The 144,179-nt window shown below is 43.1% G+C and overlaps 1 protein-coding gene and 2 long non-coding RNA genes across 6 annotated transcripts; 1 reads left to right on the top strand and 2 right to left on the bottom strand.

Annotated features, from left to right (window-relative positions):
• Positions 1–27,593: 27,593 nt before the first annotated feature.
• On the bottom strand, positions 27,594–111,874 carry CACUL1 (CDK2 associated cullin domain 1). 2 transcript variants are annotated; one of them, XM_006276183.4, is made up of 9 exons: positions 111,515–111,874; positions 101,333–101,459; positions 95,258–95,360; positions 77,622–77,717; positions 67,027–67,129; positions 51,948–52,037; positions 41,342–41,480; positions 33,058–33,101; positions 27,941–30,673 (listed from the first exon to the last, which is right to left on the bottom strand). In XM_006276183.4, the coding sequence occupies exons 1-9, from the start codon at positions 111,777–111,779 to the stop codon at positions 30,633–30,635; spliced, it is 1,008 nt and encodes a 335-aa protein (XP_006276245.1). In that variant the 5' UTR covers positions 111,780–111,874; the 3' UTR covers positions 27,941–30,632. The 2 variants fall into 2 exon arrangements, with proteins under 2 accessions (XP_059586067.1, XP_006276245.1); XM_059730084.1 differs by lacking the exon at positions 77,622–77,717 and having other exon boundaries at positions 27,594–30,673.
• A 156-nt stretch (positions 111,875–112,030) lies between these two features.
• LOC109282810 (uncharacterized) lies at positions 112,031–137,954 on the top strand. 3 transcript variants are annotated; one of them, XR_002089822.2, is made up of 5 exons: positions 112,031–112,169; positions 112,596–112,692; positions 128,516–128,761; positions 132,924–133,038; positions 137,680–137,954. It is a non-coding gene; the product is annotated as an uncharacterized LOC109282810 (long non-coding RNA). The 3 variants fall into 3 exon arrangements; XR_002089823.2 differs by lacking the exon at positions 128,516–128,761; XR_009463125.1 differs by lacking the exons at positions 112,031–112,169; positions 128,516–128,761 and adding an exon at positions 112,176–112,438.
• Positions 113,994–123,537, bottom strand: LOC109282809 (uncharacterized). The gene is made up of 2 exons (XR_002089821.2): positions 119,091–123,537; positions 113,994–118,169 (listed from the first exon to the last, which is right to left on the bottom strand). It is a non-coding gene; the product is annotated as an uncharacterized LOC109282809 (long non-coding RNA).
• Positions 137,955–144,179: the final 6,225 nt, after the last annotated feature.

The raw sequence follows: 144,179 nt of genomic DNA, 5'->3' as shown, positions 1-144,179 counted from the left end.
TGGCTACCCCGCACCACAGCTCTGGAGGAACTATGGGCTCCGATTGTCCCATGACTCAGCCGGTCATGAATGGGGCCCTAGCTGGGCTGGGTTGTGGAGCAATCAGAGCCCAGTGCCTACTCCAGGAATGTGGCATGGGGGTGCAGAGGAAGGCAATGAATGTGCCCCGCTTTCCTGGCTCCCCTGCAGTGCGCACAGTAGAGGAGCCACCCACCCACACCCCTGGATGAGCTGATGGGTTCCCATTGCTCCACAACCTGGCCGGCCAGGGCCAGGCCACGAATGGGGCCCCAGCCGGGCCAGGTCATGGGACATTCCCCACAGTGCAGCAGGGAACAGGGCAGGGGCAGAAGTGAATGATTCACCCCTGCCCCTACTCTGCTCCCTCCTATACTGCGGGGGTCTCGATCTGCCTCCCCCAAGCCCAGGCAGTTGAAAGAAAAACTTACCCGCGTGCTGCACTGGGCTGGCTGCAATCCCAACACACCTTTCCCCCTGCTGCAGCAATGTATGGCTGGGCTCCCCTGGAGTTTGGGAGGGCTGAGCCCAGTTAGCCTCCCCCTTCCACCACCTATGCCCCAGCCCCAATCCTTCTCTCGCTGTCTACCCCCCCATGCCCCTTCTCTCCCCCCATCCGCCCACCACAACAGACTTACCAGCTGGAGGCAGCTGTGTCCAGCATGGTAAAGACTACTGCCTCTTTAATCTATGGCCAAATCTCCAAATAGATGCCAAATCTTCAGATTCAAATCAGCCGAATCGAATCAGGACACGAACCGGCTGAATCCGAATCCAAAGCAAATGCTTGCCACGTCACGCAGGCCTACATACTTATTCCAGAGAGACCCCTATCATTCTGTGTCACACGCGCACACACACACACCAAACATTCAAAACAAAACCCATAGATACCAGCCTTCGCTGTGCTCGATTTATATATTGCTATCGGCCTCCCAGTGTATACATCGTCTATAGAGGCAGATTCCATCTAAGTTAAAGTTCTTATCAATTGAAGAAAACCTGTGGCTATTGTGCGCAGCAGACACTGAGCACTGAAAAAAAAAAAAATCACATAGAAAAGCCTACTCCTGTACTGGGGGATGACAGATATTTTCCAATTGATTAGCCGTGTGCAGTTCCCCACCTCTAAGGTTCACATGAAGCAATATTTCTTCTTTTCTCAATTTTTTTTTTTTTTTTTTATTAAACTGTCTTTAGAAAAAACTATTCCAAACTCTGTGGCATTTAGTATAGGCTAGAGGTGTTTGACAGCACTTCAGGTGTCTCACAGGCTTTATTTAAAATTTTTCCTAAGAATATATTACCTTCAGTCAACTGCATTTAGATTTCCAACAGGATTCAATGGATTTGATTAAAAGCATGTTAAAACAGCCTTTCTGCTGACTTAATTTGCTTCTGATCACATCCTTAGTAAATCTCCTGAAGACCCAGGCAATGGAGGATGTCCGTCAGAAGAGATACCGCGGCTGGAACCCGGAGAGATGAGGTCAGGCCGGGCAGGACCCTTCACCCGCAAGCAGGTGGCAAAGGGGGAAAGGAAGAACCAGCGAAGTCAGCCTCCTAGCTGGGCAGGACTGCTCCTTGGGAGCTTAAAGAAAAAGTATATGATTATTTTTTTCCCTGTTATTTCCCATTTTCTCTGGAGGAATCCTTTTTTTCTTTTTTCCATTTGTACTTACCTCCACTGAAAGCTTATGTTTGTGTTTGGAGTCTGCACCTAAATGGGCCAGCCTGACCCCAGAGGGGCTAGCAGGAGGACTGGGATCCAGGACTATGGCTCTATTAGAACCAGGCTTAACTAGCCCGGTCAGGAGAAGAGCGTTACACCAGCCAGTGCTTGCCATGTCAGACTCAACAACTAAAGGTGTGATCAGGTTGGGGTGAAGGGAAGGAAGGTGCCCCACTAATTGGTCCAGCCAAGGGCCCAAGGCGATTCTTCCACTGAGAAATATCGTCCCAATAATAATCTTAAGAAACACCAAAAATGTGGCAGGAAAAAATAAGACATTGGGGAAGGGCTGAAGGAGGTAGTTGGTATACCTCCTGGCTCGCTAAGAACGGGGAAGATGTCAACACACTGAGGACCAAAGCCCTACAGCACCTATCCTCAACATTACCCAACATCAGTTCTTCTGTCTTATGCGAGTTGGAAGAAAGGCAGTTGAAATACATTCAGGTCTCATCCAGGCTACCATAGAAAGCCAAGACTATGCTAGCAGAATTACAAAATGTGTTCAATTGGGTGTATAAACAGTCTCACACAGATGCAGGTGGATACAGTGCTCTTCTTATTGCATGGGACATTACCGTAGGCTATTTCTCCTTTATGATGACAGAAGGGAATGGGGAATTGATGAGATATTTTTAAAAATTCACAGCTTCCTTAAAAATAGCATTGGAAAAGCTGTAGCAGAGATATCCCAGGGCCATTTTCAAAAGCAAATAGCCAGTTTGAGAGGGGGAGGAAGAAAAAGAGGAATTAATTTTTAGGTGGTCAATCTGACAGTTTAAAAAGCCCCGAGAGTGCCTGCTAAAAGGAATTACTAGGCTGCTAAGGATTAATCAAAATTATTTCTATTAAATACAAAGTTGCTACTTGAAATGTTACTTTGTGGAAAGATTTAATCAAGCATACAAGTGACCTGACTGACAAAATAGAGAGAACACCCCATGTCAACATCTTTCTGTGCTATGGCACACCAAAGTAATTATTATTGCAGGTCACATTTCCAGAAAAGCCTTGGAGAAACAGCTAACAAACACATACTGTACAGCTCATAAGAGGGACTACTTAACACTGTTACACAACTCCTTAAAGAGAAAAGTCAAATATATTCATGACACTCAAAAGCTGATGACCAATGGAGAAGTTTGCTAATGTTAAGCATTTAAAAACTATATATTTCAAGAGAATTAATTAGGATTATTTAGTGGGAGGAAGAGAAAAACTGCACATAAATTAAATAGTCAGAAATCTCATCTTTATAGGGTTTAAACTCCTAGAAAAATATTGCTTGCTCAAATGAACATGTAGAGGATTAACCTACAAAAGAAACCAAAGATTAAAATTTCTATGGGGCATTCTCAACCTAAAAATATTTGTCATTTTAATACACGGCTGAACTCTGTTGCACAGTTGTAGTTATTAGGTGCTGTTGTTGTTTCCCAAGTCCCAGGTAAATAAGGTTCCCCTGCTGTAGCTACAAGGTCTGCTATAAAGTTGGAAAACTGAGGCTTGTGCAGATAACTTATCCCAGGGCAGGCCATGGTCTGTTCCTCGGGACAAGCTGTGCAGAAAAACTCAGGGCTCAGGGAATACTCAACAGACAGGTTTGTGACAGAGGCATTTGTTGAAACCAGGCATCTGAAGATCCAGACAAGTTACAGAAATGGTACTATATTTAAGGAGCGCAATAGTTATATTCTTTGCCCAACAGGGAGAGCCTTAGTAGAAAGTAGGGGTGTGCGAAGAGGGCCCTATTCAATTTGGACTCAGCCCAAATCAGGGACAGTGATTCGATTTGTCGTCTCAGATCACTGTCCCTGACTCAATTTGACTGAGTCTGAAGATTTGATACTGATTCAGAGAATCAGTAATTTGGACATAGACACAGCTTTAAATGTTTTTTCTACGTGCCTCGAGGTACCAGTGCAGCTCGTGAATGCTGCAATGCTGGGGCGGACGGAGCATCCCACAGGAATGCAGGGGGACCCTCCACGTACTCAGCAGCAAACCTGGAAGTACTTCCAGTCCACTTTAAGGTCTGCTGGGGAGCATGCAGGGGGGGTCCCCTGCACCCCCATGGCTCAGCGATTGGCCGCAGGGGGCCCCTGGGTGCCCCCCCAGACCTAGGAGGCACTAGTCACCATGCCAGGAGGGGAACAGGTGGGGGGGGGGAAGAGGGGGCTCCCATGCGCCCCAGCATCACTCCATGTGCCCCAGCATCGCAGCATTCACGAGCTGCCTGCTACCTAGAGATATGTAGAAAAAACATTTAAAGCTGTGTTCACGTCCAAATCGCCAAATCTTTCCGAATTTCCCCAAATCCATTTGGAAGGTTCCAATTCCATTCAGAGAGATTAAAGTGTCCTCTGATTCAGTTCGAATTCAGAGATGTGGCCACTGAATTGGGACGAAGCAAATCAGGGACCGAAGCTTCGCACAGCCCTAGTAGAAAGCTCCTTTGACAAAACTTGTTGCAACAACAAGATGGTTCAAAGGATGCTAATTGGGTAAGGAGTCTTCTACTCCTAGTCTATCACTAAGACTTGACCTAGAACATTTACAGGCACCTCAACCACCTCTGCAAAATTAGCTCCGTTAAATAACATGGTCCTTCGGCCTGGAAGTCAGGACCCTGAATTCTCTCTCTAGATTGGTCTTGAATACATAATTAAACCCCAGATAATTTCCCCAGTCTGGGATTGTAGAATTGGGATCATTATACTTGCCCCTCTCTTTTTCAACATTAAATGGAAAAAACAATGGGCTAATTAGTTTGATTATTACCTGTGCCTTCTTCAAACATGCCATCCTAAGTGGCAATCTTCTCTTCGTCAGCAGTCCAGGCAGGAAAGCATGCTGTAGTGAGAGTGGAAGCTGAGGATGAAGGAGCAAGCCCCTGCTTCAATTATTTTATTGTCCGTGACAACATTAGTAAATAGCTATCTGTTCATAGCCTAGGAAAAGCAATACTACCAAAGAATTAAAATGGAAAGGTCCCCTTCCTTAAGGAAACCTCTACAGAAGTACCATAATTTCCAGATTTGATTTTATTTTTTTGTTTTTCGGTATCATCCTAATGTCACAGCTGTGACACCTTTTTTGTCTCTTTTCCTCAAACAGTTCGAAACCACCATGCACAGCCAAAGCTAGATGATCAGCTGAGGTACATGAATGCTTTTCCATGGAAAAATCAGAGCTACAGTGTTTTACATCTAGCAAGATTATATCCCCCCCACCTCCCATTCAGGAACCAAATTATTTTACAGTGAGGCTTGCCATGTGACAGGACTGCAAAACCTGATATCAGATGCTGAGATTTCTCCAACACCGGCCTTCTTGTTGGAGGTTTGAAATTGGAGTAAGGAGGATGGCAAGTTCTCACAGCAGCTATTGGTCTAGAAGAGGAAAGCTAGCTGTGAGGTACCTCTTATCCTCCAACAGGAAAGTGCAAACTCCCCCACAAACTGACTGCTACATGGGGCCTCCCCCTAGATGTGCTAAGTCAAATGCTATCAGCCCACCCCAAGCTGCTGTCAACAGCCTGGATACTTGCTGTAGAGATTTAGATGTTCATTAAATCATCTCATTAACCTACTATGTCATGCAGAGTGTTGAGAAAGCATCACATGTTGCTTTAAATATCCTCTTTTGTTGCTGAGTGACTAGTTTTGATTGCACTGAAATGAAACCTGCTGGCAATTGCCAGCAAACACCCAGCAATACAGAAGCATCGGCATCAAGAGGACACCACAGTCGGACAACTCTCTGTGAACCTGCCACAAGTTATAATCTTCACGTTGGACAGTTGCTTTGCAAGTGAAAGTGCAAGGTAAATGAGACCCATGAATCATTAAGGAATGTGCTTTATTAGCATTCAGACATGCTGAATAACTGTTCCTTTAAGCAAAATGTCTGTGCAAAGCTTAAACATAGCCCCCCCCCCCCCATGAGAACTATTAGCTGGAATAATTATTTGCACTATAACAGTGCCTAGATGCATCCAATTAAATCTGGACACTATGTAAACACTTAGGAAGAGAGTTTTCTCAATTTAAAGAATATCCGAGACAGACAACACGGTGAGTAGGGAATAGGAATTAGCAAAAGCAGAGTTAAACTACAAACTTCAAAAGAAGTTTGTGTAATGAAGCAGCAGATGTTTTAGCTTCAAAGCAAATCATTTACCATGTCTGCCACATGTTCTAGAGGGTAGTATGAAGGCCTGAGTCACTAGAGATCAGGGATCTCAAACTTTTTAGACTCAAGGTACCCTTCAGAAAATGCCAGCTCTTGGCTTTCATTAGCTTTCACTCATGTCTTGACTACAGAAAAACAATAAATAGTTTCTTCTGTTGCAAAGAACTCAGAAGTAGTCAGAAAGGTTTTGATACTATGGATTCCTATTTGAAGTCTCTAGGTTTATCTTGCGAATCGTGTGCCGGTGTTTGCAAACCCAACAGTTGTTTTAAGGGCATCCTACATCACCCTTAAAAGGATCTCACCAAACCCACTTGAGAACTACTGAACTAGACTGAGGTTCTATTCTTCTGCTATAGACCAAATGTACTGCTTAAGTAAGTTACTCCACTGCTTTGTGCCTCAGTTTCCCCAGCTGTCAAATGGAGATAGAGGCCTTTGAAATGTACTCAGAGGGAAAAAAAAATGCTACAAGGTTTTATTGTCATTATTTTATACCTCATGCATACAAATCTGGAAGCCACATCAATAGGGTTTAGAAACAGGATGTTCTGCTCCAAAGAGCGGTGGTCCCTTTATTTGGTACTATTATATTTTTATCTTTTGCAATAAGAGCACACAACTGTAGAGTGGAAGCCTCATGCCAAATAGATAATCCATCATTGCTCCAAGCAGCACCACAAAAGAGACACACAACATATATAGATAAGGGACTTATGTAAGGCACCCATCAAGAACTTGAAATACCCTCTTCACCACAAACGCAGCCCTGCACTCATCCCCATCATAGTTGAGGAACAAGGACAAGCTCAGGAACACAAGGAACAGGCAGGTTGGCAGAAAGGATAAGAAAACTTGGCGGGGGTGGAGGGGTGGGAATCTATAGGAAGAGCATGTACATAGATCACCATCATATTTGAACACCACAATCTAATGCATGTATCCTCAGAATACCCTTCAGTTCAAAACATGCATAGCATCTCTCCTGGAAACAGCAGAATAAAGAAACTAAGGAAAAGACTATTAAAGGGAGTTTGGCATCTGACAGTATCAAAAAACACCTACTGAGATTTTGAAAATTAGGCCTGGATCCTTGGAACTATATAGGCATTTAATTTCCATTGGTATCAATGGCAATTCAATGCCTAATGCTTTTCAAAAAATCACACCGGGTGCATAAAAGTCTCTTTAAACAAAAAGATGCAGAAGAAACGTGGGACAGGAAGCCCAAGATTCTAAATAATTCCAGATTAGTGTCTTCATCATTAATTGTCCTTCCTTTGAAGGAAGCTACAAGTGAATGGCTGTAATTATAGGTAGGTAGGGGAAGCAGAGAAGTGAAAAAGATTAACTTGGATTGTTGGAGATCTCACAAAAGGACAGCAGAGAGGGAGAGAAAATGAGATAAGAAATCACAAGAGCAGGGAAAAGCGTCTTGAAAGAAAGGATAGAGAGAGATGAATTTGGCAGTGCTGTAGCACAGTGGGCAGTTGTGGCGAGGCTTATATTCCTTGTGGAGAGCGAATCTCATGTACCAAACAGCTGCTATGTTACAATTCATAAGCCTTCAAGCAAAGATTAGACATGTGCTTAGCTTCATATACTTTGTGTAGTCCTGCTGGCTGCACAGGATAGGAAGTAAATCTTTGCAAAATCAGAGCCAGAAGTACGCATTGTATTCTGGAAGTTGCAAATATTACAAGGGATTGTCATTCACTTCTAATGTGTGTGTGAAGAAAAACAGATCTAGTTTTTTTCCAAAGTGACATATTTATTATAGAGAAATAGCAAGAGAAGAGTATTTTTAAATGATCACAAAATTACATTACTTGATTGCTAATTTTATTTGGAAGCTAGTGAGTTATTGCGGTTTATGTACGTTTAATGAATTATACTGAATAAGATTCGATTTTCAAAGGAGGAACAGATAATTTGAGCGGAATATAAATGTCTACCTCTCATGTTCAGACAATAAAGTTTAAAACTTACATTTATCATCAAAAAGGATGGGTTTGTTGTCATAAAGATTTCAAACTTGGAGCTTTGCATGCCCCAAGTGTTCTAGTATTAATATGTTCACTAATAATGGTAGTAACATAATTTGTTTGCAATCTGGAGATGGCAATTTGAACAGCCGACATTTTCATTACTTACCTGCATGTCAAGCCACCCACAAAACATTCTGATTTTAAACCAAATACAGGGCCCTGAAAAGGGTGAGCAGAGATTGGAGAGAAACTACTGCAATAGCATGAGAAAAAAATCATTTGAAAAGGGAGTCAACGTCCCTTGAGGAGGTAAAAACAAAAAAAAAGTAGCCCTCTTCCCATTTGTGTTACATTCACTGTAACCTGTCACTCTTAAGCCACCCCCCACCCCCCCCCCCCAAAAAATCTTGAAGTTATTTTCAGTGAAGACAGACGATGTCCAAAAGCTGGAAAGGGGTGGGGACAGAAACACAGGCTAATTTGGAGACCAAGGTGAAGTTCCCCAGGGAAACAGAAGTTTGACAGCAGAGGGCAAACAAAAGGTATAACGAACATTATGGCATGATAAACTGTGAATGCAGTGTCAGAAATAAGACTTAAGTAGGTATCATAATGCTTGTGATTTCTGCTAACTGGAGCAAAAGGAATAAAAAGTTGTTCCCATTACGTAAAGCTACATCTCTCTCCAGTAATAATGGTCAAAAGTATTTGCTGGGTTAAAGAATGAGAAAATATGTGTGCATTACATAGAGAGAGGTTGTTAGCTATATGTAACACATACATACATACACATGCATACATATACACACACAATTATGACAGTGCTCGCCAGCAGTCACTCGCACAGGCTCAAATCATACACCATGCTCCTATGTTAGATAAGAATGCTCTTAGCAGACTTCTGAGCTATACTATGTTGCCAAGTAATCAGCATTGCAAGTCACCGGCTTCCGCTACACTTTTCCTGAGAACAGATAGCTGCTACCTGATAAGGAAATCAATAAACCAGCAGATTGAGATGCCCAACAAGATTTGACAACCTTTGCTATTTCATCCCAAACCAATTATGCATTTACTCCATTCTTTCCTTTACCAGGCTGCACTCGGCAGAAAATTGCAACGAACAGACCCCCTCCTCCCCACACTCTTCAATCACAAGAACTGTGTATTCTGCAGATATGGCACTATATGCAGTCAGGCTGCTACATGATTGATTTTCCTTTAATCTTATTGGCATTTTCATTTTTCACAAACTAAGGTGCAAGAACAATTCCAAGTCATGTTCCTTTTAGGCAAGGTGAGCTCATTTGCCACATCATAAAGCAAGCTATTGTCAAGGGGGGGAACAAAGCAAATCAAGATGAACTGGCATAGAAGTGGGACATGGAGAGAAAGTATAAAAGCCTCCCACAGCTCAGCTATTGCATCTCAGGTCTTACTTACTACCCACTCACTCTTATCACTTGATACTTCTCAAGCCACCACCACTCATCTCACTCGTCTTTCATTAGCTAACCCTCCCCAAGTTCTGATAGAAATACCGTCCCTGACATCAAAACATGTTTTTCTAGAACTCTTATAGCCTATAGCCAAATCCTAATCCAGCGCAGATCGGAGGAACTATACAGATGTAAAACGAACAGAAGATATGGCTATGTTATCTTTTGATTTTCACTAATATTTTCTATTGATGCATGCTAGTCTACCAATCCTCGAGAATTTTGCTTTCAAACAGTCAAAGGGCCAGCCATTCCAGTAACAGCTCTCTCCCTGAAAATGCCCTGCAAGCCACACACACCCACCCACCCACACACACCCATCTATCATCACATACTAAACTTGAATTATGCTTGATGAAAAAGTGGAAGGGCCTTAAGTACAGAACACTGAAGTGGTGCAAGGGTCAAAAGCAGTCTGTCCTCAATGTTACAAACTGCATGGGGAAACATGGCATTGCAGTCTCGGACTTTAGCGTAAGGAGCAATTAATTTGGACTGAAATGCAGGCACCTGTCCACAGCACAAGTAAATTACTTAGGAGTGGGAAGTATCCAAGGGATGAAATGCGCCTGCAGGGCAGTGTGTGGAGGATGGGCTAGATAAGCGGAAGCAATCCCTGCACAATTCATTTTCATCGCCGCTGGTTTTGTAACATAACTGCGTTGCCAGGCCTAAGCCCCATCCTGCCCTTAAGCCCTGTCTAGGGAGGGCTGTGTTATTTGACCTATAGACCAGTGAATCTCAAGACTACCCCTTCCCCCCCACCAAAATGTGCTGATTTTTCAACTGGGCACTGGTTGCACAGAGCTCCGTATTTATGACCGAGAAGAATTTTAATGGCTCCAAATTCCCTCAGCTGAGGGAAATTTTCTGGCCTGTGATAAGGCACCTGTGACCATTCACACAGCAGCTCTGATTAGCTCTCTCATGCTGTCCCCACAGCCTGCTGTTTCACTTGACTGACAATAGCAGGTAGGAAGGATTCAGAGCTCCGCAATTGCATCAGCTGGTAAAATAGCAACATTCCTCAGATCCCCGTGAACTGCCTCGTGTCCGGAGCCAGTCCATCTTTTCTTCCTCTTGGCCGTGGTCTAGTTTTCAAACAGCTGCTGTATAAACCTTGGAGTGATTCATGACAGCACTTACTGGAATGCCACTTACGTTTCCTTTTTTAAAAACCACCATCCTGTGACTGTAGCACTCCTGGGGCAATAAGGCACCACCAAGGCAAGGGTTTCTACTTGGCTCCACACTGAAGACAGGGAGCCATGGCCACCTTCCCAACCAGCAACAGCATGGAAGTCACCCGTGGCAAGCTCAAACCAGTAGTCTCACATCAAGCCTACCTTCCTTCAGGGAGGTTCGGCAAGCAGGCAGAAGTCTCTCTAGCCAGTTCCTGGCCTCAGTGAAGCTTCTTGCACCAAGTAGTAGCTGCAGGTTGCTCTGCGTCTCCCAGCAGCACCCAGCTCCCTGGACTCTCCCCTTTCACCTGATCCTTCCAAGCTTGAGGTCTCGCTCAGGTGCAGCAGGACTGATAACCTGGAGAGGGTCCAGAGAAGGGCCACTCGTATGGTTAAAGCCCTACGAGGAAAGACTAGGGCACCTGGACCTTTTCAGCATCCGCAAGAGAAGGTTGAGAGGCGACTTTGTGGCTGCCTATAAAAGTTCATCATGGGGGCACAGGAGGGAATTGGTGAGGTTTTATTCACCAAGGCGCCCCTGGGGGTTACAAGAAATAATGGCCATAAGCTAGCAGAGAGCAGATTTAAGCTGGACATTAGGAGGAACATCTTCACAGTTAGAGTGGCCAAAATCTGGAATGGGCTCCCAAGGGAGGTGGTGCTCTCCCCTACCCCGGGGGTCTTCAAGAGGAGGTTAGATGGGCATCTGGCTGGGGTCATCTGAACACAGCACTCTTTCCTGCTTATGCAGGGGTCGGACTCGATGATCTATCGAGGTCCCTTCCGACCCTAACATCTATGAATCTATGATTGAACCCACAGTGGGTCCTTAATCATTTCAGGGCCAGTGTGGGACTTAAAGACCTTTAAAGACATCTAGCAGGTCCCCAGCATCCTGATAACTTATTTGACTAATTATTTTCTGAACTCCCTACCCAGGCCACACTTCAACAATTCCTATTCAGCAAAGTGCTTGGGCCTAGGATTAACGTCAATCCTGAGTTAAGGGGCTAATTTTACCAGCTTTCCATATACAGTAATGCCCTTCCCCATGACTTTAATAATTGAAAATTATTCTTCTGAATGAATGAGCAACATGGTCTTATGGAAAGACTTTGGACACCTAAGGTGCGACTCTTGCATCACGTTCAGTTTCCTGCCTGAATACTATTTTTGTAGTACAGGCAGTCCTCAGACTTAAGACACAATTGGTTCCTGAAAACCACATCTTAAGTCAAAACATTGCAACTTGGAACCAAATTTTCCCATAGGAAACAATGTTATAAATGAGGAATTGGTTCCTGAACCAAGGGCTGATGCCCTATTTTCACCAAAAATACCCTAGAATTTTGTATTCAATCAATTATAGACAAGTAATATAGCTACATTAATGTATTTATATCATAAATAGCAATCATATTGATTTGGAAGGACTTCTTTGAGGTAACTTTGCTGCACTTTTTGAAGGGTTCTTGGCTGGAGTCTTCTCAGGAGTCTTGGCTGCAGGTTTTTCTAGTCTTGTCTGCTTTCTTAAAGAAAGTATCCAAGGAAGTTTGGACAGATGTTCTCCAGGGAGATGAGTGATACAGCGAACTTGTTCGCTGACATGGCGTCACATCGGATCAAGCGTTGTAAAGTCGAACTGACGTCATAAAGTTGAAACAGGGTGTCAATTTATAAACGCTGAAAGTGTGAACTGTTTTAACTTGAAACGCAAGTCGAAGACCGCCTGTATTTGTGTCCCTCAGTTTGGGTTTGCTACCTGTTTGAGCCCCGAATCTGATTTAAAGGCAATTAAATGGTAAAAACTCCAAAGGCATGGTCAGCTTCTTAGAAGGAAAAGTCTAAAAGTCTAGATTTGGGAATGGTGCACACAGGAGAACTATGTAAGATCTACTTGATCCAAAGCCTTTTGAATTCAATCAGTCTTTCCACTGACTTCAGAGAAGGCATGATCTGGCAGGCTGGGGCATGAGGGTACTTCACTGCCCCCACACTGTAGCATCCTCAAGCCCCAGCCAGCCCCTCCACAGCATGTTGAGCTGGTTTGGAGCAGTCCCACGCCAGCAGGCTGACCTCCTGGCCCCCTAACCAGCCAGGCCTGCTCTAACCTGACAACATGCTGTGATCCCAGATGTACATGTAAACGTGGCATCCAAGAGCGATAAATTCTAGCACAATATGCACTGAAGTTTATTGCACGTGTAGATGAACCCAGCGACTCCAACCTTAAAAGGTGTGACATGCTGATGACTAATACCAAGAGCCAGTGAGATGGCCATCTGGGGCTAATGGCTTTGCTTCTCAGCTACTGTTCCGTCTTAGGAAACCACGAGTTTTCTTTGCAGGGGCCCTTGCAAAGGTAGGGACAACTGGATTTATGTGTCTGCTGGTTTTCAAACACCTAGCTCAGGGACAGAGACCTTCTAAAAGCATGGTCCCTGCACAGGCCTGGGACAGCGAGGGAGAGGGAGGATGTAAAAATAGCTGTTTCCATGGAAACTGGCCACACCACTGCTGCCAGCAGCTGGTACTGATCCATGTGCTGCCCTGTACCCTGCACTGGCGCTGCCCAGGGTACAGGGCCACTCTGTTACACCCCCCGTCCAACTGTCACATGCTTTAAGTAAAATTGCTGTGGTTAAGAAATTCCTTTACTAAGTCTACTTTGCTTGCTTGTTATGGTGTCCACGAATAGACTGACCTACAGGCTGGGGGTACACTCCAGCTTAATTGAAGGTCAAAGAAAGCATGTGTAAATGACTATTGGGCACAGGAGGGGAAAGAAACTGGTTTTGAGGTCCCAGTCAGCTGGACAGTTATGTCCTCTCCTCAGAAAGGGTGTCAGACAGAGTTTATAAGCCCAGAAGGGTACCCTAGTGTCGCAGGGGTCAATCCTGAGTGGAGTCCCAGCCCCAACAGACTTGGAAGCAAGTGAGATCTAGTGATATATAACAGGGCATTGGGCCAGGTTGTTACACCATTCATTTGCAAGGATCACCCATGACAAATTCCTTTTCCCCCCATCCTGCGCTTAATAATCTACTTTCTCTCTCCAGTCATCCCATTTCTCAGGGAGCACAAACCAACAGGTGTGTCTCATTGTCCAAAGAAATTCAACAGCTTCATTGATATTAATATATACATAGTTCTGCAAGAAGTACAGGCAGAGAGAAATCTAATATTCAGAAATTTTGGGGCACTTTGTTCTTTACTACACTCTGGCTTGTTTTGGTTAGACCTAATGAAAAAAGTTTAGCATCTGCAAATTGGTCCAACACTATCCCAATCATAGTTAGTCCAATACAGGATACCACCGTTGCCTTTCACAGACTTCAGCCAGTTTTGAATAACTACCCTGCAATGAGCTAAGATGTATCATAGTACCAGCAACCCAGGAGATGAGTATGCAGTTCTACAGGTTCTGGGACTATGGGTCTGTTAATAACAATAAAAAACAAAGCACTTCCTCTCAGAGGTACTGGAGGACCCTTTTCCCATTTGAATCACCAAGACTCAGCTATGGCTTAATACCAATTTGGAAAGTATGAGGTTGGCTTTTTTTGCAAATTATTTTTGTTCCTTCAGTTGGATTTATAAGTACTAGCATAAAGTTCCCAAGGTACCCATATAAACACGAAGATCCATTTATTTGTTTCAAGCATATTTATGAAATGACAGGGGAAAGATTTAAGAAAATAGGATGCTGTTGGGCAACAACACATTTTCAAATGAAGCCAGTTAAGAGCATAACCTAGGTAACCTTTTTAAAAAATCTGATGGCCTATAAGCTTGGGTCCAGGATTTCAGCTGATGGATGCAGTACCGGACATTAAGGAAGCAGAGCAGTACAATGATTCTGAATGCACGTCTCCAATATGCAGCAGTTCCTTAAAAGCTAGATGCTAACTCAAGGTTATGGATTCTGTTCTGTATGTCAGATGCCTAAACACTAGAGAGTGCAGTGCTAAGTATCACCTTAACAAAGTCCCTATGTGGATCAAATCCTCTCATGGAATGGAGATGTCTGACCCAACTATTTTACGACTCAGGGGTTCAGTTTTGCCACAGCTATTTCAGAGATAAGTAGAGCTAATGCACTTGGACTCCAGCATAATGGCCAACATTTTCCCTTTTCTCCATAGTAAATTGTTCCACCAGCTTGTCTGACTTTATTAATGGAGACAGAAGGGAACAAAAGTATGCTCCTGTCTTACAGTTCTACTTTCCAACCTAGGAGTTTTATGCTCAATTTCGTGGGCTACCACAGACTTCCTGGATGAGCTGGGACAAGGCTTGTGTGCGTCTGGCCTCAATTCTCACTGTGAAAAGGAGACGCTTCCCTGACTCACAGGAGTTTTGTAAAGATGAATTCTGTATTTACCCAAATCCAAGATGAGGAAAATCCAATCAGCGTAGGAAAAACACCCGTCATCTTGGATTTGAGTTCCAGTCTGGGCCAGGCAGCGACTCAGCTCTAGCTTTGGTCCCAGACTTGGGGCTGGACTGCTGCCTGCCCCAGGCCAGAATGGCTTGTTTGGCAGGGGAGGGGGACACGTGGCTGGGGGGACCACAGGATTGTAGTAGGGAGGGAACCTGCAACCTTCCCCCCCCCCAAGTCTGGGCCTGCATCCCCTACCTGCTGCTTCTTTTCCCCCAGTTTTCCCCTCTGGTCCCTTCACCCCAACCTGACTATAAGCTGCCACTTCTCCATGGCTGGGCTGGCCTGGGGCAGGGCCACTACTGCTGCTGACTGCCCCAGAGGAGCAGAGCTACAGCAGAAGGTAGGGGAGTTGGGGAGGGAGGAGGAGGAGGCAGGCTACAAAGTGGAGCAGCAGATGAGGGAGGCAGACTACAGGGGGCCAAGGGGGAGACAGAGAGTGAGGGGGCAGGCACAGAGGAGCAGATGGCAAGGGGAGGAAATGTGGGGGACAGGCTGCACGGGGCAAAGCGTGGGAGGCAGACAGGCATACAGGGGCAGGCAGAAGAGGGGACAGGCACAGGGATGCAAGGGGCAGGGGTCTGGCACCTCCTCCCTCCCTTCTCCATCATAGCTTCACATAGCTTTATCTAGCTATGTGAAGCACTCAGTATGTTGTCGGGTATATCAGTCTATTTATACGGTCCTCTTTTCCACAAGGCCCGAGTGTCTTCTGGACATCTGTAAATTGGTCCTCACAGGAGCCCAACAGAGTATTTTCCTAAAGCAACTGACTTTCCTGACATTTTGTAGAACAGTCCTTGTGTCACCAAAGAGTGCCCAAAATGAGACGCTTGTCCCAAATTTGAAAACTTGGTCCTGAATTGCATGACCTTCCAAAAGTTCATACAGGGCTGGAAACTTTCCCAATCATTATTATGTTACTTCACTGTCACCTTTCCTACGCACAAAAGTTGTATTGGTTTAACTATATTAGTATGGCCTAAGTAGTACAACCTACAACACAGATATAGTAATACCAGTGTAACTGTGCCTAGATCAGCGTAGCTTCAAATAAACTTCAGCAAGCTGTACTGGTGTAAGGTAACTTTATGCCAGCATAACTGCAGTTAATACTACACAGGTGGTATAACTATTTCAGCAAAAATATTTCAGGAGCAGGGAGATGTAGTTAGTTAATCTGAAATCAAGTAAAAGGCAGGATACATTTACACCTTACAGACTAAGCAAAAAGTAGAGGGAGAGAGAGCACAAGCTTCAACGAGCTCCTGAAAGTTCATGCACACATGGGCGCATGTACATGCACCTTGGTTAGTCTATCGAGGAACAAATTTAATCTAAACAACTCTAAAAACTTGCATACTGAAATCAACATTGTTAAACCAGTACAAGATGTATAACCAGGTCTAAGAAGCCTTGATGCACTAGCATCAAGTTTGTACGTCTGCCCTTGCTGTTAAGAGCCTGTAGAAGGGGGAACAAGGGGTTATCGATCCACTTTATTGAAATCGGTTTTTTCATATCTTTTCATCTTCTGCTACAATACTACAGTTGTGTCCCAAGGTTGCTGCACCCAACAATTTCCATTTCAAATCTCATTTTTCAGTGATTTAGCACCCAAGAAAAGAGGCCCTTTGAAAGTTTTAGCTGCTTTTCACAGCCAGAAGCAGCAGTGAGTTTGGATGGCTTTTGAGGAAATACAATTTAAAACAAAAAGATAGAGCCATTTCGTTTTGAATAAAAAACCCTGCCACTGGCCCGGTTTAGTTTCATCAAACATGTATTATACTGAACAATAAAAGACTGCTAGTGGAAGAATCTCACGTACTGTACGAATCCATGCATCACCAGCATGATTGACAGAACAGCAACTCCTAGTGAATAATAGACTAGCAGTGTCAGAAGATTAATATATTCAAATTAATTCCCCACCCAACCTCAGAAAGTCATTAAGTCTACACTTGAAGCACAATCCCTTTATTCTATCCTTGACACTTCAAGGTGTCAATATTTTAGTCTTTCCTGTTATAACATAACTAGTAATAATTAAATAAAGCATCTAGAAGGCGTGTCAGCAAGTTTTTGATGTCAACCAAGGCAAGATAAAGAGATTAGGATTGTAGCTATCCCATCCTTGTCTCACTCAACAGTGGGCATGGATACAGGAACTTTTCAGCTACTTCCAAGGCAGGCAACTCAGAACAGCGATGCACAGGTAGCTCTCATCCATCTTAAACCCCCCTTCCTCCCCCTCCCACAGGAGTTAAGGCAACCAAATGGCGGACTAAGATAGTCAGACTAGTATTAGGGGATCTCGGGTCATGCTGCCTTCCTTGAATAAATTCCCTTACTTCTGCACACACCTCCTTTGCCATGTGCACTTGGCCAACGCAAGGGCATGATGGGGATTTGACACACAATTCATTATGCCTGGGGATGTAGTCTAAGGGATAATTGTGATCCATGTGTTGAGGCCAGTAGTTTTACATTTGAATGGCTAATGATGGTGGCAGCAGCATTTGCAGATGCTAAGTACCTCTCAGAGCAGGTTTTCAAAGGACTAGAGAGATGCCTAAAATTTGGCCCCGTGATGGAAACCTTTGGCTTCAGTGTCCTGGCACGGGGAGGGGTTGTGCTTTAATTCAACCAGCTCTTTGCAGAGGAGGCCATAGAAATCACTACAGATCGGCTCATACATTTACAAAAGAGCATTAGTACTCCGAGCATGTGATCAATGACAAGTCCTCCCCAAGGAGGGAGTGTTCCTTGTACATTAAATACCGGAAGGCAGAATTAATCCACTTATGCAATGAGCCTGGGGTTTTAAATTATTCATAAGTTCTTCATAATGCTAAAAAATTAAAAGGCTTCAAGCCTATTATTGAGACCCAGTTCTTGCAATTCAGTTAGCTATCAGTCAGCCTGGAGAAAAAACGTTTTTCCTTAAAAATATAATTGTTTTGTCCATACTGCCATGAGGACAAAGATGGGTAAACAGCTATAGCTTAACAGCAAAATCATTAATCTAGACAGACAGAAAAACTTCCCCAAGAAAAAGGAATAATGTTACTAACAATCAGGACATTTTGTATTCCACCCACGAGGCATTCCCCAAGTGATTTCACTGTACTGGGGTGGAAGGGTTGTTGCTCCAACCAAGTCACTTTGATACAGAATTATATTTTCCATAGTGGAGTTGGCTCTAACAAGCAGAGCCAGCCTTAGGGATGGGTGACTGCCCAGGGCATCGTCCCCCCACACACCCACCCCTTTCCCAGGGAGCCCTTGTGCCTCCTCCAGCTGCTGCCAAGCTGGTCAAGTGCCCCTGAGGCAGGAAAAGCACTGGGTGGTGGAGTGGAGGGAGGCCACCCCACTCCCTTCCTCCCTCCCACCAGTCTCTGCAGGCTGTGGGCCTCCCTGTGCCAGGTGGCTTCTTCTCACTCTCTGCCTCCAGCAGGACCCAGGCAGCTGCCATCAGTAATTAATAGCCTCCCAGCAGCAGAAGGGTGCAGAAGCAATAAGCTTTGGGAGGGGGGGGGGGAGACAACAGGAGGTGGTGGTGAGCATGTGCACAGTACCACCCAACCTGGCTAGGCTTGGCTCACTGCAGCTGCCTGCAGAGCCGTGGTGTTTCCTGAAAGCTTCTGGCACCCTGGCCACCATGTGGGAAAGGCTGCTGCCGAGGAGGACACGGGAGGATGAGGGGCGGCTGGTAGGAAAGTGGCAGAGAATGAAGTGGAGCATCCAGGGAGCCTGTGCCATGCTCTCCAGCTGCCTCCTGCTGGCCTGCGCATTCAGCGCTGCCACCACAGGCCTCAAGTGCTTCTCGCTGGGCTCTGAGCTGAAGGGGAGCCATTCTGCCTGGGCATCTGTGTCAGCCTCTTCTACTCAGGGCTGCTGCTCTCCGCCTGGCCAGGGACACGCCAAAATGCAAGTTTGCCCAGGGTACCATTTTCCCTAAGGCCAGTTCTGCTAACAAGGAGCTACATTTATAAACAAGACAACAGTAATATAAGCTAAAAATCTATAAAACTCTTGAACTGGAGAACAAAATATGCTCTGAGCCAGATCCAGATGTATATAAGGACTTGCCTACACTATGTGGCTGCTATCACCAAAGCTTTGCCAGCATCACCATGGTGGCAAAACCTACGAGTGGAAATGAAGCATCTGATAACAGAAAGGATTCCATTGCCAACTTCGCAATACCACCTCACCGGATGACAAGCTAAGTTGGCGGAAGCCCTTTTCTGTCACTACAGCTGTATCCAAGAGCTTTGTCACCTGGTAGGTGTGATCTTTCCACATCTGCCGCAATTTTGCTGGCATTGCTATACTCTGTCACGTTGACCAGTCCTATCTTACCTATGCAAGAGATTGAGAGGCAAGGAGGCTTGCTTCCTTGGTCATTGTAGTAAGTAGAGGTGCGCGAATATACCGTCCATATTGGATCAGCACCGATAAAAGGGAAATTGACATTAACAGCAATCAGCTTTTTTTGGTTAATGTAGCCAATAATGACACCAATAAATGCCACAGGCATGGACGCAGCAGCAGCATGCATGCAGTCAGGAATGCAGCCCGACAGCTTGGAGACAAGTGTCCAGCCTGTAAGTCTGGGGGGGATGGGGGGGGGGTTGAAAAAGTGGGGTAGGTGATTGAGCCTCCACGATGAGGGAGGAAGTGGGGCTGGGGCAGGGACAGGCACTGCCCAGCAGGGGCAGGGAAGGGTGTGGGGAAGGGGGGCAGTGCCCTACCACTGAGTACACCCCTGCAGGAGGCATGGGGGGCATGTGCCCCCCAGATTTGTGCACAGGGCGAGGGCAGGCTGCCTGCTGTGGGCTCAGGGCCAGGGGATACACTAGCCTCTTCCTGGCATGGTGGGGCTAGGCTGGGGCTGCACTCAGGACAGGCAGGTGGGTGGGCGGGCATGGGGCAGGCAGCAGTAGCACTGGGAGGAGGGACTACAGCAACGACCCCATAGCCCCCCCCTCCCCCTCCCAGTGCTGCCACTGCCCCCCTGCCCCGAGCACAGCCTCAGCCCAGCACCCACTGGGAAAAGGCTGGCGCAGCCCACCTTAGCTCTGTGCACATATCCGGGGGAGTGGGGGCACATGTTCCCCATGCTTCCCTTGGGGGTGCATACAGCAGCAGAGTCGCCTCCCCCCAAACCCCCAGTACACCCCCCTGCCCCTGAACGAGCCACCTACAACTCTGTCTCGTGTCCCACCCTGGCTGGGCAGCACCTGCCCCAGCCCCACTCCCTCCCTCATTGTGGGGGCCTCGATCTGCCCCCCACCCTCCGAACTTACTGGGCCAGAAGCTGCTCTCTAAGCTGCTGGGCTGCATATTGACTATCGGACTGGTATCGGCCGATATGGCTGGTTAATAAATCAGCCATTGGTATCAGCCAAAAAAAAAAAAAAAAAAATCTTTATCGGTGCAACACGTAGTAGTAAGAAAAAGATATTGCAGCTTACAAAGAATTATTAAAATGAGAATCCCACAGTGACTGCTTCAGTGCTATACAAGCTTCAGTAGTAGAGAGCCATAATTTAGATATCCTTTGGAACAGCCCTCAGGTGGCATATACGGAGCCAACACAAAGTTCATTTTAGGATAGAGAATGAGACAATTTCTAGAATTCAGAAGGAGAGAGGTAGTTAGCCATTTTAGTCTCAAGCTATGAGGTTGCTACAACCACAATAGAGTACTAAAGAGTTAGTTTTTTTAAGGTGCCACCCTGCCCTGCCTTCTGCCTAGAATTCAGTCACTGGCTAGAACAGGCGGACAAAATACTGCACGCAAGCTGGATCCGGCCCACCATGCCATTCTACCCGACTTGCGGAGCCCCTAAAAAATTTAGAAAATTATTATTTGCTCCTGGCTGTCTGTCAAAGATGACAGGAGCTAGGGGAAGCCAGCAGTACCCAGGAACAAGGCCAGTTTGGCCCTACCCCATCACCAGAAGCCCCCTCCCATGCAGAAACCTCTGCTTGCTACAACTTCCACTGTTTTCCTGCCTGCCCACCCTTCCAGCACCATGTCCCCCCTGAATGCATCGCCAGACTGTGGGACCGCACCAGTACCCTGGGCCAGGAGCAAGGGGGGGTCTGTCTGTCTGTGCAATATATGAGAGACAAAGAGAGAGAGACAGAGAGATCATAGGGTGAGAGACTTTGGGTGGCAAAGGTTGGGGGCTAGGGGGCAGGAATTCCAGTCCCAAGATTGCAACTAGTGGGTGAGAAACCTGTCAGGGGGTGGGGCTACCCATGCAGCCCTTGACAGCTTGCCCTCTGCCCAAAGTAATTGCCCGCCCCTGGACTAGGATTACATGTTAAGAAAAGGAGTCAACCTTAACCAACCATAGAGAGAAATGTTAATGCATCATAATCATTATTTCAGCTGAAAGAAGGGAATTCTACAGTAATGGCTGCAGATGTAAGAGCTCAATTACAGCCACTCCAATTCTACTTTTGTGCTTCACTAGTCTGTTCCATTTTGTTTGGGTTTTTCATTATGATTTTAAAAAGATGAGTGGTCAAATTGACAACATCACAAGCAGAACTAAAAAAAGCACGCTCATAACCTACTATTCTCACACTGAGACCAGCAAGTGACTGTTCAGCTGACAAGTATTTATTTTCCGCTTAAAGGAGAATAAAGGAAAACAATTAAGCATCATTTTAATTGCACTTCATCAAACAGGCATTTATCACAGAAGTAACAACATTGTCCTCTCCCTTCTTGCCAAGGAGATCTTATTCATATCCCCTTGTTCACCAATACCATCCCAGAGCACGCCACCATAAACAACAATTTGCATTACAATTCACAGTATTCACAATGTGACAGAACTCTGAGTTTGAGAGACTCTAGTGACATGCAAATGCCACAGCAAATACATTAACAATAGAGTACCCAGGACCTGTGTTTCCAACAGTGACTGCTGGTTTTGAACCTCTGACAGTAGGGTTTATTCCTGCACATTATAACACTTACATTGCCTGGGTTGCCATTGAGTGAGAGGCGCAGTATGACATGTATGCTTTATACATTTGCCTTTGCTCTTCCCTTTGCTTTATATATTTTATTCTGCAGCATTTATTTTTCTTTTGGGAAATCAGTTAGGTCCTTGGGAAATCAAAGATGGGCTTACCCAACTTGCTCTGAAAGGCCAAGTGAACCCTCCTTAAGCAAAGAAGTCTGGCCCAGATGTAAAAAAACAAAACAAAAACCCAGCTCTCCTGTTGGAAGTTCACTTACACAGCAAGACTCAAGGCTAAGTGCACTGAGAACGGTCATGGACATCAACCTCATGGTGGGGGATCCCGAGCAAACTAGTTCACATCTCTGTGCTCTTTTACACATCTGTCTTTGTCTATTTTACATTGGAAGCTCTTCAGGAGATAGCCCCTGTCCTTATGCACTTGTGTGTTGCTAAACACTGCCATATCTTCTGCTAGACCAGGGGCAGGCAATTATTTCAGGTGGAGGGCCACTTACTGAGTTTTGCCAAGTGGTCAAGGGCCACATAGGTAGCTCCACCCCTTGACAGGTGCCCCACCCTGCTGGTCGCCATCTTGTGAACTGGAAGTCCTGCCCCCTAACCCCAACCTTTGCCACCAGAAGTCCCTCCCTCCCTTTGCCCCCAGAAATACTCCTTTCAGCAAGGGGTTTTGCCATCTCAGGAACAGAAAAATATCAAATTATATTCTAAAAATCAAACACCTACAACATTCATTAATTTGATTACAAAAAACACTTTTGTCCTGATCTACATGTGTTTACATTGTGTACATAGAGGTGAATGCACAATAGCTTACATGAAGTCTTACTCTTGTATATTGTGGGGGATGGGGGGCATGGTGGAGGGTGTATGTGTGGATATGTGGGGTATGAATGGGTATGGGGTTTGTGGGGGAACTGTGTGGGGGGGAGGGTGGCTGGGGTGTGTGAGGGGATGTGGCTGCCTTCAGATATGGCAGTGTGGGGGGGTGCACGTGTATGGTGAGGTGTATGTGTGGGACTTGCCCTATGAACACACACACACACACACACACACACACACACACACACACACACCCACCCCTCCGGCTCCCGGCCCTGGGATACTGGCATGGGTCCCGTGCTCCCGTTTTCCGGGGATGTAGCCAGGGGCCATGTAGTGCTAGAGTATCCCAAAAGTTGTGGCAAGCAGAGACTTCCGGTTGGGGGGCAGGGAGGAGAAGCTGGAGGTGGAGCAGAGCTGGGCTGGCTTTGCCAGCAAGTCTTGCTGGCTTCCCCTGGGTCCTACTACCACTGGTTTCTGTCATCTCTGACAGGCAGCCAGGAGCAGATAAATATACATTTTCTAAATTTTTTAGGGACCCCGCAGGCCAGATGGAATAGCCTGGCAGGATAGATTTGGCCTGCAGGCCATATTTTGCCCACCCCTATGCTAGACAATGCTACATCAATGAAAGCAAATTATTAGTAGGAAGATAATGAATTCATCCAAGTACTTAGAAATGGAAAGGTAAAGTACCTCATTTGGATGAGGCTTTTGCTTCATTTAACTTTTTCTATTGTTACTTTTGACCTGAGGGGTGAAGAGGTACTTGAGGTCTTGCAGGTTCCTTCCTTCATGATTAAGACATGCTTGGTTATTTACCAAAACTGTGTTTCCCTGAACACAGCAGGCAATAAACAGCAGGAGAGAGTTTTTCTGCTCACACCTCCAAGATTTTCAGTCAGCCCACAATCTCTAGGCTCTCTCTCGGGTCCATATTCTCTCACAAAGCAGTAATGAAACGTATCCCTCAACCCTGCATTTAATATGAAACCCCTTGAGAAACTTCCCAGAACACATGGCCCAGCCAAACCTCAAGCATGCATGTAGTACACTTTGGATGGTGGTTTTTCATTGTTCTGGCTATAATTAAAGGAAGAAGCATGCAACTGTTCCATCATTCTGCCTGAATAAAAACCAGCTATCCAGCCCATCAGATTTAACGAAATTATGTGATTACCACTCACCAGCATAACAGTGTTACAGCTCATAACATACAAATCAAGGCTGAAACAAAGCAGAACCTTATCAATGAAAGCAAAGCACTTTAACCCGCTGTAGCTCTTTCCAAAACCCTTTATATCATTTTCCAAAAAATAGTTTGAGTTTTCATTCCAATTTGGGAGGAACAATGATTTTCAAAATGCTAGAATTTCTCCCAGAAAGCAGATTCCACATTTCAACCAGCTATAATTAAACAAAAATTTAGATAAATAATATTACTAAAAGTTGAAATTTAGCATGAAGAGGTACTGAGCACAGAAGTCTGATGCTCACAGTGACAAATTACCTTCAGTACCATACCCGGGATTCCCTGCAAGTCACAGCAGCTATCAATTAGCATACTATGTGCTTTCTGGTTGCTGTTCCACTGGCTAAAAGGCTCTCACAACAGTTGTAGTTGTAGGAACAAATACCATAATACATTTATTTGCATTATAAGGAGATGAAGCACTAGACCATTAATATATCCCTTGAATGGAAATGGATCACCAATGTGGGTGAAATCTTACCCGACTCAGATTCCAATACATTGAAGAGTGGCCATCATTAAAGGCAATTTTTCCCCTTAGTATCAGCCCCGCACAGTAAAAGGCACATAACTGGAAATGTGGACAGTCATGAACCCTAAATACAAAGTATATATTTTGAAGAATTGAAGGGTACAATATCTCCAGGTGCACAAAGGCAGAGATAATTGGATAATTGACTGGATTCTAAAGGATTTGGATTGCACAAGCAGCTGGGAAGCAGCAGTTCAGTGGATTAAACATGAAGTTAGTGTTGGAGAAGGAACTAGAAAGCATCGTCTCCTCCTGCTGCATAGACAGACAAGTCCTACCTCCAGCTCCCTCTTGTGAGCGGGGTGCAGGAAGGCCTACAACTGTTACCCTTGGCCAGCAATCCACAGGAACTCATGCCTCAGGCCACAGGAGACTAACCCAGGAACCCAATTCCACACTACTCAAGTGAATCAACTGTTGCTATTGACTTTATAGGAGCAGTATGTTGCTATCCCATTGATAGATGGCATAGACAAAGCATAATGCTAGCAGTTAGATTATCATCTGTTTTAATAGAGCGGAGATAGTTCTGGGAAATTCCCCACATACAGGTCCTCTCACATCAATTACCTATTTTCTGCTTACCAATGGCAAGTAGAAGGCAGCATTACAGATAACGTAATTGCCACCCTTAAATCTATCTTATCCATTGTTACAGGAATTAGCTTTTCTCATTCTATGCTCCTGCTAGAGTTCAGAACCAGGGAGAAGGGGAATGTGCCAGTAGAACTGGAGTGTGGCGAGTTGGATGGAAAAAGGGCCAGAAGGGAGGCTGTAAGGGTCTGTACATCAGTTCTGAAATTCCTGAAGTCCCTTAAATCACACATTCAAATAAGGACAAGGTAGTACTTTGAATTCTCCTCTTTCCTGGTAGGCAGGCAACCTCACACCACCACGACCAGACTTCGTAGGGAGTTTTCAGAGGAGACCAGGATCACATAAGCTTGCCTGGGCTGCCTCGAGGTTGGATCCCACAGGTTCTTCCTGCAATAGTAGCTAAGACTTCCCCTACAGAATTGACACAAAGCATCTGGCTAGCCTTCTTCACGTGAAGGCTGCTGCATTTTAGCACAGTTTAAATATGGACTATAGATCCTAAACATTTTGGGGCACAGGCAATGTCTAATTCATCAGGTAAGCAAGATTATTGATGACACTGTACGAACTATGGAAGTAATAAACAATTATTTGGAACAGAAGTGGAAATAATCCAGAATGTCTGGGACAGGGCATTAAAGCTAGCTATGTCTGAATGGGTTACAAGAGCAGTATTTGCCATGATATGCAAATATGCTTAATCACTAGTCTTTTTAGGATAATTGCAGAAATATTTATAAGAATTAAAGATGTATGCATCACCAACTTGGGTGACTTGTGGTAGGAGATAGAGGCAAAGTTTGCCAAGGAATTGTGAAGCTATCACCCTCAGCCAAAATCAAGTGAAGGCAGCATCCTCCATAAACAGGAATGTTATTAGCACATATCCTGGAAGTTCTTCGTTATGCTCAACTTTTCACCTATGGTAACAGAGCTGGCAAGACAGACAGAACTTACCATGCTTGAGATCTGCTACATGATTGTGCACCACTTCCTGGCCGGGCCCATCCACAAACAAGTCCTCAGAAAAGTCACCTAGGAGCATCTTTTATTTAGCCACCTGTGTGGCATGATTCTTGGCTTCCTGCTGTATGGTCTGCTTCTGGGAATCCATACCACTGCACCCTAGGGTCCTCTGGTGATGTCCCAGAGCTTGCTCACCTACTTCCTCCAAATCTACAGAAGGGCACATGAAATGGAAGAATTGAATCTTGCAGGCTCTTCTCCAAAAAGGGAGAAGGAAATTAATGCAATGTGCTCAAGGGTTTTGAGGTGTGATAAGGAGTTTCACATGGCAAGCCTGAAGTAGATAGATCTACTGTGATACAACAGCACAGCCATGACTACAAAATAAAGAACAATATGGGCTGGACCTCCATAAGGTTGTTTCTGCACTATTCTTGAAATAAAAAACAACCTTAAAACTGGTGTAAGAGACCAACAGAGACTTACCTCTATAAATGGAAACTTAAGTAGGTGCTGCCGCTCTTACGGCTGCTGCTAGAAGGAAAGTGCCAGGAGAATATTGGTGTGGAAAGTGCTGTGCTCCAAGACATCCCCAAGCAGCCTTCGGTGGCAGGTGCTGCTGCTACTATTAGAGTCCACAAGTGAGAATATCCCTAAAGCCATTATAAAAACTTATACTGAAAGCTGAATAGCTGCCACCAGGGCTTAGGTATTTGTGTCATGAAAAGGTGGTGGAAAGGCATATGACTGAAGCCTATGCCAAGCACAAACAAAAAAAGTCCAGCAAGAGGCTGTGGTCACCTATCTTTAAAAATTATTTTACACAGTTCTCTAAATAAATATCCATTCCCTTCATGGAAAATTCCACATCATATAAGACAAAACATTTTTTGGTTATTCAGAATTTAATTTTTGCAGACTCAATGATCCCTGTACAAGGCGAAACGTGATGAAGAACTGTGCCTCAGATTTTAAGAGAGACACGCAGCATCCCGCAAAACCAGGTGTTTTATTTGATGTTTTATCTGATGTTTGCAAAAACGAAGTATTGGGCCAAATTCAGCCCTGGGTAACTCCAATGAACCTGGCCAACTGGATCTGCTTGGAAAAAAAGTCAACTGAGCACTCATGTGCATTATGTTTCCCAACCAGCCACAAAATATTGGCCCAAACCCAAAGTCTACAAAGCTAAGTACATTCAACATTATTCCACAAAATGTGATCCACATATGACCCCATATACTGTATGGTGCCAAGAACTGCCTTAACAATGTGTGAAGAACTTTCTACCAATTTAACTCTTAGCTAAATTTAACTCTTAAGCTAAAAATTTTAACTTCCAAAAGAAAAAATAAATGCAACTCATCTAAAAATATTTTAATATAGCAAGTTTTCCTAAAGAACCAATGCAACATAGAAGAGAAGAGAACACCCAAAGTATAACCAACTTTACTGCTTAGTCTGAACAGAGTAAGCAACAGATGCAACAAATGTAAATTTATCACAATGGATTATTTGGTTAGAGTAACTACCGTAGCTAGGACCATGCTGCCTTGTAGTTGTGGCTTTACCGTACCAATACTCAAATTGACCAAGTTCGTTTTACTGTAAGTAAAATATAAATTTACAAAGAGACAAAATAATTTAGTATATAATGTCATATCCTATTCCATGCTTGGTTCACAATGATAAAACTTCAAGACAAGATGAACATTATTTCAGCATTAAGTTCATAATGCCAAAACATACAGAAATTTTAATGCCAATTTACAACATAATACAAAGCTTTACAAAGAGATTTCTCATGTTTTGTTGGCCAAATGAGAATGCTACATAGGGGCAAAAAGCTTTCAAGTACTGTTAGTGTGCATACATTATCCACATTAGGAGGATTTGTTTTCACCTTAAGGAATTGCTGTTCTAAAAGGGATTATTGTTTGTAAGCATAACACAACAGAAAATGAGTAAGTTAAAACCACTGTCTCAAAACATGAGGCATAATATGTCCTACAAGTTATTTACAAACCCTAGATGAGTAAAAATCTTTTCAAAATACAGAAACAAATCATGACGGCTTGATAGAGCTGAGAGCTTGTGTACTGTATTATATAAAGTAGAATGGTAATGTTGTAGTAAACTTTAACCAGTTAAATGTATATATTTTTAGCTCAAGAATATTTGCCATAACAACATACACTATAACTGTAAACATGAGGACACTGTCAAAGGTTTTATTTTGAAATCTGATTTTTAAAAACTCCGTTCTTGATCAAACTTAGACCCCAGCAAAGTCGGAATCAATTGTATGTTCCTTATTACTGCTCGTTACTTCCTCCATTGTGTGTACTCGGGTAGGATTTTCTAAAAGCTCTTAACGTTGGCTTACTTCTGCTTTTAAAATCACAGCTGACAATAGTACTCTTAACTTCTGAGGGAGCAGGGGTTATGGCAAACTTCTGAATCTCACCCTGAGGGGTTTGCCTTTGCCAAATTGCTCATGAAGGCTAGGTTGCTGGCATTATTCCAAAAAAGGCATGTGGGGAAGGAGACGGGACAGGACGGGACTCAAAACCCCATAACACTAAAAACATTTATTTTTAATTTAAAAAAACTCCCAAGAATTAAACAGGCTTTGCAAACATGCAAAGAAATATATAGATAGGTCAGACTCTGGTCTGCCAATCTTGAGACTGCCAATCTTGACAGTGTCCTTTCAATTTTCCCTTCTTTGTCACTAAAGGTATTCCCTATATGGTAGATCTGGACTCATTTAGATATAAATCTGTCTACAGAGCAAAGTAGAAAGCAAAAGAACTTGTTGTCCCTGCCGCATGTCTATTTTTTTTCTACTGCAATCTGTAGAGAACTCATGCAAGCTTGGAGAAGTCTCTGAAGGTGAGAGTGGTATGTGACAGAACTGCAAATCTTTTGCTTCAGCAGAGAAAGATTTGATATAACCAAGATGATAACAAGAAATCTGTAGCTAAATTGGACTTTCAAGCACCTTTCTTTCAAATTAAAAAAAAAAAAATGAGTAAGATAGCCTATACTGCAAACTGAAACTCACCTCAATTATTAGGATCCATACTACAGGTCCAGTAGATCTGGACCAGTCCAGCTGAGCTCAACAAATCTGGAAGGGGTCTGTGTGCGTGTGCGTGCATGAGAGAGTTATCCCTGATCTTGAAAGCTGATATGCATCTTACTCTGCCTGATTAGGAGCAAGAGCTAATGTCACTCCTGCCCCCATCATGCATATGCTGCTGCCACTAACAGTCTGATTTAAGTGCAGTCACCCACTGACTGATTAAGACCAATTTAAATCTGCTCAGTGCTGAAATAAAAGCACATAGCAGGAATAACAGACTGGAGAATCTTGCCCATAATCCATTCTAAAAAAAATATAAATAGAAGATTTAGCAGTGGCAGCTAAATAACACTTAACATAAAACATCTCAACATTGCATTCATTTTGGAGTACACGCAGGAATCTATTGCAAATATTGTGGAAGCCAGTGGAGTCAAGGAAAGGTTAAGGGGAGAAAGGTGGGTTTTCAAGAGTTGGTCCCAACATTAACACCAATGTACAAGACAAAAAGGGACAGAAGATGCCATTATTTGTAGCAACACTTAGAATAACCTCCTTCTTTCCTTCTTAAATTTATATCCTAGCTATACAAAAGAAACTAGTGACTTTGCAGCATGTTGTGAACAGATGTCACAAGTTTTTTCTTCGAGAACACATTTTGCAGTCACAAAATATGGTCTATTAAGTTGCAAAGTGCACAAGCTGAAGGCACAGAGTACAACACACACAGGGAAACAGGTCTCCTAAAATGTTGGAGCAGGAGACATTTTTTTAAAAAAAGGATACAAATCTGGAATTCAAAACGCCCTGTCAGAAGTTACATTTGAATAGGACCAACTCTTAAAAGTGACGCCATTTTGTATTCAAAAACAAATACTGCAAAGTAATGAATCTTTATTCTTACCTTGAAGTTTTAAAACTAATACACTGACATGTCAGACTAGTTTAAAGAATGTCCATAATAAGAAAAGAGTGCAAAAGATCCTTCCGTTCTAACATTTTTGGAGGAAGCTGCGGATTTTGGCTGCCAATTTCCACTTAGAAAGGATCATTTCTCAAGGCGCATTCCTCAAAGAATCGCAGAGTAAGAACTTTGAGAGACTAGACCAAAGAGTAACATCTTTTGAAGTCATCCCAAGTGTAGCAGCAACTGACATTTTATTACATAAAGAAGAAAGTCCCAACTCCTCTTCTAGGCATAGTTTATGACAGAGCTCCTGAGTATCCGCAGTTGCAAGCAGAGGCTCTGGATACCACGTGTGCTCCTCCAGTGTCTGTTCTGGCTAGGAATAAAGGCTCATCCAGTACATTCACTATCTGTATCCTCTGGAGCTTGCACATGCTGATGAGCCATCTGAAACACACAAAGAAGAAAAATTGGTCAAAGAAAACTCGTTTTAATTTTCCTTCCACTCTTACAGCACTGCCTTTTCCTAAAAGACCCTAAAGCAATGTGTTACCTATAAAAACAATGTACACAGAAGTGGAAATGGCAACTTATAAAAAGAGTCATTTCAGGCAGCATGCCCTTCTGTGGCTGAGCCTGGCACGGTGGGGCTGGCGGCTCCTCTTCCCCCCAGCACCCTCCCTCCACTCCCCGCCCTTCGCTCTCCTACACACAGGCACGTGCCCCCAGCAGCCTGCGGGAGGATGCGTAAGGGCAGGCTGGGCAGAGAGGACGAGCGGGGGGGGAACCTGCCAGGCTTGCAGTGGTACAGCAAAGGCTGCAGAAGGGGCTTTTCTCCCATCCCTAATACCTCCTGCCAAGGGCTCTTCAGGCAGCATCTGTTCCTGAGTCTCTTGGAAGAGCCTGGAGCAGCAACTTAAAAAAAATATAGATTTTTTTTTAAAACACTGCCCCCATGTGCCACTAATTGGCAGGCATGCCAGGGGTTGCCTATCCCTATACTATAACATATTTTAATTTTATTCCAAAAATATTGTTGTCCTGATTTATTTGTCTTTGTGTAGTGTATATAGAGATGATTGCATAACAGCTCAAAAATAAAATCTTACTCTTGTATAAAGTGTGTGCGTGCGTATGTGTGCGTATGCAAGATGGGAGGGCGTAGTTGTGTGCGCGCGGGGTGTAGGGTATGATGCAAAGTGTGTATATATGTGTGGGGTTGCGGGGGCAGGATGGGGGTGTAAGGGAGGGTGGGGGGGGTGTGTGGGGACCTTCCCCCCACCCTCACTGCAGGCAGAGAAGGCTATGTGTCATGAAGGGAAAAGGGGAGTGTGGGGGAGGAGAAGTGTGCATGAGGGGAGGTCCTCCCCTTTCCACCCCCACACAAACACCCTGTCCACCCGAGCTCTGTACTTCCACCGCCACCCTGGGTGCAAGCCCCAGGCCCTGGGCTCTGCACTCCCACCAGTCCCAGCCCCATGCTCCTGGCCAGCAGCAGCTCTCAGCCCTCCCCCACTACTTCCCTACCTGCTGCCCAGAGCGAGAGCTGCTGCAGGGACAGGAGGCAGCGGCGCTGGAGGCCAGGGAAGCCAAGCAGGTCCCCCAGCAGCTTCAACAGTGGCAGCAGCGGCCTCGCCCAGAAGCTGTGTGCTGGCCAGGCTGGGGGTCTCCCACACACAAAGGTGGGAGTGAAGCACATGGATTGGGAGGGGTACAATTAATTGGTGGGCTCCAGTGGGCTGGATGAAATTGCCTGGTGGACCAGATCCGGGCTGCAGGATGTATTTTGCCTGATCCTGTGCTAACAGTAAGCAAAAGCTTCAAGGGATTTACTAACAGGAGATACAAACTTAAAAAAAAAAAAAAAGCTTGATTTTCTCCTGTACTAGAGCTCTATTCACCACAAAGAAGATGGGTAACAAGGCGCCTCCAGAGTTATGTTTATTCCCATTTGAATAGCCTGGAGACCTTTTATGTTAGACGCAACTTTGGAGCCTTTAGTCAAGTTGGTCATGCTCTACTGGTCCTGGGCATGACCGTAAACTGCATCCAACAGAAGGATCTGGTAGCAACATGGTGGGGCAACTCGTGGCAGGGTAGCTCCTATGAAATCCCAATGTTGCAACCGCCACAGCGAGGTGAGTATAGGGCCCCTCAAAACCCTAGTCCACACTTCCTTGTGGGTACTCCTTGGTTGGAGAAAGGCTAAGGGATATGACCCTGACAAACGCACCCTTGCTGTTGCATTAGGCAGTCAGCAGCAGTTCTCATCTGTTGCTCTCTGGCAGAAGCTACAACCATCGAGGCACTGAGTGTCCGAACTCAGTCTGGCCTTTGGATTCTGTCTCAGCAGTCTAAAGGAGCGATGGTAGGTCTTGAGCAGTCACCACTCATCCATACTCCTGCCTAGGTGTACATGTCCAAGGTCTTGGTGTGATGGTCACAAAACTGTACAAGCGGATTCACCGGGCCCTTGATTAAACCTCTTATGCATACACCATGACCCACAGGACTGACAGTGGCCCACTACACACTCTACACTAAATAGCAGTTTTCTGCAGGCAAAACCAAGGGTTACATTACCATTCATGATGTGGAAGATAGCCATACACTGTGTATCATCTTTGATACTGTGACAAGCTATCCTGTCTCGTATTTAAGAAATCGATCCCCTGCCCATAAGAGAGCTGCATGATTAGAAAGTGATATGCTCTCTCAGTTCACTGATTTGAAGCACCCAAGATCCAAGCTGGACCAGCACTAAAGCAGTGCAAAGGCCTTTACATTCTGACAAAATGTTATAAACAGTGATCAGTCACAGAATTACTTACTATAAGTTAACTCCTCTCCAGCTCTCTTTCGGGACTGGTCACCCCTGAGGAAAAAGGGAGGTAAAAAAGAATTGTCACCAAATCAGAAAGAAAAAGATATATCTCCTTGAAGCACAACGTTAGCATGGGGGCCATCAAATTCTATGGAAACTTTTAAAACCATATGCAAATATTTTAATGATAACAAATCGGAAATGTGAACGAGGAAATAATCCATACCAGAATCTATGGGCACCTACATATGCCTGATGCCTTCTCCGACACGCGCTAATTAGTCAAACGAGCTTTAGTTAGCGTCCCCGCCACCATTTTGAAACAAGGGACAGTGAGTACACGAGACACTGTAAGCACTTTAATTAGAACAGCTCCCAAGAACCGCTCTCATTAAAGCACCACCCCCACCCCACAGCACGTGTAAAGATGCCTGTTATTATAAAGAATGAGTCAATATGCCTGTTATTATAAAGAATGGTTCAACTATTATGCAGTTTATTTACTTTATCCTTATTCTTAAGCTTGACTGTAAAGTGGTTGAGTTGTCAAAATAATAAAACATCTGCTGTTAGAAGAAGTTTCTCATCTATATTTTCATCATGTTTGAAACAGTTTTATTTAAATCTGAACCCTTCACACATCAGTTTTACAAAACTACCTGAAAAGTTACCAGGCCTAGAATTGCAGAAGTCTGGCACTGGCTTTATTAGGTACAACTTGAGAATATCATCTCTTTAAATAGAAGTTTTACCAAAACTCCCACGGATTTCAAAAGGTTCAGGATTTCATTCCATTTCATGTGTGTCATGGTAGTTCATATAGACAAAAATCTATCTATCTATTTTCTCATTTTATTAGTGCTGAAGATCTTGAAGCAGTCTCCTAATGATAAACAATGGTGTGGGATGTACATTAGTGGAGATGCTGACAGTTTGGCACAATTAGAAAATTGATCAAGATGTGGTCCTAAACCACACACTTCCTTCCATAGAAGCATAGAGAGGTTAATACATTTTGTAGGACCTTCACCTATAAGTTTTTGCTTTAACTTCTATGGAACCATGAGTCCCTCCCACTAGTTATTTAGGACCTTCCGGGCTTGCTTCCTTAGTATTAACAAACAAAAAAGAGCTACATTTTGAACTACCTTTCAGAAACAATTGCAAAAGTTTACGTAGCAAACCCAGAGCTTATTTCAATATCTTTTGCCCATGTCATGTTAATAATTATAGCACAACATTTAAATTCTATCAGTAAAACATTACATATATGCAACAAAACATAACAGTATGTAAATTATGAAAATAAATATATTCATCCAAGACTAAATGGTACCAATTATCCAACCAATCACTCATATTATCCAAGCATTTTTATTTAATAACTAAAAAGAAAGAAATCAAGTTACTCAAAAAAACTAAATTGCATCAAAGCACATTCTAAATACAGATGCTTAGTCTCATTCATGAAATAGGCATGGCACTTTGACTTCAGAGGCAGTTAGCAAAGTTTATAGCATTATAATCTACATTTTATAAAGGAACTAATCTTCAATTTAAAATATTAAGCAGCATTTAGTAAGCTTAGCCTTTAAACGTAGGAAATTATCTACAGTCTAATGCACATATTCTTCTGAATTGCACACACGCCGAAGGAAACTTAGAATTTATTTGACAGAATAACTGTCTCATCTGCCTGAATGTACATTACACAAGTCATGAGTCCAATTAAATTATAAAGTAGCTAATATGGATTTTGGCAACTTCAATACCTAATCAAATTCAAGCCTGTAAGCCTTGAAGCCTAAGACTTTAATAATGCTAGTGCACTAGAACAGAAGATGGCAGATATTCCCATGTGCAAAAAAACCCCCCCAAAACAAAAAAACCCTATCAAGAATAGTGAGACTGTCTGAACTGTACCTCTGGCCATTAAAATTAAGACAGTTTTCTGTTTGTTTTTTTCCTAAAAGAACAGGAATTGCCAAACTATAGTTCAAAGGATCTCCAGTAACCTGGAGTGCTTGCTGGCAAATCTGTGATGACGAGACAGTGGTAGGATGTTGTCCATAAAGGCCTCTTCTCTGGAAGATACCTCCCCTCCACTGATCTGCCACAACATGGCTTGAGGAAACTTTCCACTCATATTGGCAAGGATGTCTTCTCTCAAACATTTAGGAAGGGCTGATTACGTGCAGATTGTGAAATTGAGGAAAATTATTATTATTACTATTAACAACCTAAACCTAATGTTAGTTGCATATTATAGTCAATTTTTTTATTGCTCATTAATTAAAGTTATTGATGGAGCAATCAGAAGCCATTGTTTGGCCCTTTTTAAAATATAAAAAATGCAAGTAAGTTATAGTTCATTTATAGATCAATTCCAGTGTCAACTAGAGGCATAAGTCTTAATACTTTCCTGTCAGACAGGAAATAAGCCATCAGGAAATAAACCATAGATATAAGCCATCTTTATTCCAAGCATATACATCAGACCTTAGTTTCAATTATTTCTTCCCTACTGCATGTTAATGTTTGCAAAATAAAAATTATTTATATTAAAAGTTATGACATAACCCAAAGGCTAAGCCTAATTGGAGTGTTCCCTGTTCAAAAAAACAAAAAACAAAACAAAAAAAAATCACTTGTCCCCCACAAGTACTATTCGTTAAATCAATTAAAATGTCAGTCAAAAGAAAATTACTAGATTGAATGTGCTCAAGTCCCATTATGCAACACCACATTTTCAAGTGGAAAACACACATAATCAACTTGTCCATGGCCACAAGTCTGGTGCAAACCCAAGAATAGTAAAGGAAAGTTATGCCAGTAATTCTGAAGTCCTTTACAAACAGGTCCCCTTCTTCCTGCAAACAAAATGCATGTCCTAGAAACTATGTCCTAGCAACCACATGCATCTCATTATAGATCAGAGCCAGGAGGGTATGATCTACTCTAAACACTACAGATCTTTTCAGGTAAAGAAAAATAGGCCAGCAGCATTCTCAGGAAGAGCTATGAAAAGAAATGGGATGGGAAAAGGTGGAATAGGGTACAGACTTGAAAGTGATGCCAAGAAGTTAGAATCTAATGAGGAAGGCAAGGGAAAGCCAGCAAAGGAATATAGAGGAAGGAAGCAAGAAAGGCATCCACAACAGCAGTCTTTGAGAGAAATGTGCAGGAGACTGTGATAATATGGAGGTCTAAGAGAAAGAGTGGTGTGAGCAAGATAAAGAGAGAGATTTCATAACCCTGGCTAGTAATTAGGATGTTCCAGGCTCATATTCCATGCTCAACCAGAGATGCTCAATCTCCAGTCCAGATCTGGTCCCTGACACTGGGTCATTTGGCTTGCAGAGCTGTCCATGGATCTGTGGGGGAGCCCCATGACTATGGCCCTGTCTCGGGGACCAGATCACACAGGGCCATACAGGACAGAGCAGGGCCCAATCCACACCATTCGTCTGGCCCATGGATTCAAAACCATGAGCACCACTGTACTAGACTACTAAAATTCTTATCAAATCACTCTGACAAAACCAACATCTTTCATTTTCTTGGAACATGCACTTATACAAATGAGCAGCTTGGTTAGATTTGGCGCACCTTTGCTGCGTTTACTAATCCTCTGGAGGTCCAGGATGAGGCCAGAAACAATGCTCACAGCTGCATATGCAAGCCTTTAAACTTTTTCCTTCCCTCAAACCACTGTCAGCATTACCTGAAGGGGAAGAGTTAAAATCTTTCCAATAAAACTATGAATCATTAATTATTGACCTATGCCATCATAGAAAAAAATAACTCTTTCAAATCTAGTTTATTAGCCCCTGGCATATTGCCAGCATCTGGAAAGCTCAGCAAAAGCTTGCTTATGAATTGTCTCTGGAGAAAAAGAGTTTAACTTCCCAATTAAAAATATATATTTATTTTTAATCTGATTTCCAGGTTTAAGTGATTAGATGTAATTGTATCATTTCAAATATTTTTACTGGCAAAAAAAAGAGAAAGAAAACTTAAATATCTAAAGTCATTTTGTGGATAAATGCCCTTAAAGCCCTTTTCAATCTTACTTTCTAAAATCTAGGGCTAACTTAATGAGGGTCTTATGAAAAGGCCCAATTCCACTTCTCTTTGCAAAAGCTAACTCCATAAGCACAACTGGTAACAATTCACTTTACATGCTCATTTTACATGGGCAATTATCAAGTCAGCTATAAGCCCTTCCCTTCCAAAATAAGAGACCTCCCCATAATCCAGAACAGACCATAATTTGAGAGACTGTTCAGGGCAGGAGGCATTTTAAATGACTTTTCTCTCAAAAACTGAACTTGGGTAATTCTGCTCCACATGTGAACTTTGAAAATGTGTCAGCCTGAGAAATAAAAGTTGGCTTGAATTAGCTTCCAAGTTGATATCAACATCATCTTCCTTTTCTTTGAACTGAATAATCTACAAGCAATTTATTTAACAAAGCTCAACAGAAAATGTGGGCACGTCCACACATGCAAGCATGTGTGCTTGCAGCAGCTCAAACAGAAGCAGTGCAAATTTGAGCCAGGGCTTTTTGCTTCAACGCACGTGCTCAGACATGCACTTTGTTGTGGAGCAAATTGTGCCACTTGGGGCAAAATAACCCTGCCTGGCTCCTCCCAGATCTGCAGCCAGGGGGAGCTGGATCCTGGGCCCAGCACCTGTGCTGTCCCCAGCAGTATAAAAAGCTGCCCTGGCAAGTAGCTCAGGGCTACTAGCTCTCAGGAGCTTCTAGGCCCCAAACAACTGATACCTGGGGACACTACACCTTGTGCCAGCTGGACTGCTGAAGCAGCCCTAAGAGTTCCCTGCACCCTCTACCAACTGCAATAGTCTGACAGTGCGGACTGCTGCCTGGCAGTGACCTGGCTGTGGGGACTGCACAGCCGGTAGAGGCATCTGCCCCTCTGGGCTAGCTGCCAGTGGATTGTGGTTGCAGGGTTGGCCTCTGTGCGGCACTACTGCCATGTGTGCCCCCTGCCCAGCCATGTGGGCAGCTGTTGCCTGGAAGATGTTCCAGGTGCAGTGGCCTGCTTTGAACTGTCAAAATATGTCCTCCTGGCCCCATTTGGCCAGGAGGTCAGCCACAGCCACCTGGGTCCAAGGTACCAGCTCTGAGCAAGCAGTATCCTGCCACTGGTCTCCCTAGCAGGAATTCTGGTGTTCCCTATTGGAAAACTGAAAAATCCCAGATAAAAAAAATCCCAAAGTCACTCTGTAAAATACCCCCAAATCCATGTTCCTCCACAAGTAAAACAAAAGACCACTATAAAGAGAGAGACAGAGACAGAGAGAGACAGAGATCAGTTGGACAACGTTTTATTGATATATTTTACAATGTTAAAGCAAGTCTCTTATCATAATAAAGTGAACTCAAAATACACGTTTCATGAATTCATGAATACATATTTTGCTGCCCTCCCACAGGGGCAAATGGCCCCCACACAGAGGTTATGGCCCTCCCAACAGGGGGTGCAGCCCCTCACAAGACATGCAACCCCCCCCCCACAAGAGTTGCAAATGGCCCCACAGGGGCTACCACCACCCCCTGCAAGGCCCACATGCCCAAACCCCAGCCCCCTGATTGCTGTCCCACCTGCCCCCATCCCCCACCAGCTGCTGCAGCCCTCCCTAATGGCTGACCCACACAGCCCCACTTGCACCCCTGGGCCCCCATGGCTACCCCCACAACCCCAGGCACCATCACTTAAAAAAAAAAAAAAAAAAAAAAATCAGAAGAAACCCAGAAAAAAAAGCCTCTGCTTACCTTAGAAGCAGAGGTGGGGGGGCTCCAGGGCCTCCTGGCAGAGCCCCCCGACAGGCAGCACAAGACAGTGGGGGTGCTCAGCAGGGCCCGGGCTGGGGCCGGTGGGGCTGTCACCCTGCCCGCATTGTGCAGATGGGGCCCCAGTCAGCCAGATGGCAGCCAGACTGCAGGTAAGTGCCGGAGGTTTTTTTGTTTGTTTTTTAAAACTATGGGGTGGGAGGCAGGGATCGAGAGCCACGGGGAGGTTTGGGGAGATGGGGCCAGCCAGACCAGGGGCCTCATGGAGGCAGGGGGAGCTATCGGGGTACCCCTCCCATGGTCCCCTTCCCCCTCCTCCAGCCCTCCCGACCCCTTACTCACCAGCACTGGAGCCCTGGTGCTGAAACACGCAGCCTGGCCAGCTGCGTGTTTCAGCACCAGGGTGAGGGGCCAACCACAGAGACACTCTGGCAGCCAGAGTGTCTCTGTGGAGGACCCAGCCTCTGTCCCAGACCATGCCCTGCTCCACTTTTTTAAACTCTGATTTTTTTAGACCCCTGGATATCCAGGGGTCTAATTTTCTCCTCGCACTGCACATTTTTTCGTTCCTGCACGTGCCTCTTGCCCCACCTCAAAGGGGTTTGAGGCAAGGCAAGATGCACTTGCATGCTCATCTGGATGGGCCCCATGAGTCTTTGACGTGTCACTTGAATACAAAGGCAATAAGCACCAAAAATACTTAGTGTATCATTAGTATTTACTCTTATTCCTCTTAACATTAAGATCAGGTATAGCCCTTATACATAATTCAATATTAAATACTAAGTGCTGACTGCCCTAACAAGATAGGTAAATGAACACTCTTTGGCATTACCAGTTTGAATTTTAAAATTACCTGGATTTCTATTTCACCAGCCAGCACCCACATCAAGGATATTTAAAAATAGCCCAGAAAGCTGTACATTGACATTTAGACAAAACTGGAGCACTTCTGACTACAAACCACTTGAAGAACACCCCCATCTTAAGACAGAACCTTTGTTTTATGGTTATTTTGTATAACTGGAGAAAACAACTTCACCCAATATACTACCCTAACAACCAACGCACAAGACAGCCTGTTCTTTTAGTTGAGGAGAAATAATGAGTTTCTCAGAAATTGTGATAAACTGACATATTGCAGTATTATTTTGACTAATAAATCAGCTGACTTGCAGGACCCTGGAACTATATAAAATAATTACATTTCTACAAGATGTTCTATGTGCCACTGTTATATGCAACCTCTAGAATTATTATAATTGAGGATTAGAGAAAAATAAAATTCATTATTGAGTGCATTTTCTTTCTGTATTTATACTAGTCTGCCTCTCTATTCAGATTTGTTTTGTTGACAGTCCCTTTCATTTCATGACTTTATGCAATATCACCCACTTTCCTGATGCTCCACTGATTTGCCTTCACTGTGTTCTGCATAAATTCAGTGCAAGAGCTATGTAGCAGTTAAGACACAGGGAACACCAGACACATCAGTTTCCCTGGCACAGATTCAGAAGTAATCCTGATAAGTTTCTAATATAATAAAAGACTTTGTCTGTCTGTCTGCAATGCTTTACTCGCACCGGGTAGTGGGTGGCGACACTCCACCCCCATCCCCATCCCCGCCTGCTTCTCCGGCCCCCCCCCCCCCCCCCCCGGTCATTCTTGACAGGCAACTGCCTTGTACCCCAAAGTAAACCTGAAATGCTCATCTCCTTGGTGCTTTTACTTTCATACAGTTCACATACTGTTTACCACCTAGTAACACATTCTCTTTCACGTGTGGACTACAAAACCTCCTTTTCAAAGGAGCAAGATCGACTAGCTGTTACTTCTGACTCCTACAGATAAGCCTAGGGGCAGTGGAGCGGGGAAATGCAGGGGTAGAAGTTATGTGCTTCAACCTTCCGAGTTCACCAAAAAAAACTGATCAAGAGGCAGCCATGAGCACAGACAGAAAAAACGAGAAGGTGAAAGGTCAGGCATTCCTGACATCAGCTTTCTGACTTGCTCAATTTTCCCTGCTTATAGCCCCTTATAGAAAACAATTCAAAATAGCTACTTAAAATATTAAAATAGTATTGCCAATTGGCTGAGCAGTGGAAAAGGTTAAAAGCAATTTATTAAGCATCATGTATAGACAACCACACAGCTACAGGTATTTTTCCCTGAATTGTCAAAACACCAACATTCCAAGGACAATGAAGATCTGTTTTATGTCAAGTATTAAAGCAACGTTGATCTCTGGCTAATTCCTATTACTTTCTGTGGGATACGCAAGTACTCACATTTTCAGACAGGGGGAGAGAAAGGAAGGAACTCACACTCATTCACTTTATTTAAGCACTTAAACTGAATTAAGCAGCCTAATTTCAGACACCCAGACTTAAAGATTTTGGCTCAAGTCTAAAATATTAAGATACACGCAGTATAGTAGTGTCTACTGCAATAGCTGTTGAAGGCAGATTATTACCTGGTAAATCCATTCTGCATAAGCTCTCTTTGAAGTTTCTGGTCTTGAGCAGCATATTCCTGAAGCTCAGATTCCACGGCAGGGGGAAGAATGTTTGGGATGAATTTAGAAAATAAAGCTGGTGCCATCTGAACCCACTCTGTGAGGAAAGGGAAAGTAATAGTAAAACAAAGAATAAAGCTCTTGAGAGTTTATTTTCTGATTTCATCTTTAAGAAACAACTACCAAAAGGTGAAGCAGGGTTCTTAAAAAACATTATATAAATGGTCAAAGATTTTGAATACAATTCACACACATTTCTGGCTAAGACCCTGAGCCTTGGCCAATGCTATGTGGTCATCTAAACCTGTGCAAATAGCATGGGACCTATTTGCTTTTGTCCTTCTTCTTCTTAAGTTATTTACAGGAGTGCAACAAGGCTGTAAAATGCCATTAATTCAGACTGGAAGTGATCCATACTCCTTTTGTGCGGAGAATCTCTCCTGTAATATTTACACACCTTTAGGGGTCTATGATGCTAGTTAAATCTTACTAAAGAAGAACAATCCTGGAAATCAGACGTAGCAATGAAGTAAGGGACAGTCACACTAAAGACTCAATTTTCTGTAGAGGTAACCCAAGTAGATGGGCCATGTGTGGCCAGCTATGTGCATTACAAGAAGTAGTAGTGGCCAAAGTGAGACTGCCCAGCTGCCACAATCTTTGTTTGCACTAGTAGGTCCTCTCTACCATCATCTAAACTGGATTCTGTTTCTTACACAGAAGGTTGATTTAAATTAATCTTTATAATCCAAGATTTAGGGCCCTGCTCCTAACTGTAAGCTCGATGTCTCTGGATGATAGCAGGATATGCCACTGCACAGGTCTGCCAGTCTGACTCCTCCCCACAACAGAAATGCTATCATTCTCAATATTGCAATTTTCCAAGGCTCCAGGGTGAAATAGTGTGTTCATTATATAATTCTCAAGCGTATCAGTTCAACTTCACAGTTAGCAGTTTTAGAAAAAGAGACAGAAGCTAGAACATTACTTTACAATGCAGCAACATCCGATGGCTATGATAACCTGGTCCATGCAGCAAAACAGGCCAGATTCTCTTTTGCCCAATGTTATATTCCATACATGAGTCAAAGGCTAGGACCAAAGAACTAATGACAACTTTCTAATTCTCAAGCCACCTTGATCAAGCATTTGATGCAAATTATTTCACTTGTAACTTGAGACGCATTACTGAAAACTAGTACCAATCAACGCCGCACGGATGCACACACGCAAGCGCATCAGTGTGGTGCAAAATCTTCTTGCATACAACATGCCACAGAATAACACACACACACACACACACACCTTGTTTTGAAAGGCAGAAGAAAGGAGAAAAAAAATTATTTGTAATAAAGTACCTGAGTAGCAATGTAACAGCAGGTAGGGAACCAGGCCTGCTCACTGTTCTGTTCCTTGCAAGTCTCTTGCAAATTTTACTTTTTCTTTTGCTGTTAACCAGCAAAAACTGCTCTTACTGTAATTTTAACTATAGGATCATAAAAAAGTAGGACTGGAAGGGATCTCACAAGATCATCTAGTCCACTGCTCAAGGCAGAATCATCCCTGACTAAATCATCCCAGCCAAGTGCCTGTCTAATCTGCTTTTGAAAGTTTCCAATCACGGAGAATCCACAACTTTAAAGTGGCCTTGTCCCAGTGCCTGATCACCAGGGATCCTATCCTGGTTTTCTCTGATAAAAAGGTGAATTCTCTGATAAAAACCCCCAAATCCATGATTAAAATGAAATGCCACTATATATATATATATATATATATATATATATATATATATATATATATATATATATATATATATATATATATATAAATAATATAGGTATCAATTGAACACAACGTTTTATTGATATATTTACAATTCTAAAGCAATTTGGAAACCAACCAGTGCCTCAATCACTATAATAAAATTAATTCTAAAAACCTATAAGTTTTGGTATTTGATTTTGGGTTTTTCATCATGGAAAAAAAAAAAAAAAAAAAAAAAAAAATCAGAGCTCCCCCTGCCCACTCCGCTCACCAGGATGCAGGTCTGGATCCCTCACTCCCAAGCCACCGCCCCCCAGCCCTGCTGCTGGTGCCCCTCACTGCCCACCCACAGCCTCCTGCCCCCGCAGTCCTGCCAGAGGGGGCCCCCAGCTGCCAGGGCCACAGGGGCCAGGACGGCAGCAGGGCAGGTAGCCCAAGCCTACAGCAGGCAGCCTGTCCCTGCCCCATGCACAGAACTGGGGGGCACATGCCCGCCTCGGGGGTGTGCAAAGCAGCAGGGAGCCAGCCACCCACCAATCGAGCTGCCCACAGCCCCGTCCCACACCCCGCTGGAGCCCTGCAGCCACACATTCGAGCCCAGGCCCAAGCCCCACATGCCACCCCAGCTGGGCAGCAGCAGCCGCCTCAGCCCTGCCCAACTCCTTTCCTCCATCCCTATGGGGACCTCAAACCCCAACCCCCACCAGAATCACCTGCGGAAGCTGCTCTCCATGCTGCCTGGTGGCCATTTATAAGTACATGCCTACATGCAAATTATTACAGGCACATTTATTTCAAATGTCAGTGTTTTAGGACCCTTGTGTTTAAAATTTGCCCCTCATTTCCACATGGCCAGGGAGGGAAACAGATTCTGAGCAGGGTCTGACAGTAAGGGGGGAGAAGGGACTACAGGCAACCCCCGCTTAATGCTGTTTTGCTTAGCACTATTTGGCTATAACCCTCATTTTAAATTAATACCCGATTTCACTTAGCAAGTTTTGCTAGAACACTTGCAGTCACCATATTGGGTCATCAAATTCTTTCAGTTTTGCTTAACACTCAGTTTTTCAGGAACCAATTAAGAGCGCTAAGCAGGGGTTGCCTGTACAAGGGAAGAAGCTGGGAGGCCAGAAGGCAAGGGGGCCACCTGATCCCCCCAGACACTACTTTCCCTGCTGTAGCAGTGGGAAGGGGAAGAATTCAAGACAAACCTCCAATAATTAGGTTGTATATCTGAAAAATGATAACAAACTTATACCTTTTCCATATATAGAATCAAATTATTGGGGGGTCATCTTGAATTCAGGATAGTCTTAGAATCAAGTAAATACAGTAATTCCTAACCTGGTCTGCCATTAAACTGTTTGTCTCCTTCCCTATCTCTGCTGTCAACTGCACATCAGCTGGTAGCTGCCCCTATTTGTGAAAACCAAAGTAAAAAAAAGGCATTAAATACTTTAACCTTCTTTGTATCATCTATGATTAGATATCTTTCCACAAGACAGCAGTTCTCAACCAGGGGTCTATGGCTTCCTGGGGGGCCATGAGCAGGTTTCAGGGAATCCGTGGGGACTGCAGATCTGGTGCAATCGTGATCTCTAAGGTCCACTGGGGCAGCTCACACCCAGGCTAAGCCTGCAGCCACCATCAGATTCATGGAAAAGATACAGATTTTTCTCCTTTATAAAAGGATTCTTCTTTAAAGGAGAAATTCACAGGAAACTGCAAGCTTCCCCTTGCTGGCTGCCAGTGTTCCAGCCTGCAAGTGTCTGCTTGGGCCTGGGGGGAGTGAGAGGAGGCCGATAAGGCAGGAGGTGCCATGTGCATGAATGCACGTGCACACATACACATGGCACCAGGCAGCAGTAGAGAGCAGCTCCCCCAGCACTCCTCAGATAAGTTGCTGGGGAGGGCATAGGCAACACATCTGGGTAGTCTGGGATTCTCCAGGGGGGCATTTGCCTGCCTCCCCTCCCTCAATTTCTGTGCCCACAGTGGGCATGGGGCTGCAGCCTGGCTGGACCCAGCACAGGAGGGTAGAATGGGGTGGCAAGACTTGTTGCCGCAGCCACCACCAGGGCCACCACACCAGCCACACTGCTAGCAATGGGAGGAATAACAGACTCTGGGAGGGGAGAAGGTCCATGCTGCCCTCACCTCCTCCCACTGATGGAGGGAAGGTGGGTCAGGGGCAGCAGGGTGGCCTGAAGGAAGTGGCAGTGGCCGGGCCATGTCCCCTCGCCATGGGTTGGGAGTGAGGGACACTGGCAAGGCCAGAGGGCTGCAAGATGGGAGTGAGGGGGGCCTTGAGTCCAAAAAGGTTGAGAACCACTGCTGTCAGATTCCATAGGTCTCTTGTCTTCCTCCTACTTTTGACAGACCTATAGAATCCCTTTTATGTCCCTTGCCAACTGCATCATAAAATGTGCTTTGGCCTTCCTAATTTTCTCTTTGCATGCCATCTGATACTCTTGTACCCTTCCCTAGTACTATGATCAAATTTACACTTTCTATAGGATTCCTATGAGTTTCAACTCTTGAAAAGACTGCTGTCTAGCCAGACTGGTCTCCTATTGCACTTCCTATTCTTTTGCCTCATTGAGATAGCTTGCTTCTGCATCTTTAAAAGATGTCCTTAAAAGTGCAGTCAGCTCTCCTGAACTCTCCACCCCTCCCCAGACTTGCCTTCCAAGGGATCATGCCCTCCAGGTCCCTGAGTTAACTTTTCTGAAATCCAGCGTCCTTACTCTGGTGCTCTCCTTCCTTCCTTCCCTTAGGATCATGAACTCTATCATCATGTGGTCACTGTTACCCAAATTACCTTCCACCTTCATATTCTAAACCAATTCCTCCCTGTTTATGAGCAGTAAGTCAAGAAGAACTTCCCCCCTCATTGGCATCTCTACCATTTGAATAAAAAAATTATCCCAAACATACCCCAAGAACTTGCTGGACTGCTTGTGCACTTTGTTTCCCTCCCATTAGACATCCCAATAACTGAAGTGCCCCATGAGAAGTCCTGCAATTCAGAAGCTTTCATCGCTTGTTTAAAGAAGGCCTCATCCACCTCCTCTTGGTTTTGAGCCCTGAAGCATATGCCCACCATTACATCCTCCCTGCTTCTCTCCCCTCTGAACTTTACCCGGAGGCTTTCAATTGACATACCTGCTACTTTATACCGCACCTCTGAACGCATGCCCTTATATACAGGGCAACACCACCTCATTTTTTCCTCTGCCTATCTTTCCTGAACAAGAGTGTATTCCAATCATGAGAACTATCCCACTACATTTCCACAATCCCATCATAAATCTGTGACTGTACTTGGACCTCCAATTCTTCCCCTTTCTCCCCCCTACTTCTTACTGAACAAGTTAGGCTAAACTGTATCTCTTTATACAAGTTCTATTGACAAACTCTTTTGTGCCATTGCAACAGTGGCATGGAATAGCTGACATGGAAATAGTTTACAGGCTTAAAAAATAAATCCTCTAATGAAAGCATTTAATAAAAAACAGATTAGTACTCCAGTTCTTTATCAGCAAAGGCAACTTCCAGATAGTAGTCAAATGCACTGGGCAAACGCCTACATATTCTTTTACAAAATATGCAGAGCAAAAGAATGCACCTGTCCGTATACCATGCAATATTGATAGCTCTCAACGTAGCTCACTTCAACACCAGAGCTTGACAAATGCCTTTTCTTTTTTAGTCCAAACTTTCCTTTCTCTCATTTTTTCCTCTCTCTGTAGACATTGTTTCATATTCCCGCTGCTAGTTTTCCTCCTTCCTCTTTCACACATCCCCTATACTTTGACTTTCCACGCTCTCCCTTCCCTTTGCCCTCTCCCGCTGTCCACATTTGCGAGAATGGATTTTGCTGCTGGAGAAATTTGCAGCATCTCCCACAAGAGCAATCCACATCAGGCAGCAAGCATAAAAAGAAATGATTTGTCCCCTTAAAAAGGGATGCCAGCCATTTTCTGTTCCTTGGCTTCAGCCCACATTGAGAACACGTAAGAGCATGTCAAGTTTTTCCAGTAGCACTTTCCTTCCTTCTGTAAGCGTTGCCTGTTATTCTGCCCACTACCCAAGTCTCACAGGTACATTCAAGATAGAAAATTAGGGAAAAGGGCAGTTCTTGTAGCTCAGACTCCCCTTAATTTTTCCCTAGTGCAGACAGTGCCTTTCTTGTTTTTGATCAGCCCCACCCTGCTTTCGTGTTCTTTGTTCGGGTTGCTTATGGTAGTCATCTACAAGTGACACTGCTTTCAACATTTGAGCCAAAGGTCTCAGTCTCCCAAAGCACCTGCTCCTTTAATATTTTCTTAATGTTTCTCATCAAGAATCGACTCTACCGAAGAATCTCTTTCAAAACAAAGAACCTGTTTTCCCTAACAACCTAAAGTACATCTTGTCTGGCAACTCCGTTATCTTCCTTTGTTCAACCTACTCTTAATTTTACTAAGAGATTTAACGTATTATTCATAAAAGCTATGTTAAAGCTGTCTCTGTCAAACAGAACTGAACAATTCTAAGTACTATATAGCATGCACTTAATATTATTTCCAGACTGCAAACCGAAGACAATCTGTTCCCTAAAAGACGAGTATTGTTCATAGCTTGGCTTTCAGTGGGCACGTGGATCTTTTAATTATCACCTGTTTACAAATGAAATCTCACTTTAAAAAAGGTTATATTTATCCGAATACTTTAATAAGCATCTAAACAATTACTCATAGGACTATATACTACTAGTCAAGCCAATGGGAAAGCAGGTCAAAAATCCAAGTTCAGGATCAGGGTGGATAAAACTCAATGATTAAAATAAAAATTGATTTTTTAAATTGAAATCAGATTGTTTTTTATTTAATTACATTTTCTGTTACAATGCTTTTAAAAAAAAACAACAACATATAAAGATCATTTTAATTTAAAAGATGTTAAAGCTCAAAGATATCATCATGGAATAGGGATTATAACTTCTAATTATACACTATTTGAGAAAATATATTCATGTAACCCTTTTAGAAGTTTTATAAATAGGCCACAACAGGCCATGGGCTATATTAGGGGGCCAATATTATGGGGTTCCCAGAGGCTCCTGTATAGATTAGGAAAGATTAAAGAAAACCACTCTACCCAAAGCTCAGTGCTCAGCCTCTCTCATTAAGCATCTCTGTGATGCTTAGTTTCAGTTCTCAAACTGTGGATTTGTCTCTCCACAGTTCATAGGCAGACAAGGTTCTTTGGGTAGATGCGATATCTTGTATTAGAACTACTAAATAATTGGAAAAATTGTTCTTTGCAAGCTTTTGGGCACAAATGTTCTTCTTCAGGCATAGGGATTTTGTTGTCTAGGGAGTTTGTTGTCTCCAGAGAGAACATCCTTGTTAACAGCAGTATGTGGAGATGAGAGATAACAGACCTGATTACCCACTGATCAGTCCTATTATCTCTCCGTAAGTTTGTGTACACACAGTCAAGCCTTTGCTTTTCTCTAAGGGCATTTATACACATCTTTTTGTCCTGCAACATGCCGGAGATCTGCTGCTTCAGAGCAGATGCGATTAATCAAGTCTGCTCCGCCCATAAGCTGATGCAAATGGCACTGCACCACATACAGTTGTATAAGTGGTGAAACACACATCAGCGCACAGAAAATGGCAGCAGCGTGTTTTGAACTAAAACAGCTCCGATGTGTTTTAGTTCAAAAGTGTGCTGCTGCTATTTTCTCAGCAGTGACGTGCATTTCGCCACTTATGCAACTACAAGTGACGCACACTGTGGTGCTTGCTTGTGTAAAAATGCCCTAAAAGTGCAAAGTTTCAAGAAGTTAAATGAATAAAGGATATCAAACAACAGAACACACTTTTCATAGAAAACAATGCTTAAATTGAGGCATCCTGATCAGTGATTTTAAATCAAAACCACCCTATTCAGGATTTAAAATAACACATTAAAACTTATCATGACAGTGTTGTCAATGCATGACTGTACTGAAAAATCTGGTTTGGAAATGTTTGGCACTGCTCTTAGAGCCCAGATCCTCAATTAATACAACTGCAAGAGTCTTAGTTTTCATTTATCTAAAAGAAAGTTTCTAGCTTTCACATTTGTAAAGAAAAGCTGAAATAGTTTACCTCTCATCATCATTAGGGTTCATATTTAATCCTTTTTTTTTTTTTTTTTAAACCTTCATTCTTCTGCAATGATTAGATTATTCAGACCAGGAAAAAATTTAACAAAAGAAGCAGGTCTGTGGTCAATTTGTTTATTATGCACATGCACAAGCATGTGGACAGACATGCAGACAGGGCAGTTTGTGCAGAGGGGGAAGACAGGAGTACAGCATGTTGTGGGGGCATGGATGGAGCAGGGAGGAGACTGGATGGTGCAGAGGGAAGGAGGGGGAAAAGAGCAAGCATGAGACAGTGCAATGTGTAGCCCAGGGGATACGCAGGGGAGACCATGTGGTATGGAGGGGAAGCAGAGGAGATTGTGCTATGGCACAAGAACTGCTGCAGCTCTGGCCCCAGCCACTGCCCTGAGTTTGGGGCTGATGCTGGAGCCAGAGCTGCTATTGTTGCTAGCTGGCTGGGTCTGGGGCCAGGGTCACCACACATTAAGCAGCTAGAGGAGTTAAGCTACCTGTCCTCCTTCTGTGACAGTGAAGGAAAATTTTAAGAAAGCTCCTTAATAATTATAATTTTCAGTGTATAAAACATTATTAGGTGGTTGTTTTAAATCTGAAGTTATCTTGGACTTGGGTAAATACAGTACTTATATAAAAATATGTGTGTAGAGAGCTCATGAATTTCTGGGCAACAACTCAATTTTTAAGCATCTGGCATTAGGAAGGTGACAGCCGGTCACTTAACACAAGTCTAGTTCTTTAGTCCATTTTTTTCTGGTCAAATGACGGCATGATGGATGACTCTTGACAACCTAATCAGCAGAGGAGGATTAAGGGAGGGGCTTGCCAAGTGTTCTGACCCAGGAGGTAGAAAAGCTGACAATTAAAAACAAAATATTATTAGTAGGCTTTTTTCCTAAAGTAAAAGCTTAACTTCTGCATAAATTGATGGTTTATGTCTTCCTACTGAACTGAAACAAACAATGTTGTCCGAATGAGTGAAAAAGCCATATTTCATTTGTATTATGCTTGATTTGATACAGAAAAGTATAAATATTCCTGTTTCAGACGCAAAAATTTCTCAGCATCTCCAACCCAAATTTTCTTCCATCCTTACAGTTAGATACAACTGATGGTAGGGATATGTAATATAGACCAATCATAAAAGCTTAACAAATATAATGTTGCTTCAACATTGGTAAAATTATACACTTTGTCATTAGATGGCAAATGGAAAGCACTAATTGGTGATAGCCACCTTAAATACCCCTTGCATTGTTAAACGGCATCTGAATACAAGCCCTAGATAAGGGTTGCTTTTAGCACTGCAAATTATATGTTAGAGATCTGTACCAATTAAGCTTAATGCATGAAAAATATTCCAAATATACCATAATTGTCTTGGCCTGTTGATAAAAATTACTGTTGGACACAATGTCTGCACTATAATACACTTTACCTTGCAAGAGTGAAATAAAGCTTTTGCATGCAATAATGAACTGCTTATTTCTTTGTTATACCAAAGCTGTCTCTGAAATCCCAGGATCAAAGAGGGAAGGGCCATCTGAACCATCTAATATGATCCCAGGTCTCTTGCAGAACTAACCAATATCATTCCCACTAGTCCATCTATCCTACTTTGGAATAGTTTCCACGACTGACCACTGAACAGCTTCATCCCTTCTTAATAATACAAAGCAGCAAAGCACCAACACTTGAAATCCTCTGCTTTTACTTTACACTTAAAGAACTGAGGGTTCTGATAAGGTGAGAAGACAACTTGCATCCATCTTCCTCGTGAAGCTAAATGCAGATGACATTTTTACACATGCTCCGGAAGTGGGTGGAAGGGCACTTTAGAGTGGCTCAGAGAGCCACTTTAATTAAAAGTGCCCACAGCATTTCATGTATCAATGTCCCTACACTTTCAAATGGTGGCAGGGGCATTTTAACTAAAGCTCATCGAACGAGTTTTAGTTAGAGCACCCCTGCCGCCATTTTGAAGCACAGGGAAGCTGACACTCGAGATGCCAAGGCTGGCTAGAGCATGCTAATTAGCACATTCGAGCACACCCGATTAATTAAGTCTGCACCGACAGCATATCAGAACAGCCTCCCAGCATGCCTATTGGCACCTAGAGATCTACTGTAACTACAGCAATGATTCCACTGTGCCGTTTCATAACCCAGCTAAATACTAACAGACTGGATCATGAGAGTCCAGGGGTAATGCATAGGCGGTGCATGTGCACCCCGTCAGGCCACACTCCCTGTGTAGCCAGCGGGCAGGGGTGCAAGCAGGAGCACCAGTCCCCCCCATGCGAGCGCCAGCCAGGGAGCAGGGCTGCCAACAAAAGCGGCCGCACCGCTTTCTGAAAGTGGCCATGGAGCTCCAGAAGCAGCGTGGCCGCTTTTATGGTGAATGAGATCGCCCCCCCACCCAGCCAGTGGGATCGGCCATCGGGGGACCCCGTGCCCCTGGTCACTGAGTGGTGTGTGTGTGTGTGTGTGGGGGGGGCGCGGCATGTGACCCTGCTGACTCAAGAGGCACCAGACACCCATGTTAGAGTCCATCAAAAAATACAGAATATTTAGTTAACAACTGCATATAAGCTGTTCTGACAGCACAATGGGAAATTCCAGAAAGCAGCAATGAATATTTACCTGGTCTTAGTGTATAGAGGCCTTTCACAATATTTGCCATGGTTGAAGGAGTGATTTGAAAAGGTGTTGACTGAGCTTCCAAAAGTAAAGCTGAAACAAAGAAAAATCTGATTAGGCATTTTGAGGGCAAATACGAGATGTAAGCATATATCTGACATTAAAAGAAAGTTTTCTGCTGTCACCTGATGCTTCTAAAGAAGAAATCAAACAACAGACTACTGAATGACTTCATCCCTAAGTCTCCTAGAGCAGGGGTTTTCAACCTTTTTTAACAAGTGTGCGGCCAGACACGAAGTGACGGCAACAAGGGGTGGTGGTTGGCAATGGCGGCCCCCACATGCAAGCTTCCTCCCATCCCTTCTGCGTCCAGCCAGCCAGGCGATGCCTATGTGGCCTGCAGAGGAGCACCGCTGCCCTTGCCCCCTTGGCCCTATTCCTGGGGAGCAGCAGTGCTCCATCCCCACCCATCCACACATACCCCCCAGGGCATCCCTGCATACCTCCGGTTGACAACCCCTGTCCCAGATTAAATACAACGCATAAAGTTACATGATAAAAATGTAAAATACCTTATTTTTCTTCCTTCCAAACAAACATCCAGGTCTTAAAACAGGCATCTGACAGAATTAAGTATTCAACACGGAACTGAAGTAGATCCAACTTATTTTTAGCAGTACTATGCACACTTGCTACGATAAACATCTACATTTCCACTAATTCCTACTTTCAAGCTTTTACAAGTTGGCAACAAAATCTGCTCTGGCTCTGAAGTCTGTACATGAACACTCGCTTGGAAACGATAAAAAAAGCTAGTTGTAAACATGCTTTAAAGTGTTGTTTATCGTACATGGGAGTGAACACTTACATTTAGTTCCTAATTGTTTTTGTGGTTTTATACGAAACTGGCAGACATACCAGTAATCACATCTTCCTTTGGAGGTATATGGTCTTAGCCGATTTACTGCTGTTAAACCTATTTTATAATTTAAGCATGAATTTGAACATGCACATTAACTGCAACCACAAATGAGTTATAAATGGTCCTCAAACTATACCTACCACTTGCCAATCTGTGCGTGTTTTATAACCTATTAGCCCAATCCATAATGGATGGCAGCCAGCTATATAAAACTCATCTTTTTAACGCACTCTGGAGAAGCATGATATTAGCCATAGAAGCTTCCCCAATTCAATGCTCAGCCATTACCTACAATGGCAGTGACCATATTTGCAATTACATTTTCTTTTTAAAATGCCTTTTTTCTGTTCATGTGAAAGACTTTCACAAAGCAGGGCTAACTACAGAAATCTTTTTCTCTTGTGTTTCTTATAGACATTACTGCATGGTGTTATTTGCAGCTATTCCAAGTAAATGTGTTTCAGAAAGAAATACAATCGGGGGGGGAAAAAGGACAGCATCTTTCACCTGTAGCTTTGTGATGTGTGTTCCAATGACACAATCATCCTCCTACAGACTGTTCCTGAAGCAGCCTCCACACCAGTCAAGGAAGCTGGATGCTTTGACATCACAAAAGGCGAAGGCTTTATTAAGAAGATATGCACAGATACTGAAACACGCTGTGTGTGTGAACTGCATTCTTATGTTCAGCTGCCTAGACAAGCAATTTTAAAAGTGCTTCTTTAAATGCTAGAGAGAGACCAAAATACAATCTAGATGAAATTACTTTCAGTTACTCTTAAAAAGTTTTGAGAGAGAAGATATGTTTGTAACCCAATACCAGAAATGTAAATATGACACTTAAAAGCCAGCAAGTTCCTAGCTAAGGGCTCTATTTGAACATGTAAATGTAAATGCATGGCATTTTCAAGGCAGTCAAGGTTTTTTGGGTAAATCCAATATCTTTTATTAGACCAACTCAAGTAGTAGGAAAAATAGCCAGTTAACTGACTGGCTTTCTGATATACGTACTGGCCTCAGGCTGCTTTACCACTGCATCCAGGAAGAGCACAGACCATCTGCAGGTGCTTCCTCAGCCTGCCAAAGGGTGTTTGTGCCTGAAAACCGTTTTTTCAGCTATGGTAAAAGCTGTGTTAACCGGCACTTTAGTAACCGGCACGCTCTACTAACCGGAATTTCTCGCCAGGCGGCCGGACACCTGGGGGGAGGGGGGGTTAGGGTTGGGGGGGAAGACACGACTCACACACAGCCACCTGCCCGCTCCCCCCTCCAGCTCCTGGTCAGTTTTCATGGAGACCCTGGGAGCATGACAGTGTGGAATCGCAGAACCGAGACTGCCCCAGCCCAGCCCCGTCATGCCTCCAAGCTCTCAACAAATACCAGCCAGAAGCCACTTGGGCAGGGCGCACGGCCAGGCCGGGAGCTGCTCTGGGGCCTGGATCTTGCCATGGTGACAACACTGGGATGGGGCCTGGGCAGAGCCGTGATCCACTCCCCGCAGGCCCCTGCCCACACAACCCACCTGTGGCAGGGACGTGTGGGCAGCAGACTGCAGCTGTGCCCCGGGCCATGTTCTCACCGCCGCACGAGGTTGGCCCTGGAGCAGCTCCCTGCAGAGCTGCTGGATGGTCTCCATGGAAAGTGTGGGACCAGGCCGGGTGCTGGGAACTGCACGGGCAGGGGCTGCTGGAAAATGGAGTCCGCCACAGGCCTGATCTGGCCTGCGGGCAAGACTTTGCCCATCCCAGGGTTAAAGCCTGTCACTGGGCTGGGATGAAAAAAGGGAGCTAAAACGTGTGGTTGGGTCTCAGTTTCTTTTTTGATCTCTCATACAGCCATGTAAGGAAGAGAAACTATCCTTTGCTAAATTGTTCCCTTAGCTGCTAGCAGAGCTAAACTCCTACATAGTTTTCTGAGGGTTTGTGCAATCTGGCAAAAAAGGAGGCAATGGAGCAGGACAGCTAACAAAGGAGGCATACAACAGGGAAGAGACAGTAATCAGAGTGCTTCCAGTTCACATTAGCCACACCTGGGGCTACTCCTGAACAGATGGTAGACCAGTGTGTAGATGTTGCCACCCTACTGCCTCCCCTGTACCAATAGGGCTAATTCAACCAATGCTAAAACAAAACACAACAAAAACAACACAAAACCCAAACCCACTAACCTGTCTGGTATAGCTTGCAAACCACAATCGATCTGAGGACAGCAAGTAGTTACACCCACCCCCCAACCAAAGGCAAAACAGCATTATCTAAGTATGGCAGCTCACAGCATAACCAACCTGCCAGACCTAACACAGTCACACTTAAACTTGCTCAAGCAATTCCCTGAAGTCAAAGGACTGAATCCTGCAGGTTTAGACAATTTGTATGAATAATAGTTTGTGGGCTTGGGTAACAGTTTGGCGATTTTTTAATTTGTCCACATTATTATAGCTGCTGACTATGTCCGTTTTCTTTCTTACAATAAAACCTTTTTTCCTAAATTGAGCTACAATCCTATTCTACAACATGCTACAATTCTGAAGGCTTAACCAGATGCATTTACAACATGGGGCAAATAAAAATGAGCAGCAATTTATTTCTCCACTGAGTTATTGATTACTCCACCTACCTTTATAAAACAATTTCATTTTCAAAAGCAGTGGGATAGTTCACTTGGATGCCAATCCTCTCATTAGCACAAATGTAAGAGTGCTTTCCTCGACTACCTTTATTTCAGTTTGGCAGATAAATATTTTTCTTTTTACTATTTATTTTGGCAGTCTGATTATAACAGACATTAACCTGAGTTTAGAGGAATCATTTGTGCATCAGTCAAGTATACTAGTGAATTCTTTCATACTCAAAAATTTGACAAAAAAAAAAATGAACGGTATATTCAATACTGTTTTTCTTTGCATATAAAGCCAGAAAGATGTTTTACATTGAGTCTTGATGCAACTATAATTCAGGTTCTCTTTGGTCTATACTCTTCCCCCATATTTCAGAAACGAAAGCCCAATAATGCTGCAACAGGATGTTTCAAAGAAGGAACTAATTCTAATAGAAGAGGTATAGAAATCTCAAGAACTATGATCCTTTTTATAGCTAACAGGTTCAGCTACAGTTTTCTGACAAACACCAAATGTCATACTGCATTTAGACCCATATTTCTAATGTCTGACAAACATCTGAAACCATGAGGGCTTAGAGTATGTGCACAGTGGTTACTGCAGAAATACAATGAAGTTAGCAAAACAGGTTAATATAACTATTGGGTACTTGCAAGAGATCTTTTATAATAGGCAAACATTAAGGTACTGCATTTTTTAAAATTAAATTACTAAGCATCTATTACAGAAGCTAAACTGGCCACTCCTGCCTCCACTGGAACAGATTCACTCCACCTAAAGCACGAATACAGCTAAAAACTATGGCGTGGGAGAACATAATGGTGGAAAGCACGTAAAGCTGCATTCTATCCATTTATTTGCACATCACTGTAGTATTTTGATTACCTCAGCAACATTAATGACTCAACACATTTATGAAAGAGAAATTATCCCTTAGGCAGACAGTCCTTGGCGCAGTCATGAAGGAGACATTGAGTTCCTGTCAAGTGGCTCGACTGCAGAAGCATCGCTCCTCTGCCCTTATACTAATAAGTCAAAAAATTCCAAGCTGCAAGGCAAAAATCTGCTCAAAAAATAATGGACGTTAAAATATTCGTGCACAAACACAGCAGTATTCACCATTAGGAATTACAGAGCCACAGACCGATCTGCTGCAGCTGCACTGCGGTAGCTATATGGGGAGCCAGTAAAAAAATAAAAGACCCCTCAAAGCAATAGAAGCAGCCCATATTATAGGATTCAGTTAACTACAATATCTGCAGTCAGCTAGGGTCAGTACCAACTAACTTTGTAGCTTCAAATCCTACATCGCTCAGAGTCCTGGAGAGTAATGAAGGTATATCTCTAAAGCAACACATTCAAAAAGAAAAATGCCACTTTAAAAAGTTACAAAACGGAGGTGCCCTTTACCATCAGTACAACAATTAGTTCAGCTAACCAATATATCAAATCAGTGGTTCACAACCATTTTTTCTCCTCGGAATATGTCAGTTCTTCGCTTTCATTCATTTTTTACAAAAAAAAGTAACAGAGCAAGTCAACTGTTGCAAAGATCACAACAGGAGAGAAAATTTTTGACACTATGGATTCCTATTTGAAATCTCTGGCTACATATCTTGCAAATCACATAGGTGTTTGCCCACCCAACAGTGCTAATATTATGTCATCTCATCGTACCCTTTAAAGGATCTCCCATCACCCCAGGGTACTTTATCACCCTGTTAGAGAACCACAAGGCTAGACGTTTCACATTTCTCCTGCTGATATTTTCCTACAGGCCTACTTCCATTGAAGTAAGTGATGAAGCTTCCACGAAAGACGAATTGGTAGATAATAATAAATACCTCCAAAACAGAAGAAGTTTAATGAAGAGGATAATTCCTTCCACCACAACAGCTCTATCCTACTGGCTCTGTACCATTTAAATCCTGCATGGCAAATTTTATACCCTGAGTGCAATCTGATTGAATATAATGGAATTATATGTGATACTTAAGTAGGACTGAGCCCCAGTCCATATTTAACTGAAAGATTTACACATATGCTTAATAGAAGCAACAGAACAGCAAATAAAATAGTGGTTCATAAATTTAATTGCACTCTAAAAGATCCGGGCTTTAATCTAATGCAGACATGCCACTACATGCAAAGATTTTAAGGGTCTATGAAGTAGGGCAAAATTCCCTCTAAAGACATGTACACAGAAGTCACCTTCCTCACACGATTAAGCTTCGGTTTTACCATTACAGAATAATTAAAACCATGATAAAATTATTTGTTTTTAATTCTTTGGTTTCTGAGCTAACTTGTCCTAGACTCAGGTAAATTCTCCAAAAGTTTAGAAAGGAAGACTACAGGGTAGATTTAAAAAAAAAAAAAAAAAAAAAATTATTCCCATTTATTTATTACTGAGCATTTGCTATTACACAAGCAGTAAAACCTACAAAAATACTCTTTATCACCCAAAATGCGGATAAAGTATCTAATAAAAATCCTAAAAGGCCTATGAAACATTAATATTTAAAAGACCAATAGCCAAGAAAAAACCCAAAGCTAACAAAAATGCAAGCATTTGGATTACTGTAAAATGAAAGGATATCTTAATGTTAACATTTAAATGTCATAATTCAGAATAAGATTTTTTTCACTTATTTCCCAAGTACCAAATTAAACATCTGAGTCACAATATTTGAAAATGTGGCCTCAGTAGAAGACTCAAGCTAGGGACAGACATCCAAAAAGCCAGAGCCTAACTTGATTCAGTCTTCGCAGGTTAGTCTAACCTGACTAGGCTAAATCACTTTGTACCTGCATAGACATCCCAGACATGTAGGCACATGCTTGCAGTGGCTCAGGCTAGAAGCCGGGGGGGGGGGGGGGGGGGTGCTAAAGCAGCCCTCCCTTGACTTGCACACTGCTGAGCTGAGGGGGCATGGCTATCAGGATTAGGGTGGGGTCTGCCCCCCCCTTGATAACAGAGCATTTATCAGCTCTGAGTCTCACCAGAGGCAGTCCTCCTCCCAATTAGAGAAAAATTGTGTGGACACAGATGCTCCCAAAGTAACACCAGCTTAAAAAAAAGAAAGAAAAAAAAAAAGTGTAGTCATGACTTGATGTTAGTTTTTAACATTTCTTTAACCATACCAGGACCAACAGCATCCACACAACTTTATTACAGTTTTAGAGAGGGCTTTAGAATTATTTTGGTTTATACTATTTTCAATGGCAGACAAAGTGGACCAGTACTGCTAAGGAGTAAGATAGGTATTTTAAAATAAAATAAACTGGCTCTTGATCACAGAACTACAAAAAAGAATTACTAGTTCTCTACCAGTTGCAGAGTTCTATTCACATCTTCTCTGGGAAAAAAAATGGAGTAATTTGCAACTGGACTGTGCTCTTAAGAACAGTTTAACATTTCCTGGCAGCTGCACTGGGGTCTGCAGAGCTCCAGCTCAACTCGCTGCTGGTGGTGGGTGCATTGCCTCAGGGCGGACATTGGGAAAGGGGCCTAGGCTGCTCTGCCACAAAAAGGGTTGGGCCCCTCGCAGGTCCTCCGTCATCCGACCCTGGCAAGCCAACATCTTCCAAATAGAGGTGATGGGTGTCTTTGGCCCAAAAATGTAGCTGACACTGCTCTACTCCTAGTTTCATCTTCTGTAATGGACTAATATTCCTACTCGCATCCTATAAGAGTTTTTTGGTGACTAAGGTTTCTGCTCTTGCTCCATCAGTTCAGACTTTCTTCTTGCTTGATGGAATTCCTCCTCTTTGAGCATGAACTTCAGCTCTAGTTTTTAAACTGTAATTTGCAGTTTTCAGGTTTTTAAAAATGTAAGTGATCTAATATAAATATCTATAGATCTAACAATGTAGAATATAGCAACCTGCAGCCTCATAGATGCAGTGTGTTTTTCTTTTTTTTTTTTTTTTTGATATGGCATACTATCACATACAATATCTAGGAACTCAGCAACATCCTATTTGTCATGTTAAAAAACAAGAGCTTGGAGTTATCAACCAGTATATCTTTCTAGATAGTATTCCCTTTGATAAAGCAGCTAACTTGCTGCCCATGTCTTCCAAAGTACAAGAGTGATTTCAGTTGTCCAAATCCTTCAGAAAAACCTTAAGCTGTAGTATTTGCAAGACAAGTGATGCTCAACCTATGACCTGCAAGCCAAACCTGGTCCACAAAGCCATGTCACATCCAGCTTGTGGAGTTCCCCACGGTTTGGGAAATTTGGCAAAGGGAGAGTGGTAGCAGCGTTAAGTGCCACTGTTCCACCTCTGCCAAATTTCCAGATCCATGAGAAGCCCTGGGGGCCAGACAGGCTGGACACCAGTGGGCACCACAGTGCAAGTGTTAGAAAGACTGGAATGCACTTTTTAAAGCTGCAAACCTCAGTACTTAGGGTTGGTGGTTGTAACTGCAAACCTCACTACTAACGTTTAGGTAGATGTTTAACCCAGAGGATTTCAGGGAAAAGCAGAGGTGCTTGGGTCAAGAAACCTACCATACTAAATATTTCCTTACTGGTAAAAAGCTAGAGGACTGAAACAGCAGACATACACAACCATTGTACGTTTGGCAGAGGTGACTCATCAGGCAGCAGGGTCTCTTCTCAGAGGACACCTTTTCAGACATTCTCTCCTGCGCCAGGGAACTGCAGGTTGCTTTCTGCCTGCCATCTCACCGAGGTAGAAACAGACATTACCAAACAGAAGTGGAACAGCTGTGACAGGATGCTTCCTGCCATAGCTGATCTGCTTTACTGAATGAAAAGTTGCCTGATGCAAGACAACAGTCCTAGCAACAATCCCCTTGCCTAGAGATTCCTTTGCTGACCTGCAACTCTTTGCCAAAACCCGTACCAGCTCATGCTTCATGTGGAAGCACAGGTCAGCACAGTGCCCAACATGAAGTAGCACAGGAGCTGGGGAATCCCTAGTACCCTGTGCCTCCAGGCCAAAACCTGCACTGACCTGCGCTTCTCACAGATGCATGGGTCAGTGCAGGTCCCTGCATGGAGGCAGGAAGCACCAGGAATTTCCTGGCTCCCATGCTGCTATGCCACCCCACACATGGATCCATGCTCACCCAGGCCTCCACATGAAGCACGGGTCAGTGCAGTACCTGGTGCGAGCCCCAGCATGGAAACAGGGGGTTGCCTGGGTCGCAGTGTGGAGACATGGGGCACTGGGGACTCCCCAGGTCCCTTGCCTCCGTGCCAGAACCCACGTGGGCTTTCCCCACTTGCAGAGATGCACCTCTATCAGTGGGGAACCTCGACTTTCCCCACTTACAAGAGATGCGCCGCAAGATTCCCCAAGGCACATCTGTGAAGTGGAGCAAGCCAGGCAGATGCTCTTGAAGCTTGAGCAGCCTGATCCTACCAGGGTGCACAGAACCAGACTGCTTGGGCCCCTGGAATACCTGCCTGCAGTGGCTGGAGATTACAGGAAGCTCCAAACTGCCCACACTCTTCCACAACAGAGCAAATAAACGTCTGTCACAACACAGCAGCACAATTTATTACTTTTTTTTTTTTTTAATATTACTATTACTACTACCGTGTGGGATGAGAAAGGGTAGGGACATCTATTTTCTTGTCATTTATGCTGCTATAAAAATGCTTACGGCAACACAACTATGACATCTGATAGCATCCATCTCTACCCTGAGAAATAAGAGTCGTATCAGAAAATTCACTGGCAACATCTTTGGGCAGCAGCAATATCCTTCAGTCTGATTTACCTTGGGAAGGGCAGACAATGGGAAAGGAAGGCAGCCTGGTGCTGTAATGGCACAGCCAGACAATCTTGGCATTAAAACTAAACAGCTCTCGGTACTCTGTAGAGACCTCACTAGATGGAGAATATATTAGCGTAATGGCATTATGTCATATTATTGCATTGTTCTCTGGCCATTTGCTTAGAAATAAATCTGTGTATTCTGTTCCACTGATGTTAACAAGCCAAATGATGTCAGGATAGGGCAACACATCTGTTAATAATATACATGTGTCCGCATGAATCGGGCGACATGCCACTCCTGGATGTCAACTGAGCGAGTTATACATAAACGAATGAAGAGCCCCAAACCCTGGCAAATGAAAACTTTTCCTGCTACATGTACTGACCTTCAACTACCTCACCTTTTCTACATTTTTATATTATACCCAGCTTTTTAATCTCCTGTCACATGTAATAAAGGATAATCTGAGTGGATTTCCTTGTCAATCTCTAACCTTTTTCAATGTTCAGGCCCATTTTCCCACTGCTTTCTAGAACACACAATAGTCAAAAGCCTTCCTTCTCCTCCTCCTCTCTTTATAAAAGGAGACCCTTCTGCAACATACTGTGTTGTTCTCTTATCTGATGATAAAAGAGCCGCACTTTTTCAAATGAAAAGGTGAATGGTACCAGACTTACCCCCCAATGAATCTGAGGTGACATGACTGGAAAAATGGAGAAAAAAAATGTAACAAAAGCTGTCACACAGAAAAGGACCCTTTCACTAGAGAGAAATGCTTAGCAAGTACGCATCCTGAGACTAAGAGGAAGCATTCCCAGAGACAGAAGCAAGGATCCATACACATACAACAGACCACTGTCAATCTGTAGGGTTCAGACTTCAGAAAAGAAAGCAGTACAAATCCGTTACACAAATTAGGTTTGTAACAGGAAGTAAGAAGAATACCGACTCCTGCTTCATTCTGGCCAATGTCAGGAATCTCTTCCAGATAACTATTTATCTTGATTTCACCATTAGCAAAATAAAAATTCATCTTAAATACTATAAAATATTTATAGTATTTAAGCAACAATCTATAAACTTGCTATTTAGTCAGCCTACACATAACCAAACTGCTAGACCAAATGAGTAATTTTTAAACTAGCTAGTTCAATGACTGCATAGGGACGTTAGGACTTGGAAAATGGGAAATACTAAGAACAAAATATGGTACCAGCTAAAAAAAGAGGTTAAAACTACTATATCAGTATTTGAATCTTCAAGAGCTTTGCACCTTTCTTTTCAAACCAAGAATCTGGTTTCAAATTTGGCTTGGTGTATTTCTTGTGGAAGCCTTTATTTGGAGGTTTCATTATTTTATGCCCGAAGAAGGATTTTGTACGGGCAACAGATGCTGCAGCACAGTCCCTTTTGACATTATGGTACCTTCCTGGCATGCCTGGTAAATTCTACTACAACAAGCAGATGGCAGTTTTCCTGTCTCTAAATCGAAGGAATCCATCCCTCTGTCTGATCTATTACTGAGAAAGGGCAGGTGAGAGGTAGGAAAGTATGAACATTTAATCCCCTCCCAGCCAGCAAGGGGAAAGAAAATAGGATATAAAAAGCAATGTAGAGAATATTATTTTTTTTTCCTAATGGAGAAAGTCTCTCTTTCTAACAGCTGATAAATGACTCTGCTCAAGAGCAACTGAAAATGCCCTTCAAAATCATGTACAGGTTTCCCTCCCTTTATGCTATACCTGCCTTCCTGGAAAACTGCACATAACTTGAATTTGCATAAAGGGAACCTACTTTACAATGTAACAAATAGAAATAAGTTCCAAGACCTCAGCTGTACTGACCCCCAGACCCACTTCTACCACTTTTACAAGACAATTTTGGTACTCACCAAGAGCAGACAGTGCACACAAGCACAAGGCACTGACATAATGGGGATGGCAACTACAGAAGCACATGTCGCAGACAACAAGCAAGGAGCGCAGACCCACACAGATCATATTTTGGTGCGCATCAGTCCCACAACGCACCACACAAAGCAGCTGACTGCGGGCTTCCACTGCACTGATGGCACAAAACTGAATTTACCTCGCATATAATGAATTTTTGGTATAAAAAGGGTCATTGCATACTAGTGAATTTGCACATACAGAACGCACATAAAGCGAGGGAAACCTGTAGTTTAGATCCAGAGAGCAATCTCTTTGCCTTTGGAAAGCTCCCCCCCACTCAGCTGCACATACCACCCACCTTCAACACAGACCAGCTCTCCTCCTTGGCCACACGTGCAGTCCAGCCTCCTCCTAGCTGTCACAGCAGGAGCAAGTGGGGCGGGAAAATGGGGTCACAAGTTAATGCTTTAGGAGCAAAATGTGGCCTGCAGGCCACCAGTTGGACAGTCCTGCCCTTCAAGGTAATTTCCAATATTCAGCTGTCTGTCTTTAATTTTATGCCCCACACCTTTGTGAAAAAAAGAAAATAAAAGAAAAACTAAAGTCTAACCATCAAAGAGAAGGGCAGCACTCCCCTAAAGGTGAAGAGCAATGTATTATTTAAAAAATGAAAAAGGGGACTCGTAACTTATGGCTTCTTTGCCAGTAAAGAAGGTATCTAGAGTTTGCAAATTCTTTATTTGTGACAGACCACAGAATTTCAGGCTGCTATTATATGCTCAGTCCACAGCAAGGACACTGAACGGTTTTTGTTTAAAAAGTTCTTCTAGATGCACGATAGGGCCAGCCAGCAAGACTTTTCAAATTAGACTATAAAAAGAGCTGGATTTCTGGATTGCAGTCCACTAAAAGGTATGATGACTGTAATGGGGGAGAACTCATGCTCCAAGATCAGAAAGCACTTATGCCAAGAGAGGAGTCTCTCCGGCTTTGAAGGAAAAAAAATCATTTTTCTTCTCTGTCTGTTGCCAAGCATTCAAAACAGAACAGCTCAGCTCCTAAAACTAAGAGGACAGACCTAGAAGTTTGTATACTGTTGTGTTTGGAAAGAATGACAACACTAAACCTTCTGATGAGGTACTTAGGTTAAGAAGCATTTAAGTGTGAAGATTGCAACTGCAGCCCAGATTAGGAACTACTCCTAATTTATTGTAAGCAGCAAAACTCAGAAAGCTCATGTATAACTGCTATCCACCACAAAAGGAACATATTTTTTCTAAGTAAAGATGAGGAATTATCTGCATCACTTTATATTAATGAGGCTTTCCTGAAATAAGATGTTCCATCTCTGCTTGTTATACTCAGTTAAGCAGTTTTGCACCAAGTAAGTGGCCTACTAACCACTGAAAACAGCTGCACTGAAAGCAGCCTTATCAGCTGCAGCCAGCTTCAGCCTGCATAAAAAAAAATAATCTGGTTATGTTCACTTAGTTTAATGTATCCTCACTTTACGTTAAAGAACTCTGCCATGACAAATATCTGCTTTTGAGCAAGATATTTATACACACATGCACAAATGGGTCTGTATACCACAGCACCATTTTTAATAAGTATCATAATATTATAACAGTTCAGAAAGCTTTATGCACCAACAACCCAATTCTGTAGTAGACAATCCAGCTGAGCAGGTAAAAATGTAGGCAAATTTTGACCAAAACAAGCTCACTTATCTTATTCTGCAAAAAATGACTGTAAATCCCAACACCTTGCACTGATCACAAGAAACAATGAATTCTATTTGCAGATGTTCCCTTTCCTTCTGAATTCAGATATCACATATTCTCCAACCACAAACAACTCAGCCATTTCCTTAAACCAGTCCTTTCGGATAGTACAATTCCTGCTAAAATTGGAAACAGGATTAGAGTCAATTTTGGTCAATGGGAACATCATTCAGGATCAGCTCAAAGGAGGAAATTTCCGCTCTACTTCTATCAGTGCTATAGCTGAAGAAGAGCATTAAGTCCGATATACTTACTCTTCCTTTTGAAATTTTTATTTCAACTGCCATTCAACTCTCAAGGCACTATTAACAAAATGCATTAAGAGAGCAATTTAAAAAAAGTAGAGAGTTATTTCTTTTCCTTTGTGTTGAACCTAGACTATATAAAAAGAACCAAATACCAGTGTAAGAATGAGTGTAAGAAGTTAAAACCTAACAGCTGCATCTTGGATTCCTGTTTCCTTTAAAACGTTACTTTGAACACGTTTATTTTGATATCACCATTATACGGAATTAAGATAAACCTGATGGTTTATCTTAATTCAGCTTACACGCACACGACTACTTCCTAATAAATTTTAAGAAAATTCTAAACTCAAAGGCATCACATTTAAGTGCACTTAGTGAGCTTTTTTCAAACCTATTAGACCTAGGACAAGATAGAATGCTTGTCAGAAAGATAGATCACAGTAAGAAAAGCTTATTGAAGTTTTAAAAATATACCAAGAACTTAAAAGGTTTAGCTCTAATAAGACTAAGGGAAAATCTAACTAGGGCATTAATTTACAATGCCCACTACGTTTCTCTGCCACCTGCAGTTTTATATTTTTAAACCTTTTACAATAATTTTTTTTTAATTTGATTTCTGCAGCTCACTACAAAACAGCAGAGGAGCGAAAGAGAGAGATAACCTGTTGTAATAAAAGGAAAGCTTCCCTGTGGGATAAATTCCATCTATATATAATCCTTGCATCACTTTTGATATTTTTATGAATTAATTGTAATAAATTATATGGTAAAAAAGTTCAGGAAGTACTTTTTTTTCCAGAAGATTTTAGAAAAATAACATGCTACAGGGCTTTACTCGCTCACAGAAAGTCATACTGAATTAACTTACATAATGTTTCCACTGTCTTGAATATGCACACAGTGCAAACTTGATATAAATGTTAACCCCATGCTGAGTCCAACTATGCAGAAAGTAGAAATAATGGTAAAAATCAGAGTTGCTCTCATTACTCCGAGCCAATGACTGCTACAAGATCCCAATCCTGCAACTGACTGCATCGACACCCACTAACTTCAATCAGTTTCTATAGAAGAAACAAGAGTTCCACGCATGTAGCATGAATTGCAGGAACAGGGTTAAAAAATTAAATATATCAACAAAAATTCTGGGGAGCTGTCTGATTTTAAGAGTACTTGGATACTATAGCCATTCTACTAGCATTAAGGAGCAAGATCTATAAGAGTATATACAGTATACTGGTAAATACAGTCTTGATCTTGCACTACCATCAAACTAGTCTCAGGGCATGAGGACTGACCAGTTTTTGAGGTCACTGCCAGCTCTATATGTCTATAATTGTTGCTGGCGGGGCTGATGGGTGGGAGCAGTACAACATGACAAATGGTCCAGCTTGACCCCAATTCTGCCAGCCACACCACAGTCCTGTTTCACCTATCAACACTTGTCAATATGTTGACACCAAAGCTAGAAAACAAACTGAAGTAGAACAATAAGATATTAACTGCATCATAATCATCAAGCCCAAAAGGAAAAGCATGTCATTTCTCTCATGAGTGAAATACTTTGGCAACTAATTTCAACCATCATTATGTGATGGGTACTAATGCACCAGCTCTTATTTCCAGAACAATACTACTTTTATATGCGCTCACTTTTCTTACACTGCATTTTCTAATGGTAAACCAAATACACAGCATGGCATCCACTCCCCTGCCTTTCAGTCGCGTTCTAAATTATACAGACCCTGAATCTGGTCTTAAAGCTAGTCATTTGCCATTTCCTTCCTACCTATTCCACTTCTCCCTCCCCACCTGGTTCAATCTGATTGCTCCCCATTCTAAGTTCAATAAATTTACTTACGCATTAGGTTGTAAATGTGCTTTTCCGCAACATGTTCCGTAAACAGCTTTATAAGGTCATCTTTTAAGTCTCTGTTAAGCTTGGTTTCTATGTAAAATTTATTCTGGAAAACAAGACAGACAGAGGCTTTTATATTTTGGGTTACAGTAGCACACCAAGCAAAAAAAAGCTGAACTGCTTTTATTCAGAGCTAAAGCAAATTCTTTTTTTTTTTTTAAATAGTAGAATTCTGATGTCTGAGCTCTAAAATACCTACTTGCTATTCCAGTCATATTGCAAAACACCCTGGAACTACAAATGTGCATCTGCTTCAAATGAAGCATGTGAATAATATCAATTTATGTGCATAAAGGTAGCATACATATTTCCTGCCACTCCCCCTCTCTCCACCTACCGGGCCAGGATTTATGGGGATAGGGCAGGAAAGGAAGAAATCTACCTATATTTTATTTTAGAGGTTTTTACAGCCTATAATGAGTATTTGGGTATTATGTTATTACAAAGATGAATTTCATCAGAATCTATCATTCTGCTGTAAATTATTCGCTTGTGAAGAGTTGGGGGGGGGGGGGAGAAGAGGGGGAAGGGGGCTTCCAAACACTAGCAAGTTAAAGGCTTTCCAGCAGCAGCATTGCAAGGGTGGGGAAGCAGATTTTGCACCTGGGCTGGTACAGTTTCAATAAGGATTTTGCATTAGAGATAATCAAGGTGTTTAAGGAACTAAACCAACTTCAAAATTACACTCAGGCTAAAGAGACCAGGTGGTTTCAGGTGTTTCCAGTGGGAGGAGGGATTTTTTTTTAAATGGTTTTAACCCAAAAGAAAAAGGTATCAGTTACAAAACAGTTACTGATTACGCTTAACCCTATAATATTTTTCTTTGTTACAGCAGTTAGCCGGCAAAAATGAGCACAAGGCAATACATCTTTATTCCTCAGGTATATGTTTGATTTAAACAAAACTGGGTAAGAGCATTCAGTATACTGTACTCCAAAACAGAAGCTGTAGTCTTTTCACTGGAAAGAAAGGAGGGAGGGAAATATCAGAAGACAGCTTTTATTTCATAAACAGTAATTTTGTTTGGGGCTGTGCACTACTGAAACAGGCCTAAATATGAAAGAAACTTAGAAAAAAATGAAACCCACTATAAACTGTTTTGCTTTAATTTACCAACTAAGAACGTGGACACAGGTTTATAAAGGAATAAGCCACTCTTACACAGACATAAGCAAGGAGTGGGCACAAAAAACATGATCTTATATCATGTAACTTGCTAAACTTGGGTGAATTCAAATGTATTACCTCTGCTTTTTACAGGGGTGATCTGAACTGGAAAGGCCAAGGAGTGAGAGCCAACACCTATACTTGGAATACGTGTCATGCCTCTGCTTCTATCCTAGGTTAGCTGTTTGGTCAATGCAACCAGGCTACTATTGGCCTCCATGTTACCTAATGGCAAGGTGCTGTAACTAGACCTACTGCAGCAGCTACCCACTCTGGAATACTGCTAAATTATAGCAGATTAGAAAATCAATGCACGTTATACTAGCGATAGTGTTGTGTTCAAGTCCTAAGAGTAGTTTGAAAGCAGCCTGTTCCTAGATCAAAAACTTTTGGGTGTTTTTGCAAATGTTACCCAGGACTGACTTTGATAGAGTACAATAACATTTGTTCTCTATTCTAGATATCGACCTGGAATAAAAAATAAACATTTGTAATTACGAACAAGTGTGCCTGCAGCATGTTAAAATTCACTGCCATTGAACTAGAGGCATTTACTGGAGAACTTGCTGGTGCGAGGGAAAGAATAAAGGTTTGAGTTTTCATGGCAACCATCAATCCTCTGGATCATGGTGTACACATTAAAGATTTAGTCAGATGCCTGATGACTCAGATTGTGGATGACAAATCCAATCCAAGAACGACGCAGCTTGTTACAAGTTTCACAGATCCATGTGCTGTCTGAGTTGGAGTGCAAGTTTGCAGCACACTGCTTTCTTCTTTCTCACTTTACTTCCATCCTCTAGATCAAACCCGCTTTATGCCAAGCTACACCAAGTACCAGAAGGTCCCTCCAGATTAAATGGGATTCTGTGCACTCCTCCCAGCTTTTGACATTGATGTTGAATGACTTCATATTTTTTTGCACACATTGTGGTACTGCCAAGAAGGGCAACTCCACTTTCTAGAGCCATCTTGAATCTCACTGTACAAAATATTCTTAAGAATATGATCTCCAGTTCTCCTGACATGGCCGAGCCATCACAACCTTCTCTTCTGATGGTGGTTTCTAAGTGTCAGTCCTGCATGCTACAGCACCTCTATGTTTGGCATTTTGCCTTCCCAGTTATTCTCAGGATCTTGTGCAGGCATCTAAAAATGGAAGTCGTTCAGTGTCCTGATGTGCCTAGTATATGTAATCCACATTTCTGAACCATAAATGTAAAATGGGTGCCCCTGCCCCACTTCTTTTAGAATAACAGATCTACATCAAATGCCCCCAATGGAGACCAACCTTTTGCTAATAAATGTGGTCTTTAGCACATGCAACTTAAGCCACTTCCCCAAACATGGGCTTTGCCCTCAACTAGAGCCAAGATTCAGGGAGATACCAGGAGCAGGACTGGAGGTGATGTTACTTTTCCCTTCTTTACCCAGTACCAAGCCACCACTAAGGCAAGAGATTAAGGGGCCTTTGCCCACAGGTCCTTCTCCTCTTTACAAGACACGAAGAAAGACACAAGCTGGGTGTTTTAGCCAGACTTGCTATTACAGAACTACAGTGAAGATCCTTTCCAAAAAGCAAACAAAACAGTATAAGAGAAGCATAATTTAACTTGAAAGATTTAAAATATCCTGGTAATAAATTTTAAGGCACAAGGGACTTGTAAGAGGTACAGCTTATTACTCCCCACTCCTAGCATCAGCTTTCCCAAGTCAGGTAGTAATACAAGTCTGATTATAAACAAAACTATTAAGCTTCTTGGTTGATTAAAATCTTAAAACACAACCACTTCTGGTTTGATACCACCACAAATATGCCCCAAGAAGGTACACAAAGAGTCTGTCCGCGTAAACCTGCCCTCCTAGCTTAGAAGTTTGTTTTCTTAAAATAAATATTTTTGTCCTTTATTCCCCTGGAGAAACTGTGGGGATATTTCCATACCATAGGAAGGAGAAAATAATTCAATTAGTTCTCTCCAAACAGATTCCCAGGTAAAAGGAAAGATACAGAATCCCTCTGAAAGCAGATATATAAAATAACCTGCATTTACAGACATGAAATGTCTGGATGATTTAGTTGTTGTTCTTCAAGTGATGTCCCCAGAAGCCTGCTCTTTCAATCTGACTTACAGTTCAGGAACAGCACTTCCTTGACCTGATCTGTCTTATTGCAGAGCATGCTGATAGCTTTTTTATATCTGGTAAGTGGCTGAACCTAACTACTTATTTCTAAATCAGCAACAATTTGAAAAGTTTGAAATGTGAGTACCACAGTAATAACTAAAACATGCATAGTCCAGATAAATGGAATGAGACTCCATCTCCATATTAAATCATAAACCAGTTAACTAGACCTACATGGCATTATCTACAGGAAATTCTACCCATCACAATTTCTATATTTACCCAGGCAAAGCTGCCTATCGAACACAGTGACACCAAGGAAAAGGGACATGATGTGGCCAATTTCAAATATCAAAAGAAAAGGGTCATTCTGACAATAGAGAGCTTAATTCCAGTATCCTTACAGGTAACAAGGAATACCTCACTGAAAACAGCCCATATGAAGTCAAGGTAGGACTGAGCAAAAATGAAAAAAAAAAAAAAAATAGTAATAAAATAAAAGGAGGGAAGGCCAGGGGGAGTTAAGGGTTCACATACCAAAGCAATTTTCTTCATTTTTTTCTCTCTCTCCCCCCAACAGTCACAGCAATATTTAATCATAACAATTTCAAAACAACATTAACTAAATTAGAGACGTTTTTAAATGGTTTCTGAAACCTGTACTCTAGATAATTACTGAAACTGCTGAAAGACAATAATAAACCCACCATTCTGAAATAATCTCATTCAATTTAAAATGAAACATTCATATCAACTACATCTTAAAACAGAAATAAAAGACAACAAATAGCAAAGCTATCATTATTTGAACATGTACAAGCTTGGGATTGAATCCTGCCTCTACTGCAATTAGAGTGATGATATCTATTACAATCATGGTCATTCTTGGCCAATGGCAATAAAACTTAGAACATTTTTTGGTTAAAGAATAAAGAGTATACATAGTTTTCTCATCTTTACTACCATTCTTCAATTTACTTCTATGCTGAACTTTCATTAAAAAAGGGCCAAAGGGGAGGACCCTCATGAGTGCAATAAATCAATCTACTTTATATAAACAGGTACATTTATGTTCTGAAAAACCTGGTGGCAGAACACTTCAACCTCCCTAGACACTGTACTGCTGACCTCAGGACTGCTGTTCTCAAGCAAAAAAAATTAAGAACAGTTTGAACAGGAAACTGCAGGAAAAAAGTCATCTACAAGCTGGACTGCATTAAGTCTGGTTTAAACAGGGATGACTTCATTACCTGGATTAGTTTTTGGACACCCTTTCCCCCCCCCCATGGGTTTATTACTCATTTACTTGTCTTTCCCAGTGCCCCTGTCCCCTCATCTCTCCCCACTTCCCTTGTCTTTTGTATTTTAATTTCTCTGTCCTTATAATCTGCTTTCTAATGATGTGAGCCTGCTTTCACAAAAGCTTGTGCTATTTTCTTGTATTACAGCCACTCCTCAATTAGTCAGTCTAGATTGAACCGGTAACAAACCGAAGTGATGTTCAGTGTTTGGGTGGCCAAGACAGGCAGAAGCTGGCACTGGGCCAGGCCAGATTCCTGGGTATACTCCCATGCACCAGGAGCCTGGGGGTGATCATGTGCACCATCCCTCGTGGCCAGGCTGTCTAAGGGTGCTGAACCAGCAGCCCAGGACTAATTGGCAGCCAGTGTCAGCAGGGGAAGGGGAACACCCACCACAGGTTGGCCCACCACCCCCCGCTCCCACCCAGGCTGGGATCAACCCCATCCCATCCCTTCCCCAGCCATCACCCTCTGAGGGGAAGAGTCCAAGGGAAAGGAATATATCCATCCCTCACCTGCACTGACCCCCCCCCCCCCCACCAGAGTCAGCCTGGCGCAGGGGAAAAGCACCCACCTGGGCACTTTGTGGTCCCGCAGCTGAGAGCTGAGATGGGATCATCTCAGACCCATCTACTCCTCAACCATGTCAGCTGGGGAAGCTGGAGGATCTCAGCTGGGTTTGAGCTCGGGGTGGGGGGGAGGAGGCATAACCCCCGCCGGTGGGTACAGCAGCAGCAGCAGGCAGGGACATACATGCCCAATGGTGTGCAGCTCCGGCCAGCACTGCACTTCACGGCAACGATCGCTTCCATCACACACATACAGCCCCTGCACTTGCACAGCACCGGAGGGAAGCCCCACACGCAGAAGACAACTGCCTTCCTTGTCCCCTGCCACAAAGGTCCCAGGACTCCATAGGGAATCAGGGGCTGAGGCTCCCCTCCACTTTTGGTAGAGTCCCAGGACCTGCACGGCAGGGGGCAGGGAAGGCAGTGGGATCCAGCACTTCCCTCCAGTGCTGCGCAAGTGCAGGGGCTGCACATGCGCAGAGGTGATAGAGGTAGCTCCTAGGTGCAGCGCTGGCCAAAGCCTCACATCACTGAACACCAGCGTCTGTGCCAGGCACAAGTGCCCCGAGTGCCCCTGCCTGCTGTTGCTGCTGCCGCTGCATGCAATGAAGGAAATGTGGGGGGTGCCCACACCCCCTCACCCTCCCTCACACCTGCACCCTGCCCACCTGAGCTCCATGCTGCTGCCTCCCCCTGGGTGAGGGCTCTACAATGCAGCCAGCCCCAGCCCCATGCTCCTGCCGAGCTGCAGCTCCCCCTCCCCACACTCCTGCCCCTGCCCCTTTCCCTCCTGGTGCCCCGAACGAGTGGGATGCCAGGGAAGCCAAGCAGGTCCCACAGTGGCTCCAGTAGCCCTGCCCAGAAGCTGTGTACTGGCTGGGCGAGGCCCTTCTACCCATGAGGGCAGGAGCAAGGCAAAATAGGGTTTGCTGGCAGGGTGGGGGTGTATACATGGGTAGCTCACTCCCACCCTCGCAGCAGAAGGCCTGGGTGGGGTACAATTAGTTGGTGGGCACCTTGGACCAGATGAAAGGATGGAGGATGGAAAAGGGAGGAATACTGATAGGTGAAAGGACCAGATCTCTAACAAGCCTTTTGCATCTCTAATGTATATAATTATTTGAGACAAGAGACATTTTACATGCATGGTAACAGATGATTCCGTTAGAATAAAAGCAGCATTTGTTTACTTGGAAATGATTTTTTAGTAGTTACATCCACTGTGTTTCTCCAAAACACAGTTATGTTATACTCAATAAGTGTTTCTGTGCCAATTTAAAGTGCTAGAGGGCTCCTCCCATTGGCGAAGAAGCTGGCAGATTTTTCATAAAAGATAATCTCCAGCTAAACGGTATTATTTGACATTCCTTGAAATAAGCACAAGTGCCAATTTGATTAACGGTCTGATAGATAGGTGGGAAGATGAACTGATATGCTGCCTATGGAATTCAGACACAGGTACTCATCTCTTATATCCCCACCACCCCCTTCCAGAGCAATGTGACAAACTGCTGCACGTGAAGCTGTGCTAGCGTCAGTTGGGTGAAATCAGAAAGTGTGAAATTTAAGCACTGCATAAGAGTACTGACTATACTCCATGCTTTAAGTTTTCTAGTCACTGTACATCAAGCTACGGAAGTATCAAAATCAGAGACGGGGAACATTTGAGAAGAAGCCACAGTGATGTCCAGAAGTGGACCAAAGATGCCTATTTCCTACACTTTCATCCTACCGATGCACATAATGCATCTTGAGCGTGCAACACTGAAGTCAAAATTTTACCATTTAATTAACGGGTTCAGGATCATGCCCACAGAAAGATACAGACTCATTCCCTCTCCAATACTGCTAAATCAAACAGGAAAAGCATGTTCAAGCTGTACCACATTTCTAGGAACACACACATCATTTGACTTCTTCGTTTTCTAAAATAAATAGTTATCCTTAGTAATACAGTAATTTGGTGCAACTTGATGCACAAAAAAAATCAGTTTTATCAAACTGGATTTCAATGCTCTAACTACCTAACAGCGATTGGAAAATCTGTTGCCCTAGAATGAAAGCTTTTGCCACGTCTTTTCAAGCTCATAATGGTGCAAAATAGATATAAAAAGGCTTGTGGGTTTGCATTTTAATCAGATTACCTCTAAAAGATATATTTAAGCATGCATTTCTTTTTGGGCGTTGGGAAGAGGGAAGGCCTATCAAGGACTTCTGGTAAACAAAACTTGAACATACATCAGCATGGGAGAAGCAATCCCAAAACATGAAAGCAACCATTAAAAAACTGGATGAAAACACTGTCACATGCATAATTTTCTAAGTCAGTGGTTCTCAACCTTTGCAGAATTGCTATTACAGAACTACAGTTTAAATGAACCCTTTTAGACTAAAAAAAAAAAAATCCAAAAAAACAAACAAACAAAAAAACCTTCCCTGTTGTGGTAGAATGACTAACCCACAAAAAGCTCATCTAGTCCATTTCACCTCTACAGGAACAAAGAGGGAAAATGATTCTGTAAAAAGTGCTTTTAAATCTACACAGTAAGACTTCAGAAAAAAACAACTTCTCTCATTTCTTCCAGTTATGGCAATTTTCATGTTATTTGCAACACTAAAAAATAAACTGTTTTCAAAAAAATCCAGTTCTTGAACTTGACATTAGCTCCCAAATATTTCTGCAACGTCAGCTCATGACATTACCAGTGCCGCAGCAAAAAAGGGGGAGGGCGGGGGCGGCAAGCAGGACAACCATCCCAGGCACCGAAGCGAAGGGGCGCCAACAGGCATTGCTCAGCTGGGGCAGGGTACAGGATGGAGCCATGAGTGGCTCTTTTGGAGAGGGGTGCGGGGATCGGGGAAGGGCAGCTCCCGCTGCTGCGTGAACTCCTGGGAAAGCATGGGGGGGGATGAACACATGCCCTCCGGATCTGTGTACGGGGTGAGGGGAGGCTCCCACTGCAGGTTTTGCCCCGGGTGCCAAACTTCGTTGCTATGGCACTGAATATTACATATTTCAATGCTGGAGAACAGAGACCTGCGCCACTTTACTCATACTAGCAGTCCTAGAAGTGTTAAGCCACACGTGCTGAAGTGCTGGCAAGAATGAGATGCAGTGTCTGAACGATCTTACACTGAGCTCTGCAGCAGTGCAGGGGGGCAGGGAGGGAGAAGAGGGAGAGACGAGCATGCAACTTCCTGGGTTCCAGAGCTGTGCAGAAACGGCAGCTCCAGCAGCCATGGGGATTAAAACACCACTGGCTGCAGGGGCTCCACTAGCTCTGGCGACAAGTCCTGCAGGCCATCCCATGAAAAGCCCCAGGGACTGATGACCCACATCCAGAGGCTGACACTGGCCCATGGGCTGTGTGTTTCACACCCCTGCAACAGACCATTACTTGTGTCCTAATGAGCAAGGCTGGGCAGAGGAGAGGTTGGGGCTCTTCATATCGCTTTGTCGTCACTTCATGTCTTTTGTTCTTGAAGAACAGAATAATCATGCCATTTTCTATCTATTTATGTACAGTAAAAGCTCTGTTATCTGGCATCCCCAGGGAATGGGAGATGCCGGATAACAAAATATGCCAGTTAACTGCTACTTCTCCCACCGCGTCTGGGGTATCCCTCCGCCACATCGCCTCCCCTCCCACGGGCCCTGCGGGACAGGGAAGAGGGCCCTGCACGGCCTGTTATGCCCCCGGGCTGTGAGGGCTCGGCAGCGCAGGCTCCTTTGCCCCGGGCCATGGGGGCTTGGAGAAACCGGAAGTGCCGTGGTGGGCACTTTCGGTTTTGCTTTATCTTACAAGCCAGCATGCCAGTTAGCAGAGCATGCCGGCTTGTAAGATGCTAGATAGCGCAGCTTTTACTGTATGTATTTTTGGTAGAGTCCTACTGCTGTTTATGAACTCTTCCTTTGTTTTGACTATTTTCAGATAGTAATTGGACTCTTAAAATCCTTGTATCAAGAAATGAAAACTCAAACAGTTCTGCTCACATCAGAAAAAGTGACAGTTAAAAACAGCAGTGCCATCACTTCTACATTTAAAAAGACAGAGAGGGTAGGGAAAGCTATACAGAAATCAGACCCGGTCTCACGGGAAAAGTTTTTGCCATTACCATTAGATAGCAGTAACTGTTGCCTATTGTGCAATTCCTGAAACGTAACCCACTGAAGACAGATTTTGGCTAGGTTTTTCCATAATAGGTATGTCTTCGGGTGATAAAAGGGAGCTCTCAAACATTTTTATCATTTCTTTTAAAGAAGTGGGTACTAAAATTCGGAGGACTGAGGAGCTCAAAGTATGATACGACTCTGACTGCAGGCAGTAAGCACTGCAGACTTTTAAGGAGACCTACCTAACTGCAAAGAAACGTGGTTAATCAAGTGTAAGACTCACTCGCTCCTTAGGGTTTTCACATTACTCCTCATGGGATAGAATGGGATAGAAAATGGCCCAATTCCCCTCATAAACCTGGGAAATCTGTTTGATACAAGCTGTTTAAGATGGAAACTATACATGTTGCTATACTCCCACTTCCACATCCTGCCTCCACAAGCCCCTGGCTTACATGAGGGGCGCATGAAGAACATCAACTTCCTTTTATAATCTACAGGATTAAAGAGTTTAGTAATGGCTCCTTAGCTAAAACTGCAGCAGGTAAATAAGACTATCAGGGCCACACATTTCTGAAGCGGTCAAAACACAAAACCTGAATTATACATTCCAAAACATATCAGTCTTGGGACTTTAAGAGATCCCAACAGATTTAATATAAGTTTCTTCATAGGTATTAAGGAGCCTGTAACTTCTACAGGCAGAAATTTATGTAGTCTGCGAGTCAGCTGACATTCAATGAACTTAGACCTGCTGCAAAACATACTTGGGAGAACTTGAAAGCTCTGTGAAGAAACTTGCTTTGGTCCAAGTTTCCTGATCAAAAAGGCAGCTTACAATCCCTTGAAAACAGAGATAATAGATGTGCATGCACATGTTGTAAACTTTGGGATTGCATGGTACAAACACTGCAAGGAATAGTTTCCTTCAAACTAGCAGACTAAGATGCAACAAGCCAACAACTATCCCAATATGTCAGAAGACTCGCATAATAGTTTTGGTGTTAAATACAAAAAACAAGCTTTTCATAATGAAAATTAGCAAGCCAGAAAATTATGGCAAACAACCAGTATGCACCAGTTTTCTATATTCCTCAATTTGATTGCAACTGCGCTGCCAACAGCAAAAGGAAGAAAGAAAAAAAAAATCAAATCCTAAATTCTGCAGGAAAAAACAATTACTAAACTTACAATTGTCCTATATTCAGTTCATATTTCATGTGCATGGAGGTATTTTATAGGGAAGGAATGTTCTAAACTTACCATATATATGAAAAGAGGCACAATGCTCTGCAATGCTCCCATATATTGTCCAAGAGCTATGTTAAATCGTTCAATATAGAGATCTGGAGGGCTGGCCTGCAAGAAACCATAAAAGGCTGTAAAAATTTAACTAGAGAAAGAAAGAGAGAGACAGAGAGGTAAAAAGACCACAAGCTACACTTTCAAGTTAAAACTCCTGCAGCTGAAAATGGATTTGACATTTCATCGAAGAACAACCAAACATTATCTGAAAATTTACGTTTCCAATTACAAATCCCGCTAGCAAAAATACCAGCCAAAAACAAACAAACACATAAACAAAATACTTAGCCTACACTATCCAATTTTCTCATAGAGGTCTGTATATCTGCCTAATATATGACATGTATTGCAATAAGTCTAGAAAGCCTAAAACAAACTAATATACAGCATAACCAAGTCAATTTACTTTGAAAAGTTCTGGCAAAAACAGACCCTGCAATTGGGTTTGTTCCTGCATGGATCCATTTGCAAAAAAAACCAAAAACAAATCCCGGAGACAAACGGTGTCATTAAACTATGGCTCAGCAATCAAAGTGGTTGCAGGCGCACTGTCCCAGCTCTAGGAGGCACCATGCCACCTTTCCCCCCCCAAAAAAAACAACCCAGAGAAGCACTTTGCTGTTTTTAGATCTTGCAGAAGGAAGGAAACAAGAAAACAGACTTGGTCAGAGATGTCAGGCTATGTATTTCTGATAAACTTCCTGTGGTGCTTTAAGGAGTGTAGTTTTGCCTGGCCTAAGAGGCACAAATATTGCAGTTTGCTGTGTGAAGAAATGGGAACCTGCCCTCTTTTACATCAGTGCTAAGCCCAGGCAGCTCTTCAGGCTTTTAGTCAGGGAAACACACAGAATGAAATAGGGGTTAAACCCCAATGTAAAGGGAGTAAGAGTTGATTGCCCAAATAGGATGCAGCACTATCTGATGTAAATACCCTATCATAAATGCCCATGGTGAGATGGTATCAACTCCCCAACTAATACTGTATATGCGTTTACTTACTGCAAAAAAAATGCTTGCTTTTCATACAGGTCCTAATTTTCTCTCCTAATATACCTAATGAATACAAAGAAAGCACTGGTTTTCACAGCAGGCTCCTAATGGCATGTAACAGAAGGAGAGGTTAAAAAGTAAATCTAAAGCCACAATGGAATAAAAGGGGGTTTCAGTACATTGTAATCAGTAAGAAGAGATACATGATCAAAATGAACACGTAACAAATTTAGGAGGAAAGTTCCGGATTTAGTTCTCAAGACTGGCCAACTTAACTTTTAGTATCAAATGTACACAATGCAGAAAGGCATGTAAGTTTTGAGCTTTGAGGACTCCTCTCTCGTATACATTATACACAAAAAAAATGCATTTGCTACAAATGATATGCCACTAAGTCTCCTCTCCTAAGCAAAAGGTACCTCTGCACCCTCTAAATCAGGAGGGGCCAGCCTGCAACACATATGCCACAAGTGGCACAATCAGTCCCTGTGTGTTGCACGTGGCAGCTCAGACAAAGGGCCAACAGCACAGGGGAGATCAGGCAGAGAGCAGAAAACAGAACAGTTGATCAAGTAAGGGAAGGGAATCAGAGTGGCATGGGGCTTACTATATTTATTTGAATCCAAGGCAAAGTTTTTCCCAAGTAGCCTGGGGGGAAAAAAAAAGAGGTCTCACCTTGGATTCAAGTACAAGCACAAGCAAGACAGTGCTCAGGCCCTGGCTTTGGCTCCAGGCTCAGGGCTGAACCTGGAGCTGAAAAGCCACCTGTCCCGAGCTGGAGTGCTTGGCTTGGTGGGGAAGCGGGCACACAGCAGGGAAAGCCCAGGGAAAGCCATGGGGAGAGGGCTGGGGCGTACAGCCCGCTCCCCCACTCCCTGCCCTTACTTTCTGCTGTAGCTCTGCTCCAGATAGGGGCACTCAGCAGCAGCAACCCCACCCAACCAAGCCAGGGAGCCGTAGCAGCAGCTCCCAACAGGCCAGACTGGGGTTGAAGGGACCTGGAGCAGAAGATAAGCAGGGAGGGGCAGCTGGATTGGAGGAAGGGATAGGGTGGGGAGCAGGCAGGCAGGCAGAGTCATTGGGGTGCACCAATAAAGATTTTTTTGGCCAATACTAATGGTTGATTATTAACCAGCCATATCGGCCGATACCTATCCAATAGCCGAAATGCAGTTCAGCAGCTTGGAGAGCGCCGTCTAGCTACTAAGTCAGGGGAGTGAGGGGGGGGAGGATTGAGAAAGAGGCATGGGGGAGGGAAGGGGTTGGAGGGGGTGCAGATCGAGGCCCCCATGGTGAGGGAGGGAGGGACGGAGGGAGGGAGTGGGGCTGGGGCGGGTGCTGCCCAGCCCAGGACGGGTTGCAAGACAAAGCTGCAGGCAGCTCGTCAAAGGGAGTGGGGAGGTATGGGGCTGCTCCTTGGCACTACACGCACCCCTGGGACAGATATGGAAGGCATTTGCCCCCACCCCACCGGATTTGTGCGTGGGGTGTGGGCAGATAGTCCACTGCGGGCTCAGGGCCTGAGGCTATACTCCCCTTTCCCCAGCAGGGGCTGGGCCGAGGCAGAGCAGGAGGTGACAGCGCTGGGAAGAGGGGCAGGAGGTTTTCCTCTCCCAGTGCCACCACCATGAACCCCCCACCCCCCAAAGAAGCCCCAGCCCAAACCCCTGGGCAGGAAGAAACCAGCACAGCCCCCAGCAGGCAGCCAGCCCTTGCCTTGCACACACATCGGGGTGGGGAGGAGGGGGGCAGGGGGGGGGAGCACATGCCCCCCATGCCTCCCACAGGGTACATGCAGCAGCAGGGAGTCTCCTGCCCTCCCCACCCCCAGCACTTCACAGATGAGCTGCCTGCGGCTCCACCCCATGCCCTGCCCCTGCCCCACTTCCTCCTCATTCCTGGCCGCATGCATGTAGCATTTATCAGAGCATTACTGGCTACACTAGGCAAAAAATGCCAATTGCCAATAATGTCAATTTTCCTTTTATTGGTGCCAATCCAATATGGACCGATATATCAGCATACTTCTAACAGACACAGGCACAGAGCGGAAGGCAGGCACATGGCAGGGAAGGGAACAGGTAGCAGGGGAGCAACTGGAGTAAGGGGTCTGGCCTCTCTCACCCCACTGCTGTTTTCCCTACAACAGCAGTTGGGGGGACAAATTGAAGATGCCCCCCCAGTAATTAGATTCTGTACATCGACAATTATAACAAATTTATAATTTTCCATCTAAAGTATCTAATTATTGGGGGATCATCTTGGATTCAAGTAAATACAGTAGTTTGTGACAAACCTGCCCAAAAGGTTGGCCTTCACTGCTCTAAAACATGCACCCTCCATTTCCCCACCCCAAATAGTCTCCAAAGGATAAGTCCACTTGTGCTACCTGAACAAGTGATTTCTGATTTAAGAGGTGGTGTGTAACAACTGAGGAATGTTCTAAAAAGAGACACTTAGATGTTGAACAAATAAAGAGACTCCTTCAATCTTACGTTAGGCATCTGTCCTTCTCACACAAGTAAGCAATTTGCACGTAAGATTTTCTATTAAAAAAATTCTGCAAGCTACTTGTAATATCCTATTCCTTTACATCTGAACACTCTTATTCAATACAGTATAATCTAATCTGCCATTAGTTTCCTGCATAGAAGGTTTTAGTTAGTATTTTCCCTCCAAAATGAGCATAACCTAATTCTTGTCTAACAAAGCACTTGCCACTAAACTCTACTGATTAGTGACTTGTCCATCTCTAAATGATACTTGGCTCTCTCGAGTCCCTAGGATACCCTAACTTCACAAAACTCAGCAAACCAAAAAAATATAAATTCAGTAACCACTAACTCCTTATAACCAAACAGAACATTACGGGTTGGTTTCCAATCCAAAGAGATGACTCACTGATTTCAGCAGAACTATACATGTGCCTTAAGATGCAAATGTTTAAAGGAATGCTTGTGAAAAGGCTATACTATCAGCCAAATATACCAATTCCCACTGTTAAATAATTAAATGAGTAGATTAACATGTCCATGCTATCTTTCTTCATAGTTTCACATTATATCTATCATTTACAATGGCCAAAGAATTTAACAGTAGGAAGGACTGAATATCAAATACCATTTCCTTCCAAAGAAAGATCCTTGCAGTTAAAATAACCTGCACTTTTCCTCTAAAGGATTTTCCCCCTGCTTACCAATTAACACAAAAAAGCTCCAAACTTACTAGAACAGTATTACTGTAAATTTTAAAACTATTTCCTCACCTTTGCTGTTCAGAATTCCTTAGATGTCTAAATGTAAGTTTATATATTCCACCAAGCTTCTTTCTATACGTTAGACAATATGTTAAGTAGAAGAGTTGCTCGGAACTGTCAGACTTCAATCAATCTGGTTTCAAGGACTCTTTCCACTACAGTATATCTATAGTCACATAAATAGCCCCAGTGACTTCAGTAAGCATACTTGCATAAATGACTGTATTAGCTTACAAAGTCAGGCAGCAACAATGGATCTAGTACCTACCAGCCTTGACAAAGTCTGGTTAATTAGACATCATTAAGATTAACCTAGGAGTGACTGAAACAGATTGGCACTTCTTTTTAGAACACCTTTATCATAAAAATAAAGATACGATTCAAGCCAAAATGTCCCATTCTTGGTCTTAGTCCAGAAGCAATTATTGAAGAGATAACAAAAATCCATTCTGCCACTTAGACTGTGGAAAAAAGTAGCAAAGTGTGACAATTACCTTTTTACAACTAGATGAAGTGATTATGAAAGTCTTTAAGCTGCAGTTTTCCTTTAACTAAAGAACTGTAACAGCAGTAACACTTAACAGAAAAGCAGAAGATACCATTGCTAGGGTATATATGAATTAAAACCACCAAAAAATCTACCACTAAAACTTACTTGGTAACATCATCACAGTCTGCTGTGCAACCACACTGAATTTTGAGTTCTGCAATATTTCCCAAGTTCTTGACAGTCAAGTTAAACTACAGCCTGGATGAAGTAAATGGAAAATTGCTGAAAGGGGACTGCATAAAATGCATGGGTGGATACTGCTATATTACTGCAAAGAATCCAGCCGCAAACCTACAACGCCCCTGGTCTGCAGAACACGGCAAAGAAGAGAGAGAGAGAGATGGAGTACAGCAAAGTCAAGAAGCAAAATTCAGACAGAGGAAAGAAACAACAGTCCTGCTGAACAACAAAGGAAGCCAAGAGAAAACCTGGAGAAGCCTCCCCACCTGAGGCTCAATGGTGAAGGTGTACTGGCACAGAGCTCTAGGATGAGCCCCCAAGACAATCCCAGAAGAGTCCAGCTACATACAAACGTCGCCAACCTTAGCAATTGCCTTCTTTGGGCTCCTGGTACCTTCATAAGCAACACACGCCAGCCAGAATCACTAATGCCTGTAAAATGTTTCACAAAATTTTCTACATCCTCCTCGACATGCTCTGTTCTACTCCCTTCCCATTACGGCCACAGGCTTTGAAAAGTGCCCCTCTATACTCACTATGCTGGGAGCTGCTGAACTGTACAAAAGCAAGACTTATCCACTCTGTTAACTCTTCATGGAAAAAAATTCAGAGAGGTCTCACAGATTTTTTTTTTTTCCTTGTAGGCCAACCCTTTAAACATTAATGCATTCAGGTGCCTTAGCAGGGGCTCCAAGCCTTGAGCACAGAAAACTAGGGATCAGAGGAAATGCAAAAAGCTAAGAGGTTCATTGGAAAGTACACCTAGACATTATGCAGCAAGACAAACATTTTACATGGAGCCGAACACCCACAGACCATACTGAATGGACCTCAACTCCAGGCCTCTCCACCAAAGGGACAGTACGGCATGTCACAGTATTCCTTCCACCCACCATCAGTGGAAAATAAGGCACATTGTTATGATTATTCATACACTGACCTGAGATTCATGCAAGAGTTGCATTCCTGCCAGTTTTAATTTTCTGAAAGCCTAGATTTACTTTGCCTCACACAACTGATATGATCTCCAAATCATAACTCCTCATAAATCATTTAAAAGCGATCTACAATTCAGAGCGATTATGCCATTCTCGTTATGCTCCCAAGTCCTCACTCAGCTACACGATGTGCTCCTGTAATGGTCCTCATGCCAAATCATTTAAAAACAGCAAGCAATTCTTTCATTTCTCCTTTTCACTAGCCTTTCCCCCTTTACTTCAAAAATATTATGTTAAGCACAACTATACACAGCTCGTAAGCAGGGATCCGAGCTTTCCTTTCACTGTGAAACAACACAGTAAAAGGCAATTTTCTCACTTCAAGGAGAAAAACACAGATTTTCTCCTTTAAAGGAAAAAAATTGTGGGAAACAGCAGGTTTCCCTTTGCAGGCTGGCAGAGCTCCAGAGCTCCCCACCACTGCAAGCACTCCCAGGGGGGTGGGGAGCACATGCCCCCCAGATTTGTACATGTGGTGGGAGCAGATGCAGAGCAGGGACCCGGATCCACAGCCCCCTGCATCCCGCTCCCAGCAGCACCTGAGCCCTGGCTACTGCCCATGGGAGGCGATGGCTGCTGCAGCCCAAGCAGAGCTCAGAGCCCGGCCCCCAACAAGCAGCACGGCTGGAGCAGAGCCCGTGGGGAGGGGCAGCCGTGGGCCTGGGCTTCCCCACCCTGCTGCCCACTCCCCAGAGGCTTCCACAGCCCAGAATGCAGGACCCAGCATGGCAGGGCAAGGAGGCTCAGTACTGCCACCGGGAGCCCCGCAACATCATGGCAAGGTGCCCCTTGCCCACTTGGCAGCAGTGGGGGTGGCAACAAGGAGTTGTGCCCCCCGGTTGCTGCTGGGTGGGCAAGGGGCACCTCCCAGTGTTGGCGCTGGACTCCTGGCGGCAACACCCAGCCTCTCCGCCCTGCTCCACTCTGTCCTCCTGCACTGGGTCCTGTCCAATGGGCCATAGAGGCCCCCAGGGGAAGGGCAGCAGGGCAGAGAGCCCCGAGCCTGTAGCCATCAGCCCACATCCCCCCACCCCACCATGGACTCTGCTCCTGACATGCCACCCATGGGGGAGGGGGAGCCAGGCTCCGCAACCCTCTCTACTACAGCAGCCACTGCCTCCCAAGGGCAGCAAGCAGGCCTCGAGAGCTGCTGGGGGGGCAGGGGCCTGCAGGCCCAGGTCTCTGGCCCCGCAGCCATGGCTGCAGGAGGGGCAGGAAGCTGCAGGTGGGAAACGAGGGGCAGTGGCCAGGGGACTGTAGGTTGGGAGTGAGGGGCACCAGCAGGGCTGCGGGGCTGTGGCTTGGGACTGAGAGGCAATAGCATGGGCAGGGCACCAGCATATCAGGGATGCTCAGCGCCATGGGGGGGGGCAGGGAAGGACACACAGCCACAGCTGAACCTGCATCCTGGTGAGTGAAAAGGGTACAGGGAGCTTTGATTTTTCATGATAAAAAACCCAAAATCAGATGCCAAAATTTATAGGTATTTAGGACTTATTATATTATAGTCATTGAGGCACTGGTAGGCTTCCAAACTGCTTTAAAATTGTAAATATATCAATAAAATATTGTGTTCAGTTGGACACACACTGACATGTCACTAATTTTGGAAAAATGCAGATTTGGGGGGTTTTAATTAGAGAATTTGCAACTTGTAAACAGAGAAGACCAAGATCCCTGGTCATGAGGCATCTCCAATGACTTTTCAATCTGCAAAATAAGCATTTGTTAATCATGCCGCTTCTGCTAAGGCAATAATCCAATTTTCTTTGTTGCCGTTTGTGCCTCTGATGTAGGGTTTCTGAGGCATGGAAGCAAGGGGGATCTTTAATAATATAGGAGTTTCTGGAAACAAAAGACTTTTTTCCCCCCCTCACATCAGCATATTCACATCAATAACAACACCAATGACAATTCTGGCAGACATCAGTAGTTACCACCAGTTTCTGGACTGTCACAACAGTTCTCCCTCTGAGGTTATCTGCACTGGACAGCTGGGGATGCACAGCAGGAATTACATCCAAGAGTTATGCAGCCACTTGATTGCTCCAGATTTGTAGCTGGATCTGATCCCTTTGCTCAGTACTTGTTTTATAGATCCAACCATGTACCATATACAGCAGACAATTTTTCAGGGTTCATCTCAAGACATTCAACCTACGCAGTCTCATTTCTACTGCTGCAGAACAGTGGCAGTTGTGGAAGTTCCTCAAAAACAGAAGTATTATGGGCCAGCCTTTAGAATAGACAAGGGATCTTCACTGACCTGCTCACCAGCCATGCTATGCAAGGATAATATGGCTCTAAATGGAGGAGCTATGGATTTTTTTTTAAATGGCACTGCACAGAAGAGCAGGTACTGTGGGAACCTGGTCCCATATTCCAAGAGGAATGGTATATCACACTACATTATGAAACCGTTTCACAAACTGGATGGCGATATGGGCAAGAGGTGAAGGCAGGGGGAGAGGTATAGAGTTCCTACTCAGTGTAGGAGCCTTATAATTATCAACCAAAATAAGAGCCAAAATGGGAGTGCATATTTCACACTTTTCACCTCCAAAAGGAATAAGTCTTTCTCCCTCTTCTGGCAACAGAATCCTTGGCAATCACACTGCTTTAGAAGAGGCAAGATTATTAACGAACTGAACAGTACTAAACCTAATGAATTTGGCAAACAGCATAGATGTGCCCAGGTTTTGTTGAAATACACCTGGGGATCATGTCTTCATGTATAAACGTGGAAAATATATACTGAGAGAGAATGAGCTGTAACAAATTAACCAATTGTCATAAATCTAATCCATTCTAATAGCAACATTTTATGTACATAATCAAAATTCCTTCCTTAAACAAGCCAAATACACATTTTTTATAACTGCTGCTTTAATATTTTGCTCTTTGATTACCTATATTCCTTTTTCTATAATTATTAGGCCTCCTGATAAATCCACTCAGACACAAGGACAGAGTTTTGATAAAACCCTTTATTAGCAATATCACAGAGAACAGTGTAAGCGTAATTTCATAGCCTTGAACCTCCCCCTCTATCTCCCCCCCCCCCCATTTATAACTAGTTTCCATATATCTTCTCAGATTTCATCGAAGTGCAAGTAATGGCACAAATCTAGTTTGAGCCTTTTTTTCTGATGATCTGCATAAGTCAGGCAAGTGTGCATGTGTGGCCAATACTATATTCTCTTAAGACTTCTCGAAAATCCTCAGAGCAGAAACAGCACTAAATTGATGGCGGTCTCTGCTTTCTGTACAATAGCAAGCACATTGTGGCATTTAAAAACCACGGAAGTTGTGTTCTTCACCAAGACTAGAGTGAAGTCCATGTCAGAGATCACATTTATGGCACAATTGACATGTAAATGATGTAATATGTTGCTACGTGTCACATTCAACCAATTTATGGCGCCATAAAATGGCAAGCAAACCACAAAGATATTATGCATATAATGGAACATCTTTGTGGCTGGTTTGTACAGTGCCATCAACTGAATGTATGACTCGTGCCACCTGGGACTGTCCAGTCCCAATGCCAACAATCAAGACCATGGTCAGCACCAGGACAGCTAAGGTCCCAGGCCCAACAATAGGCTGCTGAGCATACAGGTTGAAAGGGAGCCCCCTCCTGAGAACCCTGCAACCCATGAACTCAGGCACTTTAAGGCAAGCTGGCACATTTGCTGTCATGTCTTGCACGGCAGCTGCAGGCCAAGGCAGTCAGCATGCCAGGCCCTTGGCTGCCAGACACACAGGGTTAAACTCCCTGGAGGGGAAGAGCCACTAAGGCTGCCTCCACGCCCTCCACCCTGAAGCGTCCTGATAATGACACAAAAAACATTTCTAGGGAGTGAAGACTATACAAGAGATGGAAATGTCTAAGCACAGGCTTACCTAAAGCTCCTAGGCTGCTTACAGACATTAGAAACACGCTTTCCTGGAAGCAGCGCATGAGTTCAACCTGGCTCTGCAACATCTGCATAGATCGGGCACTTCAGTGGGGGATTTTTGGCACTTTTATCTAACAGCCAATTCAATCAGCTATTAAATAAAAGCACCAAAAGAGTCGCACTAAAGCACCCAATCTATATGGACGTTGGGCAAGCTGGATCCAACTAAAGTGACACCTCTTCAGGGCACGTGCAGGGCTAATTGTGGAAACGCATGGGGTTTGAAGTAAAGGGCCAGGTTTTGTTTTGTTTTTTTAAACTTCTGTAAGCAGCTTTAATGACTAAATTCTAGTCATCACAAACTGACAAGTCTTTGTAGCAAAATATGGAAAGTTGCTCTGAAGTAGAAGATAGGGAGGAAAATAAAGCTGCTAAAATCTGAACATTGTAATATAGCGCTAGACAAGATTTGACATTCTGCCGCTAAAACTCTAAGGAACCGGAAAGATACAAATACTGCCCTTTTCACATGGTTTTTATCTAGTCATGCTACTTTGTGCTGGCTTTTAAAAATCATTCTATTTGCATACAACAACCTCATTTATAAACTGTAAACAGTCTCCACAGATCCTCACGCTTAAAAGTCTTAAGTGATTTGACAGTTCAATTGCTTTTCACATGGTGCTGTTAAACGTATATAGAACAAGGAAGTTCAAGATCAAAATGAATGCGTACAAGGTTTCTACTCTGACACTAGCAACATTTTCATTTCCAGGTTGAACAGAGGAAATACAACAATTAAAGCTCCAAATGCAACAATTACAACAATAGACAAATACAACAATTAAAGCTCAACCTCCTTCAACCTTGCTGCTTAGCCTTGCACTGCCATTTTATGTCCACCCATGAAGACTGTGGTTATTCCAGTACAGAACATTTAAGCAGGACTCAGCAATCAACTTCTAAAATGCAAAAAGCAACATTATGTCTCATAATGTGTAAAGCTAGGAACTACAAGGGGAGTGCAAAAAGCTTTCAAATAGTTAATTTGCAAAGGAAAAACTAATTACAAATTAAAAAAAAAAACACCTCATCCACCACAGCACTATTTATTCTAAGAAGAATGCTACCGTGTAGTCCATAAGGCTAATGCAACAGAGCACTGTACTATGCTGCTTTCAAAATTATCACATATCTACACTCTATTGCCACCTGCAGTGCAAGTTATGAATATCAAGTTAATTGCCAATTGTACTGGAGAGATGTTAGTTTTGTTACAAGAGTACAAGATGAAAAGCCCTTTACCAATCTATCCGACTGTTACCGTTAAAAACTGTTCTATTAAAGTAAATAGAAAGAGGGACGCCTTAAAAGAGACCAAGCTAACAAATATTTTCAACAGCAATGGTCTCAAGTCAAAAGTGAATTTCAATGGGTTCAAAGATGAGGACAGATTTTCATAATACAAGAAACTACTAGAAAAGAGGAGACTAGAGACACCCAAACTGTTCAAGTATTGTTTAGATATTTGGCAATTTATTTTCTTGTCTAGGACAACATTTTAAAAGGTGCACCAATATATCAGCGCGTGTCAGATCTGCACTGATAAAAGGAAAATTGACATGATTGGCAATCGGCTTTTTTTGCCCGGTGTAGCCAATAATGTCACTGATAAATGCCATGTGCATGCGTGCAGTCACAACATGCACCCAGCCAGAATACAGCTCAGCAGCTTCGAAAGCAGCATCCAGCCGGTAGGTTGGGGGGGAACAGATCAGAGCAGTGCCGAGGCAGGGACAGGCACTGCCCAGCCAGGCAGGGCGGGGAACGGAGGCATGGGCAGCATTCCCGAGGGGCGCGGGGGGGTTGGGAGGGAAGCAGCTCCATGTCACACAGCTACACACCCCCAGGGGAAGCATGGGGGGCCATGCGCCCCCCAGATTTGTGCATGGGGGGAAGGCTGACTGCCCACTGCAGGCTCAGAGCCAGGGACTGCACTGGCTTCTTCCCAGCATGGGGGCTGGGCTAGGATGGCGGTCAGGCAACAGCAACCGGGGGGGCCTACGGTATGGGTTATGTCCACCCCAAACTTCGCTGCAGCCACTCCTCCCAGAGCCACCGCGGTCCGCCCTGAACACAGTCCCAGCCCAGCCGCAATGCCAGGAAGATACCAGTGTAGCCCCTGGCCCCAAGGCCACAGCAGACAGCCCACCCTTGCCCCATGCACAAATCCAGAGGGCACATACCCCCATGCCTCCCCCAGGGGTACGCACAATGGCAGAGACCTGCCCCCCTCCTCCCCCCAAGGCTCTGTTCTGCACCCCACCCCAGCTGGGAAGTACCTGCTCCTGCCCCAGAGACACTCCCTCCCTCACTGTGGGGGCCCCGATCTGCCCCCCCGCCCCCCAGACTTACTAGCCAGATGCTGCTCTCCAAACTGCCAAGCTGTATATCGGCTAACAGATCGGTATCAGCCAACATGGTTGGTTAATTATTGGCCATCAGTATCAGCTAAAAAAATCTTTATTGGTGCACTCCTAAGTATTTTGCTTGCCTGCCATTTTATCTTGTTACTCTTTTTGGCACAAAGTTGCAATTCTCCTGCTTTGCGGTAGGTCCCATCACATCAGTTCAGAACAGTGTTTACCTGCTATGGAGGGACTACAGATATCCCCAACTGTTGCTTCTGTCATGATAACCATGCAAATAGCTCCAGAAGCAACTAGCAGAAAATTTCAGGCTTTTATTTGTACCATGGCTCCCCTTCTTTACCTTGGAATCTAATCCTTCCCTCTTTATAAGCAGCAACTACTTTCCATTTCTTTCAATTGGTATTTGAAACACACTTTTACAGTGAATAAGCTCCAAACCAGGGGTGCACAACAGGACCTCGAGGGCCTCATGTGACCTGTCATGAAAATCCTAGTGGCCCATCCTGTTTATTAAATGAAAAGTATTAAAAAAATCAAAATAAGTCCTGGAATTTGTGTGCGCCAGCACACACAGCTCAGTTTCCCTTTAGCAAGTATGCCGTGAGCTTATCCCCAACTCAGTGCAGATCCCATGAGTGGCAGGCCTCTATTGGAAAGCATATCCCACAAACAACCCTCAAGTCAGAGCTATGCACCTCTGCACCACTTGCTGCTCACTCACAGGAAAGCTGGTTCAGCTTGTTTAAAGAACTTGGAGAAATTCAAATCATAGCAAGCAAAACTGAATGAGACAAAATTGAACTGGTTTGTATAGAGGCAAGATTTTAGTACCCTGTGATGGGCCCTGGCACCAGATATGGCCTGGGTGCACCCTTAGGACATAATCCCAGTGTGTTTCTACATCTTTGGGTGAGAACTGAGCAAGGTGCTCCAGAGGCCAACTCCTTGGTCTGTGGTGTTTCAGCCCTCCCCATCTCACTCAGACCTTGCCAGCCCTTAGCAGAGGGGATTTTGCCGGCTAGAATGATCACACTCTCGTCTGGTCATGCACTCATAAAAAAGAGGGATCCCCCTTTCTGTGGAGTGGGCAAGTCTGAATGGTCAAAATACTCTGGGATCATAAAGTATCAATGACTTCAAGTAGGTTACAATAAGGTAACTAAAGGATTTGATATAAAAAAAAATTAAGAACAAATATAAGAAATCAGAAACCATGTGCCGAGATGCATACAAAAATACATGAGGAGACAAAGGAAAAAAAATCAACCTATTCTTAGCATGCCCCTAAAATCCAAGGATGTAGTCCCTAGCCAGCTTCCCAGGTCAGCAAGCAGACCCTGCCTCTGACCTCAAGCTGGAGCCTTCTACATCTGTCAGCCTGTCTGTGTATTTTGCTTTTCTCTGGCTAAAGCAGTTGTTCACAACTTTTTTAGACTGCGGACCACCAAACTGAGGACCCAGCATACTGCAGACTGGAGCGACTGGCATACTGCAGACCGGCAGACAACCCTTTTTTATACTCAGGATAAAAAAAGAGTTGGCTGCTGGTCTGCAGTATGCTGGTCACTTCTGGACTTCCAGTCTGGCAGTCATTCCTTTGTGGCCTGGTACCAGGCCACGGCCCAGGGGTTGGGAACCTCTAAAGTAAAGGATTCCAGCCTCTCCTGTACCCAGAGAAAATAAAGCAAGTCATGCCTTTCTTCTTGCCCTCTCCCACCCCCCACAGGTACATGCTTATCAGATGAGAAATCTTTCCTGATACAATTAAGACCAGGAACATAGCTGAATCTTTTCAGACATGGATATTAGCTGATCCAATAGCCACCTGTCTTGTAATTGCCCCTCAGTGGAAAAGTTCTCCCCCATATCTAGGTGTTACTCTTGGACACCCCTTCTTTAAAGTGACTATTTGAGAGCAAACGATGCTTGAACATGCTAATTTTCAGATACTGTCTCTTCTAAGCACGGATAGTTGAGGATCACTCGGGTTAATAAGCGCTTTACTAAAACAGCCTTGGTTGTAATACAAAGATATAATCATAATTACGTTTGTATCAAGTACTATAATACAGACAGACAAAAATGATACAGCTGAACAGCTTCAAACAAGCTAGAAGAGGAGACTAAACAGCACAGAAGTAAATCTAATTTAGGAGACTATCCATGCAGGTCATACCGCCAAATCCAAAGGGCAACTTGGGTTTTATGGCGAATTCATGACACCTTACACGTGTGTATTCACATTAGCTTTAAACTAAATCTGTAGTTTAAATATTAATTACGTTGTCGTAGTTTAAGTCACTGTCTTAATAGCTTCTAGTAACCCAAAGAGACAATGTTGATGCTGATTTAAGTAAAACCAGTGCAAGTTGTATGTATAAATGAGGCCTTAGAGAGAAATCACATCTTGAAGTAGAAATATTAAAGAATGCCCAATTATACAGAACCATGCAGTTAACTCATCCATTTAATCTACACCAAATACAAATTGCACTTTAAGAACTTAGATTCATGGAGGTGGAGAGAAAAGTAAAGTTATGAACATAAAACATTCAGGGAGAATAAAAACAAAGAAAATGGTTAACATGTCAGGATACGGCTTTTTCTTGTTGGAAGATTAAAGGTCAATATTAAATGCGTTCCTCCCTTCAGTGAGTAACCAAGGAAACATACACGCACTATATATATCAGTACCTTAATTTAGTTAAACAGAAGTTAGGAGGATAGAATATGCTGCAAAAAGTGTCATTTTTAACCGTTAATATTGCAGCTATTAACTTAGAAATATTTGGAAATAGCTGAAAGCACATGGGAATACTACCCTACAGAAGGAATCTAAAGCACATCTTACTGCATAATAAATCATTATAGGTGATTCTACCTGATCACTTGATAAACACAGCCAAGGCAAAGATGTTTTGAAACAAGAGAGTTAAACTGTGAAAATGAAAGATGGCTAATTAAAATGTCTAGCTCCTCTCCTGCTTAATTATGAGTACATATAAAAAAAAAAGAACATATTGTTGAAGCATATTTTGGAATTCTCCAAATGCCAACATACAAATAAGCTGGCAGAAACGGACACAAGTGCTCATCGGGATAACTGCCAATGAGTTTTGCTGCACAGAGGTCTTGTAGGAAAAGAGGCCAAACAATGGGTCTTAAAATCTGCAAGTCTCAAATCATATGACCCGTTCTAGACAAAAATCATCTAACAAAGTCAAAGATCACATCATGCTCTATTATAATCATCCTGTCACCTGCCACAAGGTGCATCAAACATATGCCAAGAAGCTGTTGCAAGAACACAGGTTGCACTAAGTATTTCTCTCAATTATTCGTGCAATAGCTCGTGTCAAAAACAGCACCTTTGATTTTAACAGAAGCACTGTAATGCATCTAGGCAGAGCAAACTTTAATCTATCTGCCTCTGTAAACTCTGAAAAACTTGAACCTCTCGGTTGGTTGTTTCGGACTCTTAGTTTCAAAGTATAGATAGTTTTGCAATATAAGTAATTAATAGGGGTGTGGCAAAACAGGCCATATTCAATTCAGATTCAGCCCTAGCACACACCCTCTCTCACTGTGGGGGTCTCAATCTGCCCCCTCCCTATGCTCCTTCCCCCACAGATTTACCAGCCGGAACCTACTCTCCAAGCTGCCGGGCCACAATCCTGGCCACATGTATGCTGCAGCTGTGCACATGCATGTGGCATTTAATCGGTGACATTATCGGCTATGTTGGCCAAGAAAAGCCAATTGCCAATAAGGTCAAATTTCCTTTTATTGGTGCCATGCCAATATGGACCGATATATCGGTGCACATCTATAAGTCATGTAATAAAATGGTATTGCCTACACTGGCTTAGACACAGTTTTAGAACAATGGCCAACAGTACAATTCAAGCATCAGTTGTAGCAGACGATCATAATTAGGATCTACTTAATTCCTGCTGGGCAAGGCTGGGTTTTTTTTCCTGGCAATTCCAAGCCAAAATCACAGCGACTGCCATTTTTGCAGGGTTCACAGAAACCGTTTTTTTGTGGCTTCCAGGAAATCATGAATAGTCATAATATCTATAGTGGTTCTTATTGGGGAATTAAGATATTATGAAAACTTTGTTCCAATTTCCCACTTACTTTAAAGCCCTGAAGAATACAGTAAGCATTTCCTAGTGCTCAAAATAAATATCTACATACCAAACAACACCTTGCTCTCCAAATTTAGTTTCAATTTTATGAACTAAGCAATATTAGGGAAGCTGTGAGTTATTGTCACTATGACTGCACTATTATATTTTGATGGGTCCATGTATTTAACAGCCAAAAGTAAAGCAGATCTAAGTAATATTCAAAGCTATCTTACAATCTAGTTGTCACTTATCCAAAACATTGTTAAAAGTAGTTGGGTTTTAGAAGGAAGTGAATTTTCATTTTGTTTGCTTGTCTCCTGAATATTTGGCCTTTATGCTCAACTTCTGCATCACACCATTGACATATACTCTGTTCTGAAAACTGACCAAGTCAGACACCCAATTACAAAGGCTCTTTACAACTTGGGTTAAACTATTAACTGTATGTTGGTACAAGAAATACAGAAATATATATGGACAGAATGACCTTAAGAAGAAAAAGAAAATATAGCAATCATCTTCCATTTTCAGTTTGCTGTCTAGACTATGGTAAACGCAATGTCAATACAGTGATTATTTAAGAAATATTAACTCAGAAGATCCAAACACTCAATACACACAAAGAAGTGAATGCACATTTAAGAGAAATGCAGAATGTGATAGGATCATATAAACTGTATTAAGATTGCTATAAACCACTGACATCTAGGGACACGTATGAAAAATACACAACTGTCTCTAACACAATCCATATTAAATACCACCCAATTTATACCTCCCTTCCAGTTTAATACTTACAAGTTCTCCTTACATGGAACAGATCTTGATATTTATGTAACCCATACTATGGCTTTCATTTAAAAAGTGCACCCAATTTTAGCCCTTATGGTTGGGATGACAACCTATCAAACGTGAACCAAATATGTAAGGCAGTGCTGTGCAATTTGACCTATCCTTTGTGTTACTGCCTAAAATCTCAAAAGCCTCTTGGTATTTTTTAGTGTTATACCAGTTCACTAAATTGAAAGCAGTAGAGTCTTAATAGCAACCCCTCTTTATAAACCATTTATTCTCTGTTCATACTATAATCAAAGATCCTAGGGGGAAGGGGGAAGAGGGGAAAAAAACAAAAATAGATTGTGCAGCTTCTTACCTGCAGCTCCTTTGAGACTCTCTCTAAGTGGTTAGTTATCTTTTTTATTAGGTCACTATACATCTGCTCCGAATGCTGCTGGCATACACATTTATACACACAACTGCAGAAACAAATATAGGAACAAATTATGAATTTACACACTTCGCAATGGAGGGCAACAGACTTCACAATATTTTGTTCAAGTCAGTTTAGGGGTGACAAGATGCAACTCTGACCAGGGTGGATTTGATTTAAATCAAATTGATTTAAATCACTGGTCAGAAAGCCTCAATTTAATCATTTTCTACAAAAACAACAATTCTCGTTGTTTGATATAACTTTAATACACATAATTCACAACTCAGAAATAGATGTAGGTTTCATTTTTAGAAGGTACACTTTATACAATTTAAAGCAGTGATTTATTTTGATATTTTTCAGATTAATTTTGCAGCTACATCAGAAAACGGAATTATGATTTGGTTATTTTATTTACCAGAGCTAACTGAAGCTGATACTCATGAAGTCGTTGGGAGGTGAACCATCTCCAATTCACTAGACTAATCATGGATTTTGTGGGGATACTGTTGCCACAGTATATTAGGGGAACATCAAATGAATGCTGCAGCCATATATTATTAGATTGAGACTTCCTCACTTTCTTCTAGATTTCTGCTCATCTTTGATTTCTTCCCTCTTTTATGGCCTGGCAAACCTGCGGCCATCATACATTTTCCCTTCTACCATACCACTCCCTCACTAGATCTCAAAATCAACAGAGAGGCTATACTCAGAAACTTGTTCCTTAAGACTTCTGGAGTACTCTGCTCAAAATGTTTCTGTTTTGTTTCTACTACCCCCCACCCACTCCTTGCATTTATCTCCAGACTCCCTCTCCTTGCCCAGATCTACTCCACCCCAACAATCCTCTATTCATTTAAGTTCTTGAAACTTTGCACTTAGGTAAGGGCTTGACTGTGTGTACACAAACCTGCAGAGACACAAAAGGACTGAAGGGTGGGTAACTAAGTCTGTTATCTCACATCCCCAAATATTGCTCTTAACAAGGATGTTATCTCTGAAGACACAAATCCACAGTTTGAGAACTGAACCTAAGCGTCACAGAGCACTGTGATCTTCTAATGGGATCTTCTGAACTGAGCACTGAGTCCCACTGGGTAGAGTGGTTTTCTTCAATCTTTACTAATCTATAGAAGAGTCTCAGGGAACCCCATAAGACTGGGCCCCTAACATAGTCCATGGCCGGTTGCAACCTATTTATAAAACTTTTCTAAAAAGGTTACATGACTATATTGTCGCTAATACTATATAATTAGAAGTTATAATCCCTAGTCCATGATGATATTTTTACAATGTAATATATCTTAAATTACAACTATCTTTATAAAGGTTTATTTTTTTAAAGCATCCTAACAAAAATAATAATTAAAAAGAGATTAAATTTAAAAAAAATCTGATTTTTTTTAAATAGTTGATTTTTAACCACCCTGACTTTGACAACCTGTATATCAGAACTACAGTTAAAGTCTCAATCCTACCACAAACTCTGCGCTGGAAGACCACTGAGCCAGCATAGATTAAACCCTAAAAGCATTCTCTCTCATGAAATTACATAAAAATATATAACACTAGTAGTCATAAAGGTATAATGAACTAGCGTTTTCATATGCTTTAAGCCATCAAAAGCCACAAATTTAGACACAAGGATAAAACTTGGCTGGTCACATTTCAGAATCAGAGCACATAAATTAATCACCCATTGTCCTGAAATGCAGTACAAATCCTCATCTTCACAGTAATATAAAGAAGTGAGGAAAACAAAGTTTTAGCTCTGCATTTTATGATGGGGCCTGATTAGAGTCAGATCATCAATTTTATGTCTGATTTTTAAAATATTTCATTGTTCTTCCATCATGAACATCTATATAATGAAGATACCCACAAAACAGTGCACATAAACTATGTACATTGCTTATACCAAGATGATAAACTAAGCTTATCATGAGACCAGTTTATTAAAACTTTTCCAGTTATTTTAATAAGACTTGTGTTCTTTATCCATGCAAAGTTGCACTTTGAAAGAGCAAGTCAAATTAGTTATAGGTCAGACAGGACACGAGTCCTATTCCTGGTTCTAGACATCTCCATGCACCTGTTTCTACTCCCTATTCTCTTGCCTATTAGAATGCAAGTAAGTTAAGGCCAGGGCTGCCTCTTACTATGCACTTGAACAAGTATCTATTACAAAAGGGTCTTGCTCACAAACTCTAGGTGCCATTTTAATTTAAAAAAAAATTAAAAATGAAAGGCTAAACCCAGAGATATAAACCTTCTTTACATCCCTGATAAAAAGCACCCAATTTCTTCAACTCCAATTCCTTTGTTTCACTGCCACCTGCAGCAAATGTGCAATATTGACCAAACTATGAACTGAAGAACAGGACCTCCCAATAATGCTAGAGAAGTGGTAGGGGTTTAACCTACAGCTTCAGAGGTAGAAAAGCAACACATCAATTACCATTAACCCGTCTAGCTACTAGAGAATAGTTTTTAGTAGGATTACCATTAACACAGTCAATGAGCTCTTTCTGATGTTGTTCTTATTTAGTTCCTTTAGAAGCACCAGAAGGTATGCCAATTTACTATAGAGAACACATTATATATGTGTACAGGTCTTCTCCAGCAGCCACTTTTGCAGCCACTTCCCTATCAAGTAGGGAAATCTTCTAGCAACCTCTGCTTCTCCTGCTTTTGTGCACTTCATCTCTATTTTCTTCCATTTAGTTTCCACCATTAGTGCCTCACTGAGAGACCAAAAGAGTCTACTGACAGCACTAAGTCTGAAAATAGCCAGATGCACCTTATGATACAATAATGTCAGATTACACCAGCAAGTTGGAGTGATGTTGTAGCCATGATGGTCTAGGAAATATGCAAGAGGCAAGGATTTCTCAGTGATCTGAACCAACCATATAGATGAGAGATGAGACAAACTTTTGGAAACAGAGTGCACTTCCTGAAATCTGAGGAACACAGCAAGGTGATCTGAATCAGAGGAGAAAGGCAGATAGTATAAGAGACAGAAGGATTGGTTTGTGGGCTAGTGATATCTTGCAAACATACCAGCTACACAGATACAGAAAATGGCTTTGTGGTTTCTTTAATAAATAAACTGCACAGTATAAAGTCACATCCACCCTAAACGAAGTCAAGAGATTCATTCTGAAATACTATGCAATTATACTGAATGCAATTAAATTATGTGATACTCTACAGACCAGTACTCTAAACTTCTCCTGCTCTGCACTCCTGTAAGGCCCAATATAGTTAAATACCAGTCTGCATATGCATTTACATAGATTTTTTTTTTTTTTTTTTTACAAAAATTATTTGAACATTTCTATTTTAAACTGATTTCTATATTGTCATATCCTGTTTTCAGTTCCTCATTGCAGTCTGAGTCAGATTGCCAATCCTTTTGACACACTTGCACCTCAGTGAGAAATCAAATTCCCAAATAGAGCAATTAGATAACAGTTGAAAGGAAAATGAATATCCCAGTACTGCAAAATTCAAGTTAATTTGACTAGATTTAAAAAGCGTTTAAAAAAATCTTCAAAGTATAACCTACCCATTTCATTTTTTTCCCACTACTGAGAGAGGCTCTTTACAAAAATTTGCTTTCTTATTATGAGTTAGAAATAAATCAAATAAATTATGTACAAACAGTCTTTAATAAGGTATTTTAGTTGCATGTTAAGGAAAGATGGCCACTTTGGTCAGCATACCTTACATTTGAGGGTCCAAAAGCTCCCTCATACAATGAGAAACGAAGAGATGCAGCAATTCACTCACTTCCAAAACATGCAATGGCTATCCATAGGGGGTCTACCTAAATCGCAGGGGGGGGCTTGTCAATTTTTGCAGGTTCATTGCAGGCTAAAGCTCCAATTCCACTGTCATTTTGTGACAGCCCCACCCCTCAGCACTGATTGGTGGAGAGGCTCTAGCAAGCAGGAGGAACAAGAGAGCGTCTGCTATCTTATCTGTTGCCCTTCATGCCACCATGCAAGCCAGCACCTTCCCCTCCCAGCAGCAAGGGCTGCTGGTTCCCACTGGGGAGATAGCATTTTATTTTTATTAATTTTTGGGGGGGGTTGATTTTGCAGACGACCCCAGATTTTGCAGTTTCCACAAAAAATTGTGAAACGGTGAATTACGTAGGTCCCTAGGTATCAGGGTTAAGGTGCTAACTGAGAGAAGTCTTGGTTCTGCTACATACTTCCCATAAGTGCTCAGGCAGTCCACTTTCTCTCAGTATCCCTGTTCCACAACTTCTTTTTCCCTACCCTCAATATATTTTGCTTGCTTAAAAACTTTGAGGCACGTATTTTCTGTAGGCCTGCCTCACCGAGTTGGTCCTAACTTGAAAGTTGAGGCATTCTTGTTTTGGTGTAATACCCAGTTATTCAGAACAGTTACCATGCTTCAAAATTCACACCCTACTTTATCCATGCTATTGCAACTGAAGATATACCCTTGTGTTTGCCTAGTGTCTAAAACAAGGAGGCTCCAATCTCAGTTGAGATCTTTAGGCATTACTCTAATACTAATAAAACGTAATTCAGGAACTTAAGAATCACTTGGAAGAAGTTTAAAATCTTCATGCATATACAAATTTATTGTCTCATGACAACATAAGTTATTACTCTTTCTAAGAGAAAAGAGGAAGTCTAATTATCTGAAAACCACAACCAGGTTCGCATTTGCTCCATGTATTAAGCCATTTACTTAGTGTTCCTATCATATGTCAGAGGTCCAGGCTGATAGATGCTTAGCCCTTCTTTACTGATGGCTATTTTCTAGTTTGAGATTTCTAGATGGGAAGATAGGAGACTTCTGATCAATTCTGAAGAAAGTATCAGTATTCAGTAATGCTGCTGACCTAGCCCTTCCTAATTATTGACAGAGATACTGAGGCCTAGAGCCTGTTAAAAGCTGTAAGTAGGATTTTTTTTTTTAATTATTTTCAAATTATTGAAATATTACAAATATATTTTAGGTGAGCAGTAACAAGCAGTGTTCCAAGTAGCAGGTGTTTCAGCTACCCAGTCAGGCTCCTCTGTCTAAGGGTATAAGTAGGAGACTATCAGGAGGGAGAAATAAAGAGCATAGGAGATGCCAGAGCAAGAGGCTAAAACCCCCATGAAAGTCAGCGTTGAAAGACTGAATTATTTTCACCTCTGCTAAGATCCCCAGTCCTCAGACTGAAAACATAAGAAGTGCCTTTCCATCTACTGGTGGCACCAGCAAGGGTCAGCACCTTACCAAGTAAAAGCAGCAGTATTCCCTTCTACTGTTCCCCCTCCTCCCAGCTGTACTCCTGTTCCCTGGGAAACTACCAGTTGCAGGACAGGAACTCCCTTTCATCCCAGATACAGAAACCATTGATCTTCTACTGAAGACTCAGGTCCTTGCAGGATCAGGTCCCTAAAAGTATGTCTAAACTGCTTCCACACTACCCCCAGGGAGCACACACTCAAGCTCTCAGGAAACTTAAACACAGCAGCATGAACACACTCAGCTTCCCCATCTCACTGCCAGGGATTGGTGCTCTCAGCATTCCTGATAGCACCGAGGAAACAGTATACCCGTATCCCAAGAGGTCACTTGCAGCAGTCACTCAGACACTTACCATACCACTGTCCTCAATTGTCATAGTTAATGGAACACAGATAAGATGCATTACATATCTTGCCTGATTATGGCAAAAAGAGATGCAGGGGCAATTATTTCACTATTACACTGTTCTTTTCCAATTAAAGAGACTCTCATGATTTTGGTTTAAAAAGTAAAGCACAAATGTATTTGGTTTCTACTGCATTTAATCCCCTTGACAATGGGTGCAATGGGGACAAAAACAGACTCTGCCGCCATGCCAGTAATACATAAAAATTCAGTCCATTTATTGAACACAAATCAATGCCATAATCAGCTTGTACATGAGAGCTAAAAACATTGCATTCAAATAAAAAGCAGTTACGTAGCATGTAGCATTAAGATTTTTCTTACCTGTATATTTGTTCATAGGAGATAGGGATGTAGTCACCAGGACTCTGAGTTAAAAGCTGATCTATGGCACTGTCCAACTTTGGCCAATATGTGCTCTTATAATCTTCAATTGTTATAACATTCATTACTAGAACGAAAAGATAAGGCTGTTTACCTTACTTTTAGATAAAGTAAAGAAAAGATCAATTGTCAGTAGCTTAAGATCACAGTTAAACCGGCCAGACGATGTAACAGTTTCACTTCAGTATTTGCATAGTCCCAAGCAATATCCTAGCAATATCTAAGCATTTCTGCACTGAAATGAGAAAATGCCATCCCAGCAGCTCTCTGAATATCAGGGTAAAATGAACAGAGACATCACAGTGCCTTGATAAGGAGAGACCAGAATTAAAGACACCATTGGAGCAGATTCAAAAAACCAGTTTGGTGGGCACGGCAGTTTCTTATTATGCTCCCTATCAGCTGATGTGTGGAAGAAAAAAAAATATATATATGTATATGTATAAATAAACCATCTTGGAGGATGCCAGCAACTTCTGTAGCCACAGGATCCACAGATATTACACAGCCTCTCCAGGCAAGAGCTACAAAATGTATCAAAGTACCTTACTCCTCTGGGGCCTCAGTTCTCCCTTTATACAGGACATCATAATAATAATAATAATAATAATAATAATACACTCTTCCCTTGCAGGGGTCCTGTGGGGATGAACACATTAAAAGCAGCAACACATTTTATTAGACCAACTGAATAGCTGGAAAAATTCTTCTTTGCAAGCTTTAGGGCACAGGTGCCCATCTGCAGAAATAGGGAGAGTCCCTATGCCTGAAGAAGGGTGCCTGTCCCTGAAAGCTTGCAAAGAACAATTATTCTGTTGTCTAATAAAATAGATCACATTTACCCAAATAACCTTTCCTGCCTACATCCCTAGATCAACACAGCTATAACCAACACCCCCTAAAGACAGTGAGACACAGTTGCCATTACAATAATATACAGTTGATCTAAATTACTCCACCTTTGTTCTTGGGGTCCACCCCTAGGCGCACACTTCATTTGCCTACAGACACAGAACAGCCTCCAGTGTGAGACTGTATATGTAGTTAACTAAACATGAGTTACTTCCAAAGATCAGCCACTCTACAATGGCTAATACCTCCCCCCTCAAAGACAGACGGCATTACTCTGGTAAGACCACTTTGCTGCCCATCCATTCCTCTCCTGCATCTTGAGAACTACGTGCCACTCAGCCAAAACCTGTGGATAATCAACTCAATACAGCTCATGCTCATTACCAAATTTGAAGATAGTGATACAGAACACAATTATCTGAAGCACCACAGGGAGCATAATGTTGTGCAGAAGAGACTGTCTGTTCCAAGAAGCTAGCCCTCTAAAGCAATATCATTTGGACACCACAATGGCACGCAATATATTCAGAAAGTGAGCAGATATTTTACACACACAGACCCCCCTAATAGATCACTGCCCTTTGGTGGATGAATGCTGATAAAAGAAAGCAAGAATTCTACAGTAATGCAACCAGGCAGGCAAGATAGCAGGAAGTACCAAGACAAGAACTGCAGTGTGCAAAGGCATGTATAGAAGGGAGGTTTAAGTCAAGAAAGTGTCTGAATGCAGAGATGTGGGTTTTCTGGAAAATTTTCCAAATGCCCCAAATATGTCTTCTGATTTAGCATGTTTACTTGACTTATATTTAGAAAACAAAACTAAAAAGTACTCTCATGTTAATTTTATGTCCCAATAACCAATAGCCACAAGTATGTGACCTGAAATATTTGATTAGGAAAAAAATTAAGTGCAGTACACTTAATGTGGTTTAAATGTTATACTCAAATTCAAAGCTTTATGTGGAAATACACGATATTTGGAATACTTGTAAAAATGTAATGAGAATACACAATAGCATGTACTTCCCTTACATTGTTTTTTTTCTTAAATTTAAGCAAACAAAGGCACTGAAAACTGTTGACACACTCATTTTAGCACACCCAAAGACCTGCGCATGATATGCTGTGCTTTGGTTTTGATTTGACCTGCAGAGCCAATTAGGTGAATTCGTAACCTGATGTTTTATTTGGATAGTGATGCAAGTGTATTTACAAATCCTGGTTACAAATCAATAAAATATATTTGCACTCTCTGACACACTTCCTAGGGATAATCACCTGAAAAGCATTAATTACAACTTTGAAACTACCAAGCTTGCCTAATGTTGAATTAGCATCCATTCATTGTTACTAATGAATTTTATGAAACAACACATTTTTAAAAACGGAAAATTTTTCCACGGAAAAAATTAAGCCCCACATCTCTGTTTGAATGACAAAATATAAACATTCCTCCATGTAAAGGTCCAGTACATGCTTCCTTTTACAACATCTAGTTCTGAATCAAAAGAGCTGTCTGCTGGTAACATTACTGCCATACCACCAGCGCAGCTTGGCAAAACTAAACATTTGTTCACATGTGTTGAAACAGCAGAACCTGGATCATTCGTATCCAGATCATTTGCAACTCAGTTCTTAGCAGGTAGTCAAATTAAGGATAAGCCACTTGTGTGTCTACTGTGTCACTTCTCTGATCAACTGGAGCTTACAAATGGTCCCGCACACCTGAGTTCCCAAGGGAACTGGTACCCTTTGAAGTACAAGCCAGAGCCAACATACGAAGCACCTTGGTTGTTTGCTGTTGCTACACATACACACCTCCAGCTAGCTGACAAACCTTTATCTTTGCAAGGGGCAAAGAACCTGACCTATAAAGAATCCAGGTTCTACTGCATGAGTTATATTCGCTACCACGGAAAAAATATGAAAAAAAAAATTTTAAATGTGACAAAGTAGCAGCAACCTGCAGATCTAACTGATATGGGACAAAGGAAGGACAAAGTAAGATTTTTATTAATAAACCTGCAGTAGAAGCAAGAAGTGCAATGTACTGGTGGGCTCATATCTGTAGGTTTAAAGCTGTGAAGATAATTTTACTTTGAAAGTTATTACAAGCATTATTTCTCTCGTTCAGAAGTAAAATGCACTTGTTCCAACAATTCATCTATGAACTAAACCAACCAAAATATTAATGTATTGAAGAGCCTAAAGACTACTCATTGTTCAATCACCAATAGTTTTATTCTTCCAAGTCAAACCCAAAAATTAATCTGGACTTTGAAAAACCCTCTTGTTTTAATCGTATCCTTCCTTCACCCCTGGTGCACACACTGCACACAGCTGAATAATATGAATAATCACTAGGGGTGCACTGATAAGAGATATTTTGGGCTGATACTGATGGCCAATTTTTAACGTGCCATATTGGCTGATACTACTGATCTGATGGCCAATATAGAGTTTAGCAGCTTGGACTGGTAAGTGCTGTGGGGAAAGGGGTGGGGGGAGGGAAGGGGCATATCAAGGCCCCTGCAGTGAGGGGGGGAGTGGGGCTGGGGCAGGCGCTGCCCAGCTGGGACAGGGCGCAGGATGGAGATGCAAGCAGCTTATTTGGAGTGCAGGACCCCCACAGGGAGTGGGAGGGAATCTCCCACCACTTCACGCACCCCAGGAGGGCATGGGGGGGGGGGGTGCCCCCAGATCTGTGCACGGCGCAGTGCCAGCTGGGCTCCTCCTAGCAGAGGATTGGTCCAGGCTGCATTCAGAGCGGGCAGTGGCGGTGCTGGGAGGGGGACTACTCCGTCCTGTGCCCCACCCTGAGCTCCACTTCCTCCCTCACTGCAGAGGGCTCAATCTGCCCCCCATCCCAGGCCCCTTTCCTTCCCCCTCCTCTTCCCTCCTCCCACAACAGACTTACCAGCCTGATGCTGGTCTCCATGCTGCCAGGCTGTGCTCTTGGCCACGTGCATGCACGCAGCATTTATCGGCCACATGACCCCCAAAAAATTGATTGCTGACACTCTCAATTTTCCTTATATCAGTGCCGATGCAATTTGGGACCGATGTATCAGTGCACCAATCACCAATTTTCATGTTTTTGGAAAAACACCAAGATCATGTAAGTCAGTTTCAAAGGCAGAGGGAAACAAAAGGAAACAACTCAGTGATTTAACAGTATTAACTGTATTCTACTTTTTAAAATGTCATTATAACATATTTATGAGCATAATGCAACTGCACAGCTCTAAAAACATGCTAACCCCAATAGACTCAAATTTCTCTTCTAATAATATTTTAGAAAAGAAGTCTGGTTTCACCAACATGATTTCATATAAAGCTGGCTGATTAATTTTATTAGTTTTCAGCATGGATTTCATTAATTGCCCGTTTCACACACACACACGCATACAATAAAAAAGAAAGCGGCTAATCAGCACTGACGAACAGCAGCTAGTCATACGATTACTAATCACTCAACATGACTAAGTTCAAACAAGTAGTAGAAAACAAGGGAATAAAAGGATTTTAGTAAGCCAATATATTTCTAATTTAAATCAAACATTTGAAAAGCAGGAAGATAGAAGGAACTCCTATTTTTCCTAAAAAAAAAATTAAAAACTTTATTCAGGGTCTCTAAGGTAAAGTGTGCCATCAAATTAAATTTCTCTATTAAAGCAAAAGAGCTGAACACTGATGATATTGCAGGGTAACCAATGCCATGGTCACAGCTGAAACCATCCAGTCCTCTCTGAGGTCTACCAGCATCATTCGGAAGTGAATCAAATGGTTCAAGTAGCTGAGATCATTCATCATGTCAAAAATAAACTTGACGTTGATAAGTTGATACGAAAGCTGCAAGCTTTTTATGGAAACAACTTTGACACAACACAAAATGATGATTAAAAAGAAAAGAAAAGAGAAGAGATTGAAGATTGCCAGAAATGCACTCTTCCAGACAACTTTAAACTAACAGTCTTATATCAAGCAAGAGCAGTGGAGGAAAGTTTAAACAAACACTGACATTAACTAAAAAGACAGTCTAACATGAAAAGTGACCTAATGCTGGCTACAGGTATCCATATAAGAAGAAAATGTGGGCCTATTGCTGTTATTAAAATTATAACCAAAAAGAAAAACAGCAGATTGTTGCATCCCAATTTTTCAGGATTACTATAAAAAGATTATGGCATTTGGCCAGACAACAAAAAATCATGAAGGCAAGAGTGCCAACAGAATGAATAAATTCAAACTTCTGACAGGGCAGATTTGTTTTAAATCAAATTGATTTATATCACGATTTAAATCACTGGTCAGGAAGCCTCGATTTAATTATTGTTTTCTATGAAAAGTACATTCTTGTTGTTTAATATCCTTTATTCATTTAACTTCTTGAAACTTGGCATTTTCAGAGAAAGGCAAGGGTTTGACTGTGTGTACTGTCACAAACTTGCAGAGACAATAGGGCTGGCTGTTGGGTGGGTAAATCAGGTCTGTCAGCTCATCTCCACATACTGCTGTTAACAGAGCCAACCCCAAGGGTGCATGGCCAGATGGAGTGATAGCAACCTCAGCACATGCTTGTACGGCACTGTCTGTGGGGGCCCTCCAAAGTGCGAGGCCCGGGGCAGTCACCCCAATTCGGACCCCCCTACCAGGGACGGCTCTGGCTGTTAACAAGGATGTTCTCTCTGGAGACAACAAACTCTACCTATGCCTGAAGAAGGGCATTTATGCCCAAAAGCTTGCAAAGAACAATTTTTCCAACTATTTAATTGGTGTAATAAAAGATATCACATCTACTCAAAGAACCTTGCCTGCCTATGATCTCTGGAGAGACAAATCCACAGTTTGAGAACTGAAACTATGCATCACAGAGATGTTTAATATGATCTTCTAGGCCATCGGTGGACTAACGGGCTGTAGCCCGTGGGCTGGATCTGGCTCACAGCTGGTCCCTCAGTCCCCTGACCAAGGCAGTCCAGCCATGGCACATCCTGCTCCCGCTGAGCACACAGCAGGGCTGGGGTGGCTCCGCAGCTAACCATTTTCATTGCCCTCCATACAGCACACACAAACCTTACTGAAAATATAGTAAGATACCCAATGCAAGCCTAAAACAATGTGGAAGCTCAAGTTCTTAAACAGCTTTCCTATCAGTTCCAAAAAATGCTTTCCACTCTTGCCAACACCCTAATGACTGGGCAGTCAACTGGGTTACTAGATACAGGGAGAGGTAGCTGGAACAAGTCATACTTTGGGCAATAACTGAGTATGGCTAAAAGAATTCCACCTTGATTTGCACTGGCTCACAGGTAACATCATACAAACATACACTACCCAGGTATAGCTGGGACATGAGATTTTTGGCCAATCAGTTTAAAAAAAAAAAAAAAAAGCTACTCTAGTTTTCTCCTACAGTCTATAGTCTAATTTACTTATGATAAATATTTTTTTTCTTTTCACAAGCATTCTAAGACCCTCTTCTCTCTATCATGCTCCATATAAGGACTCTGCCTCTAAGAATTGCAGTTTTTCCATGAAATATCTATTTACCATGTTAGTGTTTTAAAAAAGGAAATACAGAAAGTTAAAAGGCTCTCCAGTGACTTTCACCCTGAATGCGTTAGCATGATGCAGCAGTTACGGATCCCCTTCGTGGTTGAATCTATTTCACCATTTCCCTACTCTGTACTCAGAAGGGGTTAGCAAAAGTAAAACACAAGCCCTTTTGCTATTCAAGTGAAATGCACGTAAGAACTGGTATAAACTTGACACACAGCAGTATTCGTGACACCTGTGTGTGTACTGTCTGAACTACACAAGGACTTAAATTGAGCAAATTCAATGAATGCCCTCTATAAGGAGGGCAAAACCCAAAGTGAATACAGTTTACAACCATATGGGGTGTGCAAAATGAAGTTTGAATCTACTTTTTCCCCTCAACAAGCAGCCCATAATCAGATAATCAGCAATGCAGACAATTCGTTAATAATTTAGGTCAGATGAGTATAAATTTCTAATGTCTTACAGTTATTTATTTGGGGAGTTATCACTCAGCTTGTATCACAGAACTCCTTCCAAATAGTTTCAAAGCATCAGAAGGAGGATAATATGAAATGCATTAAGAAACCTAATTTTAATCCAGGGTGGGCAATTATTTTGGCTGGAAGGCTGCTTAACAACTTTTGGCAAGCTGTTGAGGGCTGCAAGGTTAGCCCCACCCCTTGATTGGTGCCCCACCCCCAGTCACAATCTTGGGACCAGAAGTCCCACCCTCTAGCCCCTGACCTTTGCCATGGGATGTCCCTCCTCTTGCCCCCTGAAGTACTCCTTTTGAGAAAGGGGTTTGCCATCTTGGAACCGGAAAAAAAACCAAATTATTATATACTAAAAATCAAACACTGACAATAGCATATTTTAATCTTATTTTTTAAGTTATTTTTGTCCTGATTTGTGTGTTTTGTTGTGTACATAGATGTGACTGTATAATAGCTCAAAATGAAGTCTTACTCTTGTATATTGTGGGGAAGCGCCCTCACCGGTGCTGGCGCTTCCTTGTGTAGCCACCCAGAGCTTGCGCCAGGTTGCCCTGCATCTAACTCCATATCACTGCTGCCTCTGGGCTGCCCAGCACAGTGGCAGCACAGAGTAGACACAGGGCAGCCCGGTGTGGCACAGGCTCCAGACGGCTACACCAGGAAGCGCCAGCAGCAGCAAGGGGGAGGGTGGGGGGGAGGGGCACTTCCCCCCCCTGCGCTGAGCAGCAGCTTCTGCCCTGCACTGCTGCTGCTGAGCGAAGGCAGGCAAGCCCAGAGCAGGAGCAGGGCATAAGGGTTCAGGGCTGCACAGTGCAGGTATCCGCAGGGCTGCGGCCAGCAGTGGCAGCAGCCGGAAGGAGCCACCACCACCACCTGGGCTGTCTAAAAAGGCAGCCCAGCTGTGGAGCCACCCCAGCCCCACTGCCAGCCCAGGGGGCGGCAAGACACCATGGCCAGATGGTGCCTGGGCCAGGCGAGGGACCTGCCTTGGGCTGGATAAAGACCTGCCATGGGCCAGAAGCAGCCCGCAGGCTGTAGTTTGCCCACCCCTGTTTTAATCCTATACCTTTACCAGACTTTCACTTTAATGGCACTTTATCGTGCATCAGCAGATGCATGACGAATAGGTCCAAGGAGGTGCTACTTCCCCTCTATAGGGCATTGGTCAGACCGCAGTTGGAGTACTGCGTGCAATTCTGGGCGCCGCACTTCAAGAGGGATGCGGATAATCTGGAGAGGGTCCAGAGAAGGGCCACTCGTATGGTCAAGGGCCTGCAGACCAAGCCCTACGAGGAGAGACTAGAGAAACTGGACCTTTTCAGCCTCCGCAAGAGAAGGTTGAGAGGCGACCTTGTGGCTGCCTATAAGTTCATCACGGGGGCACAGAAGGGAATTGGTGAGGATTTATTCACTAAGGCGCCCCCGGGGTTACAAGAAATAACAGCCACAAGCTAGCAGAGAGCAGATTTAGATTGGACATTAGGAAGAACTTCTTCACCGTTCGAGTAGCCAAGGTCTGGAACAGGCTCCCAAGGGAGGTGGTGCTCTCCCCTACCCTGGGGGTCTTCAAGAGGAGGTTAGATGAGTATCTAGCTGGGGTCATCTAGACCCAGCACTCTTTCCTGCCTATGCAGGGGGTCGGACTCGATGATCTATTGAGGTCCCTTCCGGCCCTAACATCTATGAATCTATGAATATTAAAGTATATGACACGTTAAAAGTATCAACTTTTTTTCTCGACTAGACCACAAGATAAGCCACTCCAAACAAAGGTTTTCCTCCCACTCAGATAGGGTTAGTACTAATTTATTTCATAGATTTTATACGTGGCTGAATTTTAAGAAGGACTAAATTACTGCTAATGGTTATTACTACTAGTTTCTATGTTAAAACAATAACGTGATAAGAGAACTGTAAAACAGACGTATTCCTTTCCTTTCCTTGATCTCAGCCTTTGTGCTCAGACCAAGTGTGCAGTTCCTTGCATTCCTTTGCATGCAGCTGGTCCTACCACGATACACCCCAACCCCCCAGTGTATTATGCCCCATTGGATGTGAAGCCGCCTTCCCAACATTAACCAAACTCTCACACACTCCTCTCCCTTTCAAGAGCCCATGTTTTCCACTTGCGCCCCCCCCACCCCTGCACTTATACCAGCACCCCCCGCCCCCCCCACCACATCCAACCAGGGACTATACCAGCACGCCGCCCTGCACCTATACTGGCTCACCCCCCTGCGCCCAGCCAGGGACTATACTGGCATGCTGCCCCACACCTATACCAGCACACCTTCCCGCAACCAACCAGGGACTATACCGGCGCCCTCCCCTCCCCCCACACCTATACCGACACCCCCCCCCACACCCAACCAGGGACTATACCAGTGTCCCCCCCCCCCAACCAGGGACTATACCGGCGCACCCCCAGCACCTATACCGGCACACCCCCCCCCCCCGTGCCCAACCAGGGACTATACCAGCACACTCCCTGGCACCTATACTGGCACCCCCTCCCCCCCGCGCCCAACCAGGGACTATACCAGCATACTCCCTGGCACCTATACTGGCACACACCCCCGCACCCAACCAGGGACTATACCAGCGCACTGCCTGGCACCTATACTGGCACACCCTCCCCCCCATGCCCAACCAGGGACTATACCGGCGCACTCCCTGGCATCCCCTCCCCCCTCCGCGCCCAACCAGGCACTATACGGCGCACCCACCCCCCCCCCCCCGCACCCAACCAGGAACTATACCGGTGTGCCCTCCGGCACCTATACTGGCACACCCCCCTCCCAACCAGGGACTATACTGGTGCACACCCCCGCACCTATACCAGCACACACACCCCTCCCCCCGCACCCAACCAGGGTCTATACCGGTGTGCTCCCTGGCACCTATACTGGCACCCCCCCTCTGCCCAACCAGGGACTATACTGGCACGCCCCTCCACAACCAAAGGGGGACTAGCCCGGCACGCCCGCCTCCACGCCCAACCGGGGACTACCCTGGCACGCCCGGCTCTCTCCAGAAAGGCCGACCCGACCCGACCTGACCCGCTCTTCCAGTTTCCAACCTGCCTCCAAGGCGGCAGCCGGCCGCGCAGGCCGAGTCCGGGCCCGGCGGGCCGGGCCGGGGCGGAGGAGGCGTGGCAGCGGGGCAGGGCTGTGTGCGGGGCTCGAGGCCCGTGTCCCGCGGGGCGGGGCGGGGCGGGGGCCGGGGCACTCACGGAACTTGGAGGCGGACGTGTTGATGCTGATGGCGGCGGCGGCGCCCGCCTTGGAGGCCGCGTCGCAGGCCTTGAGCAGCCCGTTGGCCTCGGGCAGCAGGGGCAGCGCAGGCTCCGCGGCGGGCGGCGAGGCCAGGCCCGGGCCCAGCGCCTGCCGGTAGCCGCCTGCCGTCGCGGCCTCCCAGTTGTTGTGGTTCTGGTCGTCCATCATGGCCTCGTAGCTGCTGCTGCTGCCCCCCTCCTCCTCCATGCTCTCCTCCTCCATCCCGCCGCGGGCTGAGGGGGGGCTACAGCCGACGGCCCATGCCGGGCGTCACATCTCCGGGCCGCCGGCTCCCGGCGCAGGGCAAGGCAGGGCTTCAGCCGCGAAGCAGCGCCGCCGCTGCCGCGACACTTTGCGACAGCCCGCCGCGAGGCACGACGGGAAACGTAGTTGCTACCCAAAGGCGTGGCGGGGAGGAGGAAGTCAGCGATCACGTGGCATGCAGCGTTGTGACGCAGCACGTAAGGGGTGGGGCCTAGGGGCAGACATTTCGCAATAAGTTAGGAAAAAGAGGGATTGGCTGCTGCCGAGGTGGGGGCGTGGCCAGAGGCTGAGGGGCGGGCCCCTGCCTTGTACCACCCCTCACGGCCCTACCTGGGCCTGGGGGAGCAGGTAGGGTGTCAGGGGTCCCAGGTGTCACTCCCCCACAGGGTTTAAGGCAGACCAGGTTATCTGGGTGAATCTGATATCATTTATTAGACCAACTTAAATAGTTGGCAAAAAAAAATTTTAAGCAAGCTTTTGGGTTTAAAAACCCTTTTTCAGGCTGAGGAAGTCTCTGCAGTCGGTGCGCGCTCTTCCTGGGCCCAGTGAATAGTAAAGAAGTGAGCCTGGTCTGCAGGCAAGACAGGCAGTCAGAGAAGATGTAAATTGAGGAGTCGGTAGGTGAGAGAGGCTGGGGGGCAGGGGGGAGGGAGAGAAAAGGGGGATAAATGTAGCAGGTAAATAGTGGAGAGGTGCCTGGGGAGTCAGATTTTCAGTTATAATGTGTCATAAATCCAATGTCTATATTTAGTCTGTGATTTTTTTCGTACCCAGGAGATGAAGTGAAGTTCGTGGGCTCGTCTGTGAAAAGTGTTTTGTAAATTCCCTTTGAGGATCAGAACTGAGAGACTGGAGAGAGAGTGGTTTCCTGGTGAGAAATGTGCCCCCACGGGTCATCGGGTATTGTTGTCTTCGATAGAGTTCATTGTGGTGCGCAGTTCTTGTTTGGTTTCTCCTACGTATTTTCCATCGGGGCGTTGGATGAGATGTATTACCTTTCTGGAGGCGCAGCTGCAAGATGCAGGAATGCTGGTGGCTCTGTTGTGGGGTGCAGTCATTGTCGGGGTGGCAGGTTTTGCATTTCTTGCCCTGGCGTGGTCTGGATCCATTCTGTGTGTTCTGGGCCGTAGGAAGGTTGCTTCTGGTGATGAGGTTAGCAAGGTTCAGTGCTTGTTTGAAGGCTAGGATGGGTGGTTTTGGGAAGATCTCTTTAAGAATAGGGTCTCCTAGTATGGGTTGCAATTGTGTGAGGATTTTCCGTATGGGCTCAAGGGAGGGGTGATATGTCATAACCAGCAGTGTGCGATTTGGGGGGGGGGGTTACTGCAGCAGTTCTTCACATGGTATCCGAGTGGTTCTTTCAAACGTGCAATCTCTCTCTCTGGAGGAGCATCCTCGTTGACTGAAAGCTTTGGCAAGAGCCATGGTGGCATGGATCTTGCCAAGGCACCATGGGTGGGGAGCCAGGCCTCCCCGTGCCAGCCAGCCACCTCCTTCTACCACTGGGTACTTAACTGCCTTAAAGCCCCAGCTCCTGGAGTCCTGGGACTCAAGCAGGTGTCAGCTTGTTGTTTGGTTTTATTTTGCTTAAGTAAATGTCTGGCTCAAATACTGGTAATAAAAATACTGCTGCTCAAATCCCACCACATGCTGTTCCGTTAATTAATTTGACTATGTGGTGATATAAAGCCTTGCACCCAAGTTACCTAAGAAACCATCTTTATCAGCATGTCCCCTTATATGTGGCATAATGGTTTGTCTCATGGTTTTTTCCTTCAGCACTGGCAGAAGGGGAGTCACAAAAGCTCCTTGACTCCTAACAACAGACGTGCTGTGGGGCTTATACATAAAATACAGCATTTCTAACCCAAGACGTAATATTCAGAGCTAAGACAAGCAGCAATGATTCTTACCCAACTTAGAAGTGGCTAAATATAGACCTTTTGAGTTATGTAAGTGTTCGTTCAAGAGGGTTTTTCTCTTCTACAGCTGAAAATTATATGCAAGTTTATTACATGCTCTTTTTTGATTCGAAAGCATAAAACATCTGAAAACTAGCTGCTGTGTGTTTATGCCACATAAAATTATGTTGCACCAATGCAAATATTATATTTGCATAAGTGAATAGTGACTCCATGTCTGTTTACAAAATCGTGTGCGTAACCATCCAAATAATTGTAAGATTAATGTTTTTTTTAATGTTACAACATATACTTAATCAAAGACTAGTCTTTTTTTTATAAATAATATTCAGTAAACACTGCCACAAGAGAACATTCTCATGGTGCTACCTGAGCAACTACACATTCAGCTCCCCAAACAGTGAAAGAAATATACCACCTCAGTACATAATAACCCATGAACAAGAACAGTTCTGGGGCTATTCCAGATGTATCAGGTACGTATACACACATACGTATTTATAACTGTGACATGTTTCTTTTCTAAAAGGTAGACTATCAAATCTAGCTTTGAATTCCTTGCTTCTTTTCAGAATGTGGCATAACCTTAAAAGTTATTTCATATCAGGAGTGGTTATAACAGAAGCAATTGCATTTGGTTTCCTATTTACTTTTGACAATTTTGTTCATGCATTTTTCCACTGTAAGAAGTCTGCATGGAGAACTTGAAAATATGACTTTGATAAGAGTAAGCAGAGATGAAGAGGAAAGGTGTTAGGCTATAGGATAAACAGACAGATGATTATATGTTGAAAACATGAGCAGATTACTAAGTTGTTCAATACAGTGATTGACAAGGAAATTATTTGAGAGCATAAAATACAATTGAAAGCCTGACTGTAAAGCAATGTGAATGATCTTGATTTGAAGTTAAGAGGATTAAAAGAGTGTAAATAATTCAAGTCCCAGGGGCTGCATTTAGAGATTATTTTCTTACAATTTATACATGTATCCACTCGGGGGAGTGCTTTCCATTTGGTATTCCTTTTAATGTGCATTTTTGTTCATTCATTCTTCCTTGATCATAATGTCAGCTTTCTACCTGGTAGACAGAGTAGGAGATAAGTATTCAGGAAACCAAATACAGCCAAACAAGGATGATAGAGACCTGGGAACTCTGCTGTCTCAAGAGCTACTTGCTAGAATAAAGTCCCTTCCTAAATTTACGGAAAGAAAAATCTGAATACATGTTACAAGTTCAGCAGCTGCTTGGATACCACATTATGTAAACTCAGCAGTGCTTCTCTCTCACATAGATTTGTTATCAGTGGCAAATTAATGTGTCAGAAGTCTAAAGAGTCTATACATTTTATATGAATGATATTGTTAATTTTATACAAACAAAACTACAGCCCCTGCTCATGCCTATACACACAATATTACTATATCTACGCTATCTTTCCATTTCCTTTCAGCATTAGTTTCCTATCCAATTTTTATTCATCTTTTGTCAGACTATTACAGAACAGTGCCAATTATTGTACTGAGATCATGTTATGCCTCTCCCTTAGCTCAAAATGGCTCTAATGTTGCTTTAGCTGTAGGTTGAAACATTTTTGATGCATAGAGGGCTCCTTGGATGACACAGAAGCATTACAGGAATATGGTGGCCATTGCAGAGTGTGGCTGAAGGAGAGTGAGAGAGGCTGAGTTTCATTCACTTGCAATTCTACCAACGTCATATATGCCATCACTCGCTCGCAGTACCCCTCTGCTGTCTACATTGGAGCAACTGGGCAATGCCTACATGACAAAATGAAGGAAGGCCAATCTGACGTGCAGAAAGATACACAGGCCTGGGCAGAATACTTTAACATCCTAGACCTTATATTGCTGACCTGAGCTTTGCAGTTTTCAGGCAGCAAACCTTTAAAAACCATTCTGAACAGGACATTGCAGAACAAGAAATTATCCACAAGCCGATTGTGTTAAGTATGGTTTAAACAGGGACTATGGATTCTTAGCCCATTACCTGGATTAGTTTTTGTGACTCCTTTGTACCTTCAAGTGTTTTGCTTATATGTTTGCCTCTCCCAGCATGGTCCCCTTCCCTCTCCCACCTCTCCTCTCTGACCTTCCCTTCTCTGCTTATGTATTCAAATTTCTCTCTCCTTATACACAGCTTTATGCCCATCCTTTCATAGAATCTAATGAAGTGAATTTCAGCCCGCAAAAGCTTGCTATAGAAACAACCACACATTCACTCACACACCCACACACACACACTGATTAGTCTATAAGTTGCAAATCTACTCTGCCTTCTATGAGTACTTGTACCCTAGTGATTCATGGCTGCCATAACCAGGACTGATGTACCACCAGGACTACCCCAAATGGAGAAAGGGAAGAGCAATTTTGTGTCCCATCTTGAGCTGAGCTCACAACCCTTCAGCCATAGTTGACAACTGAGGGCACATTGTTGATCATTCATTTGATCCTCAATTGTTGTATTTAATATACTGATATCAGAATGAGTCATACTTAATTCACAATCAATCAGTTATTCCAGAATTGAGTTTCTATACACACACACACGTACACACTTCAAATATATTATTTTCCCAGCAGTATCAGTCCAAGAAGTAAATTTAAATGTGCTTAAGATTTATAATTCTATTTTCTGTTAGCAATATTGGAATAATCTGAGTGATTTGTGAACATGTCTTAGTAATGGCTAAGAATGAGTTCCAGTCCCTATTGTAAACCCTTATTTCACATCAGAATTAATCATATGATTTATTTCCTCACTTCTAATATTGTACATTCACTAATACAAAGGAATAGGTCTATTTTACAGTTATTTTATCACATTATTGTTTTAACACAGAATCTAGTAGTAATAACCATTAGCAGTAATCTAGTCCTTGTTAAAATTTAGCCACATATAAAATCTATTAAGTAAATCGGTTCCAACCCTATATGAATGGTGAGAAAACTGAGGCACAGGCTAAGTGGCCTGCTTTCACGCAAGGATTTCATAATGGGATTAGTCTATCATATGCACTTCATGCAGCAGTGCCTACCATTCTTAAAACTGACTTCTGAATTCCACTGTAACATCCTAGTTGCTTTTTTGCGCTATTATCTTTCTAAATAAATTCCTTTTGGAATGAAGTTTTTCTTACTGCAACTCAGGCTCAGGTCACAGTTGTGTATGTTCAGAAAGTTTGAGCATAATTGGCCCTGACTTACCCTGCTTCCAGGTTCTCATCAACTGTATTGTGTCTTGATAACGGCTGTAAGTAGCAACAATAAACTTAGATTTGTATAATTCATGCAGAGCGGGGAAACAAGCCAACTTGGAAGAAACTGGATTTAAACACTTTTAAAACTCAAATTATAAATGTGCAAAAGGCTTCATATAGTGTGCTATTACGCTATTTCTGATCATACTAAAAAGCAGGAATTTGGAATGAGCAGGAATTTGGTAGTTTGGCTCTGAATCAGTGTAAATACAGAGACAGTTAAACTGAATGGTTGAGAATTTGAAATTGCTGCACTCAGAAACTATTGTCGACAGCAGTCTGGTTACGCAGGTGTCAAGCCAAGTAGCTGCAGATAAAAAACACATCTGTGCCCCTCATTTTGTAAATGGTTATGTACATGCCTAGTTCTTTGCATAAGTACTTCCACTGCAGTCTTTGAAATGCTCTGTTCAGCTGTTAGGTTAGTGTACTCACCTGGAAGGAGAAAGTCTTTGCTTGAAGGACTATTCAACATGAAATCCATAATTTGTCCTTGGAGTCCATGTGAGCAGTACTATTGACTTAAGTGGAATAACTCAGCTGGCAAAAGTTTTTCACATGATAAATATTTAAGGAGTTTATATTCCCTCTTCCTGGCTTCCCCATGCTCTGACTGCAAACAAACATGTCCTTATGCCTTTGCAGACATGTACCACAGGTTGAGGCACAGCCGAGGGTCACCAGATTAGGCTCCTAAAGCCCTGGGAGTTTCAGGCACCTGACCCTACAAGGCAATGTCAGTAGACACCAATGAAGCAGATCATCTGCACCAGGATACATGATACAGAATAGATGATTCTCATCCAAAGACAACATCTGTTTATACCCTTCAAGAACATTTCTGGAAATTTTTCAACCCTCATACTGAGAACTCAAAAATCAAACAGTCAGGATTAGACTTCATAGACATTAGGACTGGAAGGGACCTCAGAAGATCATCGAGTCCAGCCCCCTGTCTGAGGGGCAGGAAGACATGAGCTGTTCAGACAGAAGGATCCTCATTAAGTCTGCATCCTCATGCGCGTACCTGGACATGCAGTGAAGCAGATCCTTTGTCTTGATCTGCTCCCTTTGTGCTCCGGTCTGAACATGAACCAAGAATGTAGCTAGGAATGGACGTTTGGGTGCGCACAACCAAGGGGCTAGAATATATCACAGAAGATCAAATTATTACATTGCAAATTATTTAAGACAATTAAAACATTGAATATTGCCCCCTGCATATCCTGGAACCCACAGAGTACCAAATGAAGGGAAAGGAAAAACGTTCCTGGATTTTTTTAAAAAAGGGTATTCAAATTTGCTTATTTAAGGACAGTTCAAAATTAACTGAGTGGGCAGTAGCCTGGCTGGGGTCTCTCAGACATCCATTTTTTGGTAGAAATCGATGGAAACCATCCATAAAACCTTGCTAGAGATTCTCCTAACAGCGAGTAATTCCCAATGATCAAAGAGCTAACATGGTTTAAAGGAAACTGAGGAACAGGAAGTGTACGCTGCCATTCATCCCCTAAATCTAGAGCACATAGAGGGATGGGGGTCTAAGTGGTAACTGTACAGCAAGCTCAAGACAAAAAAGCTCTCCAAGTTCAAGCAACAGAGGTAAATGTACAGCTGCAGGGAGAAGATGTATAGAGACAACACCTCTTGAAAAATTCTAGTCATTGGTAAATCATTCATCTTTTTCTTCTTAAAGTCACTTCCATCTTTTTTTTTGCAATATTTTATGAATTTTATGAATATTTTATTTGCCTCTATTGACAGAAGAAATCTTTTTTTTTGGCTACGATGAACAACTTAATAATGCTATGTTTGTCAGAAATAAAAACTTACGCAGCCTTCCTATGCAACCTTACAGGCATACCGTATCTGCTATGTTACATTACGGTGTGATGCAGTTTCTGTATATAACCTGGTAATATAAGCAAGTGTCAGATTCCTCTAGCTATGAAAAAAGCCTTAAAGATATTCCAAATGTTACTTTCAAGATGAAAGTAGAGATTTTAGTCATGTCAGCACATGTTTTTCCAAGATTCAGACCACCCGCATGTTATTTTCCTTACCAAGTAAATTGATCCTTGCTATGCTGTGCTTTCATTACAGCTACTTTTTCTCCCCATCTTTGGGCACATAGTAACACGTCATCTTAAACAAGGAAAGGGATTATTATAATCATTGGTAGCTTTCTCTGGAGTGTTCATGAAGATGCTACAATGACCATAAAATGTATTTGTTGGTTTATTCACCATAAATAAATAATAAATGAATAGCAATGCCCACATCTCTCCCTACACTACATCCCAAGAGTGTGCTTTCATTTTCCAGGCAGAATTCCTTTAAGGTCAAAGTATCATTTAGTCTTCAAGTCCATTCACAACTTGCTAAAAGAGTGTCAGTAATTCAGTCTTCATGTCCATTCAGTCTTCACCCTCCATGCTAACTACCAGTAAAATATCTTCCAAGGGATCCCAGTTACTACAGTGCTGATGATATGAACATCGTATGGCATGTATAATACTTAAAGTTGTTTCATACAGGCCACTAGTTAATTTGGCGTCAATACCCAAACTGACAAATTCAGGTGAAATCCTTCATATTATGTGTGAGAGAGTAAACGTGTGAGAGAAAGAATTAAACATACAAAATTATACATTTAAAATACATTAAGGTTGCAAAGCCGAGCACTCAAAACTTAGGAAATGGTAGAGTGAATCTGTTGTCTGGGAGTGAGTGCCTATGATACGGTTTTTGATTATATCACCCTTATTTTTTCCACCAATCCACTTCATTCAATGTACAAAATGGCTGTGCTAATTTAATGTGTACACTCATTATTCTTTCTCTTCGTTGCTCGCTGAGTGGCCCTGAGTCTTTTTTTATTCTACAGTATCAACACCCTGCTATGAAGACAGAATGATTTATTTCCTCATAGGCTTTGCTGTGGTATTCGTGGCAGTACCTGACTGCTTTACTAATATCAATTTATTTTCACAATAACCTGTGAGATGAGGGCACAACAACCCATTTTACAGGCAGAGAACTGATGTGCAGAAAAATAAGGGTCAAAAGTATTCAATCATTTTGGATAATCAATTTGAGATGCCCAAGACCTGATTTTTCAGAGTCCTTAGCATTATATAGCATTTCTTATATTGAAATTACTGGTCCCATGGTTTCATTGCAAGGGCAAAAAAGCATTTTCTATCAGACAGTTTTATTAAACTCGATATTTTTCCCTTTGAGGGAAAACTTTGAATTTAGTTTTGCATATCTCTGTTCCCGAGGCTCTGTCTACACTATGGACTTCTGCCAGCATAGCTCTGTCATTCAGTGGTGATCCCAGATGGACACATCTGTGTCGGCAGAAGTTGTGAGCAGTGGCAATGGTACAGTGGCAACATGGAGCTTTTAGGATTACAGCTTCAGGTGGCAGGAGGAGCAGAGAGAGGTCATTTATTATGCAATACAAATTCTGGTTGCCAGTAATTAGTTGCATCCTCTGCTGTTCCTATCACGGCGAAGCACTCCTCCTGTATACCATTGTACTATACAGTCCATTCAGTCCCATATGTTGCTATCATAGGAGCTTTGCACCAGATGAATAATTAATACATTTTATTGTTTAATTCACTGTTAATCTTACATTAATGGTTTCTTACAAAACGAATCTTCTTACCTTCTGCCACTTTAGGCACACATTATCCATTGCCGCAGATCTTAAAAGTTACAGCAATTGCCTCTCCGCAACTCTGGGCTAATGCAAGCAGTAAAATGGGCTCATTGGAAAAGGCCTGTTCAAGGCATTATAAAAGCATCTGAGCGCCTACCAAAAATAACTGAAAAACTCAAATGCAAAGGTACCTTATGAACATCAGTGCTTATGAATTATGGAAGTACAGCAATCAAGGAAGCTACCAGAGGAAGTTTCTTGCTTCTAAAAGGTTCTGGGCTGAGCCCAAGTTTGAAATATATATAGGCATATTTTGAAAAGCCAGTGTATTGTTCAGAGCTACAGTGTCCTTCTTGGCTTCAACTTGATTAGATAAAGTGACTGTCCTTTATCGTGTCCTCTTTGAAAACAAGATCAAGTAGGGCTGATAGCATGTTGGAAGTTAAAACATGTTTAAATATTTAATGAAGTCAGGAACTCACATGTGGGTGACAGTGATGCCTTACTAGATGAGTCTAAAGCACGCTTGGTATTTTCCGTTAGCTGGCATTGCCACCAGGGGGCCTTTACGGTTCACAGCTGAAATGGAACATCTTTACACAAAATTAAAATTGTTACATTATGCAACCGGCATACACACTTCATTTAAATCCATGGCTTTAAACCCAGTCTGCTGTAGGTTTCTCATTCAGATTTCCATTCTGAAAGGCTAGCTGCCTGTCAGAAGCTTGGCTTCAGCTCACCCCGGCCTGATCAAAATGAGTTGGCCTGATTTCACTGCATAATATGCACCACCTGTGTTCCAGAGGAGCTGAACTGGCACCAATTTATTTTCATCGAAGCCAGCCTATATATATATCATTTTGGTTCCTATCACACATTTAGGCTTTTCATGAGAATCCCAGTAGGCTTACATGACAATATACCACAGATAACATTTCAAAATTTGAAATGACATGCTTTTTTATGGCATTACATTAGACATAGATACAGCTCACTATGGTGACCACTGGGTTGGATAGTGCTGCGTAAGTCATTAGCAGCTGGAAACCAGGAGCACACTTTTATGCTGTATAATTATGCTACAAACATCAAGATGGCCATGGTCTTATGAATGCAAAGGAGATAACCCAAACAATATGTAAATTTTGTGCTGTTTCATCATGTTTTCTAATTTGACTTGCTCCATTATCTCCTGGTAATCTCTCACCATTACTAAACCTTCATTTGTGTGTCCAGTCTATTGTAGGATTTCTAAAAGCACACCATTTATCATGCAAGTCCTTCTTAACTAAAAGCAAAAAAAAAAAAAGAGAAACCCTAGCCTTCTCAGAAACACAGTATGTTTCTTGTACCTTTAAGTATTTCATTTCTTTCTCACTGTTTCTTATTTGGAGCCCACACATAAGTTCCTAACAAACAACTTTCATTCCAGTAAAATAAGGTTTAATGAATGGAATAAATTAGGTTAAATATTCTTTCTGAGAGTGTCTCACCACTTTTCATAGTGGATTTTGTTGCTTGATTTTTCAATCTTTCTTTCTTTCTTTCTGCTTTTTATCTGACAGTTAAGGTATAAACAGATTTTGGGTGCCAAAGCAAAACTGAAATTATACAAAGAAAGAAAAATGCTGAAAGGGTTTGGAGTATCACTGAGGAGAATAAGCTTTGCTCACCTTATAAAGTATTCATTTAAAGGGGTATTGTAAAAAAAAATCAGCCAAAAGTTTGAGAGATCTTTTTTGTCTGATTTTCCAAGGTTATAGAAGCCCAGCACAAAGAAGTTCGTTTTTTAGTTATTTGTCTTTTTACCCATAAAACAATTCATCCTGTCCCCATGCAAACACTTGGAAAAGCAGTGTTGTGGTGACTCAGGAGGACTAAACAGTGAAACTGAGTCATCAGGTTTCATCTTCCAGGGCAAATTAAGTGTAAACAGCAGCAAAATCCACTAAAGCTAAACTACACTTTACCACTACAGCTGACATCATCATTCAACTGCAGAGTTAAAGCAGAGCAATCATGGCCTCTGACATAGGCACCAACTTTTATTTTTGCCCGAGACGGGGGTCCTAAGATGATGGACACGTGGAAAGTTTCTTCTTTGATTAAAGACTTTTGACGCATTTCAGGTGTAAGATCAAGTATAACGGTAATAAATCAATATGTTTTGTTCTGGAGCGCTGAACTCCGAAGTGCAGAAGAAACGGAGTGATCCATGAACTTCATTCATGAGTTCTGTATGTGATTTGAGGTGCTTCTGCACCACACAAGACTCCAGGCGGGGTAAAAGTACTTAACAGAAGAACATGAACAATGCAAATTGCAACAAAAAGCTTGATATACCGAAACACACAAGCTGAATAATTACGTGACTTAAATGACAAGAAAATGTTTGCGCCCAAACATATCAGCAACCTATCGTGTCATCCCAAAATTGGTCTGAGACAATGTGTTAACAATGTGAGTATTACTGAAATGAAATTGACTTGCTATTCAATCCCAATGGGCTTTTGTTCATCAAGAAAAGATAATAAAATGGAAAGTCATATTATTTATTAACTGCCATTTCTACTCGCCCCACATCCCCAGAAGAAAGCAACAAATTAAAAGAACTTTATTTTATACTGGGCATAAACAAAGGTTCACTCTAGATGGTGACAACAACAACAATCATCAAGTCTGTTCCCATATTTAAATTACTTTTTAAAAATACATTTAACCTTTCCACAATAACCACAGCAATCTTCCATTATAAATACAACTCAAAAGGAACTGAAATAAGAGGTTTAGAAAGATGCCCCTCACTTCCAATCCACAGCCCCTTGGCCCAGCTGGTTCCCCACACTCCTGACCCATAGGCTCCCCCCAGCCCTGCTGGTACCCCTCACTCCTGACCTGCTCCCCCTGCCCTTAGCTCCCTAGTGTGTGGGGAACAGGGTGGGTGTGGGAATAGGGAGTAGGAGGGGGCACAGGTGACACAGAGGAGGGGTGGGGGGGCACATGCCCCTTGAGATTTCTGTGCCTACAGTGGGGCACAGGGCTGCAGCCAGGTCGGACCAGCTGTGGGCAGCAGCCAGCTCCACAGCCCAGCAGGTGAGACCGCCGTGCTGCCATGTCTGCAAAGGTGAGGTACCCCATGTCCACCTGGCAGCAGTGGGGACACAACTCTGCACCACCACTGCTGCTGCACCTCACCTAAGCAGCCATGGCGGCTGGTCTGGTTTGGCTACAGCCCTGCACCCTGCTGTGGCACAGAAGTCTCAAGGGGTATGACCTCTCTGCCACGTCACCTGTGCTTCCCTCCTGACATGTCACCTGTGCCCCCTCCTCCCTGCCCCATAGACTTACCTGAAGGGAACTGTGGGAACGGCTTGGCTGCCATGTGCATGTGCATGTGCACGCACCCGGGCTTATGACGCCTCCTGCCTCTGATCACCCTCCCTGCTCCCCACAGTCCCAAGCAGCTCCTTTCAGGCTGCAAGGGGAAACCCACAGTTTCCCATGTTTTTCTCCTGTAAAGGAGAAAATCCACTTTTTTCCCCATTAAAGAAGAAAATCTACACTTTTCCACAGCGAACCGAAAACCCGGATCCCTAGTAATAGTTTAGGGCCTCAGCCATCGTTCCTAAGGATGTCACCTTACTTCCAGCATCCTCAACATAAATTAATCCATCTTTCACAACATAAAACAAGATAGAAATGTAATATAGAAATAATATAGAAATATTACATAATTCTCCTCAGGTTTGGGCCATGACAGCTGTCTTCCCAAGGAGGGCCAGGTCCCTTAGGCCCCCACATACCCAGTGCCAATGGCCTCTGAGCGAAGAGCATGGGGACACATTTAAAATTTAAATTATACAATTTTTAAAAAGAACAGGAGAGACTAGCACATTATGGAGTCACCTTTTGCTCCTTATCTCACAAAAGTACACTCATGGGGCATATCCAGACAAGTGCTCACATGCAGCTTGCGGAGCCTCCAAACTGTTTGAGGTGCCACAAACCACACGCAACCCATGTGCAAGCATTTTCTATGCTGCAAATTTGCAGTCTGGTGCCAAAATTTGATACCAGGAACTCCTGATATTAAAAAAAACACTGCAAAGAAGCGGTGCGGTGCATATTCTAGGAGCCTGCACTGGAGCAACTGGAGGCTGGGTCCTCCAGGGAGATGCTCTGGCTGCTGGCCAGAGTGTTCCCACTGCTTTAGGTGTCCCCCAGCCCCTCCACCACCTTGAGTCTGGAGCAACAGGGCAATGGCAGTTTCCCCTAGGCCCAGCATTTTGCTCCACAGCAAACGCCAGGTGCAGGGGCATGCGCCGCAGCAAAAAGCAGCAGCACAAATTAGTGCCACTGCTACTTGTGCTGCAGCAAATGAGCACGCCTGCATATGGGGATGTGTCCATGGTGTCTATCTTGAGCAACACCTTACATGTTTAGCCTCATGTCACTTTTCAGTTGTTTCAAGAGTAAGTTTTTTAAGGACAATTCCATTCAATTAGAAAGAGGTTTACGGTACACATTTTGCAAACACTTATCATTTTTGTGCAAAATGCCCAGCTTCTCAGCAACTGTTACAGTGGCCTGGGTTTGTATGAACTGCACATCAAGTTTTCTGCTATAGATACTTTCTCTGAAAATACAAGTTGTGTAAGATTCCTCCTCCATAACTGAGCATCAGTGTATACCCCAGGCAGGCAGTAAGTTGAAGGCAGTAAGAAGAAAGTGGAGCTCTTTCACATCTAGGTTTGAAGCTTGAGTCCTTACTCTTTTAGTCCATGCACAAACCAGATAAAAAGAGAGAGAGAGAGAGAGAGAGAGGAAATATTAATCGCATCATATGTTCCCTTTCAAGAAGCCTCAGTATTGGTGAACCTGGGTCTCAGAATCAGGTTTTATTTCCAGTCTCTTTAGACTAATCATAAACATTGTATGTGATTTCCTGGTCCAATGTCAATTTAGTATTTATACTGCTGAATGTTTGCTATGATCCAGTCCAAAAATGTAGCTGGCTGCATTAGTGTCCTGTTTAAAAAGTGCTTTGGGATGAAAGGAATTAACACAAATGCAAGATATTATACAGATACACTCTTAGAAAAAATAGCTACAGCAAATGCCAGAAGTATTTTTCCATTATACTTTAAGAGCAAAGACAAAAAATAGAATCAGGCTTCCGCCTCTTACATTCAGCTGAAACTGATCTCTCCAAAGTCTCTAATGACCCTTTTTCACCAAATCTCAGAACTATCCTCAAATTCCTCAACCTGTCAGCTACTTTTGACACTATAATTTGCACTCTGATTGAAACAGTGACCTCCCTTGTCTTCCATGCCTGTTTTCTCCTGGTTTTCCTCCTAGCAATCCAGTCATGTCCCTATGGTTCTAGTTTGCAGGGGCCTCTTTTCTACATGGCTCTGTCTTCAATCCCCTTCTCTTCTCCCTCTCCTCTTATATTTTACTCATCCCATCTACAAATGCAAAGTCAACTGCCATTGCTATGAGGATAGCTTACAGATGTGCTTCTCCACACCTGACATGTCTCTTTTGGCCAAACTAAAAATATCACCCCGCCTCTCCTATGTTACTCTGTGGATGCCTACCCATCAGCTCCACCTCCACATGGATAAGAGGGAGTTCCTAGTTTTCCTTCTCATCCCCTCCCCATTACCTCCTTTCACTGAGAACAGCAGCAGCACCCTGCCTGGCACTCATACCTGGAACCTGGACAGCATTTCCAAGCCTAGGTTCTCCTATCTAGGAGTGGAAGTCTTGCAGATTTTGTTTCTGGACAACATTCAAAGATTCAGTCCAACCTACTCATCCATCCACCTAAATCTTTTTTTTCCCAGACTCTCACCATCTCACATTTCTATTATTGTGACAAAAATGAAATGAAATATGAAAATAAATGGAAAATATGAAATTCCAAAATATGGAAATAAATGGAAAATCATGTGAAGGCAAACCAAGAAAAAATCTGTACCATAACCTTATTTACCTGATTGCACATTTAGAAAAATACAGTAAACAAAATGTTTTCCATAAGTACAATTGATTGCTTGAAATAAGAAATTTGAACATTTGAAATTAAAACAGTTCCATCTGATGAAATGTGTGCACAGAAAAAGTACAATGGCTGGTTACTGTAATAGCAGGACATCTGAATAAAATCTAATTATTGCTAATGTGTTTTTCTTAAAGTATTTTCCACTGAGGTGAAATGTAAAGTATCATACTGTGCAAGTGAGATTCTACCTGCTGCTTTATAAAATAAGGTAACTGCCATGCAAAAAAATCACTATTATGCATTTAATTTCCTTCAAGTAATTCAAGCAAACACTTAATAATCTATTTTCTTAACAGAAGCAGCCTGTGGCCAGTCACTTGGAATGGTTTCAAATACCAGACTGTCCCTAGGTTCCTCCTGGATTATTTGTATTAGCAAAATGTTTTTTAAAAAATCTCATGAGAAGAATAAAGTAAAATGGCCTGATTCCCATCTCCTTTTCCTTGGTATAAGAAGGAAAGCTCCAATTTGTAAAATACAGAGAAAGCAGGGCATTTGCCGCTGAAGCATGTATTCTACAATTCCTCTGACTGCTTTGGGCATCAACCATAATGCTCCTCCCATCCACCAAACTCAATCCATCTGCCCCCAGCTGCTTGCTGTGTGCACTTTAGGACCCATATTTTAATGACTGTTTTCACTTGGGAGCATTCTCCAGATACAGGCCAATGCGCACGTTTACCCAGTCTACTCATAGAATGAGCCAAACTTAGCCAAATTCATCCAGAGGATGATTACGATGAGACTACTTTTATTTTTACAGGTAAGCGTGTTCATAAATACTTAACTGAATTTGGAACTTATAAATAAATTAACCCTCAACATACAACAAGAGGCAAGTAATTCTTTTGCTTTCAGATACAGGTGAAACTGAGGCAGACGTTGTTCAAAGCCACACATGGTATAGGCTTAGATTTCTGTTGATTCTGGCTCCCAGTACACCTGCTTGACAATCTAGCTATCTAGCCCCAGATTGTTACTCAGGGGCCAGAATGTCAACAAGCATCTCTTGACCCTTTGTCTTCCACTGACCAGCAAACAACATACAACAGTCGTCATCAGACATCATGTAACAGCATAGTTTCTTCAGGGCAATCAAAGGCCAAGCACACAAAGAGCTATCCCTCTGAGGCCCTAGGATGGAACAACACTTCTTAAAGACAGCTCCACCATCAACGCATGGTGGAAGTAACCCTCCAAGAGCTTTTGAACTGATATTCTCCTATCAAAGTTAATACCACCAAAGCCATTCCACAACACCTCATTAAGGACTACCTTACAGATCCACCAACCTATCAAGAGGCCTTGAAAGCCATAGAGTGGATGAAGAACAACAAAGCATGTGGCCTTGATGGAATACCAGCTGAAATTTATATGCATGGTGGAGAAAAAAGCTCCCTTACCAACTCCAAACCACTATTCTAAAAATCTAAAAACTTGAACAAATTCCCAGTGCCTTGAGAGATGTCATGATTGTAACCATGTTCAAGAAAAAAGAAAGATTGGATTGCAGCAGTTGCTCCGGCCTTGCATTCCTATCCATAGCAGGGAAGATTCTTGCCCACATTCTCCTCAATAGATTCACTCCTTTCCCCAAGGAGATTTTACCTGAGTCCCAAAGTAGCTTCAAACCACTCAGAGGTACAAAATACATGATCTTTGTTGTTAGACAGCTGCAGAAGAAGTGCCATGAATAATACAGAGACCTTCTCATGTCCTTCACTGACCTAAGGCCTTTGATTCAGTCAACAGAGATGCCCTATGGAAGATCCTGATGAGATTTGGATGCCCACCAGAAGTGTTTGGACTCAATGTCAATCCTCCATATCAACTAGAAGGACAGCAGAACAAAAGCCAGCGTTCTGGCTCAAATAAATACCACCAGCATCGAAGCCATGTTCATACAGCACCAGCTCAGTTGGACAGGACACGGACAACCAGCTCCTGAAATGGGTCCCGCACTCCAGCTCACTTTGGTTACCACTGTAGAGGTAGGCAAAAGAGATTCAAGGACACTGTCACAGGGCACTAAAGTGCCTTCTCCTTTAAGAGCAGAAAACTGCCTAGGAAGAGGGCCCTAAGAGCCAGACAGAAACCCCACAGGTGCAGGTTACTATGGCAGCAGGCTAATGAGGGAATTAGCCTGCACCTGTACCTGGTCAGCTGACCGGAAGAAGGCAGGGCCCTGGGCGCATATAAACCCCAGGGCTGAGACCAGCAGGAGCTAGTTCTCTGGCAGCAGCCAGGGGAAGGAGCCTCCAGGCAAGAATTGCCCAGAGAGGCTGGTGGGCGCCTGATATGCTGCACATAGGGCTAATGGGTCTCCAGGAGCTCACCAGGTACCCTGGCCTACAAGGCACTTAGTGCTGGGAGGGAAGTTTGACTCTTTTAAAGGGACAGAGTGCATCCTGAACTGCTTGTATTATGTTATAGCCCAGGGGCTCATATTTTGGTTGCTGTTTATAAACCGGTGGACCGGACTGCAGCTATTGGGGGTGGAGGAGGCTTCATTGGAGGCCCACTACAGTGTGGAGACTCCAGCACCGGCAGGGCATGGTGACAAAGGGGGTGAGCAGACCCCAGCACCAGGGGGCACATAGACAGGGCTACGGAGAGCCCAGTGATGACCGGAGGCTGAGCTAGGCTAGGGTCTCAGAGAGACAATTTGTGAATGCCATCTGCAAGGCGTGGAGCATGGTAAAGGGGTGGTTTTGGAGCTACGCATCTAGCCCATAAGGCTAAGGGTGTCCCGTGAGGCATCCATTTTGAGCGGGACCCAAAAAGGGGTCCAAGAACCCACAGGGTTCAGTGAGGTCTTTCAGGACCGTGTCCAAACACAAATTTGAGGGCAGCCTCCCTATTTATTATAATTACTAGCAAGATATGGCTGGAAAAGAAATGGGTGCCCATTTGGCAATATTGGCACGGTCACAGAGCCCATGGGGCATCACGGCCATTCCTGGGGACCCCATCCTACGACAGACACCTAAGACTAATATGAAGAAACTAGCAAATTGCCCATCAAAAATGATGGGGGGCAGGCAGGGACAGAGCACTGCCACCCACCATCCTGTGCTGCCACCACCTCCCAGGAGCGGGGGGATGGAGTAGAAAGCTTGCCCCGCCATCCACCCCATGTCCATCTGCCAGCACCCCACACTATGACCCCCTTCCCTCCCGCAGAGCATACTCGTTGATTGTTTTTGTAATTATTGTGACTAGCTGCCAAGACAACCAGTCAGAGTGCTCCAAGACTGTTATGGACACACACACACCCTAAGCCCTTTCACACACACACATATATATATATATAATGAGAGAGAGAGAAATAAAAACATAAATACCTAGGAGTCTTGAGCACTGAATTGTCCCCAATGGCGTTGTGATTCACAACAAAGCATTGACCATTTTGAGCAAACTCGCCTCACTATGGAGGCAGATAGATGAGAGAGACAAATGGAAAGAGCTGTGACCCATCATCACAAAGATGCATTCTTTTCTTCTGGAACTGTTTGCCGTATCTATAGCTGAACATGCAGATCTTGGATTGGCCTCTTCAGTCATCTCTGGACTCACCAATGACTTCCTTCTCTACTGGAAGACTGTCTTCTCTTGGAAGGCTGAAAGGGCAGGAGTCATGTAGATGGGTAGGAAAAAGATGAACACTATTTTGTGGATTTTTCCCTTTTTCCAAGTTGCTGTAGCTCCTGTGCAGTGCTCGGACTACTAGGACCAGATTGTATTCTGTCTATTAGGCATCTAAGTGCAATTCTATTCCACCCTGAAAATCAAGTAATGCATCTACTTTTGTAAATTGCAGGGGTGTAGGTTTTAGCCGTGTTGGTCTAAGGACATAAGTAGACAAGGTTCCTTGGGTGAATTTGATCTTTTATTAGACCAACTCAAATAGTTGGAGAATAGTTATTAAGCAAGCTTTCGGGTTCAAAAACCCTTTGTCAGGCTAAGGAAGTTTCAGCAGTTGGTGTGCTTCATTTCATCCAGGAAGAGCACACACCAACTGCTGAAGCTTCCTTAGCCTGATGAAGGGTTTTTGAACCCGAAAGCTTGCTTAATAACTATTCTCCAACCATTTGGGTTGGTCTAATAAAGATATCAAATTCACCCAAGGAACCTTGTCTACTTTTGTAACACACTCTTAAGATTGCATCACAAAAAAAAATCAGTGAGGAAGAGGAGGACCCATCCACTTTTCATGACTTGTTTTTCAGGGACTCAAACTAGATGGAATAGAATCATAATTAGATGCATAACTCTACCTATGTAGATGTAAATGCCATGTAGTACCTACAGATGCGTAATTGATGGAATAAAATCTTGCCTCTAGATTCTACCCCTCTCTACAAAAGCTCATAATGTTAAATGTTTCCAGTGTACACAAAATGAAAAGTCCTTTTTTAATTTTCATAATACAGTAAAAGAAGAACCAACCAAAGCTACCAGGCATCCTTACTAGTTGACAGGAACAAGCCATTTAGGCAACTTGATCTACTGTGCACATCTTGAAACTGGAATGTAGTGTAGCTCTGTCCCACAAGGCTTACTGTGTAAGTAGTACCACACAGAACAGAGAAACAGGATGGAGGGAGGATGCTCATTATGTGGACTATGGTAGTTTTGGGATACTTCACACACTGGCATGCCAGATTAACTATTCTGATCTGAAATGGTGTAGTAGGCACTAAGACTAAAATGGCAATTAGTTACATTTTATCCACTTATTTTTGTATCTGGTTCTTCATCTTTCAAAATGAGGAAGTAACTAATATGTGCAGCAGCAGCTGCTACTCCTGTTACTCCTGATTACAGTCCAACTGGCTTCATTTCGAAGAGAGAAGTATTCCCTTCAGGAGCTTGGCATCCAGCTAGGGAGGGCATTGGATTTGTTCAGAGCCACCTCCTGATCAGAGAGAATTAAATTTAAAAGGTCCACTTCTGAGGCAGCTGCTGGAGAGGGAAAGCTATGGGAGACTTCACATTTTCACAAAGAAGAACCTACTCTTTTCTTCCTGAACCGGACTTGATGGAGTGCAGAGTAGCTCTCCTGTTGATATACGTTTTTTAGAATAAGAAAGGAAAAATTGATATTCTAGTAACTGTGGAAAGAACTAAAAATACATATTTCAGTTTCACAAAAAGCAAGTGAAACAGGATTTTATTTTTCCCCTTACCCTCTTTCTCTCCACCAACCCCACAAAGATGCTGGCATACAGATTTTTTTGTTTTAATATCACCAACGCAAAAATATCTCTGCATTTTTTTTCCTTTTGTTGCATCTTGAGAAAAATTATATCTGCTTTTCCAGCTATTAATAATGGAGAGGGAGCCTGAGATACATTTTCACAGAAGAAGACAGACATGTTATCCTTTAAAGTAATTGCTGCATGAGTTCTTTTATTTCAGGATTAATGTTATATCTTTTCAGAAGACCTTTAGGGGAAAAAACCCTGTTCTCCCTTCTTACTATTCAATCACACCTTCAAAAACTGGTTCTTAACTAAACAGCTACAACTTCCACAAGAAAAGAAAAGATGGATCATTGGATGGTCATCAATATACTTTTAAACTTAATTTTTAAAGCACATTTTTTTAATCCAATGCTTTCCCCATTAGCACCAACAGCATACAGAATATGTTCCCAAACGTTCACTCTCCTACCACTCTGTTTCTCCTATGCTATGATTTTTTTTCCCAACAATTTTGGGGCAAAATCCAGTCACTTCAGTCAATGAATGAAGAGAAAAACACAATTAGAAATAAGGTACACACTTTTAACAGCTTTTTCAAAGCTGAGATTTTGGCCTGTGTTTCCCACTAAATTTATTGGATCCAGGCATCCAAATCTCCTAGGTGGCTTTGCATATCCCAGTCTCTATGTACTGAGGACATCATCATATTGCTTCCATTTGTGCTATGGATTATCCTGCTCAAGATTAAAATGGCAACACCTTGCTGCCTCACAGAGCACAGTATTACATGACTATGGATACTATTATTTTTCCTGCTCCTGTTTGGCTCCTAAGGTCAGCAACATACCAGCCAGGTCTCAATGACATTAATTCAAAGAGATTTTGTATCAAGTGAAATGTCAGAGTTTGTGCAGTGAAAATAGTGTTTATACCTTCTTGTCAACAGTGATTTATTAAGTCTTTGCTGGTCCCTTCTTCTGAGATATGGCATCATTCCACAGTGAAACCCAGTTGATAATACAACGTAGCAGCATTTGGAAAATGAAAATGAACTCACACAGGTTGGTTTTTTTAAAGTAAACAGTAACAGAATCCAAGTGACATGTCATTGCCAGGGTTTCCCCCAGTGATACAACAAGCGTAACACATCAATTGCTGATATTATCAGAGGAAATAGCACTTCCAGCCACGTGGGACAAATGTCAGAAAAACAAATGGAGCCGAATAAACAGTATCACAAGGAGCATAGAATTATTGATTTGTAGCTTTTCATTTTCTGTCCCTTACAAAAAATCCCTTTTCCAAATATCCACCAGTCAGGTTACTGTATGATAAATACCTCCTCTGCTTCCTGGCAAGTAAATACTAGGGCTGTGCAACGCTTTGGTCGCTGAGTCAATTCAGCAGAGATTCAGCCCAATTCGGTGGCTGGATCTCTGAATCCAAATTGAATCAGAGGACACTTTAATCTCTCCGAATTGAATTGGAACCCTCTGAATTGATTCGGAGAGATTCAGAAAGATTCAGCAATTTGGCTATAGACACAGCTTTAAATGTTTTTTCTACATACCTCTAGGTAGCAGGTGGCTTAGGAAAGCTGCAATGCTGGGGTGCATGGAGTGTCCCACCAAAACGTGGGGGGCTCCCCAGTGCACTCAGCAGCAGACCCAGAAGTGGACCAGAAGCACTTCCAGTCCACTTCCAGGTCCACCAGAGAGTGTGCCGGGGGGCCCCTCGCGCCCCCGACTCAGTGACTGGTGCCTCCTGGATCTGGGGGAGCAGCTGGAGTCCCCTGCAGCTGACCACCAAGCTGGGGGAGTGGGGGGGGGGGGCCAGCGTGCCACCCAGCAGACCTGGAAGTGGACCAGAAGTACTTCCGGTCTGCTTCCGGGTTCACCACCGAGCACGCAGGTGGGCCCCTGCACTCCTGTGGTAGGCTCCATCCACCCCACCATCACAGCATTCATAAGGTGCACCTGATACCTTGAATATGTAGAAAAAACATTTAAATCTGTGTCTGCGGTTGAATTGCTGATTCTCCGAATCAGCATCAAATCTTCAGATTCGGATTCAGCCGAATCGAATCAGGGACAGCGATCCAAATCAACAAATCAAATCACTGTCCCCGATTCTGGTCAAATCCAAATCTAATACGGCCCATTTCACACACCCCTAGTAAATACCTTGTTGTTTTCTCAATAGCAAAAAAAAAAAAAAAAAAAAAAAGATAAAAACAGTTACAGTTTTAGTGTTTCTATTTCTGAGCCATAAATTTGACCTACTCTATCTGTGAGTGAAACTTTAATGCAGTGTTGGCTGATTTGTACTGAGAAACTTTTTAGTAAATGCAAAATATATGAGAATCATCATCATCATCGGCAATCCCTTGCAGTCGAGGATGACTGTCTTTTATGATTGCTTTATCTGGGGGTCCAACGTTGGCTGATGAGGCTGATCTGGGATCAACATCCTCTGTTGCAACTCAGGCATGTGTTTCCATACAGGGTGGGTGGCTCTGGATTCTTGGTTTGGTGTGCAACACGCTGCTTCTGCTGCTCCTGCTTTTCCAGCTCCCGTTGTCATCATAGGGTTTCAAAGTACTGAGTTCCTCACAGCAGACACTTCCTCCATTCGGGATGGTTCCTGGAAATAGTCTCCCATAAGTTGATGTTGAATTTTTTTCAAGTTAGCCTTGAAGACATCCTTGATTTGCTTTCTCTGCTCTCCTCTTAAGCATACGCCTTTGCTGAGCTGGGAGAATAACACTTGTTTGGGAGTCTAGAGTCAGACATCCACATGACACAGCTAACCCAGTGAAGTTGCCTCGATGCTCATGATGTTTGCTTTTTAAGAGGACACTAACATTGGTGTGTCTGCCTTACCACTGGATTCAAAGGATCTTCCACAGGCAGTGTTGAGGGTATTCTCCAGAGACTTGAGGTGTATCCTGTACATTGTCTACATAAGAATAGCACTGAATAATTTTACAAAAAGACTAGTAATAGGAGAAGATTTAAAAGAACAGGATAAAAATCAATCTGGAATTGGATTATTAAAGCCATCTCCTCTCTAAGTCACCTACTCCATCTACCCTAGGTCAAGAGAGACCATAAAAATAGACTCCTCCAATTGCTCTTCAAAAGGAGATGGGAAATCCTGTTCTAGATTCGTTGCGAGAGCTTTCCACATCATAAAAATCACAATTGTTAGTCTCAGCAAAGGAGGGAGAATTTCATATTCACAGAATATTTTTGGCTGAGAAATATAGCTATTGGCCCAAGTCTGCCTTGGAGTAGGCATTGCCCTGCACAATGTAGTGCATCATAGAATGAGTAACATCGGGTGCCAAAAGTAGTACAGCCACACTGGTGAAGAACTCCATGCAGGTTAATTTATGTCACGCAAACCAAGCAATGACTTGCCCTACGTACTCACCCATTTGGACAGCAGGGAGGAGGCCTCTGCATTGCTGTACAGAGGTCAGGAGAAATATGCTTAATACTAAGCTATGATCTGCCAAATGCATGCCAGGGCTGGTGCTGGAATAAGGGATGGGGGCCATGAAAGAAGAGTGTCTAAATTTTCAGTTCAGGACAGTAAGCTTCCTCCTGGAGCTGCTACTGGCTTCTTTCCTTTACTTATTCTGGAGCATAACCATGTGCCCTCTCCAGTAACAGGCAGGTCTGTGCGAAGCAGCAAGTATTCACTTCGGATTGAGATTCAGCTAATTCGGAGGGACAGTGATTCAATTCACTGTCCCGATTCAATTCGGCCGATTCGGATTCAGAGATTTGACGCCAATTCGGAGATTCGGCCATAGACTATAATGGGGAATCACTAAAATACCTGTAACTTTGCCAATTTTTTGCAGATTCAGATGAGAACAGCAGGGGTGGTAGCCCCTTCTGAGGGCATGAAGCCTGCTAAGTGTCAAGGAGATAGCTGCAGGGGTTTCTCTGAAAATGCCCCTCAAACTGTTGAAAGCAAAGCTCGTATCACTTGCATGTTAAGGCAGAGCAGGATGAATGCAGCAGGGATGGTAAGGGAACTCAGAGAAAGATCACAGCCACTGGCCAGCTAAGTCTTTGGCCCCCTCTCAGCCTTTTCCATATATGAAAGATCACCCCATTCCCTTCCCTCTTCTCAGTTTGTTTCCTGCAAGTCTTCCAAATCTCTCTGAATCAATTTGGAGGCTTCCGATTTAATTCAGACCTTTTAATGGGTCTCCCGATTCATTTCAGATTTGAAGATTTGGCCGCCAAATCGGGCCGAATCTCCTCCAAATCGAATCAGCTACCAAAGTTTCGCACAGCACTAGTAACAGGCACAATTTACGTCTCAGATTTTACAAGGCATCTGACAACCGGACTCTTCCTACATTTGAAACAATCTCCATTGCTTTGGCTACAAAGCAAGGCCTAAGAAGCCAATAAAACAAACCCAAGCAGATGCAAATAGGAGGCTGGAGAGATTACCAACTTCTCTGACCAAGTCAAAGGCCTCACCCTGCTCCCTTTATTCACCTGAGAGCAACAAGATGCTCCAAGAGCAGGAGGCTACAGGGGCAAGTCAATGTCTTTTTATAAATAAATCCACACCATGAAGCAGGGGTTGGTCTAATAAAAGATATCAAATTCACCCAAGGAACCTTGTCCACCATGAAGCAGGTGAGAAGAGTGACTCGCAAGGTTGTTTTCCTTCATATGTATTGACAAGGAAATCTAAGCTAAGGTTATTCCATACCCTCATGCCCTTTCCATGCGCACACTCTTTTGACCCTTGCAAACACAGCTGCTCAGGGAGTTTTGCTGCCCAGGGACAGGAGGAGTCCCAGCCTGCTTACCCCCAGGATTGGCCATCCCAATTAGCACTGATCCATTCCTGAAGGCAGAGGGGTGCAGCGCTCCATGAATAACCAATAACTAGAACCGCAGCCCCAAGCCACGGTCCACCTGCCCACACGCCCTGTCTCTCAAGCACAATTCCAGAGAAGAGTGGCAGACTGAGTTTGCTGCTGCTGATGCTAGCATTTTGCTAGCTGATCTTTAAGAGCTTGCTCATCCTCTCTCCAGACACCTCCTGCCCCTTTCCTACCATAGGGAATGTCAGCCTGACTCCCTGAATAACTGCCCCTGATGGATTTAGGGAGCAACCATGTGTATGTTGAAAGCAGGAGTCATTAGCAAGTATCTGAATTGGCCAGTGACAGCTGAAACAGTGGAAAAAATGATCACTTAACAATAGTTAAGGTTAAATATATTTCTCCAGTTTATCATCATTCACTTTCTCTAAATGCATTACATCAAGAAAGAAATGTTTGGGAAAAGGACATTGTGAATTACACAGTATGGCAGACATTACCATCAACAGTAGACTATGCCATCAATGCCATTCTAAATGGGAAGTGTGATAAACAATCCCAGGGATCATTGTATTATATTAATGTCCTCATAATACCAGGCTCTCATGGAGGTGATGTATTGGAGGCTGCTCTCTGAGTCAATAATAGCGCACCTGCCACCATAATGATATATGCAGCATATATTAAGAGACTGGAATAGGGGCTATGCATGACACATCATTTATTTCACTAGCACAAATTTTTCAGCACCATGTTTCTTGCAGGAACAAATAAATAAAGTCCTTATATTACTTATCAATTTTTAACTGTGGATTCCTAAACATCATCTTCACTTTTTTAGATGGGGAAAGTCAAGCCATGGAGAATCTACATGGCCAAAGTCATGCACAGCCGAAGTCATGTACAGAGTCATAGAATCGAAGGACCAAAAGGGAACTGCAAGATCATCAAGTCCAGTCCCCTGCCATGGGCAGGAAGTTATTGGGCTCATATAAGCTCAACAAGGTGCAAGATCATCAAGTTTAGAATAAAACTCAAGTATCCCAATTCCCTCATCAAGAATGTATTCACTTAGCCATTCTGCTACTGATAAATCAAAAAGTATTTTGTATCAGATTTCAGTTTGCTTGGGTATGGATTTTTCTGCAAATGACTATCCCTGTGAATTACAATGAGGCACATTGAAAATTTCTTCTGTGACAAGATTCCATTTAATATTTTTTAAAATACCTTTTATATTTGCATGCAAGCAAAAGCAAACATCCCATGTCTCTCTCTTTCCAAGACATTTTCTTTTCCCAATTTACATCTGTGATGCCAATGAGATTTAATGTAGCAAAGCACATTAAAACATAATAGGAAAAAGAAATCCAATATGTTGGTATAAGGCTCAAATTCTGTCAAGCAAATGGAGTTAAACCATTGGGTCTCTCAATCTGACACAAAACCTATTACGGCAGGTGATCAGAATATATAATGACTGCCCAGGAAGCCAGAACCCAACAGCCTTCCTCACGCTGAATAGTAATGTGTAGTACTCCAACTGACTTCAGCAGAAATATCTGTAAAGCAAAATATTAGTATGAGTAAAGCCCCTGTAATAAAGGGTAGAAAATGGTGCAGTTTACTGTCCTTGGTTAGGCAAGTAAGAATTTTGCCTGAGGAAAAATGGAAGACTGTGTCCTGCAAGCTGATTCATGAAGGCAGATGTCTTCATTTGGGACTTCGATGGGTTTCCGTGAAGGCAGAGGGGCCCACCCACAAGGACTACCTTGAAGGATCAGCAGGGCCCATTTCTTCCCCACACATAGCAAATGACTGCCACATTTGGGGCATTATTGCAATACAACAATTCATTCGTAAGACTACTTTTTGGTCGGTGCCAGATAATCAAACTATGAGTGTTCATATAATTGAAACCGGCCATCCTATCTGTGCTCAAGATTTTGTGCAAGAGCACGAAATCTAGAGATTAATTTGAGAAATACTTTGCAGATCTAAAACTTTTTTTTTTCCTGAAGAGGGAAAAGATGCAGGGTTTTCCTTCAAGCTCATCTCTAGCTTTTTATTTTCAGAACCTCACTCAAAAACTCATCTTAGACCCAATGGGGCAGTCTTGCTAAGGCTCACAAACTATTTTTTAAAGCAGCTCGGAGTCCAGTTCCACGACGGCACCCTCATTAAACTAGCTCAGTGGCAGGATGAAGAGGCACATTGGCAGTGTGCCAGGAACTGTGTGGCCACATCTAATTTCCATATAAATGTACATAGCATTTTAATCACAGATAAAGGCCCACAGTTATTTCTTTTGTTGTTAGGAAGAACTGAATGTGCTCACACGCTCTACAAAACAACATCAGGGACTGCACTGTCCCACTACCTCCCCCCCTGCATTGTGAAACCTGTGCAGTGTGGTGTTAAGTGCTACCAACTCAGAAATGGCAACATCCTTGCCCTCTTATGGGCACCACATATCACATTGCACAGGTTCAAATGACCACACAAATGGCACAAGGCAGAGGAGAAGCAGACCCAGAAAGACAAACTTGGTTTGAAAGCCTGCAGAGGGAAGCTTAGCGGGAAAGCTGGCTCTTGTTCCCTGAAGCCTTATTTATTCTTGTAGTAGTGTGTGAAATTCATGGTAAATCTGCATGAAAAGAGTGGGTCTAATTCTCCCCCCTCTTCCAAGCTCTGCTCAGTGGGAGGTAGAAAGTGGGGAGGGGGGGAAGAGAGCTAAAGGAAACTTGTCACAGCTCCCTGATTCAGTATCAGCCACGACCCAATACTACACACAGCAGCTATGAGGCTGCTGTAGCTTATTTCACTGATCATTAAGGCATCCCATACAAAGAAAGCATCAGCACAACAAATTCTGCTCTATGACACCCCCAGTGTGTACTCAGCCCAAGAAATTTTGGTCAAGAGAGGTTGTGAGATGGACAGCTGCAACAGGAGTCAGCTCAACTGCCTTTACACCAGCATGAAGTTTCCCATTCCTAATTCTTTGTGGAGTTGTTTTACAGCATGGAAAGCAGATAAATATCATTACCGTCCTGACATATCCCATACCCAACTTGCACTGGACATAAAACACTATTAACAGTGTAAAGCAACAAAGAACTAGGAAATAACTGTAAAAATCAGGAGGTCTCTTTGGGACAAACATTTGGGAGCAAATATTTCCAGCACTCATTGCTGCATATTTGTTACTATCAAAGGCAGTTCTCCCAAATGGACAAATGTAGGTGTTGGAGGTTTGAATGTTGACTAAAAAGATAGGACTAAACACTGATGCCGACAAGTAAAGGCTGCCTGCAAGAATGCAACAGAGAGAGAACCTCAAATCATGAGAGGACTTGAATCCTCAGATCAGCTCACCTTTTGTAGATCTTCTTCCCCTGGGGGCAGACTCACACTTTGTCTAGCGCTCCACAAATCTGCATCTGTCATTCAGAATCTGTGCCTTCCTATTACATAACTGACAAAGTGACGGCAATAATTAATCTTACTGTGTACGGAGCTGATTGATATCAAGCAGAATTAAGCCACAGTAATCAAGTTAGACAGTTGCAGATGTGTAAGGTGCTGGAGTTTATCAGATTTTTCAGGCACACCATTTGAGACCGTATAATGAAGGGGAACTATACTAACAAGATAGCAGCGGGGCATTAATATGATGCATGATTTTAAAAAAATTTTTTTAGCTCTTAAAAAGTGTCACACTTGTCAGCTGTACAAAAAGTTGTCATGCTATGTTATTACACGTGATGTCAAAATTGTCAGAGTAGGAGCAGCATATTTTCTCCTTGGGAATATGGTCTGCATTTAATACACGCACACACATGCACGCAACACCTTTATTGTGAGATGCTGGAATTTCAAAAGCCAAGTGCTGCCGAACAGGAATAATGGGGGTAAAGTATAGATCTCTAAAGGTGTGAAAAGATGCTGCTAAAAGGGAAGTTGAAATAGAAACAAGATTCAACAAGGACACTTATCATCCCTGTCAAAGGCTTTCAGTGATCAGTGTCAGTTGCCATCACAGTAGGAGGAGGAAAAACTTTCTACATGAATATTTGATTAAATTAGGCCAAGCTGAAATCTCTGGCAGAGCATTCTAATGGTGCAGGTTTCTATCAGCAGAAGGGGTAATTCTCAATTCACATTGGATTTTTTTTTGATGCTGCATCAATTATTTGATTGTTAATTTAACTTAATTTAGTGCTCATGATAAAATGCTAGTTTGACAGTTCCTGAGACACCAGGCCTACCATGCAGGTGCAGCAGCAGGAAGGTGAGTTTTTCTTGCGTCTATTCTCCTTCCAGTAAACTTCATGCCATATTTGAAGCACGGGACTTCACTCTCCTTATTTTTTCTTTTGAAAGTCACTTGGTCAGGACTGCCAACACAAGAATCAGTGAAAGCCATCTTGCTTCATGCCATTTAATATCTAACCTCAATGTTGAGATCTGCGGGGCAAGGGCCTGTTATTCTCTCCTCAATGTGCTGAATGATTTTCACTCCATGCCATCATCAGTATGATATTAAACAATCATCATCCCGCTGGAAGCCCTTGCAATGTGGACACCTACTTGCTAAGAGCCTGTTTCACATGAGCCACAACATAGTCTTAAAGTAATGATATTTTGAGCCCAACTAACATGAGCTAGATTTCACCAAGGGGGCTGGAGGTGAAAGACTTTGTATCCCATCTCATATGTGCCACCCAGTCTCATATATTAAAGGACATTCTAAATAAGTGGAGTATTTTTGTGTAGCTATGATCGATGTAACTATACTGGGAGGCCACTGAAAATGAACATTAAAAAGTTATCAAAAAAATGAAGTTGCTATTGAAAGTTTCAGTTTTTCCCCTAGCTATTTTCCACTGAGAAGCTTATTAGCTGCCTTTTCTTTCTGTATAGGTGGGGGGGAGGGCTAGGAGGGGAGGTCTACTTTTCATTCTTAAAATAAAATCAATTAATAGAGAAAGGAATGAGTATCAGTCAAACTACCATCTCTCCATTGACCTCATTGGAGTTACTTCTGATTTACAGCAGTGTGATAAGAGAACTAGTCCCTAGAGTGCCAGGCAAGAATGGGAAAGAAGATCTAGTTAGGAATAGTTCACTTTCCCTAAGGACAAGTACAATGATACCTGGGTAATCCTGGAGGCATTAATTCTGTACTCTTGACACCAGCTCTTTATGGAGTGACTCCACAGATGCCTGGAGTAGGGATTCAGACCAAGTACTCTTATTCATTCCCGGAAACTGGAGCTATGCTGTGGAGGAGTCTTTAGTAGTCTTGCCTGCGAGCATGACAGAGAAAATGAGATCGGACAACCCCTTTGGGTTCGGCACTCACAGCAACAGGGGGATGACCTGGTCTGCCTAAGAACTTTAGCACACTCTTGTTCACAGTGATGGTGATATAACCCCGGGGTAACTCAAAAACTTCACAGTTAGGAAAGAGAAGCACAATGGACCCAATTGAAAAAAAGTGTTGTGCCTGGTTCACATATGCTAGGTAGTACCTGGTGTTGCTAAGCAAATTTGAGGGGATTGCAGGGGGAACCATTTTGGCCAATATATATATATTTGGGCTGGCTGAAATAATCTGTGAATTGAATGCAAGAATTGTTTTGGCTGAAAAAATACTGAAATTTTTTTTTTTAAGAAGTCAAAATATAATTTTGATCCTTCCAAAACAAAAGCATTTGATTTTTCATGCCATGCTTCATTTTGAACTGAATCTTCATTTATTCATTAAAAACCAGAAGAAAATAAAATATTTTGTTTCAGATAGAACAATGATCTATTCAACTTGAACTGATTTTTTTGTTGTTGTTTTGGCTTTTCCTTTCAGCAGCAAAACTGAATTTGTTTTCATTCCAAGTTGATCCAAAGTGAATATTTTTCAATTTTTCAGTTCAGCCAGAAACCAAAAAAATCAATTATTCACACAGCTCTAGTGTGCAAGTTCACTAAATGTGACATGCATTCTTCTCAAGTAAGTCATCCTTATAAGAGAGGCATGACACTCAAAATTACCCAGTAAACAAATGACTTTAGCTTAAATCTGAGCCACGCACAAGATAAAACAAAACGAACACCCAGCATCCCCTTCCCTCGCCATTCCCCTCCCATCCTCCCCAAAATAATAAGCAGTGAAGGAGAAATATTTGTCTGGGAACTAGTCTATTTTGTGGACTAAGAAGCTCAATAGATTTTAGGGCGATTTTGCTCCTCTAATCAGTATAAATGGCTACTTACTACAGCAACTTCGCTATATACAGACACACAGGGGTGTGTCTACACATGCACTTAACTGCAGAGTAGACTAATTAGCTGCAGAATAAAGTACCACTGTCTACACCTGCGATGGTATTAGATAACAGTAAACTAATTAACGCCGCAGTAAGATAGTACTGTCAGGGATAGTACTATGTTACAGCGAGGTAATTTTCTGCGATTAAATGCATGTGTAGATGCTAACTGCAGGCATAAATTGTGCCTGGTCAGCCAAGCCAGCAAGGGGCCAGACTCCTGCCTGCTGCCTAGCCACACAGCTCCACACTTTCAGCACCCTTGTGCCTCAGCCAGCCCCTCCACCACCCAACGCCGGAGCCCAGGGCTGACCCCCCATTCCACCCCCCAACCTGGGCCTGCTCCACTCCAGCTAAAATTGCTGCTGTCCCAGGCACACATGTAGATGCTGCACCCAGGAGGTCAAACTGCTCCGGGGTTTATTGCTTTGCTTTAATTACACATGTAGATGCACCCAGCATATATTTCAATGAAACATTTCTGCCAATCTCCAGTATTTTTGTGTTATTTTAAGAAATAAATAATAGTAGCACTTCATCCCTATTCTTCATAGATTCATAGATGTTAGGGTCGGAAGGGACCTCAATAGATCATCAAGTCCGACCCCCTGCATAAGCAGGAAAGAGTGCTGGGTCTAGATGACCCCAGCTAGATACTCATCTAACCTCCTCTTGAAGACCCCCAGGGTAGGGGAGAGCACCACCTCCCTTGGGAGCCCGTTCCAGACCTTGGCCACTCGAACTGTGAAGAAGTTCTTCCTAATGTCCAATCTAAATCTGCTCTCTGCTAGCTTGTGGCCATTGTTTCTTGTAACCCCCGGGGGCGCCTTGGTGAATAAATCCTCACCAATTCCCTTCTGTGCCCCCGTGATGAACTTAAAGGCAGCCACAAGGTCGCCTCTCAACCTTCTCTTGCGGAGGCTGAAAAGGTCCAGTTTCTCTAGTCTCTCCTCGTAGGGCTTGGTCTGCAGGCCCTTGACCATACGAGTTGCCCTTCTCTGGACCCTCTCCA

This window comes from Alligator mississippiensis, chromosome 6, assembly GCF_030867095.1.
Source record: "Alligator mississippiensis isolate rAllMis1 chromosome 6, rAllMis1, whole genome shotgun sequence".
NCBI classification, from domain to species: domain Eukaryota; kingdom Metazoa; phylum Chordata; order Crocodylia; family Alligatoridae; genus Alligator; species Alligator mississippiensis.
The sequence above is the reverse complement of the archived record's forward strand: the minus strand, read 5'-3'. Positions and strand labels throughout refer to the sequence as shown.

Excerpts from the sequence above, each read along its gene's own strand:
- CACUL1 (XM_006276183.4), bottom strand. The coding sequence starts at position 111,779 with ATGGAGGAGGAGAGCATGGAGGAGGAGGGGGGCAGCAGCAGCAGCTAC. Across the intron at positions 95,361-101,332 it reads TCCTATGAACAAATATACAG|TTGTGTGTATAAATGTGTAT; the intron begins GTAAGAAAAATC and ends TTGTTTCTGCAG. Across the intron at positions 30,674-33,057 it reads TGGAGAGGAGTTAACTTATA|ATGGCTCATCAGCATGTGCA; the intron begins GTAAGTAATTCT and ends TGTGTGTTTCAG.